Source organism: Mytilus galloprovincialis, chromosome 7, assembly GCF_965363235.1.
Source record: "Mytilus galloprovincialis chromosome 7, xbMytGall1.hap1.1, whole genome shotgun sequence".
Taxonomy (NCBI): Eukaryota; Metazoa; Mollusca; class Bivalvia; order Mytilida; family Mytilidae; genus Mytilus; species Mytilus galloprovincialis.
The window spans coordinates 68,210,525-68,354,703 of NC_134844.1; the positions used below are offsets into that span (position 1 = coordinate 68,210,525).

Consider the following 144,179-nt stretch of genomic DNA (forward strand, 5'->3'; position numbering starts at 1 on the left):
CACCTTGTTATGGGATAATCTCAGAAACCATTATACTTACAGAAGTTTTAAATAGTGGAAAATGTTTGGGTCATTATGGCGCAACTTTGTTACATTTTGACCAAAGAGATTTGACCTTTCTATAAGGGGCATAACCCCTGTTTTAGGTTTTTGAAAAGACAAAATCAGCTTTTACTATATAACCAAAGGTCCTAGACCCTTGGGGTCTTCAGTAATGGCATTGGGGACCAATGACCTTGACAAAGGTCAAAAGGTCAAATGTCAAGGTCATGTCCCAGATAGCGAATTTAGTGTTTTTAACCTTATATAAAGGATTTTTAGTGTATTTTAAAGCTTTTCAATGCATTCTATGTCTATTGGAATATGTATTTTCCATTATAAAAGGAAAGACCTCTCAATTGTTCAAGAACAATTGACATTTTAATTATTATTATTATTCTTCTTGTTCCGCCAAACTTTGACAAAATTTCCCTCCGTAACCGTAAGACGTGTCGCTTTCATGTTCACACTTTGTATTGGTGTCATGAATACCTATCCTGAACTCACCCTGCGAGTCGAAATATTTTGTCGGTTCGGAGTAATCCCTCCGAAACCCAAAAACCTTGTTATCGTTCCAACACCGTAACCGTAATAGGTAGAAAAAAAATGAAGGGTGAAATTTGTTCAGGACCAGACCCCGGTTCTTCGTTACATTTGGATCGAAAAGATTCAACGACTCATTGGTAGGGTTATGCCCCTATCAAAATTAACCGGTGTCGGTTGGCCACCAAAACTCAGAAACCGTAAGTCGTAGACACATAGGATCTTCATCAATCATCATCATTTCATGTATCTTTAAAAAATACCTCAAGGTCAAATTTGTATGTTGACCTTGACCTTTGACCTAACAGCTTGTTATGGGATAATCTCAGAAACCATTATACTTACAGAAGTTTTAAATGGTGGAAAATGTTTGGGTCATTATGGCGCAACTTTGTTACATTTTGACCAAAGAGATTTGACCTTTCTATAAGGGGCATAACCCCTGTTTTAGGTTTTTGAAAAGACAAAATCAGCTTTTACTATATAACCAAAGGTCCTAGACCCTTGGGGTCTTCAGTAATGGCATTCGGGACCGATGACCTTGACAAAGGTCAAAAGGTCAAAGGTCAAGGTCATGTCCCAGATAGCGAATTTAGTGTTTTTAACCTTATTTAAAGAATTTTTAGTGTTTTTTCGAGCTTTTTAAGGTTGACCTTGACCTTTTCAATACATTCTACGTCTGTTGGAACATGTATTTTACATTAAAAAAGGAAAGACCTCTCAATTGTTCAAGAACAATTGACAGTTTAATTATTATTATTATTCTTCCGTTAAACTTTGACAAATTTAGCCGCGTTAACCGTAAGACGTGTCGCTTTCATATTCACACTTTGTATAGGTGTCATGAATACCTTTCTGGAACTCACCCTGTGAGTCGAAATATTTTGTCGGTTCGGAGTAATCCCTCCGAAACCCAAAAACCTTGTTATCGTTCCAACACCGTAACCGTAATAGGTAGACAAAAAACAAAGGGTGAAATTTGTTCAGGACCAGACCCCGGTTCTTCATTACATTTGGATCGAAAAGATTCAACGACTCATTGGTAGGGTTATGCCCCTATGAAAATTAACCGGTGTCGGTTGGCCACCAAAACTCAGAAACCGTAAGTCGTAGACACCTAGGATCTTCACCAATCATCATCAATTCATGTATCTTTGAAAAATACCTCAAGGTCAAATTTGTATGTTGACCTTGACCTTTGACCTAACACCTTGTTATGGGATAATCTCAGAAACCATTATACTTACAGAAGTTTTAAATAGTGGAAAATGTTTGGGTCATTACGGCGCAACTTTGTTACATTTTGACCAAAGAGATTTGACCTTTTAATAAGGGGCATAACCCCTGTTTTAGGTTTCTGAAAAGACAAAATCAGCTTTTACTATATAACCAAAGGTCCTAGACCCATGGGGTCTTTTGCAATGACATTGGGGACTAATGACCTTGACAAAGGTCAAAAGGTCAAAGGTCAAGGTCATGTCCCAGATAGCGAATTTAGTGTTTTTAACCTCATATAATGGATTTTAAGTGTGTTTTCAAGCTTTGTACGGTTGACCTTGACCTTTTCAATAGATTCTACATCTATAAGAACATGTATTTTACATTACAAAAGGAAAGACCTCTCAATTGTTCAAGAACAATTGACAGTTTAATTATTATTATTATTATTTCCGCCAAACTTTAACGAAATTTCCCAAAAAAAGTACGCGACATGTTGAAATGATATTAGGTATCTACTATTGGTTGACCAAAAGCTATCTTGTGGTGAGGGCACGACCCCGTAACATTTCCTTTATAGGGGTTATCTCCCCTAACACCGAAAAACTTGTTATCATTCTAACTCCATAACCATAATAGGTAGAAAAAAACAAAGGGTGGAATTTGTTCAGGAACAGATCCTTGTGCTTCGTTACATTTGAATCGAAAAGATTCAACGACTCATTGGTAGGGTTATGCCCCTTTGAAAATTAACAAATGTCGTTTGGCCACTAAAACTCAAAAACTGTAAGTTGTAGCCACCTAGGATCATCACCAATGATCATCAATTCACATGAACATGAAAATTGACCTAAGGTCAAAGGTCAAGGTCATGACCTAGATTTTGACCTTAGCTTGTTATCGGATTTACTAAATAACCGTAAAAGATGGCTGATAGAATGTAACGGAGAAAATATGTGTCTTGTCGAGATCTACATTCGTTATGTTGGGTTGAAAATCATTGGACCAACTATTATGGAACTACGGCACCAAAACTGTTTTGGGGGTCCGAAATGATGATTGTTTGCTTATAACTCAAAAGTGGTTACAGATAGAAAGAAACTTTGAATGCAAAAATGATCAGCATAATAAGATCTACAAAGTTAGGTCTAGGTCAGAGGTCAAGTCCCTAGCAACGACATAAAACACCATAGCAACCATATATTTTTGAACTTAGAAGGCTATGAATAATATAAATATGACATTTTTATTACGACATACAAGTCCTTAGCAATCACTTATTTTTTTAACTTTAAAAACTATGAATAGTACATATGACAGTTTTAATAACTTATTTTAATATATTTATCCTTAGGAATGATTTTTGCCCTAAGCAACCACTTATGAACATAAAAGTCCTTAGAAACCATATATTTTTTAACTAAGAAGGCAATTAATAAAAGAAAAAAGGAAAGACCATTCAATTGTTCATGAACAATTGACTTTTTAATTTTGTTCATCTTTTCTTCGTGTGATTCCATATTTGGTATTATAAAAATCCTAAAATAACAATTGAATATTCTACTCCTCGTTGTAAGCGCACTACGACAACTGTTCTTTTTGTAAAACAGGTTTTAGATGGTGACAAGATGGTTGTATATATATACGTGCTTTCTGTATTCCAATGATATTACAACTCATTAAACGTCCATGGATGTCAAGGAGAAATAAGATTGGCACCATAGTAGGAAAGATATAGGATACATACATCTTATCGGGGTTTTAAAAAAACAGTCTGATGAAAAAAATATTGTCTTTCTTGGAATATGAAAGGCAAAATAGCTTCATTTACTTTTGGTGAAGATTGATAAGGATGTCGTGACTATTTAAGATGGAAATACCAAACGAAACTCAGATGTGATGTTAAAATTCAAATTTATTCCAGAAAACAGATATCCTCACTTATGCCCAATAGCAAGTTCTAATCAAAGAGGTAAGGTTTTAAATTGTGACTCAAACGGGTACACTTCATTTACAACATCATTAACATTCCTCTACTTATAGGAAGGCCTATTATGTTAATGTGTAGCTACTTGATTCACATATTAAAACTGCGTTTTTTTCGGCATCCACTGCCTGACAGACAATGTGTCATAATTTTAGCGAGGAAAATATATCAGTTAAATAAGGTCAACAATACACATAATGTTTTGAGCAACAATAAAAATTTAAATTAATGGCAATTTCAAATGCGATGCTAACAAATATGAATGCCAAATTGTGTCCCTAGTAAAGGGATTATATGCATTTGTAATAATTTATTGTTGAGATATGTACACGCTCACTGATTTCTAGATTTCAGTCGTCTAATTTGACTAGTGTATTTAACCATTTCATTACATTTCCTATTGGAATATTTTGACTAAGAATGGTCTAATTGTTTGATTATGCTTGAATTCCAAGATACACATATTCTATCGATTCATTAGTTCTTACTTACTAGTATTTTAGAGTCCGCTCGATTCCAAAATAAGTCCTTGTTTATCTTAATAGTATGTCCCTTTTTAATTGTAGTTTTTAAGATTTAATTCAAGTCGAATCATTGTGCAGAACTCCCCTTTTGTATAATCTGTCATTTATTCTCGTCTTGAACATGTTAAAAATACATGAACATGCAACAACAAAACAATGGTTAACATTATAACATAGCCGACATTCTACGCAGAAATGACTAGCATCTTTATAGGAGCATTTAGGGTAGTCAATGCTTAACATTATAACATAGCCGACATTCTACGCAGAAATGACTAGCATCTTTATAGGAGCATTTAGGGTCGTCTTCTATATAAATGTTACTTATATAAATCAAATTCAAAGACTAAGTGTCCTTGCTTTATTGGTTGGATTTTTTTTTATATTACTAGTGATGTTTTGAAATAGATTAAACTTTGTTTTTTAATTTCGTAGTGTTGATTCAAATTTTTGAGTTGCTAGTGGCCGATGTTTTTAATTCTATATAAAGAGGTAATTAATCTTTGTTAATCATAACTTCCCAAATAATTTTTAAAATAAAACATAAAATGTGCGCAAAAAATAAAAACTACATGTAAAGTTATCAATACAAGGACTTGATAAGGGTCACATAATGATCAATAATTGATTACATTCATGTCGGTTTGTATCTTGTTGATAGCTTTCTGCATTGGCAAACATAATGTACCATTTTACATGTCAAAAGGGCATATATAGGTACCATGCCGAAACAAAGATATCATCATTAATTGATGACAAACTATATGACAATTATTTGTGATTGTTCTTTATGGTTTCCATATTTTTGTTAACAATCAACACCAATAAAAAACGTACATTTGATACAAGTGGTTCATTTTCAAGAGTAGTTTAGTTATGCTTATCCCTTATTGAGTCCTGATTTGTATTGTACTTTCAAATTATTTTATATCTATATTTTACAGAATGGTCTTCATGGACAAAACATTTTAGTGACAATGATAAGGACTCATCACTGAGTACAAGGGATACACTTATACTTCTCTTTACATTGATGTCGTTTGTCGTGGTGGCGATATGTTGGTACATGTTTTTTTCAGATATAAATGTAAAAGAAGGAGGGAACAGAGGACAGCGAGACGAGGTATTAACAATTCATTGATCACGTTCGTCTCAAAATTAGTTTGCCTCAACCTATTGTTATAAAATTTACAAAATTCTTTTACCTATAACACATGTCAAGTTTGAATTCTGGTGGCGTCACTTTAAGTATTATAGAGTTATACCCTTTACAAACGTAAAATAACCTGACTATTTTGTTTCCTTTCTGTAACTTTAGTTTGCCTCAATCCACTGTTTTTGAAACTGATTAACAATGCTTATTACTACAAAACACAGATCAAGTTTAAATTTTGGTGGCGTCGCTTTTATTGTTCTAAAATTATGCTCATTTACAAATGGGAAATTGCTGAAATATTCGTTTCCGTTTTCTAACTTAAGTTTTAATTGTCCTGAATAGACTTCTCAAAAGACATTTTGTTCGTAAATGACAATTTTTACTAATTTTTAATGATAACTATAATATCTAAAATTGTTTATGAGATAAAGATGAAAAATGTTGGCTTAGTTTTAAATGTGTTTTAAATTGTTTAGTGAACGTCAGTTTGCATTGATTTTGTTTGCTATTTGTAATACAAAGGTATTAACAACAAGCATCTGAAATATATTAGAGTTTTGATTTCCATTAACATGTAATGCAAAACTTTTCATTTCTAGCAATGAGGAACAGAAGAAATACAGAACCTAGAGACAATTCAACTTTGATTTCACGAAATCCTCGACATGTTATCCAGATCACAAATACAACAAACTCCTCAGGAGAAACGGGTAACCATGCATCGCCTTCGCATGCAGCAATACTTCAACCGCAGCAACACATTTGTATACCGGGGAACAATAGCAGACCGGTTCCGTCTGCACCAGCAGCAAAATCATCCATCATATTCGCTAGAGAAACTACCGCCATCATACGAGGACGCCTATAAATACTATGCAACTGAGTGATAATGCACTTGATAGGAAACGAAAATTCTGAGATTGTAAGCATATAAAAAAAAGTTGAAAGTTTCATATAATGAGGTGCTGTTCTAAGATGACGTTATTTTTTCTCTTTGCGAACAAAGCCATGTACTAATACAAATAGAACAATATTGCGTGTGCGTTACTTCACACGAAATAACTTTTTTAATGTCATTATCCAGTTTTAATTTGTTTTTACACTTGATAATACTTGAAATGTATCCATCGTTGTTTCAGAAATGTTAATAATACATGTAACAAGTATGAATATGGTCTGTATGCCTCCTATGTCACCAGTTCTATAGAATATCATGGTAACATAAAACTTTAAAGTTATGTGGAAACATTGAACAGAAAGTTGACATTACATGTTTAAAATATTATACATGTATACTTATATGTGTATGTGTTATTAGATTTAGGAAGATGTGATGTGAGTGCCAATGAAACAATTCTCCATCCAAAAAAACAATTTATAAAAGTAAACCATTATAGGTCAATGTACGGCCTTCAACACGGAGCCTTGGCTCACACCGAACAAAAAACTATAAAGGGCCCCAAAATTACTAATGTAAAACCATTCTAACGGGAAAACCAATTGTCCAATCTATATAAAAAACGAGAAACGAGAAACACGTATAAATTACATAAACAAACGACAACTACTGTACATCAGATTCCTGACTTAGGACAGGTGCAAACATTTGCAGCTGGATTAAACGTTTTAATGGATCCTTATCTTTAAACAGTTATCGTCGTGTTTTCGTACTACATAAATGAAATATATTGTGTATACGTATACATTATACTTTTCCATTATGTATTGTCAAATGAGGGGGACTGGTGGGATTTACAAAATAAATATTGTTAAAGGCCAAATAGATTCATGTTAGAGAAAAATTATGAAAAAAATATAAATTACAAATGTACATAAAAAACGGTGAAAAAGTGTAATGAAAAACTGTTGAAAATAAAAAAATAAGGGAATGCAATACTGATTACATAAATAAGGGACGTACAGAATGAAGAAATTATCTTAAGACAGATTCGCTTCTCAGTTACAAACTAATAGTTGATATTGAAAGGGGATTAATAGAAGAAACAACAGAGCAGATTTACTGAAAAAGCATAAAGTTCACTTAAAATGTTCTTTCTTGTCTCTGCATAATTTTTTCATTGACAAAATTAAGTTCTCAAAAACTAGAAAAAAATAATTAAAATCTTATAAGACTTTTACAGATGGCTTATCATTAAACATGTAAACGATTTATAAAAAGAAAAATGGGGGTCAATGGGCAATTTTTTTAAGGCATTCAAATGGATAAAACTAGAGGATTCCGAAAATCTGACAAAAAATCCAAAACATGACAAGCAAACCTCCTAAAATCAGAGTTGATATTAAGAAAAAGACCAACACAATTTAAAGAATACGGAAGATATGCGAACGTATACAGATGTGATAAGAATATTTTCCATTCCATGATATATTTTTTAAAGTGTAGGAGGAACGGAATTCGGTGTGCAGAATAGAGACAAATGAGCCAATATAACAAATGACTTTACCGGAACCATGTTTTTCTTTTTCTAATAGTAGGAGCTCCGGAAGGGTTAGCAGATTTTGCTCCACATTTGGCACCCATTTGTTTTGCTCATGTAAGTACAAACCCGGTAACAAGTCAAATTCGATAGGTCACATTTGTAAAAAGAGATGGGTTTGTAGTGACACTTTTAGAACATATCCGCTATTATCTGTGAAACGAATATTACCAAACGGTCGACCAACTCGTGATGACTTCCGCTAAATTTACGAAGCGTTCATTTCTGCTTACCTTCCAGTTGTAGAATGACGTGAAGATATACTGTATAACGGGTTATTTTCGCGGGGTGCAAATTTTCGCTTATTTTTGCGTATATAACAAAATCGCAAAAATAAATTCCGCCACTTTAACACGGCACATGCAAAGGTATTCATAAAAGTTTTGAATCCGCCAAAATAAAAACCACCAAAATATTGCGTGTACCTTATTCAATGAAAATCGCTAAATCACACCTGCGAAAATAACCCGCTATACGGTATTTGATTCACCTTTATATACAGTCCGCAAAAAGTTAAGAACCACTTACATGCATCTGTATTTCATCGACATTTTTTTTCATTAAAAAAAATCAGCTATTCCTCAAAAAATAGAAAAGAGTCATGCAGCAATTTTGCTTACGTATACCATAAACAAAGCATAAACTTCAGTTTGTCACTTGTTCAGATTCTATGCATTTACGTTTTGCATTCATAAAAACAGTGCAAATTACAAAAATTAGAAACGGAATTTAAGTTTCACTGTGATTTTATTTTTTTTTCAAACAATTAATTACCAAATAGCAATAAAAATCTCTACAAAAAGACATTATAAAAATTTTATAAATTCCAACCTACGATGAAGGAGTAAATGGGTTTGCTTTAGCACGACGAATAAGCAGTCTGTCATCACGACGAGTAGTTAAACGGGTTCTTCCGGACCGTGGTCTTTTATTTACAATTCCTGTTTTAAAAGTCTGACAATGACGGTGTGATTAACAATGAAATAGTTACCTAGTGCTCCTACTGGCATTTGACATGCCAATTGCTTGCAAACGTTCAACCACATATAAATTCTTGCCGAATTACACAATAACTTGAAGAAGGTCAAATTTCACATGTACGCGGGACAGTAGGCAGATGCTTTAAAATTATTAAAACAGTGTATTTGTAAAAATGCAGATGACCTTTTATAAAAATTTGCTTGACGGGTTTATCGGAGTTAAGTTTAAGACAATCCTTTTGGTCGTAATGCATTTTCTTAGTGTGTGTTAAAGGCAATTCATAACACCAAACATAAATATGTTTCCCAATAGTTTAAAAAATATATGCAGTTATATTAAGGTGGTGCTTAACTTTTAATAGACTTTATACATCGGAAGTTTCAGTTTCAATCAATGCTTATCGTAACAGTCATTTTTGTACTATTGTTGTTGCTACAAATTTAAAAAGCGAACACACGTCATCAAAGAGAGAGAGAGAGAGAGAGAAGAAAAATATATGTGTATTTTTGTCAATCTTATTAGAAAGAACAAGGCATAAAGTCAACTGTTTTTTCCTGTATCATGTATCAAATGTCCTGCAAATAATTTATGTTTAAAAAAAACACTGTTATGCAGTATCCTGACCTTAAGGATGAGGTTAGGTGAACATTAATAAATCAAGAATTTAAAAGTGATACTATAAGCTTGTAGATGATTCTTTCAGGATAAAAATAAGCTAAAAATATTGATAGGTCATGGAACTCCTTTTCGAGAGATTAAAATATGGCGGGAAAGGGCTTTCTCAGACTTTTACTTTATGTGCATTGGTATCATTTGGGTCCCAAACAAAAGAAAGAAAATTAAGAATCTTTTAAAATTTTGGTAAATGACCTTTCATGAGGTATTTGGTCTTATATGAAAAAATGAATGGGTGTTATGGGGCAAAATATTGTACCTTGTTTTATATGGGAAAACACCAAGGAGTCCGAAAATTTGACACGAATTCCAAAACCTCATCTAAGTACATCCTTAATATAACCGCCAAATGTTTATTTTGAATTCCAATGTTTCATAAGATTAGCACGTATATCAATGTAACTAACCTTTTATCTTTCTATTGTTATTTTGGCTGAAACTACAAGCTTATCATATCAGAACAGAACTTTTTGATATTGAATGCTTTTTTATCTGTTAACATGGTTAAGGCAGATATAAATACTTAATACTTATGCACATATGTCTTTCTTAATTCATTCTTGAGTCATGCAAGATTGGAAACGGATGTTTTTTGAAATATGGTCTCTTTTACGTTTTTTCCTCCTTGCTGTAACACAGATCGATATATGACAAAAGAGAGTTTGACGGTTTTGATGCTTTTAAAGGAAATCCCGCTCTGGGACAATAACAAACTTCCACTCTTCGCCTGGGTATTCTATTTGTATAATTGATAAAGCCAGACGGAAGATACTTGTAATGAGTTTACCACCTCTGAATAAATGTTTGTTCCCACTTTCTACCAAGGGTTGAAAATGACCTATATGTAAACCAATTTACCTGCTACCAAAGAAAATATACATATATTTACCAATTTAGTATTGTCTGATATTCTGCACGTGAACGATTGTTTTGTTCGAATAATATCTTCAAATATAAATAAATATGTGTATGAATAATTATTTTAAAAGAAAATTATATTGATCTTACTAATACTTCAGTTGATTTAGATTAGTTAATATATAATAAAATAATGAAATAAAATCCTTTTAGCTTTAAGAAAACCACCATTAAGTAGTAAGGGAGTGACCATTTAACATTAAGGGTATATAGTTGTTATCTTTTCTGTCTGAGTTAAAACGCGATGAATTGTCACACTTTAATGTACAACTCAATCTGATTCGGGATAATTTTTTTCAGCTGCTTCATCGGATATTTTGGTCTTTAAATTGGGGATCAGAATATTGTTTAGGAAGGAAAATCCTATCCCCCTCCTTCTGTTTTTGAAGTTAATTGGCTATTCTATAAAAAAAACTTTGTAATTAAAATTACAAAAATAAATACATATTAAGCACCCAATAACATATTAAGGGCATGACAAAATCGAAATGCACACTGATCTGTAAATTACGCATACGGACAATCAAGAACAACGATAAATTCCCTTAATAAAATAGCACGTAAAGCGTATTTTAAACAAACGGAAGCCTTTAAATGTTTAACACCAATGGTGAATAACACAATAGTATGTCACTGATAAAAAAAAAATATTATTGTGTATTTATCAATCTCACTTCCAATTTCCTTTGCTGATTCTGTGTGTTTGGTTCTGATCTTTTCCGGAAAATAACCGAGTATTATAACCACTCATTTGTAGACTTGCTGACGTATTCATTTATATGATAATATATATATAATGATGTTATTGGAACAACATTTTTTTTCTATATGTAAGTTTTTTTCACATAATAATTTTAGATAAATAACAATCGTTCGAATATAATTGTAACACGAAGCTGTTTAAATCAATATACTGATACATACTTATTCTGTTGTGTATTGACCTTCACATTATTCTATTGAACTATTAATATATTGCAAAGTTATTTTTAGAATTACATCACTAGTAAAGTTCACGGATGTCATGCAAGCAATTTGTAAACAACGCTTTGCATGAGGTAAATTTCATTTATAATTTTACAACTTTCTGAGTTCAATAGCATAATAACAAAATCAATTAAAACCTGTAGAAAATAGACATTGTTTGTATAAAAAAAAAATTAATAGTGATACTAGGTACAGAAATGAGTCCTGAAATTATTTAACAACTTCAACCTGATCAATTCTTCAAATGTATGTGTACCATTGTCAATTAAAAACTGATGAACTTTCGATTACATGACATTTACGCTAAGGGTAATGAAATATAAGCAATTGAAGAGCGTATAATATATGCCCCTCGTATTAACCTATCGACAACCGACATTTTAACGTAAAAACAATACAAAAATAAACAGTTTACTAATTTGACAATATTGATGTGAAGTGTAATACAAAAATAACCAGGTTACTAATTTTATCATTTTGATTAATAATAGAATATTAAAAAGAAGATGTTATATAAAAAGTGATGCTGTTGTACAATGATTCAAGGATAGGTACAAAAGTGTGTGGTGCGGGGGAGGGAGGGGATATACAACTTGTTTGTCCAAATTTATGTTTGTGCTTGTCCATCCAAAATGAAAATCGGAAATTCTGATCAGTACTTGCCATTGGTTATTAAGGTCTTTCCTCTCCGTGAGGAAAGACCTTATTGTTTTTAAGGTCTTTCCTCTCCGTGAGGAAAGACCTTATTAAGGTCTTTCCTCTTCCCGAGGAAAGACCTTATTGTTTTTCTAATGTTTTTAAGGTCTTTCCTCTTCCCGAGGAAAGACCTTATTGTTTTTCGCATGTTTTTTTTTTTTTTTCATCCAGCATTTGTTTGACATGGCCTCCCCTCGTTTCTATTGGAGTTATCAAGACCAAATATGGACCATCGGTAGACCTCATCATGAGGTATTACCAGATGAGGCTGTGTAGGATTTCATCATCCCCTTTAGAAGTTATCTCCCTTTTATTGTTTTTTTTTCGCCATGACCCCCCCTCGTTGTTTTTGAAGATATCATGACTTTATTTAGACAATAGTTAGATCTCATCATGATGTGTTACCATATGAGGCTGCTAAGGATTTCATCATTCCCTATGAGAGTTACGTCCCCTTGAAGCAATTTCTTTCTTTTATATTTTTCTCAAAACGTATTCAAGATAGAATCCATTTGAAAACGGCAACATGTACAAGACCATATGGCAATGTTAATTAACATATACAATCATTTTGTTGTTAACCCTTATAAGGAGTTATTTCCCTTGAAAAAATATACACAATTTTTGAAAAATTGTATCTCGAGAACCGGAAGTCGTAAAGACTTGGGACCTACACCAATAATCTTAAGTTCATGTGACCTTTAATTTGCACCCAAGGTCAAAGGTCACCGAGTGCAAAAAAAAATTACGCTGCAATTTCAAGCTTTCATATTAAGAAAACGATAAGAGTTTGCTGCATACTTACAGCGTAAAAAATGTTCCTCTCGACGAGCTCTACATTTTATACACTGAGCTCAAAAGAATCCGACCGTCTGTTCAAAAGTTACGACGGGATGATTCTTAAAAGTATATTATTGTGTGTATATTTTTTTTAAAGGTAACAGATATCAACCTACTATAAACTGAAAAGATGATCAGTAGTTCAAGACCTTCAATTTGAGGTCAATGTCAGGTCATGATGAAATTTCACCTTGACCTTCACATTATACTATGACCTTGACCTTGTGATATTTGAAAGGTCAAGTGGTCTTGAGTTGAATGGTGATAGTCCCATGTCTTTACGACTTCCGGTTCTCAAGTTTTGTATTGCATCATATATTTGATGATTAATTGTGACCTTGGTGAACTTTGAAATTGTCCCAATTCTTTTTCTTTAATGTTGTCCTTCAACTGTAGATCATTTATCATTTAACAAATTTGAGATATCTATTGTCGTTTTAGAGATAATGCAGTTTGAAGTTTTGCGAGCGGAGGCATGTATTTCTGAATCATCAAGAGCTTACCACTTAAAATGTTTAAGAAATTGAAGAGGTTGACATAGTTATATGTTTGACCAAATACCAAAAACATTCCATGGAAAAAAAACACCAAAAAATCAATTTGAAATTTTCATGTTTTGCATTGACTTTGTAAGTTTCATAACTTCTATTTATATAGTTGATATTGCATCATTATTTGCACTTTGTCAAATGGGGTCATCTGCTATATCAAATTGAAGGTCTTAATAAACTCTACTTAAAAATGAAAATTTTAAACCCCCTTTTCATCCAAGGGAGACGGGTGGGGTCATTTAGTGCAAACATTCAAATTTCTCAGATGGTAAGGTTGTCGCATATCAAATGAAAGAACATAAAGCGAACATTTCAAATTTCAAATTGACGTCTCCCAAAAATGAGTTGGATGGGGTCATTGAGTGCAAAAAATAAATGTTCTTTTAAGGTAGGGTTGTTGTACATCAAATGAAAGGTCATGATGTGTACATTTCAAATAGCAAATTCCTGACCTCCAAAAATTAGTAAGATAGGGTTATTAAGTGCAAAAATCAAACTTTCTAGAATATGGCGTTGTCGCATATCAAACATGTCAAATGAAAGCTCATCTACTCTATGTTACATATATAATAATTCCGATCTCAAAAATGTAGGCGGATGAGGTCAATAAGTGTAAAAAGCGAAAAGGTTTCAGAAGGTATGCTTGTCGTATGTCAAACGAAAGGTCGTACAAAGTACATTACGAAAACATCACTTTTACAGGAAAGACCTTTCAATTGTTTTACAAACAATTGAGATACTAGTTTTTCTTTTTTTTCTTCCAGCATTTTTTTGGCACGCCCTCCTACCGCTTCTATTGGACTTATCAATACCAAAATTGGACCATAGATAGGCCTCAACATAAACTTTTACCAGATGAACTTTTGTAAGATTTCACCATCCTCTTTAGAAGTTATCTCCCTTTTATTGATTTTTTTCAACATGGTCCCCCCAAAATGTGTTAAAAGATATCATGACTTTATTTGGACAAAAGGTAGATCTCATCATGATGTACTACCATATGAGGCTGCATATGATTTCATCATCTCCTTTGAGAGTTATATCCCCTTGAAGCAATTTCTTTTATTTGCATTTTTCTCAAAAAGTATTAGAGATAGAATTTAATTGAAAATGACAGCACGTATAAGAACAGATGGCAATGTTAATAAACATATACAATCATTTTGATATTAACCCTTATAAGGAGTTATTTCCCTTTAAAAATTAAAAACATTTTTTGAAAAATTCTGTTTCAAGAACCAGTAGTCATAGAGACTTGGCACCTTCACCAATAATCTTTAATTCATGTGACCTTTAATATGCACCCAAGGTCAAAGGTCACCGAGTGCAAAAAAAAAATTACGCTGCAATTTCAAGCTTACATAATAGAACAACGATAAGACTTTGCTGCATACATACAGCGTGTAAATTGTTCCTCTCGACGAGCTCTACATTTTATACACTAAGCCAAAAAATGTCCAACCGTCTGTTAAAAAGTTACAACGGGATGATTCTTAAAAGTATAGTATTGTGTGTATATCTTTTTAAATGTAACATATATCAACCTTCTATAAACTGCAAAAATGATCAGTAATTCAAGACCTTCAATTTGAGGTCAATGTCAGGTCATGATGAAATTTCACCTTGACCTTCACAGTATACAATGACCTTGACCTTGTGATAGTTGAAAGGTTAAGTGGTTATGAGTTGAATGGTGCTAGTCTCATGTCTCTACGACTTCTGGTTCTTAAGTTTGGTATTGCATCATATATTTGATGAATAATTGTGACCTTGACGAACTTTGAAATTGTCCCAATTCTTTTTATATAATGTTGTCCTTCAACTGTAGATCATTTATCATTTAACAGATTTGAGATAGCTATTATCGTTTTAGAGATAATGCAGTTTAAAGTTTTGCGAGCGGAGGCATGTATTTCTGAATCAACAAGAGCTTACCATTTAAAATGTTTTAGAAATTGAAGAAGTTAACATAGCTATATGTTTGACCAAGTACCAAAAACATTCCATGTAAAAAAAACACCAAAAATTCAATTTAAAATTTTCATGTTTTGCATTGACTTTGTAAGTTTCATAACTTTTATTTATATAGTTGATATTGCATCATTATTTGCACTTTGTCAAATGGGGTCATCTGATATATCAAATTGAAGGTCATAATAAACTCTACTTAAAAATGAAAATTTTAAACCCCCTTTTTATCCCAGGGGGACGGGTGGGGTCATTTAGTGCAAACATTCAAATTTCTCAGATGGTAAGGTTGTTTATTGTTTTTCTAATGTTTTTAAGGTCTTTCCTCTTCCCGAGAAAAGACCTTATTGTTTTTCGCATGTTTTTTTTTTTTTTTCATCTCATCATGATGTGTTACCATATGAAGCTGCTAAGGATTTCATCATTTTCTATGAGAGTTATGTCCCCTTGAAGCAATTTCTTTCTTTTACATTTTTCTCAAAAAGTATTCAAGATAGAATCCTTTTGAAAACGGCAACATGTACAAGACCAGATGGCAATGTTAATTAACATATACAATCATTTTGTTGTTAACCCTTATAAGGTATTATTTCCCTTGAAAAAATATACACAATTTTTGAAAATTTGTATCTCGAGAACCGGAAGTCGTAAAGACTTGGGACCTACACCAATAATCTTAACTTTATGTGACCTTTCATTTGCACCCAAGGTCAAAGGTCACTGAGTGCAAAAAAAAATTACGCTGCAATTTCAAGCTTTCATATTAAGAAAACGATAAGAGTTTGCTGCATACTTACAGCGTATAAAATGTTCCTCTCGACGAGCTCTACATTTTATACACTGAGCTTTCTAGAACATGGTGTTGTCGCATATCAAATGAAAGCTCATCTACTCTGTTCCATATATCAAAATTCCGATCTCAAAAATGTAGGCGGATGAGGTCATTAAGTGTAAAAAGCGAAAAGTTTCAGAAGGTAGGCTTGTCGTATATCAAACGAAAGGTCGTACAAAGTACATTACGAAAACATCACTTTTACAGGAAAGACCGTTCAATTGTTTTACAAACAATTGAGATACTAGTGTTTTTTTTTTTTTTCTTTTTTTTTTCTTCCAGCATTTGTTCGGCACACCATCCTACCGCTTCTATTGGAGTTATCAAAACCAAATTTAAACCATCGATAGACCTCATCATGAACTGTTACCTGATGAACTTTTGTAGGATTTCATCATCCCCTTAAGAAGTTATCTCCCTTTTATTGATTTTTTTCCACATGGCCCCCCCTCGTTGTTTTTAAAGATATCATGACCTTATTTGGACAAAAGGTACATCTCATCATTATGTATTACCATATGAGGCTGAATAGGATTTCATCGTCCCCTATGAGAGTTATATCCCCTTGAAACAATTTCTTTCCTTTGCATTTTTCTCAAAAAGTATTAGAGATAGAATCGATTTGAAAACGGCAACATGTACAGGAACAGATGGCAATGTTAATGAACATATACAATCATTTTGTTATTAACCCTTATAAGGAGTTATTCCCATTGAAAAATTGTAAACAATTTTAGAAAATTTTTATTTCCAGAACCGGAAGTCGTAGAGACTTGGGACTTTCACCAATAATCTTAACTTTATGTGACCTTTAATATGCATCCAAGGTCATAGGTCACCGAGTGCAAAAACAAATTACGCTGCAATTTCAAGCTTACATATTAGGAAAAACGATAAGACTTTGCTGCATACATACAGCGTATAAAATGTTCCTCTCGACGAGCTCTACATTTTATATGATAAGTTCAAAAAGTCCGACTGTCTGTTCAAAAGTTACAACGGGATGATTCTTAAAAGTATAGTATTTTGTGTATATCTTTTTAAAGGTAGCAGATATCAACGTACTATAAACTGCAAAGATGATCAGTAATTCAAGACCTTCAATTTGAGGTCAACGTCAGGTCATGATGAAATTTCACCTTGACCTTCACAGTATACTATGACCTTGACCTTGTGATATTTGAAAGGTCAAGTGGTCCTGAGTTGAATAGTGGTAGTCCCATGTCTCTACGACTTCCGGTTCTTAAGTTTGGTATTGCATCATATATTTGATGATTAATTGTGACCTTGGTGAACTTTGAAAATGTCCCAATTCTTCCTATAATGTTGTCCTTTAACTGTAGATCATTTATCATTTAACAGATTTGAGATATCTATTGTCGTTTTAGAGATAATGCAATTTGAAGTTTTGCGAGCGGTAGCATGTATTTCTGAATCAACAACAGCTTACCCCTTAAAATGTTTTAGAAATTGAAGAAGTTAACATAGTTATATCTTTGATCAAATACCAAAAACATTCCATTGAAAAAAACACAAAAAAAATCATTTCGAAATTGTCATGTTTTGCATTGACTTTGTAAGTTTCATAACTTCTATTTATATAATTGATATTGCATCATTTTTTGCACTTTGTCAAATGGGGTCATCTGATATATCAAATTGAAGGTCTCAATAAACTCTACTTAAAAACGAAAATTTTAAACCCCTTGTTCATCCCAGGTGGAAGGGTGGGGTCATGTATTGCAACAATTCAAACTTCTAAGATGGTAAGGTTGTCGCATATCAAATGAAAGAACATAAAGCGTACATTTCAAATTTCAAATTAACGTCTCTCGAAAATTGGTTAGATGGGGTCATTGAGTGCAAAAAATAGATTTTCCTTACGATAGGTTTGTTGTATATCAAATGAAAGGTCATGATGTGAACATTTGAAATATCGAATTCCCAACCTCCAAAAATTTGTTGAATGGGGTTATTAAGTGCAATAATCAAACTTTTTAGAACACGGCGTTGTCGCATATCAAATGACAACTCATCTACCCTGTGTTACATATATCATACTTCCGATCTCAAAAATGAAGGCGAATGAGGTTATTCAGAGTAAAAAGCGAAAAGTTTCAGAAGGTATGCTTGTCGTATATCAAACGAAAGGTCGTACAAAGTACATTACGAAAACATCACTTTTACAGGAAAGACCTTTCAATTGTTTTACAAACAATTGAGATACTAGTTGTTTTTCTAATGTTTTTTTTTTAAGGTCTTTCCTCTTCCCGAGGAAAGACCTTATTGTTTTTCTAATGTTTTTTTTTCTTTTTTTTTTCCTTCCAGCATTTGTTTGGCACGCCCTCCTACCGCTTCTATTGGAGTTATCAATACCAAATTTGAACCATCGATAGACCTCATCATGAACTTTTATCAGATGAACTTTTGTAAGATTTCATCATCCCCTTTAGAAGTTATCTCCCTTTTATTGATTTTTTTCAACATGGCCCCCCCTAAATGTTTTAAAAGATATCATGACCTTATTTAGACAATAGGTAGATATTATCATGATGTATTACCATATGAGGCTGCATAGGATTTCATCACCCCCTTCGAGAGTTATATTCCCTTGAAGTAATTTCTTTTATTTGTATTTTTCTTTAAAAGTATTAGAGATAGAAACGATTTGAAAATGGCAGCATATACGAGAACAGATGGCAATGTTTATAAACATAAACAATTAATTTGTTACTAAGCCTTATAAGGAGTTATTTCCCTTTAAAAATTATAAATATTTTTTGAAAAGTTCTATTTCGAGAACCAGAAGTCATATAGACTTGGAACCTTCACCAATAATCTTAAATTCATATGACCTTTAATATGCACACAAGGTCAAAGGTCACCGAGTGCAAACAAAAAATACGCTGCAATTTCAAGCTTACATATTAGGAAAACGACAAGACTTTGCTGCATACATACAGCGCATAAAATGTTCTTCTCGACGAGCTCTACATTTTATACACTAAGCCCAAAAATGTCCGACCGTCTGTTCAAAAGTTACAACGGGATGATTCTTAAAAGTATAGTTTTGTGTGTATATCTTTTTAAATGTAACAGATATCAACCTACTATAAAGTGCAAAGATGATCAGTAATTCAAGACCTTCAATTTGAGGTCAATGTCAGGTCATGATGAAATTTCACCTTGACCTTCACAGTATACAATGACCTTGACCTTGTGATAGTTGAAAGGTTAAGTGGTCCTGAGTTGAATGGTGATAGTCCCATGTCTCTACGACTTCCGGTTCTTACATTTAGTATTGCATCATATATTTGATGATTAATTGTGACCTTGGTGAACTTTGAAATTGTCCTAATTCTTTTTCTGTAATGTTGTCCTTCAACTGTAAATTATTTATCATTTAACAGATTTGAGATATCTATTGTCGTTTAAGAGATGATGCAGTTTGAAGTTTTTCAAGCGGAGGCATGTATTTCTGAATCAACAAGAGCTTACCACTTAAAATGTTTTAGAAATTGAATAGGTTAATATAGTTATATGTTTGACCAAATACCAAAAACATTCCATGGAAAATAACGCCAAAAATTTAATTTGAAATTTTCAAGTTTTGCATTGACTTTGTAAGTTTCATAACTTCTATTTATATAGTTGATATTGCATCATTATTTGCACTTTGTCAAATGGGGTTATCTGATATATCAATTTGAAGGTCTTAATAAAGTCTACTTAAAAATGAAAATTTTAACCCCCCTTTTCATCCCAGGGGGACGGGTGGGGTCATTTAGTGCAAACATTCAAATTTCTCAGATGGTAAGGTTGTCGCATATGAAATGATAGAACATAAAGCGTACATTTCAAATTTCAAATTGACGTCTCCCAAAAATGGGTTGGATGGGGTTATTGAGTGCAAAAAATAAATTTTCTTTTAAGATAGGGTTGTTGTATATCAAATGAAAGGTCATGATGTGTACATTTGAAATATCAAATTCCCGACCTCCAAAAATTAGTTAGATAGGGTTATTAAGTGCAAAAATCAAACTTTCTAGAACAAAGCGTTGTTGCATATCAAATGAAAGCTCATCTACTCTATGTTACATATATCATACTTCCGATCTCAAAAATGTAGCCGGATGAGGTCATTAAGTGTTAAAAAAGAAAAATTTCAGAAAGTATGCTTGTCGTATATAAAACGAAAGGTCGTACAAAGTACATTATGAAAACATCACTTTTACAGGAAAGACCTTTCAATTGTTTTACAAACAATTGAGATACTAGTTAAGGTCTTTCCCCTACATGGGAAAGACCTTATTGTTTTTCTCCTGTTTTTAAGGTCTTTCCCCTACATGGGAAAGACCTTATTGTTTTTCTAATGTTTTTTCTTTTTAAGGTCTTTCCCCTACATGGGAAAGACCTTAATGTTTTTCTAATGTTTTTTTTTCTTTTTCTTTTTTTTTCTCTTTTTTTTCTTCCAACATTTTTTTGACATGCCCGCCTCTTGTTTCTGTTGACGTTATTGAGACCAAGTATGGACCATCGATAGATCTCATCATGAACTTTTACCAGATGAACTTTTGTAGGATTTCATCATCCGCTTTAGAAGTTATCTCCCTTTTATTGATTTTCTTCAACATGGCCCCCCTTAAATGTTTTAAAAGATATCATGACCTTATATGGACAATAGGTAAATATCATCATGATGTATTACCACATGAGGCTGCATAGGATTTCATCATCCCCTTCGAGAGTTATATCCCCTTGTAGCAATTTTTTATATTTACATTTTTCTCAAAAAGTATTAGAGATAGAATGTAATTGAAAATGACAGCATGTACAAGAACAGATGGCAATGTTTATAAACATAAACAACTAATTTGTTACTTCCCTTATAAGGAGTTATTTCCCTTTAAAATTTATAAATAATTTTTGAAAAATTCTATTTTCAGAACCGGAAGTCATAGAGACCTTGAACCTTCACCAATAATCTTTAATTCATGTGACCTTCAATATGCACCCAAGGTCAAAGGTCACCGAGTGCAGAATAAAATCACGCTGCAATTTCAAGCTTACATATTAGGAAAACGATAAGACTTTGCTGCATACATACAGCGTATAAAATGTTCCTCTCGACGAGCTCTACATTTTATATTATAAGCCCATAAAGGTCCGACCGTTTGTTCAAAAGTTACAACGGGATGATTCTTAAAAGTATAGTATTTTGTGTATATCTTTTTAAAGGTAACAGATATCAACCTACTATAAACTGCAAAGATGATCAGTAATTCAAGACCTTCAATTTGAGGTCAATGTCAGGTCATGATGAAATTTCACCTTGACCTTCACATTATACTATGACCTTGACCTTGTGATATTTGAAAGGTCAAGTAGTCCTGAGTTGAATGGTGATAGTCCCATGTCTCTACGACTTCCGGTTCTCAAGTTTGGTATTGCATCATATATTTGATGATTAATTGTGACCTTTGTGAACTTTGAAATTGTCCCAATTCTTTTTCTATAATGTTGTCCTTCAACAGTAGATCATTTATCATTTAACAGATTTGAGATATCTATTGTCGTTTTAGAGATAATGCAGTTTGAAGTTTTTGCGAGCGGAGGCATGTATTTCTGAATCATCAAGAGCTTACCACTTAAAATGTTTAAGAAATTGAAGAGGTCGACATAGTTATATGTTTGACCAAATACCAAAATAAATCCATGGAAAAAAAACACCAAAAAATCATTTTGAAATTTTCATGTTTTGCATTGACTTTGTAAGTTTCATAACTTCTATTTATATAGTTGATATTGCATCATTTTTGGCACTTTGTCAAATGGGGTCATCTGATATATCAAATTGAAGGTCTGAATAAACTCTACTTAAAAATGAAAATCTCAAACCCCCTTTTCATCCCAGGGGGACGGGTGGGGTCATTAAGTGCAAACATTCAAATTTCTTAGATGGTAAGGTTGTCGCATATCAAATGAAAGAACACAAAACGTACATTTCAAATTTCGAATTGACGTCCCCCAAAAATGGGTTGGATGGGGTCATTGAGTGCAAAAAATAAATTTTCTTTTAAGATAGAGTTGTTGTATATCAAATGAAAGGTCATGATGTGTACATTTGAAAGATTAAATTCCTGACCTCCAAAAATTAGTTGGATGAGGTTATTAAGTGCAAAAATCAGACTTTCTAGAACATTGCCTTGTCGCATATCAAATGAAAGATCATCAAGTCTATGTTACATATATCATACCTCCGATCTCGAAAATGTAGGCGGATTAGGTCATTAAGTGTAAAAAGTGAAAAGTTTCAGAAGGTATGCTTGTCGTATATCAAACGAAAGGTCGTACAAAGTACATTACAAAAACATCACTTTTACTGGAAAGACCTTTCAATTGTTTTACAAACAATTGAGATACTAGTTCTTTTTTTTCTTTTTTTTCTTCCAACATTTTTTTGACATGCCCGCCTCTTGTTTCTGTTGAAGTTATTAAGACAAAATATGGACCATCGCTAGACCTCACGAAGATGTATTATCAAATGACCTTGTTAAGGATTTCATCATCCCCTTTAGGAGTTATCTCCCTTTTATTGATTTTTTTCAACATGGCCCCCCCTTGTTGGTTTTAAAGATATCATGACCTTAATTGGACATAATGTAGATCTCATCATGATGTATTACCATGTGAGGCTGAATAGGATTTCATCGTCCCCTATGAGAGTTATATCCCCTTGAAACAATTTCTTTCCTTTGCATTTTTCTCAAAAAGTATAAGAGATAGAATCGATTTGAAAACGGCAACATGTACAGGAACAGATGGCAATGTTAATGAACATGTACAATTGTTTGTTTTTAACCCTTATAAGGAGTTATTCCCCTTGAAAAATTGAACATAATTTTAGAAAAATTGTATTTCGAGAACCAGAAGTCGTAGAGACTTTGGACCTTCACCAATAATCTTTAATTCATGTGACCTTTAATATGCAGTCAAGGTCAAAGGTCACTGAGTGCAAGAAAAAATTACGCTGCAATTTCAAGCTTACATATTAGGAAAATGATAAGACTTTGCTGCATACATACAGCGTATAATTTGTTCCTCTCGACGAGCTCTTTATTTTATACAATAAGCCCAATAATGTCCGACCGTCTGTTCAAAAGTTACAACGGGATGATTGTTAAAAGTATAGTATTTTGTGTATATCTTTTTAAAGGTAACAGATATCAATCTACTATAAACTGCAAAGATGATCAGTAATTCCAGACCTTCAATTTGAGGTCAATGTCAGGTCATGATGAAATTTCACCTTGACCTTCACAGTATACAATGACCTTGACCTTGTGATAGTTGAAAGGTTACGTGGTCCTGAGTTGATTGGTGCTAGTCCCATGTCTCTACGACTTCCGGTTCTTAAGTTTAGTATTGCATCATATAATTGATGATTAATGGTGACCTTGATGAACTTTGAAATTGTCCCAATTCTTTTTCTATAATGTTGTCTTTCAACTGTAGATCATTTATCATTTAACAGATTTGAGATATCTATTGTCGTTTTAGAGATAATGCAGTTTGAAGTTTTGCGAGCGGAAGCATGTATTTCTGAATCAACAAGAGCTTACCACTTAAAATGTTTAAGAAATTGAAGAGGTTAATATAGTTATATGTTTGCCCAAATACCAAAAACATACCATTGAAAATAACGCCAAAAATTTAATTTGAAATTTTCAAGTTTTGCATTGACTTTGTAAGTTTCATAACTTCTATTTTTATAGTTGATATTGCATCATTATTTGCACTTTGTCAAATGGGGTCATCTGATATATCAAATTGAAGGTCTTAATAAACTCTACTTAAAAATGAAAATTTTAAACCCACTTTTCATCCCAGGGGGACGGGTGGGGTCATTTAGTGCAAACATTCAAATTTCTCAGATGGTAAAGATGTCGCATATCAAATGAAAGAACATAAAGCGTACATTTCAAATTTCAAATTGACGTCTCCCAAAAATGGGTTGGATGGGGTTATTGAGTGCAAAAAATAAATTTTCTTTTAAGATAGGGTTGTTGTATATCAAATGAAAGGTCATGATGTGTACATTTGAAATATCAAATTCCTGACCTCCAAAAATTGGTTGGATAGGGTTATTAAGTGCAAAAATCAAACTTTTTAGATCATGGCGTTGTTGCATATCAAATGAAAGCTCATCAACCCTGTGTTACATATATCATACTTCCGATCTCAAAAATGTAGGCGGATGAGGTCATTAAGTGTAAAAAGCGAAAAGTTTCACCCTACATGGGAAAGACCTTATTGTTTTTCTAATGTTTTTTCTTTTTCTTTTTTTTCTTTTTTTTCTTCCAACATTTTTTTGACATGCCCGCCTCTTGTTTCTGTTGAAGTTATTAAGACAAAATATGGACCATCGCTAGACCTCACGAAGATGTATTATCAAATGACCTTGTTAAGGATTTCATCATCCCCTTTAGGAGTTATCTCCCTTTTATTGATTTTTTTCAACATGGCCCCCCTTGTTGGTTTTAAAGATATCATGACCTTAATTGGACATAATGTAGATCTCATCATGATGTATTACCATGTGAGGCTGAATAGGATTTCATCGTCCCCTATGAGAGTTATATCCCCTTGAAACAATTTCTTTCCTTTGCATTTTTCTCAAAAAGTATAAGAGATAGAATCGATTTGAAAACGGCAACATGTACAGGAACAGATGGCAATGTTAATGAACATGTACAATTGTTTGTTATTAACCCTTATAAGGAGTTATTCCCCTTGAAAAATTGAACATAATTTTAGAAAAATTGTATTTCGAGAACCAGAAGTCGTAGAGACTTGGGACCTTCACCAATAATCTTTAATTCATGTGACCTTTAATATGCAGTCAAGGTCAAAGGTCACTGAGTGCAAGAAAAAATTACGCTGCAATTTCAAGCTTACATATTAGGAAAATGATAAGACTTTGCTGCATACATACAGCGTATAATTTGTTCCTCTCGACGAGCTCTACATTTTATACAATAAGCCCAATAATGTCCGACCGTCTGTTCAAAAGTTACAACGGGATGATTGTTAAAAGTATAGTATTTTGTGTATATCTTTTTAAAGGTAACAGATATCAATCTACTATAAACTGCAAAGATGATCAGTAATTCCAGACCTTCAATTTGAGGTCAATGTCAGGTCATGATGAAATTTCACCTTGACCTTCACAGTATACAATGACCTTGACCTTGTGATAGTTGAAAGGTTACGTGGTCCTGAGTTGATTGGTGCTAGTCCCATGTCTCTACGACTTCCGGTTCTTAAGTTTAGTATTGCATCATATAATTGATGATTAATGGTGACCTTGATGAACTTTGAAATTGTCCCAATTCTTTTTCTATAATGTTGTCTTTCAACTGTAGATCATTTATCATTTAACAGATTTGAGATATCTATTGTCGTTTTAGAGATAATGCAGTTTGAAGTTTTGCGAGCGGAAGCATGTATTTCTGAATCAACAAGAGCTTACCACTTAAAATGTTTAAGAAATTGAAGAGGTTAATATAGTTATATGTTTGCCCAAATACCAAAAACATACCATTGAAAATAACGCCAAAAATTTAATTTGAAATTTTCAAGTTTTGCATTGACTTTGTAAGTTTCATAACTTCTATTTTTATAGTTGATATTGCATCATTATTTGCACTTTGTCAAATGGGGTCATCTGATATATCAAATTGAAGGTCTTAATAAACTCTACTTAAAAATGAAAATTTTAAACCCACTTTTCATCCCAGGGGGACGGGTGGGGTCATTTAGTGCAAACATTCAAATTTCTCAGATGGTAAAGATGTCGCATATCAAATGAAAGAACATAAAGCGTACATTTCAAATTTCAAATTGACGTCTCCCAAAAATGGGTTGGATGGGGTTATTGAGTGCAAAAAATAAATTTTCTTTTAAGATAGGGTTGTTGTATATCAAATGAAAGGTCATGATGTGTACATTTGAAATATCAAATTCCTGACCTCCAAAAATTGGTTGGATAGGGTTATTAAGTGCAAAAATCAAACTTTTTAGATCATGGCGTTGTTGCATATCAAATGAAAGCTCATCAACCCTGTGTTACATATATCATACTTCCGATCTCAAAAATGTAGGCGGATGAGGTCATTAAGTGTAAAAAGCGAAAAGTTTCAGAAGGTATGCTTGTCGTATATCAAACGAAAGGTCGTACAAAAAACATCACTTTTACAGGAAAGACCTTTCAATTGTTTTACAAACAATTGAGATACTAGTTGTTTTTCTAATGTTTTTTTTTGAGGTCTTTCCCCTACGTGAGGAAAGACCTTATTGTTAAGGTCTTTCCCCTACGTGAGGAAAGACCTTATTGTTTTTCTAATGTTTTTTTTTCTTTTTCTTTTTCTTTTTTTTCTTTTTTTTCTTCCAACATTTTTTGACATGCCCGCCTCTTGTTTCTGTTGAAGTTATTAAGACCAAATATGGACCATCGCTAGACCTCACCAAGATGTATTGCCAAATGACCTTGTTAAGGATTTCATCATCGCCTTTAAGAGTTATCTCCCTTTTATTGATTATTTTCAACATGGCCCTCCCTCGTTGGTTTTAAAGATATTGTGACCTTTATTGGACATAATGTAGATCTCATCATGATGTATTACCATGTGAGCCTAAATAGGATTTCATCGTCCCCTATGAGAGTTATATCCCCTTGAAACAATTTCTTTCCTTTGCATTTTTCTCAAAAAGTATAAGAGATAGAATTGATTTGAAAACGGCATTATGTACAAGAACAGATGGCAATGTTAATAAACATGTACAATCATTTTGTTATTAACCCTTATAAGGAGTTGTTCCCCTTGAAAAATTGTACATAATTTTAGAAAAATTGTATATCGAGAACCAAATGTCGTAGAGACTTGGGACCTTCACTAATTATCTTTAATTCATGTGACCTTTAATATGCATCCAAGGTCAAAGGTCACAGAGTGCAAAATAAAATTACGCTGCAATTTCAAGCTTACATATTAGGAAAACGATAAGACTTTGCTGCATACATACAGCGTATAAAATGTTCCTCTTGACGAGCTCTACATTTTATATGATAAGTCAAAAAATGTCCGACTGTCTGTTCAAAAGTTACAACAGGATGATTCTTAAAAGTATAGTATTGTATGTATATCTTTTTAAAGGTAACAGATATCAACCTACTATAAACAGCAAAGATGATCAGTAATTCAAGACCTTCAATTTGAGGTCAATGTCAGGTCATGATGAAATTTCACCTTGACCTTCAAATTAGACTATGACCTTGACCTTGTGATATTTGAAAGGTCAAGTGGTCTTGAGTTGAATGGTGGTAGTCCCATGTCTCCACGACTTCCGGTTCTCAAGTTTGATATTGCATCATATATTTGATGATTAATTGTGACCTTATTGAACTTTAAAATTGTCCCAATTCTTTTTCTATAATGTTGTCCTTCAACTGTACATCATTTATCATTTAACAGATTTGAGATATCTATTGTCGTTTTAGAGATAATGCAGTTTGTAATTTTGCAAGCAGCGGCATATATTTCTGAATCAACAACAGCTTACCACTTAAAATGTTTAAGAAATTAAAGAGGTTAACATAGTTATATGTTTAACCAAATACCAAAAACATTCCATTGAAAAAAACACCAAAAAATCAATTTGAAATTTTCCGGTTTTGCATTGACTTTGTGAGTTTCATAAGTTCTATTTATATAGTTGATATTGCATCATGTTTGGCACTTTGTCAAATGGGGTCATCTAATATATCAAATTGAAGGTCTTAATAAACTCTGCTTAAAAATAAAAATTTTAAACCCCTTTTTCATTCCAGGGGGAAGGGTTGGGTCATTTAGTGCAAAAATTCAAATTTATCAGATGGTAAGGTTGTCGCATATCAAATGAAAGGACATAAAGCGTACATTTCAAATTTCAAATTGACGTCCCCAAAAAAATCGTTTGGTGGGGTCATTGAGTGCAAAAAATAAAATTTCTTTTAAGATAGGGTTGTTGTATATCAAATGAAAGGTCATGCTGTGTACATTTGAAATATCAAATTCCCGACCTCCAAAAATTAGTTGGATAGGGTTATTAAGTGCAAAAATCAAACTTTCTAGAACATGGCGTTGTCGCATATCAAATGAAAGCCCATCTACTCTATGTTACATATATCATACTTCCAATCTCAAAAATGTAGGCGGATGAGGTCATTAAGTGTTAAAAGCAGAAAGTTTGAGAAGGTATGCTTGTCGTATATCAAACGAAAGTTCGTACAAAGAACATAACGAAAACACCACATTTACAGGAAAGACCTTTCAATTGTTTTACAAACAATTGAGATACTAGTTTTTCTAATGTTTTTTTTTTTTTCTTTTTTTTTTTCTTCCAGCATTTTTTTGGCAAGCCCTCCTACCGCTTCTATTGCAGTTATCAATACCAAATTTGAACCATCGATAGACCTCATCATGAAGTTGTACCAGATGAACTTTTGTAGGATTTCATCATCCCCTTGAGAAGTTATCTCCCTTATATTGATTTTTTTCAACATGGCCCCCCCTCGTTGTTTTTAAAGATATCATGACTTTATTTGGACAATAGGTAGATCTAATCATGATGTATTACCATATGAGGCTGCAAAGGATTTCATCATCCCCTATGAGAGTTATATCCCCTTGAAACAATTTCTTTCCTTTGCATTTTTCTCAAAAAGTATAAGAGATAGAATCGATTTGAAAACGGCAACATGTACAGGAACAGATGGCAATGTTAATAAACATGTACAATCATTTTGTTATTAACCCTTATAAGGAGTTATTCCCCTTGAAAAATTGTACATAATTTTTGAAAAATTGTATTTCGAGAACCAGAAGTCGTAGAGACTTGGGACCTTCACCAATACTCTTTAATTCATGTGACCTTTAATATGAAGTCAAGGTCAAAGGTCACTGAGTGCAAAAAAAAAATTACGCTGCAATTTCAAGCTTACATATTAGAAAAACGATAAGACTTTGCTGCATACATAAAGCGTGTAAATTGTTCCTCTCGACGAACTCTACATTTTATACAATAAGTCCAAAAATGTTCGACTGTCTGTTTAAAAGTTACAACGGGATGATTCTTAAAAGTGTAGTTTTGTGTGTATATCTTTTTAAAGGTAACATATATCAACCTACTATAAACTGCAAAGATGATCAGTAAGACAAGACCTTCAGTTTGAGGTCAATGTCAGGTCATGATGAAATTTCACCTTGACCTTCACAGTATACTATGACCTTGACCTTGTGATAGTTTAAAGGTCGAGTGGTCCTGAGTTGAATGGTGCTAGTCCCATGTCTCTACGACTTCCGGTTCTAAAGTTTGGTATTGCATCATATATTTGATGATTAATTGTGACCTTGGTGAACTTTGAAATTGTCCCAATTCTTTTTCTATAATGTTGTCTCTCAACTGTAGATCATTTATCATTTAACAGATTTGAGATATCTATTGTCGTTTTAGAGATAATGCAGTTCGAAGTTTTGCGAGCAGAGGCGTGTATTTCTGAATCAACAACAGCTTACCACTTAAATTTTTTTAGAAAATGTAGAGGTTAACATAGTTATATGTTTAACCAAATGCCAAAACATTCCATGGAAAAAAACCGCCAAAAATTCAATTTGAAATTTTCAAGTTTTGCATTGACTTAGTTAGTTTCATAACTTCTATTTATATAGTTGATATTGCATCATTTTTTGCACTTTGTCAAATGGGGTCATCTGATATATCAAATTGAAGATCTTAATAAACTCTACTTATAAATGAAAATTTTAAACACCCTTTTCATCCCAGGGGGACGGGTGGGGTCATTTAGTGCAAAAAATTAAATTTCTCAGATGGTAAGGTTGTCGCATATCAAATGAAAGAACATAAAGTGTACATTTCAAATTTCAAATTGACGTCTCCCAAAAATGGGTTGGATGGGGTTATTGAGTGCAAACATTAAATTTTGTTTTAAGATAGGGTTGTTGTATATCAAATGAAAGGTCATGATGTGTACATTTGAAATATCAAATTCCCGACCTCCAAAAATTAGTTGGATAGGGTAATTAAGTGCAAAAATCAAACTTTCTAGAACATGGTGTTGTCGCATATCAAATGAAAGCTCATCTACTCTGTTCCATATATCATAATCCGATCTCAAAAATGTAGGCGGATGAGGTCATTAAGTGTAAAAAGCGAAAAGTTTCAGAAGGTATGCTTGTCGTATATCAAACGAAAGGTCGTACAAAGTACAATACGAAAACATCACTTTTACAGGAAAGACCTTTCAATTGTTTTACAAACAATTGAGATACTAGTTTCTTTTTCTTTTTTTTCTTCCAACATTTTATTGACATGCCCTCCTCTTGTTTCTCTTGAAGTTATTAAGACTAAATTTGGACCATCGCTAAACCTCACCAAGATGTATTACCAAATGACTCTGTAAAGGATTTCATCATCCCCTTTAGGAGTTATCTCCCTTTTATTGATTTTTTTCAACATGGCCCCCCCTCGTTGGTTTTAAAGATATCATAACCTTAATTGGACATAATGTAGATCTTATCATGATGTATTACCATGTGAGGCTGAATAGGATTTCATCATCCCCTATGAGAGTTATATCCCCTTGAAACAATTTCTTTCCTTTGCATTTTTCTCAAAATGTATAAGAGATAGAATCGATTTGAAAACGGCAACATGTACAAGAACAGATGGCAATGTTAATGAACATGTACAATCATTTTGTTATTAACCATTATAAGGAGTTATTCCCCTTGAAAAATTGTACATAATTTTAGAAAAATTGTATTTCGAGAACCAGAAGTCGTAGAGACTTGGGACCTTCACCAATAATCTTAAATTTATGTGGCCTTCAATTTGCTACCGAGGTCAAAGGTCACCGAGTGCAAAAAAAAATACGCTGCAATTTGAAGCTTACATATTAGGAAAACGATAAGACTTTGCTACATATATACAGCGTATAAAATGTTCTTCTCGACGAGCTCTACATTTTATACATTAAGGTCAAAAATGTCCGACTGTCTGTTCAAAAGTTACAATGAGATAATTCTAAAAAGTATAGTTTTGTGTGTATATCTTTTAAAAGGTAACAGATAGCAACCTACTATAAACTGCAAAGATGATCAATAGTTCAAGACCTTCAATTTGAGGTCAATGTCAGGTCATGATGTAATTTCACCTTGACCTTCACAGTATACTATGACCTTGACCTTGTGAGATATGAAAGGTCAAGTAGTCCTGAGTTGAATGGTGATAGTCCCATGTCTCTACGACTTCTGGTTCTCAAGTTTGGTATTGCATTATATATTTGATGATTAATTGTGACCTTGGTGAACTTTGAAATTGTCCCAATTCTTTTTCTATAATGTTGTCCTTCAACTGTAGATCATTTATCATTGAACAGATTTGAGATATCTATTGTCGTTTTAGAGATAATGCAGTTTGAAATTTTGTGAGCGGAGGCATGTATTTCTGAATCAACAAGAGCTTACCACTTGAAATGTTTATTAAGTTGAAGAGGTTAATATAGTTATGTGTTTGACCAAATACCAAAAACATTCCATGGAAAAAAACACCAAAAAATCATTTTGAAATTTTTATGTTTTGCATTGACTTTGTAAGTTTCATAACTTCTATTTATATAATTGATATTGCGTCATTTTTGACACTTTGTCAAATGGGGTCATCTGATATATCAAATTGAAGGTCTTAATAAACTCTACTGAAAAACGAAAATTTTAAACCCCCTTTTCATCTCAGGGGGACGGGTGGGGTCATTTAGTGCAAAAATTCAAATTTCTCAGATGGTAAGGTTGTCGCATATCAAATGAAAGAACATAAAGCGTACATTTCAAATTTCAAATTGACGTCCCCCAAAAATTGGTTGGATGGGGTCATTGAGTGCAAAAAATAAATTTTGTTTTTGGATAGGGTTGTTGTATATTGAAAGAAAGGCCATGATGTGTACATTTGAAATATCAAATTCCTGACCTCCAAAAATTAGTTGGATGGGTTATTAAGTGCAAAACTCAAACTTTCTAGAACATGGCGTTGTCGCATATCAAATGAAAGATCATCTTGTCTATGTTACATATATCATACCTCCGATCTCGAAAATGTAGGCGGAAGTGGTCATTAAGTGTAAAAAGCGAACAGTTTCAGAAGGTATGCTTGTCATATATCAAACGAAAGGTCGTACAAAGTACATTACGAAAACATCACTTTTACAGGAAAGACCTTTCAATTGTTTTACAAACAATTGAGATACTAGTTAAGATCTTTCCTCTCCGCGAGGAAAGACCTTATTGTTTTTCTCCTGTTTTTTTAAGGTCTTTCCCCTACATGGGAAAGACCTTATTGTTTTTCTAATGTTTTTTTTTCTTTTTCTTTTTTTAAGGTCTTTCCTCTCCGCGAGGAAAGACCTTATTGTTTTTCTCCTGTTTTTTTTTTTTTTTTTTTTCATCCAGCATTTGTTTAACATGGCCTCCCCTTGTTTCTATTGGAGTTATCAAGACCAAATATGGACCATCGGTAGACCTCATCATGAAGTATTACCAGATGAGGCTGTGTAGGATTTCATCATCCCCTTTAGAAGTTATCTCCCTTTTATTGGTTTTTTTCGACATGGCCCCCCCTCGTTGTTTTTGAAGATATCATGACCTTATTTGGACAATAGTTAGATCTCATCATGATGTGTTACCATATGAGGCTGCTAAGGATTTCATCATTCCCTATGAGAGTTATGTCCCCTTTAAGCAATTTCTTTCTTTTACATTTTTCTCAAAAAGTATTCAAGATAGAATCGATTTGAAAACGGCAACATGTACAGGACCAGATGGCAATGTTAATTAACATATACAATCATTTTGTTGTTAACCCTTATAAGGAGTTATTTCCCTGGAAAAAATATAAACAATTTTTGAAAAATTGTATCTCGAGAACCGGAAGTCGTAAAGACTTGGGACCTACACCAATAATCTTAAGTTCATGTGACCTTTAATTTGCACCCAAGGTCAAAGGTCACCGAGTGCAAAAAAAAATTACGCTGCAATTTCAAGCTTTCATATTAAGAAAACGATAAGAGTTTGCTGCATACTTACAGCGTATAAAATGTTCCTCTCGACGAGCTCTACATTTTAGACACTGACCTCAAAAGAGTCCGACTGTCTGTTCAAAAGTTACGACGGGATGATTCTTAAAAGTATAGTATTGTGTGTATATCTTTTTAAAGGTAACAGATATCAACCTACTATAAACTGCAAAGATGATCAGTAGTTCAAGACCTTCAATTTGAGGTCAATGTCAGGTCATGATGAAATTTCACCTTGACCTTCACATTTTACTATGACCTTGACCTTGTAATATTTGAAAGGTCAAGTGGTCCTGAGTTGAATGGTGATAGTCCCATGTCTCTACGACTTCCGGTTCTCAAGTTTTGTATTGCATCATATATTTGATGATTAATTGTGACCTTGGTGAACTTTGAAATTCTCCCAATTCTTTTTCTATAATGTTGTCCTTCAACTGTAGATCATTTATCATTTAACAGATTTGAGATATCTATTGTCGTTTTAGAGATAATGCAGTTTGAAGTTTTTCGAGCGGAGGCATGTATTTCTGAATCATCAAGAGCTTACCACTTAAAATGTTTTAGAAATTGAAGAAGTTGACATAGTTATATGTTTGACCAAATACCAAAAACATTCCATGGAAAAAAACACCAAAAAATCAATTTGAAATTTTCAAGTTTTGCATTGACTTTGTAAGTTTCATAACTTCTATTTATATAATTGATATTGCATCATTATTTGCACTTTGTCAACTGGGTTCATCTGATATATCAAATTGAAGGTCTTAATAAACTCTACTTAAAAATGAAAATTTTAAACCCCCTTTTCATCCCAGGGGGACGGGTGGGGTCATTTAGTGCAAACATTCAAATTTCTCAGATGGTAAGGTTGTCGCATATCAAATGAAAGAACATAAAGCGTACATTTCAAATTTCAAATTGACGTCCCCCAAAAATGGGTTGGATGGGGTCATTGAGTGCAAAAAAAAAATTTTCTTTTTAGATAGGGTTGTTGTATATCGAAAGAAAGGCCATGATGTGTACATTTGAAATATCAAATTCCTAACCTCCAAAAATTGGTTGGATGGGGTTATTAAGTGCAAAAATCAAACTTTTTAGAACATGGCGTTGTCGCATATCAAACGAAAGCTCATCTACTCTGTTCCATATATCATAATTCCGATCTCAAAAATGTAGACGGATGAGGTCATTAAGTGTAAAAAGTGAAAAGTTTCAGAAGGTGTGCTTGTCGTATATCAAACGAAAGGTCGTACAAAGTACAATAGGAAAACATCACTTTTACAGGAAAGACCTTTCAATTGTTTTACAAACAATTGAGATACTAGTTTTTTTTTTTTTTTCTTCCAACATTTTTTTGACATGCCCGCCTCCTGTTTCTGTTGAAGTTATAAGACCAAATATGGACCATCGCTAGATCTCACCAAGATGTATTACCAAATGATCCTGTTAAGGATTTCATCGTCCGCTTTGGGAGTTATCTCCCTTTTATTGATTTTTTTCAACATGGCCCTCCCTCGTTGGTTTTAAAGATATCATGACTTAAATTGGACATAATGTAGATCTCATCATGATGTTTTACCATGTGAGGCTGAATAGGATTTCATCATCCCCTATGAGAGTTATATCCCCTTGAAACAATTTTTTTTTCTTTGCATTTTTCTCAAAAAGTATAAGAGATAGAATCGATTTGAAAACAGCAACATGTACAAGAACAGATGGGAATATTAATGAACATATACAATCATTTTATTATTAACCCTTACAAGGAGTTATTCCCATTGAAAAATTGTAAACAATTTTAGAAAATTTTTATTTCCAGAACCGGAAGTCGTAGAGACTTGGGACCTTCACCAATAATCTTTAATTCATGTGACCTTTAATATGCATCCAAGGTCAAAGGTCACCGAGTGCAAAAAAAAATTACGCTGCAATTTCAAGCTTACATATTAGGAAAACGGTAAGACTTTGCTGCATACATACAGTGTATAAAATGTTCCTCTCGACGAGCTCTACATTTTATATGATAAGTCCAAAAAGTCCGACTGTCTGTTCAAAAGTGACAACGGGATGATTCTTAAAAGTATAGTATTTTGTGTATATCTTTTAAAAGGTAGCAGATATCAACCTACTATAAACTGCAAAGATGATCAGTAATTCAAGACCTTCAAATTGAGGTCAATGTCAGGTCATGATGAAATTTCACCTTGACCTTCACAGTATACAATGACCTTGACCTTGTGATATTTGAAAGGTGAAGTGGTCCTGAGTTGAATAGTGGTAGTCCCATGTCTCTACGACTTCCGGTTCTTAAGTTTGGTATTACATCATATATTTGATGATTAATTGTGACCTTGGTGAACTTTGAAAATGTCCCAATTCTTTTCCTATAATGTTGTGCTTCAACTGTAGATCATTTATCATTTAACAGATTTGAGATATCTATTGTCGTTTTAGAGATAATGCAATTTGAAATTTTGCGAGCGGTAGCATGTATTTCTGAATCAACAACAGCTTACCCCTTAAAATGTTTTAGAAATTGAAGAAGTTAACATAGTTATATCTTTGACCAAATACCAAAAACATTCCATGGAAAAAAACACCAAAAAAATCATTTCGAAATTTTCATGTTTTGCATTGACTTTGTAAGTTTCACAACTTCTATTTATATAATTGATATTGCATCATTTTTTGCACTTTGTCAAATGGGGTCATCTGATATATCAAATTGAAGGTCTCAATAAACTCTACTTAAAAACGAAAATTTTAAACCTCTTTTTCATCCCAGATGGAAGGGTGGGGTCATTTAGTGCAAAAATTCAAACTTCTTAGATGGTAAGGTTGTCGCATATCAAATGAAAGAACATAAAGCGTACATTTCACATTTCAAATTGACGTCTCTCGAAAATTGGTTAGATGGGGTCATTGAGTGCAAAAAATAAATTTTCTTTACGATAGGTTTGTTGTATATCAAATGAAAGGTCATGATGTGAACATTTGAAATATCGAATTCCTAACCTCCAACAATTGGTTGGATGGGGTTATTAAGTGCAATAATCAAACTTTTTAGAACACGGCGTTGTTGCATTTTTTAAGGTCTTTCCCCTACATGGGAAAGACCTTATTGTTTTTCTAATGTTTTTTTTTCTTTTTCTTTTTTTTTTTTTTTTTTTTTTTTTCTTCCAACGTTTTTTTGACATGCCCGCCTCTTGTCTCTGTTGAAGTTATCAAGACCAAATATGGACCATCGCTAGACCTCACCAAGATGTATTACAAATAACCCTGTTAAGGATTTCATCATCCTCTTTAGGAGTTATCTCCCTTTTATTGATTTTTTTCAACATGGCCCCCCCTCGTTGGTTTTGAAGATATCATGACCTTGATTGGACAAAATGTAGATCTTATCATGATGTATTACCATGTGAGGCTGAATAGGATTTCATCGTTCCCTATGAGAGTTATATCCCCTTGAAACAATTTCTTTCGTTTGCATTTTTCTCAAAAAGTATAAGAGATAGAATCGATTTGAAAACGGCAACATGTACAGGAACAGATGGCAATGTTAATGAACATGTACAATCAGTTTGTTATTAACCCTTATAAGGAGTTATTCCTCTTGAAAAAGTGAACATAATTTTAGAAAAATTGTATTTCGAAAACCAGAAGTCGTAGAGACTTGAGACCTTCACCAATAATCTTTAATTGATGTGACCTTTAATATGCAGTCAAGGTCAAAGGTCACTGAGTGCAAAAAAAAAAATACGCTGCAATTTCAAGCTTACATATTATGAAAACGATAAGACTTTGCTGCATACATACAGCGTATAATTTGTTCCTCTCGACGAGCTCTACATTTTTTATAATAAGCCCAAAAATGTCCGACCGTCTGTTCAAAAGTTACAACGGGATGATTCTTAAAAGTATAGTATTTTGTGTATATCTTTTGAAAGGTAACAGATATCAATCTACTATAAACTGCAAAGATGATCAGTAATTCCTGACCTTCAATTTGAGGTCAATGTCAGGTCATGATGAAATTTCACCTTGACCTTCACATTATACTATGACCTTGACCTTGTGATATTTGAAAGGTTAAGTGATCCTGAGTTGAATGGTGGTAATCCCATGTCTCTACGACTTCCGGTTCTTAAGTTTGGTATTGCATCATATATTTGATGATTTATTATGACTTTGGTGAACTTTAAAATTGTCCTAATTCTTTTTCTATAATGTTGTCCTTTAACTGTAGATCATTTACCATTTAACAGATTTGAGATATCTTATGTCGTTTTAGAGATAATGCAGTTTTAAATTTTGCGAGCGGCGGCATGTATTTCTGAATCAACAACAGCTTACCACTTAAAATGTTTAAGAAATTGAAGAGGTTAACATAGTTATATGTTTGACCAAATACCAAAAACATTCCATTGAAAAAAAACACCAAAAAATCATTTTGAAATTTTCATGTTTTGCATTGACTTTGTAAATTTCATAACTTCTATTTATATCGTTGATATTGCATCATTTTTGGCACTTTGTCAAATGGGGTCATCTGATATATCAAATTGAAGGTCTCAATAAACTCTACTTAAAAATGAAAATTTTAAACCTCTTTTTCATCCCAGGCGGAAGGGTGGGGTCATTTAGTGCAAATATTCAAATTTCTCAGATGGTAAGGTTGTCGCATATCAAATGAAAGAACATAAAGCGTACATTTCAAATTTCAAATTGACGTCCCCCGAAAATTGGTTGGATGGGGTCATTGAGTGCAAAAAATTAATTTTTCTTTTACTATAGGATTGTTGTATATCAAATGAAAGGTCATGATGTGTACATTTGAAATATCAAATTCCCAACCTCCAAAAATTGGTTGGATGGGGTTATTAAGTGCAAAAATCAAACTTTTTAGAACATGGCGTTGTCGCATATCAAATGAAAGCTCATCTACCCTGTGTTACATATATCATACTTCCGATCTCAAAAATGTAAGCGGATGAGGTCATTAAGTGTAAAAAGCGAAAAGTTTCAGAAGGTATGCTTGTCATATATCAAACGAAAGGTCGTACAAAGAACATTACGAAAACATCACTTTTACAGGAAAGACCTTTCAATTGTTTTACAAACAATTGAGATACTAGTTTTGGTTTTTTTTCTTCCAACATTTTTTTGACATGCCCGCCTCTTGTTTCTGTTGAAGTTATTAAGACCAAATATGGACCATCGCTAGACCTCACCAAGATGTATTACCAAATGACCCTGTTAAGGATTTAATCATCCCGTTTAGGAGTTATCTCCCTTTTGTTGATTTTTTTCAACATGACCCCCCCCCTCGTTGGTTTTAAAGATATCATGACCTTAATTGGACATAATATAGATCTCATTATGGTGTAATACCATGTGAGGCTGAATAGGATTCCATCGTCCTCTATGAGAGTTATGTCCCCTTGAAACAATTTCTTTCCTTTGCATTTTTCTCAAAAAGTATATGAGATAGAATCGATTTGAAAACGGCAACATGTACAGGAACAGATGACAATGTTAATGAACATATACAATCATTTTATTAAGAACCCTTATAAGGAGTAATTCTCCTTGAAAAATTGTCAACAATTTTAGAAAAATTGTATTTCCAGAACCGGAAGTCGTAGAGACTTGGAACCTTCACCAATAATCTTTAATTCATGTGACCTTTAATATGCACCCAAGGTCAAAGGTCACCGAGTGCAAAACAAAATTACGCTGCAATTTCAAGCTTACATATTAGGAAAACGATAAGACTTTGCTGCATACATACAGCGTATAAAATGTTCCTCTCGACGAGCTCTACATTTTATATGATAAGTTCAAAAATGTCCGACTGTCTGTTCAAAAGTGACAACGGGATGATTCTTAAAAGTATAGTATTTTGTGTATATCTTTTTAAAGGTAACAGATATCAACCTACTATAAACTGCAAAGATGATCAGTAATTCAAGACCTTCAATTTGAGGTCAATGTCAGGTTATGGTGAAATTTCACCTTGACCTTCACAGTATACTATGACCTTGACCTTGTCATATTTGAAAGGTCAAGTGGTCTTAAGTTGAATGGTGGTAGTCCCATGTCTCCACGACTTCCGGTTCTCAAGTTTGGTATTGCATCATATATTTAATGATTTATTGTGACCTTGGTGAACTTTGAAATTGTCCAAATTCTTTTTCTATAATGTTGTTCTTTAACTGTAAATCATTTACCATTTAACAGATTTGAGATATCTATTGTCGTTTTAGAGATAATGCTGTTTGAAATTTTGCGAGCGGCGGCATGTATTTCTGAATCAACAACAGTTTATCACTTAAAATGTTTAAGAAATTGAAGAAATTAACATAGTTATATGTTTGACCAAATACCAAAAACATTCCATTGAAAAAAACACCAAAAAATCATTTTGAAATTTTTATGTTTTGCATTGACTTTGTAAGTTTCATAACTTCTATTTATATCGTTGATATTGCATTATTTTTGGCACTTTGTCAAATGGGGTCATCTGATATATCAAATTGTAGGTCTCAATAAACTCTATTCAAAAATGAAAATTTTAAACCTTTTTTTTCATCCCAGGTGGAAGGGTGGGGTCATTTAGTGCAAAAATTCAAATTTCTCAGATGGCTAGGTTGTTGCGTATCAAATGAAAGTCCGTAAAGCGTACATTCCAAATATCAAGTTGACGTCCCCAAAAAATGGGTTGGGTGGGGTCATTGAGTGCAAAACATAAATTTTCTTCTAAGGTAAGGTTGTTGTGTATCAAATGAAAGGTCATGATGTGTACATTTGAAATATCAAATTACTCACCTCCAAACATGAGGTGGATGGGGTTATTAAGTGCAAAAAAAGATCATACTTTCTAGAAGTTGGTCTTGTTGTATAGCTAAAGAAAGGTTATCAAGTCTGCATTACAAATATCATACGTCCGATCACGAAATATTACCTAGATGGGGTCGTTAAGTATAAAAAGTGAAAAGTTTCAGAAAGTAAGCGTGTCGCATATCAAATTAAAGCTCGTAAACGAGTACATTACAAATATCAGACGTTAAAGGGGAAAGCCTTTCAAATGTTTTAAGATAATAGGTTGGTGAGTTCACTGAGTGCAAAAGTGAAATTGTCTTAAAATGTATAGCTGTTCCATATCAAAGTGAAAGTTCGTAATGTGTATATTTCCAATATTTTGTCCTAATGAAGAAATTGTATCATTGGTTTTGTGTTTTCAAACAGTGTTCATCTTTTGTTTGTTAATTCAAAATTTTATTTCACGACTCTATGCCAACACTCCACTCAAGTCTGTAAAATACACTTTGCCATTAAAAATACACACAATGTATGTTTCATAAGTTTTATTTATAATCCATGATCAGATTTTATATTTCATCAGATTTTAGTGCAAACGATACTTTATTATGAATTACACAAACAATTGCAATATAAATTCACATTAATGATAAGGATTTAGAATCAAGCGAAAAGTTCTTATATTGTTCAGATTTTGTTTTATTTCCTCCCGGAATAGTGTTTAAAATCCATGTTAGTTTTGCTTTAATTTTGTTGGCTTTGACTTAATATATATTTGTTGAGTATTTCTTAATTTTAAACTGAACTTGTAGCAGAAAAGTGTAAATGATAATTGTTTTATGTGAATATATCAAAGTACTGAGGAGAACTATTATCTGCAATTAGTTAAACAGACTGTGACATCTGAAGACACATTCATACACAACTTAACGAGGTGAGTGATTTTTTTTTATATACAAAGTAATTGTTTATTGTTTTTTCTGTAGCAAAATAGAGTCAAAGTTTTAAAATTGATCTTGTAAATACTCTTGATCAGTGTAAATTTATGGAATATATATGTTTACATCTATTGAATGTAAACAATATTTATATGAAAAAGTGTTTTTTAACAATTACTATATAAAAAGATTTCGACAGACCATTTATATCTGTATATGATTACGATTTGTTTCCACCATAATTCTTAAAAAGTTGAATATCTTAGTAACTTTCAAACGTTAAGCAGATGTCTTGTTTCATAAAACAAAGTATAGCTGTGTGTCCTAAATGCGCTGCAAAATTAGTCTTTTCAAGAAACTGATACAATTCTCATCTCAAAGATAATTTCACGGTACGATGATATATCGTGAATCGGTATTGTTTGATTTTTGCAATTTGTTCATTTCTATGAATGAAATCGGTTGTTATCTTGACCAATTCTGGCAATATTCAGAAGGAAAAATCTATTCTGACGCAAAAAAGGCATTTAGTGGTTGTAAATGTAACCAACCTTCCTTATTTGTGGATTAAATGTCATTTATTTCATATGAGCAGTCATTTGATTTCTTACTGGGTCAGGATTTAAGTCTTGAAATATTTGTCACTGGGTGTTTTAAAGTAGCCAACAATCGGACACTGAACGTTCAAAGCTGACTATTGGAAAGTAAAGGATGAATATAACCCAAACAGTTGAAGAGTTTGCATAAAACTTATGTTGAAAAAGAACGTTTACTTTCTCTCGAGCACCATTTACAAAATAACCAAATAGAGTACTTTCAAATTAATCTGTCAAATTAATTACATCATATTAGTTGATAGATCCCACATGTTTCGCTTCGTAATTTACAAAAGCGTGAATAGATACACTATTTTTAAATACTCAAGATTAATCAAACACTTTGTATTTATCATTCATTCATATGTTATATTTTGTTTACAAAATTTTATATCGTTTTCATTTATGCAAATATATCTTGAAAGTCAGGATAAAATAACCAACATTATATGCAGTAATATGAAAAGTTATCTCAGCATCTCAATTCATTTTATATATACTTGATAATTGAGCACTCAAAATTAACGCCAATACTTTTGTACAACTTTTGAATTATAACAGATTTTGTTTTGAGTATGTTTAAATTATCTTCCGCCCTTTCAGTACTAGTACGGGTTGACAAATTTATAGTACTGTTTACCATTTTATAACTGAGAAAAAATATGAAATTTTCTTGTGTATATACGGATGTAGACAGAGCTATGAACATTTTTGTGGCCACACGATAGGGAGCAATGTATGTGTAATACCTTTATGAATCGTATTTAAAATATTAAACCAGGTGCTCCGCAGGGCGCAGCTTTATACGACCACAGAGGTTAAACCCTGAACAGTTGGGGCAAGTATGGACACAACATTCAAGCTTGATATACAGCTCTGCATTTGGATTGTAATTATATTTTTGACATCATTTGAGTTTCTGACGCAAAACAAATGTCAAGATCTTACAAATCTATTGCACAATATTGCGCAATTAAAGATTTCTTCTTCAAACTTTTCAAAAATTTGGAATTTGAGAAATTTGGGGGGAAAAAATTGAAAACTACTTATTACCACCCCCCTTTTTTGCAATTAGTCCAAAACCTGACATTTCTTTCTACATAATATACAAGAATTGAAAGGGAGGTAAATCCGAACATACCCAACATTGTAAGTTAAATGTTTTTGAGTCACCTCCCTTACACTGCTTTTAAATTGTCTTAATTTTCCATTGACCAAAAACCTAATTTTCCCCTTTTTTTGCCCCTAGTTCCAAAACATTTTAAGCCATAACCCCAAAAAGTCAATATTAACCATCCCTTCATGGTATGGAAACTTGTGGTATAATTTCATAGAGATTCATACACTTAAACACAAGTTATTGTTTGAAAACTACAAAAATGCTTATTTTGGGCCCCCTTTTTGGCCCCTAATTCCTCACCCTTTGGGACCATAACCCCCAAAATCAATCCAAACCTTTTACCTGTGGTACAATTTCAGAGCAATTGAAATACTATTACACTAGTTAATATCCTAAAAGTAGAAAAATACTTGTTTTGGGCCCCTTTTGGGCCCTAATTCCAAAACGGTTTGGACCATTATCCCCAAAATCTATCCCAACCTTCCTTTTGATGTATTGAACCTTTTTATAAAATTTCATAGATATCAATTCACTAAACTAAAGTTATTGTCCGGACACCAAATGTGTCTTCAGACGACGACGACATCATACCATTATACGAACGCAATATTTTTTTGCGGTCGTATAAAATGGGTATAAAACGTTGAAAAATTAATTATACCATACATGTATAAACCCATTTATACATCTATGCTCTATGATTATACTATTATAGGAGAAAACCAGTATTTACTGTAAGGCAAATAGCCTATAGATAATAAACGAGAGACGAGTCATGTGTACTGGTTAACATACTTTAATACAATGCTATAGCTGAGTAATTAACACTTGACATATTGCAATATGAAGCACTCTTATCTGCTATGTCTATCAACACAACACGTGCATTAACTATGCACTATATAATTATTTATGAATGAATGAAAGTTACAATATTCGTTCTACTTATCAATATAAATAACAGTTAAGTACAACAGGAACATATATATTAATAGATGTATCGAAAATAATACTTAAACCATTGGCAATTTAATTGTTTTATTGCAAACACTGAAATATAACACTAAGCTCGATCTGGTGACACGATCTCAATGACAAACTGTAATACATGGTATGCTACAGTGGTATGATATGGTACCTTGGTATGGTAACTATTATGGCATGGTACAAATTACGTATACTATACCATCGTATAATTTGATGGTATGAAGCATGGTATGGTTTTTTGAAGTAGGAAATTTTGAAAAGTTAATAATGAAATTGAGAATGGAAATGGGGAACGTGTCAAAGAGACAACAACCCAACCACAGTGCAGACAACAGCCAAAGGCCATCAATTGGTCTCCAATGCAGCTAAACTCCCGCACCCGGAGACGTACTTCAGCTGGCACCTAAACAAAAAAAGTATACTAGTTCAGTGGTAATGGACGTCATACTAAACTCCGAAATATACACAAGAAACTACAATTATAATCCATACCTGAATACTAACAGAGGCCGGAGTCTCCTGATTTGGGACAGGCGCAAAAATGAGGCGGGGTTAAACATGTTTTTTCAGATCTCAACCCTCCCCCTATACCTCTAGCCAATGTATAAACAACAAACACATAACATACGCACAGTAAAACTAAATTCAAAGGAAGCCGGAGTCCGATGTTAGTATAGATAGACGTTACGCGTGATGTTCGTACCTCATTGAAAAATCTGCGTAGTTGGAAAGATGCAAGTCCAAAATATATAATTTTCTGATATCAAATTTATTGCTAATTGTACGTATTTTAAAAAATAATGTTTTTTTAAAATAAAAACGAAATTATAATTGTTGAAACTATGTTTTATGCTGCATGCGACAAGCTTCATTTTCAAAAACGGCTATTTTAGGTTGTCCCGCGTAACATATTTCATTAATTGTAACCACTAAACTATGATTTTCGTCTAAATTATTTAATATTTTGAAAAACGGGGTTTTCCATTCTTTAACAGAATGGTTCCTTCAGTCTTTTATGCATTTTTTATACGTTATGATGATGTCATAGAAAATAAAATCGTTCCATACTAAAAGGGCAAATCTGTCCCTAGGGGAAAATAAATTGGGATTCCAATTTGGAGAATCAAAAAATATTTATCTAAAATGAAAAAAGTTTAGCATTTGTATTTACTTCATTCAATGTTAATTTGCTTAATTTTATGAATTTAAAGACAAATATCTTGAAAAATGATATGTGGTCATTTATGAGCGATTTTTCAAAGGCTTACAAGATTGTCGCACCGCCTTTTTTTGACGTAAAAACGAAATCAATTCGAATTTACGTCAATTGATTGCTTATCAGTGCTCTTAGAATGGTAGAATTTAATGATTTTTTAAAATGTTATTTTTCTTAATTTAAAAAAAAACCAAAAAAACATCAATTTTCGATAAGTAGTTAAAAAGCACCGTCGATTTTACGGAGTCTTACAAGAATGTCGCATTTGCTTAAAAACAACGTTTCAGTCATTTTTGTTTGAATGTTAGGAAATATTCGAGACGTTGTGTTACGCTTACATGTACGAACATCGCGCGTAACGTCATAACAAAAGAAACTAAACAAAACGACAATGATATATAAATTAACAAAGGACTAACAGCTACTGACACGCCAGCCCCATTCTGAAACAGGATTTTATTTATTATCTATTTTCTTTTCTTTTTGACCTATTCCAAGCAAACTTTTTTCAATAAGACACAGGAGCAAGAGTATTTGTTAAAACCCAATGTAAATAAAATTTTAGAATGAAATCAACTACTTAGATAAGAATAGCCCACATACATTCAAAAGCTGAGTCAGTTCTTTAGTTGGGATATTGGGATATGTTAAGTAAGTTAAGCACTTCATAAAATGGTTTACAAAACTTAGAATTGATAAAAACTTGATTTATTTTTGTTCTTTACTGGCGATATAGTAAAAAAATCTTGCTAAAAATGCAAGTCATGAGTTTAGAGATTGGTTGTAGTAAATAAGAATATAATAAGTTGAGATGATAAAAACTTGATTTATTTTAGTCCTTTACTGGCTACATAGTAAAAAAAATCGCATATAATAAAAAAAAAACCACACGCCTATATTAGCCCCCTACCCACAAAGTCGAAGGCGACTGTAGGTTTGAACTATGTCTGTCTGTCTGTCTGTCTGTCTGCCTGCGCATATAATAAAAAAAAACACACGCTTTTAATAGTCCCCTACCCACAAAGTCGAAGAGGACTGTACGTTTGCATTCCGTCTGTCTGTCTGTCTGTAAAAGAAGATGTGGTATGATTGCCAATAAGACAGCTGTCCACAAGAGACCAAAATGACACATACATTAACAACTATAGGTCATCGTACAGCCTTCAACAATGAGCAAAGCTAATACTGCATAGTCAGCTATAATAAGCCCCGATATGACAATGTAAAACAATTCAAACGAGAAAACTAACGGCCTTATTTAAATAAAATTTTGAACGAAAAACAAAAATGTAACACATAAACAAACGACAGCCACTGAATAATAGGCTCCTGACTTGGGACTGGCACATACATAAATAATGTGGCGGGGTTAAACATGTTAGCGGGATCCCAACCCTCCCCCTAACCAAGGACAGTGGTTTAACAGTCTGTCTGTCTGTCTGTCTGTCTTTCTGTCCGTCCGTCTGTCTGTCTGTCTGTCTGTCTGTCTGTCTTTCTTTCTGTCCGTCCGTCAGTTTGATAAACCAGTTTTCCACACTTTTTACTTCATGCTTGAAGATATTGATTTAATATCTGGTGCATCATTCTATCATGACAAGTTACAGATCAAGTTAGAGTTTTGTTCCGGTCTGATGATTTTGTGCAGATTTATGGTCCTTGGATTTAGAAAATTCACTTAATTTAACAGTTTTCCGCACCTTTTTTTTCGTCATGCTTGGTGATATTGAAAAGAAATTTGGTGTATTGTTTTATCATAACAAGTAACAGATCAAACTCGAATTTTGTTCCGGTCTCATGATTTTGTGCAGACTTCGAAAATTCACTAAAATAATCAGTTTCCACACTTTTAACAGGTCGGGACCACTACCTTATATGGAAATGCATAAATTAGCATACTTATGTTCTCGCACATGTAATTGTTTATTTACATGTGACGCAATTTATTTTTACCTAGGTTTTTGACCAATCCACTAAATGAGTCACAATGCATGATGGACTACTACGTATTTACAATCAACCAAGAACACGTGTTATTTACTGAAATACAACACATTTTTTCGTGCAATGCGGGATTCACAATTTCGCTTAGTTTTTCATTTTGTGTATCCTCATTTATAGTTCGTGATATAAAGTATTACTTCCATGCTCAGATTAACGAAGAGTTGTTTCTATGCGAAGAAAAAAGGGTTTGAATTACCCGATATATAGCCATTAACATGTTTGATGATGGCACAGAGATTTCATGTATTTGTCCACCAGAAGCAACGAAACAACAGCGAAAAATCACAATTACCCATGAGTCAAACTTACTGGTGTAAAGTAAGCCGTCGATAAAATGCAGCCGGTGCTGATATTCAAGAGTACAGCAATGTTCGTATAGATAATTAAAGGCAAATGTGGGATCCTTGAATTTTGTGTTCGTAAAAAAGGCGAAGAAATATTTACATACATGGCAGTGTTAACAAAATCTATAAGTATTTTTGTTGGTCACATTTGAGTATATGGGACTTCCAAACTGTTCCCTTTTTTTTAAGGTAGTGAAGTCACCAACTGTAGTTTCAGTTTGTTCTTTTTTTAACGGGCTCGGACATTTGCCAATCTGAATAAAATCATAACAGCTGATTTCTTAAACCTGCAAAGTAAAACTTTGGTTGGCTTGCTTGCTTTGTTTGTATAGTTGTTTATACAAGCTTTGAAAATAAGATTGACATCTTTAAACAATATATATATATAGGCATAGTTTAACTTGTATATTTTATATTTTGTACAATATACAAACAAAGCAAGCAAGCTAACCAAAGTTTTGCTCCACATGCATTAGGAAATAAGCTGTAATGATTTTATCCATGCGTCTTTGTTGGAAAGATGTCTCATTTGGCACTCATACCTCATCTTCTTATTTCTATATACAAAGCACGTTTTAGAAAAAAAATAATAGGTAATATGGCACCCACTATGATCCAGAGACTTTTAATATTGGAGATATTTTACATATGTCAACAGGACAGCAGCCGAACGATAAAAAACCCTCTGAGGTATATTTTGTGATAAAATTAGCAACAAACAGATATAATCGATGGATGAAACTATAAAAAAAAATGTATTGAGCTATATACCGTACCCGCTCAGTGGTGGATCCAGGGGGTTGGGGTTCCGGGGGATGGACTCCCTTTTTTTGGACGATCAGTGCATTTGGATGGGGACATGTAGTTGGAACCCCCTCCCCTTTTGTCCAGGGTTAGGACACCCCCTTTTAAAATGGCTGGACCCGCCCCTGCCGCTTTCATAACACTTCTTTTTGGCATACTGAATGTTATGATGTTCTTACTATTAGTTCAGGTCCTGATAAAAAAAAAATACACATTCAGTACAGAAAGAAGTGTTTCAATGAAAGTTGTGTGTTTTTCTAGGCAGAAATGATTTTGCAATGACATTATACAGGTTTAAAAGAGCTCAAATGATTTTCTTACTGGACAGTGGTCATTTCATTGGATATTTCACTGTGTCATGTCGTGAAATTAATGCAGGTTCAATTCATAACAATGCACAAAACCGGTTCAACTACTTTTGCAAAGCGAAAAAGAAAGTCGAATCGTGAATTAAGCCAATAAACAATATTTTTTTAATCTGAGCATGCAAATTGAAGATTACGTTATATATTTTACATTAAATATATTTGCAGAATAAAAACTTTGGTAATGAGAGTCCCAGACAATATATTAATTGACTGTTTTCCCACTAATTCCACGTGTTTTAAGTAGTAGTTTACTCGTAGTAGCCCACAATGCATTGTAGTTCATTGTGTCGATTGGTCAGTTTTTCAAGGCCATATTGGCCTTGTGTTTTGGAAATTACTATGCAAATATATTCTGACGTCAGAAAATCTAGAGTTCTCGACCTGTTTAATGTCATGCTTTAAAAATTGATAAATAGTTTTATCATGACAAGTTACAGTTCAAGTTCCGGTCTGACGACTATGTGTAGAGTTATGGTCCAGAAAATTCACTGAAATAATCAGTTTTCCACAATTTTTTAGTCATCCTTAAAGATATTGATTTGAAAATTGTTAAATAGTTTTATCATGACCAGTTACAGATCAAGTTCGATTTTTTTCCGATCTGATAATTTTGTGCAGAGTTTTTGTCCCTGGACTGATAATGAACAATTGAAAAAAATCCATAAAACAATATTCAAGCTAACAATAAAGATGTTATTGTTGGCCTTTTTTTATTATTTTTTTTTGCTCTCGTCCCATATAGAATTTACTGACCCCATATATATCGTATTGGGTCACTAACACACCATTGTAAAATTAAGATTCAATATCGAACTGATGTACAAAGATTTGCATTTTAGTCTGTAATCATATTCTAGTAACTTTAGTATACTATACAATACACTACACTATGTTTTAATTCCCATAAAGGTCCGTCAAGGTGCAATGACAGAAACACACTCATTATAAAATTATAAAAAGCAATAATGCAACGTATAATACCGGTGTGGTATGAACAAAAACAATATAAGATTATTTTAAATATTGATTTTTCTGCAATAAGGGTTTTGGCGCCAGTGCAACCAAATGAGGGACACAATTTTGGTTAATTGATTGCTTACATGTAGCTGCAGGAGACACTAAAGAACAGTGCTTAAGAATCATATACAAACAAATATCTTTGTTTCTAAACCAGCAAACCAACCAAGAAGGAATACATAAATAGATAATAGGGGCCATTTATATGATGGCATAACTCGAGAAGATACCAGGGGCTGTGCTTAAGAATCGTTTAAATATAAATCTCTATATGTCAAAACCAGCCAAGTAATTAGTTTTTGAACAACTTAACTCAGATCAAGAATAGTTCTCACAGCTTTGTTTTATTAGAGCTTTCTTACAAATTGACGAAAGGTACGTATGCTTGACAAATCATACGTAAGACTCGTTTTAGGGATCCTTTATTTTGACATATTCAAATAATACTCGTGGAACTTCGAAAAATTATCGTGCATGCAACGACACATACTAAATTGGATTTTTCTTGAGATATATTTAGGATTTCGGGACGTACGATAGGTTAGAATATGATTATTGATACCACCAGGTCAGAGGAGATAACACTACAAAATATTTTAAATATAGAGTGGTCAGACAAAAAAAATGCCACTAGAACACTAAAAACCGGCCGCTCCCCCACTCTTCAATATTACAATGTTGCACTGTAAAACCTAAGAAAATATCAAAGCAAAAACATTGTCTTATTCCCTAACAGAAACACAAATACTTCCTGATATAAACTTTGCAACGCTTAAAATAGTAAAATGAAAATGAAGAAAAAAAAGATGATCTTCTCACTATGCCATATGCTGGTGCTCGTTTCATAACTTTTGAACCATCGCCTCTCCCCTGGAAATATTCATTGCCCCCCCCCCCCTAAATGTGTATATATGATACACCGGAGCAATAGAACGGTTATTTTAGCGTATAACTGCGTTTTGTCTAGAGTCCTGAACATTCATGAAATATTAGCCACTGGACGATAAGTGACAGGCAACTTCGCGTCTATCTTCCAAACATGTGTTATGTTAAATCGTCATTATAAAATCCACAATATTCATGGTGCATAAATGTTGATTTATTTTCTTGATATATACAAATTAGTCTTTTTTCTAGATTTATTCAACATTACTTTTTAAAAACATTGTAGCATCATTTTTTTTTAGCAAATCTCGATATTCCATTTTGACAATTTGCTGAGAGTGTACTGTAACAAATTAACATAAATGTGAATCTTGTCGTTAAATTTAGACTAACGTACTTCAAAATGTCATTGAAATGTTAATCGTGAAACTCGTGCTTAAAAAATTCCCGCGGAAATGTGTGTACTCGTGGTTTACGCAAGGAACGTTTCAGACGTAAGTGTATTTGAAACTATTTTTCTATGTTTGATCATATTAAAATCGTGTATTATTTGCGATATTATTTTTTTTTAAATAAACTTCATTAAGAAAAGAATGCTGTTTTACTGGATAAAACAAGGACTCTTTTAACTGTTATTGTAGAAATGAAATGCGTGCTCCCTTTACGTTCGTTCGTTCCTTTCGTCAATTTGTAAAAAAGCTCTAATAGATTGTTGTAATGTACATGTTTATCGAAGACAAGTGATATCACTTAGAAAAGAGTTCACTCAAGCGAAAAAGATGAAACGTTGTTCTTTTTGACATAGAAAAAAATGGTCTTGCGTAAGTCCGCCCGTCCGTCGTCCGTTCTTGTTAGCGCACTCAAATGTACTTTTCTTGGCAGATTTTTATAAAAATTATATCGTATGCTTATATCAGCAATGTCTCATACGAGATCGAAAATCGGTGCTGATGAACTATTATTGAGATAGTTGTGCCCCTTGGTGACATTATCTATATGAACAATTGCATCGTTAGCCCTCTCATGTGTACATTCTTGTCAGATTTTTATGAAACTTTTATTGAAGGTTTATATCACCGATGTTTAGGAGTTCGAAAATCTGTGCCGATCAATTATATTTTTAAAGTGTTATGCCCCACTTTGAAATAGTTATTATATGGACAATTGTCTTATTCAGATTCATTATGGAACCAGGAGGCATTTTTGATGAAAAACCAGAAGAATGTGAAAACATGTTGGTAAGCACGCCAGAATAATTGAATTAAAAACGATACTATAAAAATGTAAGATTCATTTTTCAGTTTATTTTTCTATATAATCTACGGCCAACTAATAACATTGTTGAAAAATGTGTGCGTTCTTATAGTCGGACTAAAATTGAGTGAAATGCTGAAATTGCATAACTATGTTGATGCAGTATAAATGTATATCGTTTTTTTTTCTAAGACATTTAATGGTGTAAGGGTGAAATTGTGTAAACACACGTATTTTCTTGACAAACTTTTCAGATAGCTCATTTTGTCTTTTTACACTTATATAGTATTACTTGACAATTAACTTGATTTTTGGGGATGGATTTGATGCACTATCTGCATGTTCAATTTCAAAATTAAGGAAAGTGTTTTAATAGTTTTATTTGTTGAATACGTATATATAGTTTTACTATTGTCCGTCAGTGTTCATAATCATTCCTACTGTTCAGTATGTAACATTTGAAAAGGGGGAATATTGTCGCTCCGACACATACAGTTCTTAATATATTTTAGGAACTGTTAAAGAAGAGAAGCCAAATCAATGAGGCTGATGACAAAATATGGAGCAATGACCACGCAATAAATCACGAAAACACAAAACAGTATGGCAATTCCCTTAGCCTAGATAATGAGGGAAGTCTGTCTATACAAACTAGTTTGGATATGCGTAATTGTACAGGCTCTCCACCGTGGGAGTGTTCTCCACCGAGGGTACCTTGCTATGGTAACATACGTCAAGCAGGACAGGTGAACGGGCCCCTTCCTATCCAAGTGATTACTAATATGTCACCTAGCTCGGACTCCAAGCAATCAGTTTGTACTCCACCAAGAGTACCCTCGTCAGACGACGTTGCAGGGCAGACACCAAAAACATACAACGAAAACATATATGAAGAAACAAAATATGATCAATATGATCAAAATCATGCTCTTGAGAAATTTGTGGTTCCTAAATTTAAACTGGAAGGGAGTTTTCATCAAGGAGATAAACGATTTGGTATGAATGCAGGAAAACAATGTGTTTCAAATTGTTACACTGCTGTTATTTATAGCAAATTAAAGAATGTAATAGATTGGAGAACTTCACATATCAATGATATCCTAGTTCAAGGGAACCTTTCATATAATTCTTATCATGGTTCTAAGGATTTTTTGCTAGTATCAGAAATGCCAACTAGCATTGAACTATTTAATTCATCATTTTTTGTCAATTTTGGAGATTCAATCAATGCAATTGATAGTGAAATTGATGCTGGTTTTCCGTTTGCTCTTCCTTTGAATATTGGGATTGAAAATGCCCTTATTGATGCCGATGGTTGTTTTGTAAGTGTGAATGGATATACAAGTCTTGTCATAAAACAAGGATTTCAACTATTTTACTTTGATTCACATTCCAGGGATATGCAAGGTAAACTATGTGAAAATGGTTCCAGTATAGTTATTGAGTTAACAGACATTTGCCACTTGTATCATATTTTGAAAGAGTTTGTTAAAAATGATCCACAGTCGTTATTTGATATAACAAGTGTAAATGTAACTGTTTCTGCAAAGGATAAAGATAAAAGTAATACAAAGAAGACACACAATGATGACAACACAAACGTGATTAAAAACAAGGATTTAGAAATATTAGGTTCATATTTATGTTCAAACTTAAATTATATTCCCGTTGGATATATAACTAAGCAGAAACTTTGTTCTAAATTCAACATTTCTCATCAAAATGTTAAAGAAACAGCAGCTATTAGTATAACTTTTAATATGGGTAAACCTGTAAAGTTGAAATCAATAATATCTGATGGAAATTGTTTATTCAGAGCATTATCATTTGCTATTTCTCAAAGACAAGAACATCATATAAAAATAAGAAAAAAGATAGTAGATCACATATTGCATATTTCCAAAGATCTCTCATCCTTTGTTCGTGATCCATACGAAAATGCAGAAGAATATGTCAGAATGCGGAAAATGAAAGAGTCAAATACTTGGGGAACAGAACTAGAAATTCTTGCGGCAGCACATTTTATGCAAGCTGATATTTACACGTTTACCAATAACAAATGGATAAAATATTCTGCTCATCAAATAGATAAAGATATAAATGTTGAAAATGAAGCTATCTATTTGAAACACGTTGAGGAATCATCTCATTATGAAGTTGTTTTGAGCGTGGAAGGAAGTAGGGAATATGATCTATTAGAAAAAAGTAAAAACAATAAAGGTATTTACGTGGATTTTGATAAATGGCAAAACAATATTTGTACTGATCATGATATAAAGAAAAGTAATACATTGTCGAATGAAATATTTGAAATTGTTGAGCATACAGATATCACAGATCATACAAAGAAAAGGAGAAAAGAGGTTGAAGTCGATATTTCAACTGAAAATGCTAAGTATCAAAGAATGACACGCATCGATGGCAACCAAGTTATTGAAGATAAAGATTTGGAAATGTTACATCCAGCCGTAAACTCAAGTTTAAATTATATTCCTCTTGGATATAAAACTAAGCGAAAACTTTGTTCTAAATTCAAAATTTCACATAAAAATATTAAAGAAACATCAGGTGTAAATGAAAAGTTCAATCTGGGTAAACCTGTAAATTCAAAATCAATAATATCTGATGGAAATAGTTTATTTAGAGCATTATCATTTGCTATTTCACAAAGACAAGAACATCATATACAAATAAGAAAAAAGATAGTAGATCACATATTGCATATTTCCAAAGACATTGCATCCTTTGTTCCTGATCCATATGAAAATGCAGAGGAGTATGTCAAAATGCGGAAAATGAAAGAGCCAAAAACTATGGGAACAGAACTAGATATTCTTGCTGCAGCACATTTCATGCAAGCTGATATTTACACGTTTACCAATAATAAATGGATAAAATATTCTGCTCATCAAATAGATAAAGATGTAAATGTTGAAAATGAAGCTATCTACTTACACCACATCGATAAATCATCTCATTATGCCGTTGTAATGAACGTTGAAAAAAATAGGGTACATAATTTACCAGCGAAGAGTAAAACTATCAAAGACTGTACAAGTGTTAAATGTAATTTCGACCATCTATCAAGAAATAATTGTACTGATACAAAAAATAACAATACATTGCTGAATGAAACACAAGTAGATTTAACAGACATTCGAAGAAAAAGAAGACGAGAATTGGAAAAGATGAGATATTGCCAAAATGATACGGTAAGAGACAAGAAAAAGCGATCATGTAAAGAAACGTATTGGAATAATGCAATCTATCGAAGTTTAAAAATCCACAAAGGAAGTATGAAATATATTAATGATGAAACATACAGACAAGATTTGATTGAAAAGGGGAAAATGAAATATATACATGACTTAGATTATAGACTGAGGATGAAAAAGAAAGGAAAATTAAAATATAAAGTGGATGAAGAGTATAGGGACAACTTGATTGAAAAGGGAAAAGGGAAGTACGAAGATAATGAAACATATAGGTCCAACATGATTAAAAAGGGAAAAAAGAAGTATGAAGAAAATGAAACATATAGGACCAACATGATTGAAAAGGGTAAAAAGAAGTATGAAGAAGATGAAACATATAGGACCAACATAATTGAAAAGAGGAAAAAGGAGTATGAAGAAGATGAAGCATTTAGAAACAATAAGATTGTAATGGGGAAAAAGAAGTATAAAAAGGATGAAACATACAGGGCCAATATGATTGAAAAGAGAAAAAAGGAGTATAAAGAAGATGAAACATATAGGAACAAAAAGATTGAAAAGCGAAAACAGAAGTATGAAGAAGATGAAACATACAGGGCCAACATGATTGAAAATGGAAAAAAGAAGTATGAAGAAGACGAAATTTATAGGAACAACATGATTGAAAAAGTAAAGGAAAAAAGATTATTATTCAAAGTTGCAAAGTCTGATATTGATGTTGTGGTTCAAAAATTTAAAGATGCCATTAAGAAGGGACCAGAATATGTTTGTGCTTGCTGTTTGAGACTTTTATTTCAAAACCAAGTCTTAGAATGCAAATGTGAAAACTATGATAAACAGCTAATACAAAAATGCGTTACAGAGAAGTATGTTCACAAGTGTTCCAGTGAATGTGAATCAAATTGTTTATTGGCAGTTTCTTGTAGGAACAAACTTTGGATTTGTTATACATGCCATAGAAAATTACATACAGGTTTAACACCACCTGAATCGTTTTGTAATAACTTACAATTAGAAGCTGTTCCTGATGAGTTATGTAATTTGAATAAACTTGAAAGCCATTTGATAGCACTCAATATACCCTTCCAGAAAATAATGAACTTGCCGAAAGGTAATCAAGCAGGAATTATTGGACCTGTAGTTTTGGTTCCATCAGATGTCAAAGTCGTAACAAATACATTGCCAAGACCAGTGGACGATCATTTGTTAGTTAAAGTAAAATTAAAAAGGAAATTAGAGTACAAAGGTTATGTTCAGTACGAATTTGTGGACATTAAACATTTGGAGAAAGCCTTCAATTATTTGCGGAACCACAATAAATGGTATGCAAATATAGAATTAAATAGTCAGTGGATGGATACCAATAATGAACAGAATGATTCAACTGATGTAGTCAATGATAGTGCAAATGATTCAAATAATGTATCAGATAAAACAACCGACACAAATGCTGAGGAAAGTTATCTGAATGAAAGTTTAAGAGGCATTCAGTTAGATACATGTTTACAACCAGCAGATATTGGCCAAGAGGTTTTAGATTGTTACTTTGATGAAGAATTTGACGTTGCACCAGCGGAAGGAAACAACCCCATACGTGTATTAAAAGAGGAAGGCATTGAATCAAAGACTTTTCCCTGTCATTATCCATCCGGTAAAAATACATTGACTGATCAAAGAGATCTTAAGTTATCTGCTTCGAGATATTTCAATTTGAGATTATTGAGTGTTGAAAATCGTTTTGCAAGAGATACCTCGTATATTTTTTTTTTGTCAGTATCTATCCGAATTGGAGAAGGTTATGTCTAATGTACAGATATCTTTAAGGAAAGATTTTTCCAAAACAGGAACTGGAAAAACGGTAACATCCGATATGATTTGTAGAGGTGAGGGTTTAAAACAGCTATTTAAAAGTGATGAAGGTATAAAATTTTTAAAGCCGATAAGAGGGACCCCTCCTTTCTGGCAAAAGACGCAGAAGGATGTTTTGGCGATGATAAGACAAATAGGAATACCAGCTTTTTTCTGTTCATTTTCTTCAGCTGATTTAAGATGGTCAGAAATAGTTGAATCTATAATGTTGCAGCAAGGAATTGCTGTCAATGCAGACGAATTGAGTTGGGATGAGAAATGTAAGATACTCCGAAGTAATCCTGTAACCGCTGCCAGAATGTTCGATCACAGATTTCATCTCTTTTTAAAAACAGTTATTATGTCAGATGCCAATCCTATTGGAAAAGTAAAAGACTATTTCTACAGGGTTGAGTTTCAGCAAAGGGGTTCTCCTCATACACACTGTTTATTTTGGATTGAAGATGCACCTTTATTTGAAGAGGATGAAGATCAAAAAGTTATCGATTTTGTAGATAAATATATAACTTGCTCCATACCATCTGTGGATGTGGATCCCGAACTTCATAAAATTGTGAATGCTGTACAACAGCATAGTAAACATCATTCGAAAAGTTGCAAGAAGAAAGGTACAAATTGTAGATTCAATTTTCCAAGACCTCCTTCTGTGCATTCGTTCATATCTCGACCTACCACAGATAAAGACTTGACCGAGTCAGACATTAAAGTTTACAAAGACAAATTGGAAACTGTTTGGAAAGAAACAAAAGATTCAGAACTAGATGATATATCCACAGAGAAACTATTTGAAAAGGCAGGGTTGTCACAAAAGGAATTTGAATAATGCTTTCAATATGTAACTTCCAGGAACACGATTGTATTAAAAAGAAAGAAGACTGAATGTTTTACAAATCAATATAATGCACATTTACTGAGAGCATGGGATGCCAATATGGATATTCAGTTTGTTTTAGATGTATTTTCATGCGTTGTATACATTATAAGTTATATAAGCAAATCTGAAAGGGAATTAGGAATGTTACTTCAACAAACAAAATGTGAAGCAGCTGACGGAAATTTAAGTGCACAACAAACCATGAAAAAAGTTGGATCTGCATATCTTCACCACAGAGAGATCAGTGCACAAGAAGCAGTGTTTCGTGTAACTGGATTGAGAATGAAAGAATGTTCTCGAAAAGTTGAATTTATCCCCGTGGGTGACAATCCTTGCAGATTATCGATTCCTCTTCAACGACTGAAAAAGAAAGTCGAATCAAAAAGCAAACAACAACAGCATGACGGGGATGAGGTTGAAAATCATTCTGTTGAAGAAACTTTATGGATGAGAAATAAAAATGACATTTATAAAGCCAAACCTGACATCGACTTGTTTAATGAAATGTGTTTGGCAGATTTCTGTTCAAAGTTTAATGTTTTAACTGAATCTCAAGTGCCTAAAAAGATAAACAAAGACACAACTTTCAAATTGAAAAATGATTTTGGTTATATCAGGAAATTGACAAGAACATCTTCAGGAATTATCAGATATCCTCGATTTTCGGTCGACAAGGTGCCAGAAAAATACTATCAAAGTATTCTGCAATTGTTTTTACCCTTTAGAAGTGATGACCAATTGAAGCCGTCCATGTTTGAAACTTATGAAGACTTTTACAAGCGTGGGCATGTTAAATTCTTCAATAGTAATAGTGTGTCAGCCGTGAAAGATACTGTAGATCATAATATGTCATCATATGTAAAAACACCAAGTTCTATAGATGAAGCTATTAAAAAGTTAGAGGAAAATGGATCACATGAAGATGCATGGGCTCAATTATGTTCAGAATCAGAAAGCGAAAGGGTAATGTGTGGTATTGAAGGATCTGAAAACGGAAATGTCAATGATGATGATGAAATCATTGAAAATAATGTTCCAGATTTAAACCGTGAGGCTGAGAAAGAGTATAGCTTACCGATTAGGTCTACGGTGTTTTCTAATCGGGAAATTATACCGATGTTAAGAAGCATGAATGAAAATCAAAAACACATTTTCTTTGATATTAGACATTGGTGTCTTGAAAAGGCAAATGGAAAACATGTTGATCCTTTTTACGTTTTCATTACTGGTGGTGCTGGAACAGGCAAGAGTCGCTTAATCAAGTGTCTGTATTTTGAGATATCTAGAATTCTTGCTCCAACCTTATGCAATCCAGATGACGTAAGTGTACTTCTGACAGCACCTACAGGCACCGCCGCATTTAATATTAATGGAATGACTATTCATAGTTGTCTATCAATATTCAAGTCATTATCGAAGGATCATGCTACATTGAGTGAGGATAAATTAAACACATTAAGATCTAAATTAGACACCTTACAAGTACTTATCATCGATGAGATATCCATGGTTAATAAACGTCTTTTGTATTTTGTTCATGAAAGATTAAGGCAAATCAAGAAAAAACCTGAAAGTTGTTTATTTGGAGGTGTTTCTATTATAGCAGTTGGTGATTTCTATCAGTTACCTCCTGTGAAATCGAAAAAAGTGATAAACTGTATGTTAACGATCCTTCTAATCCGTTGAATTACCTGTGGAATGAATTGTTCAAGGTAGCTGAACTTCATGAAATAATGCGACAAAAAGACGATAAAACATTTGCAGAAATGTTGAATAGATTAAGAATTAAGAAGAAAAATGAGATAATTGAACTTGATGATTTTACATTACTAAAACATTGCATGAAAGAAGCACCAGATCGCATTTTACACATTTTCGCAACAAACGCTGAAGTTCAACAGTTTAATAATAGTATGATAATGAAATATTTTTCTGACCCTGTATTACTTGAAGCTGAAGATTACGAAAAGGATAAGACTACTGGAACATTGAAAAGAAAGTCTTCTTTTTACAATAGTAGTGATATACAACTACCATCGTCGATTCTGTTAGCGGTGGGTGCCCGTATAATGTTAATCAGAAATCAAGATATTAAAGATGGATTAGTGAATGGAGTGATGGGAACAGTACAGAATATCATTACTGCTTGCAATCATCTTCCAGAAATAATATATATTCAGTTTGATGATGACAATGTCGGTAAAAGTGCAAAAGAGCAAAAAATTATAAGTGGCAAAAGATGTGTAGGTTTAGTTCGGTGCTCAGAAGATTTGTCATTTGCGAGTGGTGTAAGAAAACAATATCCGTTAAAGTTAGCATTTGCATGTACAGCTCATAAAGTCCAAGGATTAACCGTGTCTGAAGTAGCAGTTGATTTGAGTAAATGTTTTACATTTGGACAAAGCTATGTAGCTCTTAGTAGAGTAACATCAAATAAAGGTTTATTTATTTCTGAAATGAACAATGAATCTTTAAGTACGAAAATATATGCAGACCCTGGCATTGAAGCTGGTTTAGCATCAATGGAATTATTTTCTATGAGAACTGCATCTGCGCCTGTTGTTAATATATTGAAGGAACATCAAATGACAATTGCATACCATAATATCCAAGGGTTGGTGCCGCATATTAGTGATTTGAAGGTAAACAGTGATATGATACGAGCTGACTTTATATGCTTGACTGAAACATGGTTAACATCAAATGATCAGAATGTTAAACTGGATAATTATGACTTTTGTCATGTATGTAGAATTGATGCCTTCAATGACGACAATGAAATGTTTCGAACAATAAAACAGATGAAAAATGGAGGAGTAGGCTATTTTTCTAAAAATGGTATAAATTTTGAACATATACATTTTGACGTAAGAAACATTGAATGTATTGGTTTTAGAATAATAGAAACAGATACGGTTGTTGTTACAGTTTATAGAACGCAAAAGTATGATGTTAAGACTTTTGTTAAACAGTTTGGATTAGTTTTAAATAAAGTAAATAGTATTTCAGATAAATCTGTGATTGTTGGTGATTTCAACCAGGATATCTTAAAAGAAGAAAGATCTATTGAAAATTTCATGAACTCAAATGGGTATGTCCAGGTTATTACGGAACCAACAACAGAAAAGGGTACATTGATTGATCATGTATATGTGAAAGGTGTTAATTCATGTTGTGTAAGGATTGTACCAACTTTTTACAGTTATCATGAAGCAGTTGAAATAAACACTGGAAATGCGTAATTAATGGTGATCTGACTCAGCGCTAATAGTTATGTTATATTGAAATCCCATATAATAACAGTTTAATAATTAGTGTTATTATGACGGATTTTGTATGATATTAAAACTGATAATTACTTTTTGTGGAATGACAGTTGTGTACAAGAGGTGCAACAATGTACAATTTTGAGCCTGTCTTAAGTCAGGAGCCTCTGGCCTTTGTTAGTCTTGTATGATTTTTAATTTTAATTTCTTGGGTATAATTCGGAGTTTAGTATGACGTCCATTATCACTAAACTAGTAAACATGTTTTTTAAGGGGCCAGCTGAAGGACGCCTCCGGGTGCGGGAGTTTCTTGCTACATTGAAGACCCATTGGTGGCCTTCGGCTGTTGTCTGCTCTATGGTCGGGTTGTTGTCGCTTTGACACATTCCCCATTTCCTTTCTCAATTTTACAATTGTGTTCATTCAATGAATATTAGTTATAAAAATGTGTTATTGTGACTTGATACTCAAATTTTTAAATTGTCAAAATGCTAAGGGACAAGGCAATCATTTTCCTAGAGGGGCGAATTAAACAGGGTTATCGATACTATCTTATTTGTATACTTTATAATTTCATATACATATGTCATTTTGTTGCATAAGATTTATTTTAGTTTGCACTAATTTGTTTGATATCAAAAATATTAATTTCTCAGGGTTGAGTATCATCTTCAGCATGCAGAGATACTCAGCAAGGTAAGGTTATAACATTTTATGGAAAGTATTTTTGTAGAGAGTATTTGGATTATCTTACATGTTAAATTCAACTTACCTAATTCCAAATTTCTACATACTGCATAACAAAAATTTAAACAGGTATATGAATTATCCATTTGTTTATGTTTATGCCATGTATGTTGTTAAAAGCAGTAACTCAGTTATTATCAATATCAAGTTAAACGCTCAATATATTATATGTATTTTTAACCGGCGTTATAATATAAGCAAGTTCAAAATCTTGATCAATATTTTTAAAATTATTTCCTTCTGATAATTGATATCAAACAAATTAAATTTTAATTGTGTTAGAAGACAGATCAAAATGTGTTTTGCAAATATGAAATTATGTAGTGTTCTACTTTTTGTTTAAGGTAAACTATATTTATGCAAGATACACTTGGTAGTTCATATAGGTTGCATGTATTATTGCATAAATTAAAACGCACATAGCTAAAAAGTAATTAGCAAATCGTTTGTTTGTGTACTTTTTATAGAGATAAATTCTTAATTTCTGGGGTTTGTTTCTATTTCTAAACCCAAGTTCCGAATAGGACATTGATTGGTAACTGTCAATAAAATTTCCATTTCACAATTGTTTTTGTGTTTTCGCCGAACTAGTTTTTAAGGTCTTTCCTCTTCCCGAGGAAAGATCTTATTGTTTTTCTAATGTTTTTTTTAAGGTCTCTCCTCTCCGCGAGGAAAAACCTTATTGTTTTTCTCCTGTTTTTTTTTTTCTTTTTTTTTTTTCATCCAGCATTTGTTTGACATGGCCTCTCCTCGTTTCTATTGGAGTTATCAAGACCAATTATGGACCATCGGTAGACCTCATCATGAAGTATTACCAGATGAGGCTGTGTAGGATTTCATCATCCCCTTTAGAAGTTATCTCCCTTTTATTGGTTTTTTTCGACATGGCCCCCCCCCCCCTCGTTGTTTTTGAAGATATCATGACCTTATTTGGACAATAGTTAGATCTCATCATGATGTGTTACCATATGAGGCTGCTAAGGATTTCATCATTCCCTATGAGAGTTATGTCCCCTTGAAGCAATTTCTTTCTTTTACATTTTTCTCAAAAAGTATTCAAGATAGAATCCATTTGAAAACGGCAACATGTACAAGACCAGATTGGTAATGTTAATTAACATATACAATCATTTTGTTGTTAACCCTTATAAATAGTTATTTTCCTTGAAAAAATATAAACAATTTTTGAAAAATTGTATCTCGAGAACCGGAAGTTGTAAAGACTTGGGACCTACACCAATAATCTTAAGTTCATGTGACCTTTAATTTGCAACCAAGGTCAAAGGTCACCGAGTGCAAAAAAAAATTACGCTGCAATTTCAAGCTTTCATATTAAGAAAACGATAAGAGTTTTCTGCATACTTACAGCGTATAAAATGTTCCTCTCGACGAGCTCTACATTTTATACACTGACCTCAAAAGAGTCCGACTGTCTGTTCAAAAGTTACGACGGGATGATTCTTAAAAGTATAGTATTGTGTGTAAATCTTTTTAAAGGTAACAGATATCAACCTACTATAAACGGCAAAGATGATCAGTAGTTCAAGACCTTCAATTTGAGGTCAATGTCAGGTCATGATGAAATTTCACCTTGACCTTCATATTTTACTATGACCTTGACCTTGTAATATTTGAAAGATCAAGTGGTCCTGAGTTGAATGGTGATAGTCCCATGTCTCTACGACTTCCGGTTCTCAAGTTTGTTATTGCATCATATATTTGATGATTAATTATGACCTTGGTGAACTTTGAAATTGTCCCAATTCTTTTTCTATAATGTTGTCCTTTAACTGTAGATCATTTATCATTTAACAGATTTGAGATATCTATTGTCGTTTAAGAGATAATGCAGTTTGAAGTTTTGAAAGCGGAGACGTGTATTTCTGAATCAACAAGAGGTTACCACTTAAAATGTTTTAGAAATTGAAGAGGTTAATATAGTTATATGTTTGCCCAAATACCAAAAAGATTCCATGGAAAAAAAACACCAAAAAATCAATTTGAAATTTTCAAGTTTTGCATTGACTTTGTAAGTTTCATAATTTCTATTTATAGAGTTGATATTGCATCATTATTTGCACTTTGTCAAATGGGGTCATCTGATATATCAAATTGAAGGTCTTAATAAAGTCTACTTAAAAATGAAAATTTTAAACCCCCTTTTCATCCCAGGGGGACGGATGGGGTCATTTAGTGCAAACATTAAAATTTCTCAGATGGTAAGGTTGTCGCATATCAAATGAAAGAACATAAGGCGTACATTTCAAATATCAAATTGACGTCTCCCAAAAATGGGTTGGATGGAGTTATTGAGTGCAAAAAATAAATTTTCTTTTAAGATAGGGTTGTTGTATATCAAATGAAAGGTCATGATGTGTACATTTGAAATATTAAATTCCCGACCTCCAAAAATTAGTTGGATAGGGTTATTTAGTGCAAAAATCAAACTTTCTAGAACAAGGCGTTGTCGCATATCAAATGAAAGCTCATCTACTCTATGTTACATATATCATACTTCCGATCTCAAAAATGTAGCCGGATGAGGTCATTAAGTGTTAAAAGAGAAAAGTTTCAGAAGGTATGCTTGTCGTATATAAAACGAAAGGTCGTACAAAATACATTACGAAAACATCAATTTTACAGGAAAGACCTTTCAATTGTTTTACAAACAATTGAGATACTAGTTTCTTTTTTTTTTCTTCCAGCATTTGTTTGGCACGCCCTCTTACCGCTTCTATTGGAGTTATCAAAACCAAATTTAAACCATCGATAGACCTCATCATGAACTGTTACCGGATGATCTTTTGTAGGATTTCATCATCCCCTTAAGAAGTTATCTCCCTTTTATTGATTTTTTTCCACATGGCCCCCCTCGTTGTTTTTAAAGATATCATGACCTTATTTGGACAAAAGGTACATCTCATCATTATGTATTACCATATGAGGCTGAATAGGATTTCATCGTCCCCTATGAGAGTTATATCCCCTTGAAACAATTTCTTTCCTTTGCATTTTTCTCAAAAAGTACTAGAGATAGAATCGATTTGAAAACGGCAACATGTACAGGAACCGATGGTAATGTTAATGAACATATACAATTAGTTTGTTATTAACCCTTATAAGGAGTTATTCCCATTGAAAAGTTGTAAACAATTTTAGAAAATTTTTATTTCCAGAACCGGAAGTCTTAGAGACTTGGGACCTGCACCAATAATCTTTAATTCATGTGACCTTTAATATGCATCCAAGGTCAAAGGTCACCGAGTGCAAAAAAAAAATTACGCTGCAATTTCAAGCTTACATATTAGGAAAACGGTAAGATTTTACTGCATACATACAGCGTATAAAATGTTCCTCTCGACGAGCTCTACATTTTATATGATAAGTCCAAAAAAGTCCGACTGTCTGTTCAAAAGTTACATCGGGATGATTCTTAAAAGTATAGTATTTTGTGTATATCTTTTAAAAGGTAGCAGATTTCAACCTACTATAAACTGCAAAGATGATCAGTAATTCAAGACCTTCAATTTGAGGTCAATGTCAGGTCATGATGAAATTTCACCTTGACCTTCACAGTATACTATGACCTTGACCTTGTGATATTTGAAAGGTCAAGTGGTCCTGAGTTGAATAGTGGTAGTCCCATGTCTCTACGACTTCCGGTTCTTAAGTTTGGTATTGCATCATATATTTGATGATTAATTGTGACCTTGGTGAACTTTGAAAATGTCCCAATTCTTTTCCTATAATGTTGTCCTTCAACTGTAGATCACTTATCATTTAACAGATTCTGAATCAACAACAGCTTACCCCTTAAAATGTTTTAGAAATTGAAGCAGTTAACATAGTTATATCTTTGACCAAATACCAAAAACATTCCATTGAAAAAAACACCAAAAAAATCATTTCGAAATTTTCATTGACTTTGTAAGTTTCAAAACTTCTATTTATATAATTGATATTGCATCATTTTTTGCACTTTGTCAAATGGGGTCATCTGATATATCAAATTGAAGGTCTTAATAAACTCTACTTAAAAACGAAAATTTTAAACCTCTTTTTCATCCCAGGTGGAAGGGTGGGTTCATTTAGTGCAAAAATTCAAACTTCTTAGATGGTAAGCTTGTCGCATATCAAATGAAAGAACATAAAGCGTACATTTCACATTTCAAATCGACGTCTCTCGAAAATTGGTTAGATGGGGTCATTGAGTGCAAAAAATAAATTTTCTTTACGATAGGTTTGTTGTATATCAAATGAAAGGTCATGATGTGAACATTTGAAATATCGAATTTCCAACCTCCAAAAATTGGTTGGATGGGGTTATTAAGTGCAATAATCAAACTTTTTAGAACACGGCGTTGTCGCATATCAAATGAAAACTCATCTACCCTGTGTTACATATATCATACTTCCGATCTCAAAAATGTAGGCGAATGAGGTCATTAAGAGTAAAAAGCAAAAAGTTTCAGAAGGTATGCTTGTCGTATATCAAACGAAAGGTCGTACAAAGTACATTACGAAAACATCACTTTTACAGGAAAGACCTTTCAATTGTTTTACAAACAATTGAGATACAAGTTTTTTTTTTTTTTTTTTTTTTTTTTTTTCATCCAGCATCTGTTTGACATGGCCTCCCCTCGTTTCTATTGGAGTTATCAAAACCAAATATGGACCATCGGTAGACCTCATCATGAAGTATTACCAGATGAGACTGTGTAGGATTTCATCATCCCTTTTAGAAGTTATCTCCCTTTTATTGGGTTTTTTCGACGTGTCCCCCCTTCGTTGTTTTTAAAGATATCATGACCTTTTTTGGACAAAAGTTAGATTTCATCATGATGTGTTACCATATGAGGCTGCTAAGGCTTTCATCATTCCCTATGAGAGTTACGTCCCCTTGAAGCAATTTCTTTCTTTTACATTTTTCTCAAAAAGTATTCAAGATAGAATCGATTTGAAAACGGCAACATGTACAAGACCAGATGCCAATGATAATAAACATATACAATCATTTTGTTGTTAACCCTTATAAGGAGTTATTTCCCTTGAAAATATATACACAATTTTTGAAAAATTGTATCTCGACAACCGGAAGTCGTAAAGACTTGGGACCTACACCAATAATCTTAAGTTCATGTGACCTTTAATTTGCACCCAAGGTCAAAGGTCACCGAGTGCAAAAAAAAATTAAGCTGAAATTTCAAGCTTTCATATTAAGAAAACGATAAGAGTTTGCTGCATACTTACAACGTATAAAATGTTCCTCTCAACGAGCTCTACATTTTATACACTGACCTCAAAAGAGTCCGACTGTCTGTTCAAAAGTTACGACGGGATGATTCTTAAAAGTATAGTTATGTGTGTATATCTTTTTAACGGTAACAGATATCAACCTACTATAAACTGCAAAGATGATCAGTAGTTCAAGACCTTCAATTTGAGGTAAATGTCAGGTCATGATGAAATTTCACCTTGACCTTCACATTATACTATGACCTTGACCTTGTGATATTTGAAAGGTCAAGTGGTCCTGAGTTGAATGGTGATAGTCCCATGTCTCTACGACTTCCGGTTCTCAAGTTTGGTATTGCATCATATATTTGATGATTAATTGTGACCTTGGTAAACTTTGAAATTGTCCCAATTCTTTTTCTATAATGTTGTCCTTCAACTGTAGATCATTTATCATTTAACAGATTTGAGATATCTATTGTCGTTTTAGAGATAATGCAGTTTGAAGTTTTTCGAGCGGAGGCATGTATTTCTGAATCAACAAGACCTTACCACTTAAAATGTTTTAGAAATTGAAGAGGTTGACATAGTTATATGTTTGACTAAATACCAAAAACATTCCATGGAAAAAAAACACCAAAAAGTCAATTTGAAATTTTCAAGTTTTGCATTGACTTTGTAAGTTTCATAACTTCTATTTATATAATTGATATTGCATCATTATTTGCACTTTGTCAAATGGGGTCATCTGATATATCAAATTGAAGGTCTTAATAAACTCTACTTAAAAATGAAAATTTTAAACCCCCTTTTCATCCCAGGGGGACGGGTGGGGTCATTTAGTGCAAACATTCAAATTTCTCAGATGGTAAGGTTGTCGCATATCAAATGAAAGAACATAAAGCGTACATTTTAAATTTCAAATTGAAGTCCTTCAAAAATTGGTTGGATGGGGTCATTGAGTGCAAAAATAATTTTTTCTTTTACTATAGGGTTGTTGTATACAGGGATGGGGTAATTAAAAATGTAATGGTAATTAAGTGTAATGCATTACAATTTTCCATGTAATTGAATGTAATGTGTAATTGAGCATTTTTTTAATTACATGTAATGGTAATTTAATTAATTACATTGAAAAAAGCATGTAATGCTCAATTACTTTTGAATTACATTTCAATTAAATGTACTTTTATGGTGTTAAAGATAAGGATTTATGTTTAATAATATAAATTGAAAAGCTTTATTCTGAAGTTTTTTTATCATTTATTTGACTTACAGATTTTTTTTAAATAGTCTTATAATTTAAAAAATGTGAGAATCATATATAATGTATAAGTGTTTTTCAGTTTTTAAGAAAGATTTTTAACTATATACTATAGGTTGATAAGTAATGAATCACCTTGCTAAACATAAACAAAAATATGTGTCACGGTGAAACATCTTTCTTAGACAGTTTTTTTCAGAATTTAAAATCATTTTGTCAAATTAGTATACACAAAAGGATTATAGAAATAAAAACTAACAGCTGTAAAAACAAACAGCAATTAATCAGATTAAAATGTCCAGGGGCAATGCCATTATTACCTGTATTTCATCTAATTAGCAAAATATTGCTAATATTTAGACCAATTATATACATTGTATGTACTAAAAATTATTTTCAATATTGTGATAAGCACACTTTTTAATATTTTTAAAGTAAAATAAAGAAATATTTTTAATAATTTATATATATTTATTCATATTATGTTAAAATCAAATGAGTTCATTTCTGAGATATATATCAAAATACTCCTTGATGTATTGGCAAGTTAATTGGAACAAATTCCCTCTCAATCCTATCAATATGATGATTTTCTATTAATCATAAAACTTCCATGTTCTGATCAAGCAATATCTAGCACATTAGCTCCTGTCGAAAGACTATTTACAATTGCTGTTTTCAGACCAGAAGATTCAGACTAATTGACAAAACATTAAAATAACTAAATTAAATGATTATCAAATGCAATGCTTGAACTATGCTTACATGAATATTTTACACATGCATTATATATACATGTATGATACATGTATGATATATATATTGTTAAAAAATATCATGATGAAATGTAATGTGTAATTTAATTAATTACTTTAGTAAAGTAATTGTAATTTAATTAATTACATTTCAAAAACTGTGTAATGTGTAATTGATGTAATTGATCATTTTTGCAATGTAATGTGTAATTTAATTAATTACATTCAAATGTAATTGACCCCAAGTCTGGTTGTACATCAAATGAAAGGTCATGATGTGTACATTTGAAATATCAAATTACCAACCTCCAAAAATTGGTTGGATGGGGTTATTAAGTGCAAAAATCAAACTTTTTAGAACATGGCGTTGTCGCATATCAAATGAAAGCTCATCTACCCTGTGTTACATATATCATACTTCCGATCTGAAAAATGTAGGCGGATGAGGTCATTATGTGTAAAAAGTGAAAAGTTTCAGAAGGTATGCTTGTCATATATCAAACGAAATGTCGTACAAACTACATTACGAAAACATCACTTTTACAGGAAAGACCTTTCAATTGTTCTACAAACAATTGAGATACTAGTTGTGTCATATGTTTTTCTTGTTGAATGTTTTGCTATCTATCAGTCAGTTTGTTTTGTTTTGGGTTTTTTTGTGAGGAAGGGGGATCATTCTTTTTTAGCTCACCTGGCCCGAAGGGCCAAGTGAGCTTTTCCCATCACTTTGCGTCCGTCGTCCGTCGTCGTCCGTCGTCGTTGTTAACTTTTACAAAAATCTTCTCCTCTGAAACTACTGGGCAAAATTAAACCAAACTTGGCCACAATCATCATTGGGGTATCTAGTTTAAAAAATGTGTCCAGTGACCCGGCCAACCAACCAAGATGGCCGCCATGGCTAAAAATAGAACATAGGGGTAAAATGCAGTTTTTGGCTTATAACTCAAAAACCAAGCAGTTAGAGCAAATCTAACAGGGTGAAATTGTTTATCAGGTCAAGATCTATCTGCCCTAACATTTTCAGATGAATCAGACAACCCGTTGTTGGGTTGCTGCCCCTGAATTGTTAATTTTAAGGAAATTTTGCTGTTTTTGGTTATTATCTTGAATATTATTATAGATAGAGATAAACTTTAAACAGCAATAATGTACAGCAAAGTAAGATTTACAAATATGTCAACATGACTGAAATGGTCAATTGACCCCCTAAGGAGTTATTGTCCTTTATAGTCAATTTTTAACAATTTTTATAAAATTTGTAAATTTTTACTAACATTTTCCACTGAAACTAGTGGGCCAAGTTCATTATAGATAGAGATAACTGTAAGCAGCAAGAATGTTCAGTAAAGTAAGACGTACAAACACATCAGCATCACCAAAACACAATTTTGTCATGAATCCATCTTCTTTTTTTGTTTAATATTCACAGACCAAGGTGAGCGACACAGGCTCTTTAGAGCCTCTAGTTTATTTTGTCATACTAGTATTTGGGTAACTTTAATAGCAACGCATGCGATATATGTTAAAGACCGGATGGTTACCTATAATTGATTTTATTTATTTCAGTTGGGTTGTTTTCTGCATTGAAAAAACAAACTACCTCTCCTATTTTGTTTTCAGGAAATAAATGCAGTTCAAAAGATCTTCATTGAATGACTACTTTGCATACACATACAAAAATCAACTTGAAATGATGCACTAAATTTGGCTTTTTTTAAATTCCATCAAACATTTATCATTCAATGACCAATTAGTTGTCATTATTCTTTTTGTTTCCATTGAAAGCGATTAAACATTGTCTTATTCATAAGTGTCACACTTTAAAAGGTCGTGGTCATGTTTATTCCTGCATATTATTTTATTGCATGTATTGTCAAATTGGTTTTTACTTAATTATGTTATTTTTACAGAATGATCCTCATCGACAAATGATATGAGTGACAATAATACTAATTCTGGGTTAAGTACTTGGGATACACTGGTCTTAATCTTTACATTTTTGGCGTGTGCCGCAGTATTGATATGTTGGTATATGTTTAAATACCTATGTACACGAAAAAAGAATCAGAGTCCGAGTGGAATGGATAATACGAGGCAAGGTAATTATTACTAATTAAAATTTATATCTTTCGGTAGTCACGACATTACTGAGCTTGGATTTCCTGATATTCTAGATTTAAATCAGATGAAAGGAAATGAACCAAGGATTGCAGATAAAAAAAGTTGATGATTTCTACGAAAGTTGATGGATGTCGTCGAAAAATATTTTTTATAGAATATATGTTTTACAGATGACAACAGATTTCTTAGATCTTTCAACTGTCGGAGCAACGACTTGTCGTCTTGTCAAGGCCGTAAGTAGCATCTTCTTTTAGTGAAGCAAAATATATTCGCCTAGCAGAGCAAGGCGAAAATATTTTTACGAGGGATTTGGAGGCCGATCAAAGAGGAAAATGCCCTGAGAAAAATTACGAAAAATCGTGCTTTCTGAAAGTTTCCCAGACTCTTTCTGACATTAAAACGCAATTAATTGTTTGCTATTTTCCGACAATAATCTGGTCTCAAAACAAGAACATGGATTCATTGTGATTTAAGACTTTAAGGTTTTATGGAAAACATTAAAAGATAAAAAAGAAGATGTGGTATGATTGCCAATGAGACAACTATTCACAAAAGACCAAAATGACACAGACAGAGATCAATATGTACATGATGTAGGATAAAGCAAAAATTGTAATTCTCATAATCATTAATACAGGATCTGTCTGTCTGTTTGTCTTAATCGTATTGTGCTTAGACTATGGTTATTTTTTATGACTAGATTTAAATATAGTGACATATTGTACTTTAAGAACTAGTACTGCTTCAGTCGACACTAGGGACCATCTTGACCATGTTTTACGTTATTATTAATTCTTTTATTGTTGAAGACTCTCCAGCAACTTTGACCATTGTCTTTTAGAACTTTTTCTATGCATTGACTCTGTGCGATTATCATCGGCAGTTTCGTGCACATTTACTCCATATTCCTTTCTTTTCTGTTAAAGTGTCTGATTATGACTTAATGCAAGTTAACCCTTGAATGGAAAGGGTCACATGGCAATACATTATTGTTTATTTTTCCAAATTATTTGAAGCCGGGAAATTGGTTAGGCGAGTGACTTATTTCAAAAAGACGCTTAGTTAACGACTTTAATGCACCCACCTAACACACGGCTGTATTATATATCATTCGAAAGCTAATAACCTGTACTTTCAGTTTTGCCCGGTCGTAAAAAAATCGTACGGTGCATTTTCTGTTAAATCAAGGTCAAAGGTCATGAATAAACATTCCAATTTTTGCAATTACTAAACAAAAAGCCATTTTCTAATTCTTGTACCATAAAATTTTCCAAAAGATCATATGAACTTTATGGAATATGATAATTATTTCCAAATCAAACAAAACATAAGAGGTTAGATGCGCAATATTTCCCGAAAAATTGAAATTTATCATAAATCCTATTATTAAAAATAAATGAAAAATTGTTCCAAAAGCAAAATATATCTTGGGGAATCGATATTTGTATGCTAAAAAAATAGATAAATGTATATGTTTTAGGTCAAGGAATATTTGTTTTGTAATTTTAAGATGCAATTTTTAATTATTGTTCATAGAACAGCCTTGTATTGAAGTGTTTGCAGTTGCCCAAAAATCTGCCATCTGCAAATAGTGACCATTTTGTTATTCTATGTTAAGATAGCACATCGCTTATTGTCAATATCAGGGAGGAGAATGATTTTCTATAATAAAAGAAGGGGTATTTAAAGTTCGAAAAGAATATATACGAGCTAATTGTGGTAAAAATATGTTTTTTACGAAGTCAAACTTATTTAATTTTTGTAATCATGTTCAAATCCAAACATGACTTTGCGACTGAATCGTAGGCAACATTGAAATAAGTAACCTTGTAAAGAAACACTTGCTTGTCCAAAGCGGGATGTAAACGAACTAAATAGAATTCTGCTGCTTCCTATTTAGTTTAAAATCGTGTTAGTCATATTAAATGTGTTTAGAAGTTTAATCGCTTTAATTGTTTGAATAAAAGATGCTTTGATCATTTTCAACATAAGCTTTTAAAATACAAATGCAGGTCATTGTGTATGTAAAACACATAAGCAGTTGTGAAATAAAAAAAATGAAAAAGTTGAATACCCTTCCTGACCTCATAAGATCATTCGCTGTTTTAGGCAGTGATCGTTTTCATGGTGTGCTGTGTTTTGTGGACTGTTGTTCGTCCCTAGGACTTTAATTTAATTTTGTTCATTGTTTTAATAAAGTTTATTTGATTCATGGTTTGAGATGTTGATTGTCCCTTTAGTATTATATTACTTTGAAGACATTAACTTGCAGTAATGAAAATAGGCAAAAAACGAACAAGACAAGCAACAGTTAAACCCAACATATAAAACTACAGATTGAATAACACAAACCCCCCAAAAATATTTGGGGTGAACTCAGGGGCTCCCAAAGGGTAAGCAGATCATGTTCCACATGTGACACCCGTCTTGTGGCTATGTAATTCCTAACTCGGTGCCAAGCCTTATTCGGTAAGTGACAATAAAGGCAGAGACGACGGTATTTTGGTTACGTCGATTGGAACTTATCAGTCGTCATCTGGCGAAATAGATATTTCATAATTGTCAACCAACTAGTAGTGGCGTCCATAAAATGTTCTAAGGGATAATTTCAATTTTGCATTTGAACTCTGGTTTAAAACCATATTCGAACCACCATTTTTCTTCAAATGTCCTGTACCAAGTCAGGCATATGACAGTTGGTATTCATTAATCTGTTTCTTTGTATGTTGGCGTTTGTTTTTGTAGCAGTTCAGTGTTTCTGTTGTATCGTTGTGTTCCTCTTATAGTTGATGCATTTCCCTTGGTTTTGGTTTGTGACCCGGATTTGTTTCAGTTACTAGTAAATCGATTGATGACTATTGAATAGCGGTAAACTATAGTTGCCTTTATTTAATATCTTCATTGTGATCAGTTACGCACTATCACGAAAATCGTGAAAGTAAATGCAAGCTCTGAAATATTGTATCAACTTGGAGATATATACTCCACAAGAAGATTCCGCGAAATCGCGTTACAATTGGGCAAGTGTTTAAATAAAAAGGTTTATTTAATTTCGCGGGCAGTACGTCGACTGAGCATGCAAAGACAAATTAAGGAAATACAAAACCCTACATTTATACGTCATATCATAAATATTTCGGACTTGTTATTGTTTCAGAGGATTTTCAATGAAATCGGTCTCCTCCTTTAGTAGTATAGATATGTAGCCGTTGTTATAATATTGCTACATAAAAATGAAAACTTTATAATTTGGTAGTAAGGAGTGTTTTTATGGGTTGATTTATGCTCTTTTCTTTTGTCGTAAAACTTGTTTTCAACCAACCCTCATCGTGGATTTCAAGATACGTGATAGAGTTAATTGAGTCTTTTATTTTCAATTTGAATGGAAAATACGATTCCAACATTGTCACAAATTTGGCACTATTCAGTGAGATGACATCATCTATATAGTGGAAAGTGAAGTTTTAAGATAATGCTAGCTTCTTTTCAGTCGTCATCAGAAACTCTTGCATAAAGTCATCCTCGTATGAAAAATGAACTAGTCATTCAAGCTATTCAGGAAGTCTAGTTGAAACTAGAATCGTTGCGTAATAATGGATTTTTTTTCTTCAAAATTATTCTCATTTGATGAATTAATGCATTTAAACAATGAACAACGCAATTTAAGCAATCAAAAAGTCATGTTTTATAATGTTTTTACTAGTTTTTTATTTCTTTGAAATTTCTTCAACTTCTTTTTTATGGTTCACATTTAATAAATAAAAGGTCTTTTCACTAAATCAATATTTATAATAAAGCTACAAATCAAACAATTAGAAAAGTCGAAAGATCTTTAAATTATTTCAGTCTGGTAGTTAAAATGCAGATTGCAATTTCTTAGTTTCGTCCCCTTTATTTCAAGCAATAGTATAATTTGCGCACATATTTTTTTACTTTAAATTTTTCAATTTCTTAAGAATTTGTTGAATAAATCTTATATTGACAACATACAATGTTTAAATAGGAAGAAATGCTTAAAAGCTGTTTTTTTCGCAGATGGTGGTATTTTGGGCAACTGTATGAGTTGTTATGATTTGCTGTTTGTTTAGAAGTAAGCATAATTTTAGGAAATTTATGATGTCAAAAACTTCTTTGATAGTCATTACAGGGTTTTACTTAGTTTTAAGTGATTAGCAGTTGCATCAGATAGAAAAATTTGGGTTTTCACACATTGTGTTAACTTTTGCTCGAATTTCAGGAAACATGTGCTGTCTAGCTAAAAAACGCTTTAAATATTATAAAATGCATATGATTAATGTCTGTTAATCTCTCTGCTAAAAGTTTAAATTGTTTTCATATATGAATTTAGTGTATAAAAGTCATACTATGCAATCAAGATGAAATCTTAGAAAATATGTCCTTGACCTTTGATCTTGATTTGACGGAAATTGCACCATACGATTTTTTTACGACCGGGCAAAACAGATAGTACAGATGTGTAGCTTTCAAATGATATATAATTCAGCCGTGTGTTAGGTAGGTGCATTAAAAATTAAATTTTATGGTTAAAGTCACTCGCCTAGGTGACCTTATTTTAATTTAAACCATTTCAGCTTTCTAGTTTTATCTACCCCCCCCCCCCCTCCCCCCCCAAAAAAAAAAAAAATTAAAAAAGTCAGTTTTGTATTCTTTGATATCAAGTTCAATTCCCCATGCAGAAACGACCATTTTGTTCTGTGTCTTGTAGCATCGTATATTCTTAGAATATTTTCTCGCACAATATCTTGACATTGGTGGGCATGCAACATTGCAAAACAACACGTTTACAAATGAAAATCATCACTCAGACTATAGTCAACTCATAAAGTAGGACAATAAATGAACAACAGACAAACCCGGGACAGTCACACAGAAGTACAAACAATAGACCATCAACTCTGAAAACTAAAATTAAAATAAAAACATTGATCACGAAAAACATGCAGGGGCGACACCAGAGAGTGGAGAGAACATGTTTCTTGCTAGTAGACACTTTCCGTGAAAACAATTTGATATTAAGACAATCTTTTGTTTAAGTTTTTTTTATTTTTTAAATTTCTAACATGAAGCATTTGCCTCATTTGCCTCAATGTTGTTACGGCCCTGCTTGTCAACGTAAATGACCATCGAATTTGTAATAATATCTGTTTCGAAGATGACCATGGTAACAGTTATGTTTCAATTATCTTATTTAAGATCTCATCTTCTCTTCCTCCAATGAAATATCACCGAATTGTAATCTGCTAATTCTTCATCAACACAGCCGAAATAATTGTGAATCGACATCTCAAATAGCACGAACAAGTTATTGATCGCAAATGGGAATGTTCACCTATTATTAATTATCAAATATTTTATTGTCATATAAACTTTACAGTTTGTGACCAACATATATTAATACAATAAACACAATAAACATATATACATACATATTAAACATACAAAATATCAACATCATTAAAATTTATAACAACAAACAAGTTGTTAAGAGTCCCCTGCCCTCAGTTCTAATGACTTTTTCAAGAAGGATCCTAACTTATTTGTTTGTAAAGGCGATGATGGATTTAGTAAATAATGATTTTTTTCTTCTTCATTTAAATTATTAAAGTTATTATTTTCTGTACATATGTGATGAAAAAATTCATTTCTTAGAGTTTTATTATACTCACAATATAGTAAAAAATGTTTCTCATCCTCTAATATTTTACATTTATGGCAAAGACGTTCCTCTCTTGGGATTTTAAAATATCTCCCCTTTTCAATCAAGAGGGAGTGATCACTTAATCTAAATTTAGTGATTAATCTCCTTATCTGAAAATTAGATGTATTTAGATAATATTCTAGTTTGTAATCTTTTTTAAGTTTTTTATAGAGAAAAAATTTACTTTTATCATCGATGTTTTGAAATTTATTTTGAATTAAATCTTCATATCTATTTTTCATTTTTAACTTTATATCGTTTTTTATTTTATTTACATCTTTTATGTCCTTACAAGTAGAAAGAATATTAAGGTCAACGTTAGTCTCTTTAACAATATTTTTAGCATGTGTATACCATGAGTAAGTTCCTGTCAAATCTAGAGACTGTGCTAGAGAAAAAGCTTCCTTTAACAATGGATTGTAATTATTATTATATAGTCTAGCTAAATATAAAAGGGTTTGTGTTTTAATAAAACATTCTATAGGCAATCTTCCTAATTCAACTCTTGCTCCTAAATTGGATGCATTTTTTCTTATCCCTAGAGTAGATTTACAAAATTTAAGATGCATATTTTCTATGGGGGTTTTGTCTATAAAATCAAGTTGATTAATTTCTTTTCCTGAAGTTAAGGCTCTGCTTTTGGCTCGATGAAAAGAAATATATGTATTCAAATATGTTACTTCTGAATTATAGGTCATAATTGGTTTCACTAAAGAATCAAAAAGATTATTTGCTACTTTTATAGGTAGATTATTCAATGATTTAGTATATGATTTTATTGCAAAAAATACTTTTTTTGCTTTTTTTGTCAGCTCTAAAGTACTTTGTGATAAATTTCCATTACATTTTATCAACATTCCCAAAAATGAATATTCTGTTACACTCTCTATGGCTTTATTCTCATAGTAAATATGTTTTTATCACTTTTATGTTTTGACTGACTAAAAATCATGGATTTAGTTTTGTTTGTATTCAAAGAGAGTTGCCATTTGTTACAATATAATTTAACGTTATTTAAACTGTTTTGTAGACCCTCTTTTGATTCTGACAGGATTAAAAGATCATCCGCAAAAAGAAGGCATCCTACCTTACTATTTATAAGTTTAAGGGGACTTGAATCATTTCCCTCAAAATTTTTTACAATATCATTTATAAAGACATTAAATAAAGTGGGACTTAGTGTGTCTCCCTGTTTAACCCCTCTAGCAATATTAAAATATTCTGATACATAATCTTTATATTTTAAAGATGATTTAGTATTTAAGTATTGTTGTTTTATAACTCTATAAAAAGACTTGCTAACTCCCATTTTACATAATTTATAAAGTAAAGCAGTTCTCCATACTGAATCAAAAGCCTTTTTCAGATCTATGAAGCAGGCATAAATCTTTTTTTTTTTCTCTTTATGTAAATATTTATTAATTAAGGACTTTAATAAAAAGATGCTATCAGCTGTTCTGTGATTTTCTCTGAAACCAAACTGACAATCACTTAATTGTTTGTCAACAATCTTGATTAGCCTATTATTTAATATGGCATTAACAATTTTTGGTAGATTACTTATAAGAGAAATGCCTCTATAATTATTAGGGTCTAACTTGTCACCTTTTTTATGTAAAGGGATCATGAAAGATAATTTCCAAGAATCTGGATAATGTTAACTAGTATCATTTAATATGTTAAATGAAAGATAGTTATATGCAAAATGTTTCGTAGGGTTTCAGGTTGCACTTTGTAACTACAGCTGTTTCTCAAAACACGCCTCTTTTGAGGAGACATTGAATATTCATAGAAAATTAATTTTGTTTACATAATGGTTTCCAGTAATGCTTTCTGTGTTCCATCTCACAGAGACCTAACTTGGCAATGTTACTAGTAAATAAACATGTGCATATTGTTTACATTGAAATCTGTGGTAACCTTTCATTCGAGGTAGGGATAGTTAAGAAAATTAGTATTAGTTTAAACTCTGAGAAGTTCAGGGCCTATAAACGTTGAAAATATACCGCACAGCCCTATATTTTTGTGATGCATATGACCATTCAATTCTAGGATACAATTTTTTTTCAAAACTTCATAGTAAAAGTGGTACAGTTTTAGCCGTAAAAGGAGTTCCTATGGGAAATTGCATTGTCAATATTTACAGAAATGCAACCTTCAATATGTAATTTGTTATGTCAAGTGATCGGCAGTTTGTGCAGATCTCATTTGTTTTGTTTTTTATAAATTATTATCTTTCTAGCTAACCACACACGGCTCTGACAATTAAGAGTTTAATTTTCTATTCCAGCATTTCGAAATAGAGGAAATACAGAACCAAGAGATCATCCAACTTTGGTTTCACAAAATCGTGGACCTGATTTCCAAATCACAAATACAACAAATTCCTCAACAGAAACAGTCAATATTGCACCATCTTCCAATATAGAAATACATGAACCGCAGCAACACTTTTTTATAGAAGGGACCGGTAGCAGATTGGTTCAGCCTCTGCCGACTCGCATTGAGCCATCATGTCCACATGAGAAACCACCGCCATCATATGAAGACGCCTGTAAATACTATGTAGATAAGTGATATCGATGAAAAGTGATAGTACAAAATAGAATATAGAAATATTGAGACACAACACATATATATATATTGGAAAAACGTTGACAGTTTCGTGAATGAGATATAATGATACGTTCTTCGTTTGGGATGTCACAATGATGATTGCAACGTATTGCTCCTTATTTTGTATGGTGTTTTTTCTATATTATTGGTCTTTCAGTCTTAATGGTTTATGCAATATCGTTGTCTTTGTTTGAAGAATTAATATTTTGTATTGTCCTTTGGATGTCTATTTTTAACGATATTCAATATTCAAGTGTGAAGCATATAATTTTGAAGACAGTTTAATAAGTACATCATGTACATAGCGAAAACACTTCTGGCAAGCATGAACTGAAATAGTATGAGTTTTCTGTCAATAGTTTATAATACTGTGCGGTTATGGTGAACCCTTTTAAAAGGAAGTTGGCATTACATTTTTAAAACGTTACAAATGTAGGTATATGGTTACTGTAATGTACTAGATGACAGTGTTGAAATACAAGTACAACGTCAGTTTAACAGATCATAATGGTCTTCTGTTATGATCTTTCTTCTTATAAAACACGGAAAAGTTATGAAAACTAACCTTTCAATCTAATATGATAATTGTAGTACTCGAAAACACGAACAATTTCATTTTAAAGTATTAAAAATCTTTTTTTCTGAATATAATTAAAAAATGATACTTCGATATCAAATACAACTCATATACTTAAGATAAATCGATCTGATGGTATATAGCTTTACGGAAAGAAAATACGGCACAGTTCACTCGATGTTTAAATTACCGAATTGTGTGTTAAGAATATAGTTTGTATAGACTAGTATAGGTGTAAGACAAGGAATTTGTTCAGCCATAATTTATTTCATTAATCTCAAATTATCTATTACGGGATGACGGGGAAAATGGTTCAGAATAAAACTATATGGCACGTCAACCTTGTTATAGGGCCATAACAATGAAAAGCTACCCATTTTTCTGTTGACAACTAGATTGTATAGAATTTTGTATGACTGGAATCAGAATAAAATAGAGGCAAATCATATCTAATGGATATTCAAACTCATTAATCGATAATACAAAACTGATAATGCTTTAACACAAAAAAAGAATACAAAGAAATAACATTATACAAAACATAAAATAGAAAACAGCCGACAGAAAACATTAAACCAGCCAATAAAATGGACGGGGTGATGTGGTTTCAGGTGCACTGAATGGGTAAGCCGATCCTGCTTTACATGTGGGACTCGTAGTGTTGCTAGAAAATAAGTGTTCGAACAACCCTGTGTCATTTTTTTTTTGAAATTTAAGAAATGAACAAGCGGCTTTAATATATAAAAAAACTAAGATTGTTTTAGGTAAATCAGAAAAGGCTAGTATGATTCATTTAACCTCATAAGCATACTGATGATGATTATTGATAACTACATTTAAAGTTATTTTTTTATTGTTGTTGTTTTGTACATCATATTGATGTCACCTCTTTTATTATTATTGTTGTTTTAAACATGATATTTATAAATGTTTTAGCCTGAAACCTCAGTTTTATACACACGTTTACATAATACGTGTTTCTTCATAAATTAACAGTTCAATTGCACAGATTAATTCATGTTCATAAACATGTTAAATGAAGAGACAGTTTTTGACTCGGTACTGTTTCATGTGTTTTGTCTTTTCGTTTTGTTTTTCATTACGCCATGACCGTTTGATCTGTTGCAGCATGATCAAATTATGGTCCGTTGTATCTGATGTCTGACATTCTAGTACCATGTCGAATGATATTGCCTTGTTGACATTTCTTCAATTATGCATTGCGTCAGAAAGGCTGTTCACATCTTTGACTTTTCTTCTCCTTTGATTGAGATCGACCAATTTAAGACAACCTTAAAAAGGTTGGTAATAACTACATACACCTTCATAGTAAAGAGGCGCAGCTAGTAAACAAACTATTAGAAATGTTATTTTTATATCATCCTTATACGATTAAAGGAGGTTAAGCTCGTAATCAAAACGTTGTAAAGGCAGACACCTCCTAATACGAAGGAGAAAAAGCTAATATATACAACGTCAGGATGATTGTTTAAATATGTACACTTTCTCATATGAAGCCTGTGGCGAAGCTCGTACAAACGTAAGAAAGGCCAATACCGCCTCATATAAATGAGGCAGAGCTTTAAACAAACGTCACCTAGGCTGGTCACATCAACTGACCTCCTCGTACGAAGGAGGCTGATCTGTATCGTGATATTCAATGTTTTCTGACCATGATGATAGTTGATGCAAGTGTAAGTGAGAGTAATTTTGAGTTGCATCCTGTAACTGTTCGTCATTTATTGTTTCTGAATTGTCATTAGCAAATGTTGTACCATGTACAGACATTGGTCCTATTTCTGGAACATTACGAACATCTATGATACTTCCTCGCATGTTTTCTGAATAACCAAGATCTTCGTCACTGGATTCAGATGCTGTCGGTTGATCTTCCGTTCGTTGATGTATAGTGTTCTGCATGCCATTCATACCTTCAACTACAATTTAGAAAAAAATGTTTCGTCGTGTTAATCGTATTCCCCGTTTTACGTACTTTTTCAAATTCAATATAAAGTCTCACATGCAGCACAATATCAATACGATTGTATTGAGACTTATATACATGTTGAGTTAACGTACATGAAAAAAACATGTCTGTGCTCGATGTTTTTATAAGTATGTAAGACTCTAAAGTGCGATGGGGACGCTAAAGTACGATGGTCACGCTAAAGTACGATGGTCTTCGCTAAAGTGCTAAGTCTACACACGCTAAAGTGTGATGGTCCGGGAAAAAATAGACGTAAGAACTTGGTTTAATTATGGCGTTATCAGTCGTTTGTACAAATTCAGAATTAAAATTACCGGAAGATAAATTACAAATATTTAATTAACACCTTGAAACAAAATGTTAATGACTGAATTGATTTAAACCTGATCGTGCTTTGTCGGCAAATTTGTGTTTTTTTCTGTACCTGGTAGAACTATGACTATATGAGGAGGTGTTGCCATTAGTGACGGCAATCTACACCAATTAAATTTTGTAAAAAGACTAATTTTTAACCTCGAATCTTACTCTGTTGGTCTATCTCACTTTAGTGTGACATACCATGTATTTTAGCGAACAAACAACCATCGCACTTTAGCATGACCATCGCATTTTAGAGTCCTATAAATAGTACAGCAACATAGATAAATAAAGCATCCCTTTTCCTTTTACTACACTACAACAATGTTGTTTGAAAATGTATACCTATCTTATTTCTGTTGGCAGTAGACCATCCTTTTTTAACTGGGCAATATCCTAAATCATGAAATGCTGGTTTTGCTAAACATTGTTCAAGGCTTGTGTTTCTACCAGGTAAACATATTACTATTAATGTTTATTATAACAATAATTTTACAGCAAAACTAACTGAAAATTAGGTGAGATACAATTGTATCAAAATATTTGTCTCTAAACTAACAAAAAGCACAATCAACAATTATTCAATTGGAGTATGGGGACAGAAAAAAGTTATCAAAGGTACCAGGACAGAAGAGTGTAGTTCTGACAATGACTTGTGTCGTGTAAAAATCTCGTAGAGTATATCGCTGTAAAAGGCGGTGAAGCATTGGACTTGTATTTCAAATATTTATCAAAAATAGATATATAAAACTTTAAGATGCATACGTTATTTGTAATTACAAAATGAGAATCAATTTAAAGTCCTTTTCTTTGCACATGTTGTTTGTATTATTTTATTTTAAACAATTCATTTACACAAGGATAAAAATTGGATAGCTAAAACGAATATCATAGTTTACAAAGATATTTAACTAAACTATGTTATATATGTGCACATTCCAAGTCAGAAACAATTTTGACGATTTTTACTGACTCTCATATTTGTTTTTCGTTAACTGTTTTGTCATACACGAAGCGGTTGTTTTGTTTTCTAATCGTGGCATTTTATAGCTGCCAATGCAGTATGAGGTTGTACGGTGACATATTATTGATTAAATCCACACATGCATCGTCATTTAAAATTTCAGCGTAATCTTTGTCATTCAAACATAAAATTTAAAAAAAAAATCGTATGAAAGGCTTTAAACATGTTAAATGAGCATTTACAATTACCTGGCCTCGGTTTGCTTTCCTTGCTTTTTCTTTTATACGTATATTTACAAAAACATCCACACACCATTACCAAAACAGACGAAATTATTAGGTAAATGATTGCTGTCATGTTTTTACTATCATTATATTCATCGCCTGATTCCGCGTACAAACTAGAGTATCCTGTCCTTGTCCTCCATTCTGTAGAATAAAGAAAAAAACAACGTTTGGAACAACTACTGAACATTAACATCCCTATCAGGAATCAGAAAACAATCGTAGCAAGGGGGCGAAAGATACCAGAGGTACAATAAAACTCATAGATCAAAAAGAAACTTACAATGCCATAGCTAAAAAAAAAAATCGATGTTTACATAATATCAATAATGTGGTTATTTTTATAAATTTCCTGTTAACAAAACTTTGAATTTTTCAAAAGCTAAGGATTTTCTTATTCCAAGCATAGATTACCGGTATTTGGCTTTGGTGTTTGGAATTTTGGATCCTCAATGCTTTTCGACTTCGTACTTGTTTAGCTTAAAAATATTTTGATAAAAGCGTCACTGATGAGTCTTATATAGACGAAACGCGCGACTGGCGTACTAAATTACAATCCTGGTACCTTTAATAACTATTTAATTATTTTTAGGCATTTACAATCAGACTATCTTATTTTGAAGTTCATGGGTGCGTCTTTTCTAAGGAAATATGAATCTGGCATACAAAATTAATAACCCGGTAACTCAAAGTTAACTAACAAAAAATACCGAACTCCGAAGAAAATTTAAAAGGAACGCACGTAGTCAAATGGCAAAATAAAATGCTAAAACACCTGCACGAAACAATTGTAATAATCCTGACTTAATACACACATATTCTTATGTAAAAATCAGGGATTAAACCTGAATATGATGCTACATTAACCTTTAAAGTTAGTTTTCAAAAGACAAATTAAAAGTAACTTTTCATTACGAGTATTCGTCACTGGAAAAAAAATTACTCATTATATAAAATATGATCTCAATAGGTTTTAAATGTGCACGATTGATAATAAAAAGAGTGTCGGAAAATAATTGCACTGAATGAAAGGTGTATTACCAAAGTTAATGCAGTTACCAGTTACTACAATCCTGCCTCATATTGATACAATTGCACAACTCACCAATTTCGTGAAGGAACATTCAATTTGTTCATAAATTGTTCATTGCTTAACATCAGACAATGAAATACTTTTGTATTAACCTTATTATATTCAAGAACGTTCAGGCTATTATATTGAATTTGAGCATTTAATATTCGCATTAGTTTTAAACTTTATCTTGTGCCTCGTCTCGCTTAAAGTGAAATACAAAAGTTCATTTCAATTCTGAATTAATCTGTTCGGTTAATACATACGATGACATTGCACTTTTTTATTCATGTGTCGATTGCTGTTGTTGTAAATGTGAAATTTAATGAATGATAAAGTCCTTTTGGTATCTTTCGCCCCTCTTTTAATCAGAATGTTCTACTTAAATAACTAGGTTGGCTTCAGCGTTATTTAAAAAAAAATCATGAAACTTGACCTTTAGGAACGCTATCGCCCAGACGTGTTTAGTATTTACGTTCGCTTCGAAATAATATATAATTTTACAAAAATAGAAAAAAATTAAAAAATATAATTTTTATTAATTATAAATATATAATAAAAAAATAATCCATAATTTAAAAAGGCGACTTCCTATATTACAGAATTTACACTTTCAAAACACATGCGAGAAAATATAAAACGTCGTTACAATCGAATTGCAATCTATAATTTGTTAATCATAATGAATATGTTTCTGTTCCTGATATTTTCTAAATTGATAGATATATTACGGAGTAGAACGTTGGTCCTTCCGTCTGCAATCTTGATGGAACCCTACCTTTTGGTGTTTGAATTGGACACAACTGTGAATCTTTATTATCGGGAATGATTCGAATGTTTGCAATGCATCTTGTTGTACTGTAACATTTCAAGTTGAAATCATCACCATTTTTCCCGCAAACTGTTTTTTAATACCTGAAGTAATTAAAACGAGGATAAAAAAAATACTACGATTAACATAGCTTTAAAAATCAATGCATATGAAAGCAATACGAAGTCTATAAAGGCATGAATTAAACTCAATTGAACATTGGTGGATAGTATTTGCATTGACATTCATAACACATTACAGTATTTTGAGAAAGTTCCTTATAAACTTATGGGATACTTTTGAGAAAAAATCTAACATTTATTTATTGTGTCTATTTAGTTAACGCATCAATGTAAATATAACGGAATTGGATGAGACTGTCATCAAAGTGAGAGGGTTAGCACTATAAAACGTTTAATCCACCATTTTCTACATTTGAAAATACCTGTACCAAGTCAGGAATATGACAGTTCTTGTCCATTCGTTTTTGATGCGTTTTGTTATTTGAAATTGCCATGTGATTATGGACTTTCCAAATTGGTTTTCCTCTAAGTTCAGTATTTTTGTGATTTTACTTTTTATTTGCAACTCTAGCAATCAGTCACTGGTGTTAAAGGTTTATGATCTTCTTTTACTAAAGATATTGGATTCATTTTCAATAAAGATGTAACATAATCTCAGAATGTTGATGTGGTATCACTGAAAAAGTAATCTGTGTTCCTCAGCCGATATGTCTCTTAAAATTTTCTCTCTGGTATCATATCTTATAAGTTAAGTAAAACAAGATGGAAACTTGTTTATTGAAAACTATAAACAGATGAGACAGAAAACCAACACGTTATGAGTTCATTCCCAATTTGTCTTTGTGTTACAATTAAACAGTATTTAATTTGTGTAGACGAAGAGCGTTTCAAACTATTGTCAGTCTTTCTACCATAAATGACACATCATATCAATTAAGTAAAAGTTAAAAAAAAATAATTCTGAATTGTATACAAATATCATACCAATACAGAGTTATTATTAATTTCTACTGTTACATGACACAACTCTCTTCCCCAAACATACATGTACTGGTATGATTCAAAACATATTTGAGCAGAATCATTGACATAGAAAGCTATAGACCGACATGGTGGACACCATCCAAAATTGTTCCAATAGCTTCGGTACATGTATGAATATTCCACATCTCTATCGCCGACACAAACCTCACGTCCACAATAACCTGTCACTACAATAGACACATGTGATTGTACATGGTTTCATTACTTAAATACAGTGGATTCATTAATATTCGTTGAAAGCCAAATATCGAGGCTTCATGGGTACAAGTGAACTTCAAATTCAAATGTTTAACGTACATGTATCACTCATTTGTCACTATTTTTTTCAAGTTTGAATACGAAGATTGGTTAAACCACGAAATCAAATATTAATCCACGAAATTGAAACCAATGAAATTAAGTTAATCCATTGTATTTATTATTTAGTCAAATATTTCCATTAAAACAATAAGTTCTTGCTGCACACAAAGTATCTCTTAATCAGTTCAGTTTTTATTGATGTTCGTGTTGCTCAGGCAATTGTTTTCTTTGCTGTGGTTTGTATGCAGATTTTTTAGTCTCTGGGTCGATTATATTTTTTTGCCATGGCATTTTTTAAGTTTGTCTAACAACCACGAATGTTTATGTCCTTTTGGTATCATTCATTTTTTTTTTTTAGTTTGTTACCCATGACAATACCTTCATTAAAAGACGGGGGAAATGTTTAAGTGTTATCTAGAATGAATTATAAATGACTGCTATGATTTGATCACGTTAGGTTTTATCATGTTTCTTTATTTTGCAAATATATATATAGATACTAGATATAGTAGATTTAGTATGTTATGAACATTTGAGTAAGGAGCCTATAATTCAGTGGTTATCGTTTGTTTATGTGTTACTTTTTTTTCGTTCATTTTTTGTACATAAATAAGGCCGCCAGTTTGCTGGTTTGAATTGTTTTGTGGAAAGAAGAGAAGCGACACACAAAATGAGGTCTTCTCGTTTAATAGTATAGATATGAAAAAAAATGTGAAGATACCTATATCTAAATATTTTCAAAAAAACTGAATTAAATATGCTTGAGTTTTTTTCTAGAATCGGGTCTCAAGATAAATGAACAGTTTACTTTAAATCATGACAATGTTCTTTTTTTATTTAAAAACAAAGTGCATCATATCAAAAACATTCAATATTAAAATGGTTCGTCTTCCATGGTCTCATCAGAGCATAAGGACACATAAATACGAATAAAACTAGAAAAATAAATTTAAAACATATTAAAATAAGGTATCGAAATAAATACCTTATTTTAATAGGACACAACCTTTTTACCATACTTACGCCTCTCTTTTGGTAGTCCGTAAATTGTAGGCGTTTGGTAGCACGAACTACAGGAACGATATATGATATTAGTCATCATGTTGTCAAATCTGGTACTGATGTAATTAATATCTTTTTTGGTTTTCATTACATACCTCAGAAATATGGTTGTGGTCGGAAAATGACCTGTCCATGTAGGATTAGAATCACAATCTAGAGTCTGTGGAAAGAAATAAAGTATTTTGTATTGAACGACTGCTAGATTAACAAGACATATATCATGATTAAAAAGATAAAAGTATTATTGATTTTATTTGATCATAACTGTTGAATATTGAATAGATTTGCATGACGTGTAGTGGGTATACATCATTCAGACAGTAACCAAACAAACAAAAATTGAACATGATTAACCTACAAAGCCAGTGGCGGATCCAGCCATTTTAAAAAGTGGGGTTCACAACCCAGAGTAAAGGGGGCGTTCCCAACCCAGAGTAAAGGGGGGGGTTCTAACTATATGCTCCCATTCAAATGCATTGATCGACTCAAAAAAGGGGGGTTCTAACCCCCGGACCCCCCTGGATCCGCCACCAAAAGCTTCGTTATTATGTTATATTTTAAACAAATTGAACAGTTTCTGTTATTAAGGGCTGTGAAGATCTTCCGTTTTGACCGAATTATCGGCGAAGACCAGTGCTATTCCTTTATGTTTATATGTTTTATGTTGTCGTGCATTGTTTCATGAATGGATTATTCTAACCTTAATTTGTGTAAGCATTAAAAGTAATGTAATTCTAGGATTTTGTATGATTTGTTATATTTCTTATGTTTGATTTTTTCCCCAAACAAAGAAAAAGCTGTTGTATGTTTAAGATGTATGCCGTTTTCAAAACGAGAAGCGTGACTTAAACATTTAAAATAAACTATTCAACATGTTCAACTTATGTTGAAAACAAGGCTATTTCAAATTTTATGTGTATAAGTAACTTTTGTAGATAGTTTGTGTATTGTAGTCAATTCATGCCATTTAACAAATGTTTAAGTAGCTTTAACTTTTTACACATATCCGGTTAATTTTTTCAGAAAAAAAAACTCATCCTCCTGAAACCCTTATTCCTTTTGTCAGATCTTTTTAAGTAATCTTTTATGTTTTGGTTCCTCTCAAATTTGATATAATCTTAATTGATTATGAAAAAATGATCTAAACATTCAAAAAAAAATTAAGATTGAGCTCATGCTTCTATTGAAATTTATTTTTTAATTTTCAAATTCTTAAAAAGAAAAGTACATAAATGTATAAACTAGCTAGAAATATTTTTTTTAATTAATGCCCCTGACTGTTTACAATATTTAAATAAAAATCAATCTTTCTTAACAAAATGTACAGGAATAGTTTTAAATCAACAAAATAAATGGATTAGATGTAACAACTTTGTAGAAAAATAACAATGTTTACCTCAATATTTTTATTTATTAAAGGTTCTCCTGGGTAGATTTCTACTTTATACCCACAATCAAGCATGCTCTTTACGGAAACTGTTACTTCTGTTTTGCTACGCATGAAGGTACCATAATCCAGATTAACTATATAATAGCAGCCGTCAATGCCGGAAACGTTACCACTTTCATTCCTAGTTAGTATCAGCTGAACGTCTTTATTTAAGCTGGTCGATAGGATATCAGTATTGCAGTTTTCACTGGTAAGATCAACAACTGTAATATATAAAGTATGTATTTTTATGTAACATAGCACTGTACACTATAAATATGACGCTTACAATTTAAACGTCAGTGTGACATGCGAAGGGTTTTATGTAGATACGGGTGAATCCTTAACGATTTTTATCATTTATTTACATGTTTATTCCATATGTTCAGATCCTAAACGTGTGATATCTATTGTTTTAATAACCTAAACATATAATATATATTGTTTGTATACCTTCAACATTAATGTCTATTGCGCGGATATCTTTAACGTGTAATTCTACTGCGTTTAGAACATTAACATGTAATATATATTGTGCGTTGACCCTACACCTGTAGTGTATATTGTGCGTAGACCTAAACGCGAACTGTATATTGTGCTTATACCCTGAATGTGTAATATCTATTGCAGTAGGATTAGAAACGTGCAATGTATATTGCGCTTAGACCTTAACGTGAAATGTAGATTGTGCGTATACCCAAAACGTGTAATGCCTAGGTTTAGGATTGTTATCCATGATTTGTCTAACTTATTAAAAAAATGATAGATTGCATATGGAGTCGGGATTTGCTTCTTTCAGTTTCACAAATGATGAAATTGGACACACATTTGAATCTCTTTTTTCAGGAATAATTATAATTTCAACATTGCATCTGGTTGTACCTATACAATTCCATCCAGAATTGTCACCAAAGGTGAATTTAACTCTTTTGTTTTTTACACTCCAAGGGAGACACCATTTTGTCGGCAAACCGTCTTTTAATACATAAAAGAAATTGGTACGAGTTTTGCTTCCTTCAGAAATACAACGATGTACACACACACACACATACAAGGCAAAACCAATGTATAGAAAGTCGACATGAAGCCAATAATTGCTTATATCAACTCAATATGAACTTTGGTGGATAGTTTCATATTTGAATATCATACCACATCTACTTATTTTGATATTGTTCTTTATAACATTTTGAAATTCATTTGAGAAAACAATGTTGTTTATTTGTCGCAATCCGTCACTGGTTAGTTGTTTTTGAATTTTATTTATCGCTGCTAATAATATTGCTTTGGTCTTCTATCAAAGTGTTAGCTTATCTCGTTTTCGTGGATATCACCAGCGGTCAGTGCTCATTTGCCGACATGAAATATCATTGAAATTTTTTTTAACATAAAATTGTCCTTTCGATATCTTTCATTCCTAAGTTATCAAGTAAAACAAAATTTAAACAAGCTTGTTTATTGAAATGTCCAAATTGGTGAGACAGAAAAAGCGTCATGAGATCACTTCGAGTTTCTCGTTGTGTTACTGGTAGATAACAGAACTGTATAACTATTGTTTATAGATGAGAGCTTTCATGTCCAGCTGTTTATTTATTTTCTTAACCCGTTATTGCATTTCCATTAATAGACATTACATATCGTATCAAAACGTATCAAATATAAGAGAACTACGAAACAACAGAGACACAACACCGAAACGTAACACACACAGAAGCGAACTATAATGTAACAATGGCCATTTTCCTGACTTGGTACAGGGCATTATATGAAAAAATGGTGGGTTGAACTTGGTTTTGTTGCATGCCAAACCACCCGCTTTAATGGCAGTGTTTATCATAACATTAAAATGACAACATTACACGACAGGGTTACAATAAATAAACAGATCAATGGGAGAAAATATAGGACAGAGAAACAAACGAATAAAAGCCACCAAAAGATAACAGGTTAACACATATTTTTCTTCACCAGACGTGCGCTACGTCCACACAAAACTATGCTCAGATGTAAAATCTTTTAAAATCTAATGCTCCAAACAACCGCCATCCAACCAAGATTTTTATTCACCTTGCATATTTCAGTGACAAGTGAAAACACTCAACGAGTGCAGAACGAACTCATTTTAAAGCAAATCATTATTGAAATAATGAGTTTATTCTAAAGTTATAATCTTTAGGACTGAAAAAAGTAAAATAAATAAAAACTTCATGAAAAATTTCAAACGGAAAGTCCCTTATCAAAATGAAATATCAAAAGCTAAACACATCAAAAAATGGAAAACAACTGTCATATTCCTTACTTTTCTGTCCTATACTGTTAAATGGCAAGTTGCCTGATTTTTTTTAATGAACCTTTACATTGGTCGTTGTTGACCTAGCTCTGAGGTTTGCGTGTACAGTCTTACACTAACACAATGTAGTTTGTCGCTGTTATGTATATCCCATACACCGATAAAAATCATAATGACAAACAATATTTGATTGTAAAGCAAAAGTTGCAATAAATGTCTAAAATGTATAAAAAGGTCATACCAATACAGAGTTGTTATCAATTTCCACTTTGACATAACATAAATCTGTTCTCCAAAAAAACTTATATGCTTCAAAACATATTTGAGCGGAATCCTTCATATCAAAAGAAATAGCCCGACATAGTGGACACCTTCCAGAATTAAATATAGTTTGGAAACGTGTATGAATGTTCTACATCTCTATCGCCGACACAAACGTCACGTCCACAATAGTCTGTTACTACATTAAACACATGTGGTTGTGAATGCCTTCATTAGTGAAATAGTCATTTATTCAAGTATTCTCATTAAAAACAATACTGTCTTACGACACACAATGCTACTATTGATCACCCCGGTCTTTGGTGAGGTTCGTGTTGCTCAGTCATTTGTTTTCTTTGTTGTGTTTTGTATGCAGTTTTTTGTCTTTTGTCTTTTTGGCGATTTTTGTTTTTGTTATTGCATTGTCAGTTTGTTTTAGAACACTGAATTTGAATGTTCTGTTGGTATCATTCGTTTCTCATATACTCGGGACAAGACAAGAGCACTGTGTATATATATGTCCTCTAGATTGATTACGAAATAACTACAATTATGTAATCATGCGAGTTCATATCATCTTTGTCTGTTTGGTATATAAATACATATCTAAAATATGAAAACAATCATATCTACAGTGGAGATCACTTCAAACCTCTCATCAAATCTGTCAGAACAGTTCTAACCAAGAACTGATTTGGCCACTTCTATCATGTCTACCTAGAACTGACCCGGACAGTTCTACCCTACAACAGTTTTGAACAGTTCGACCAAGAACTGACCAAAGACAGTTTTGAACAGTTCGACTAAGAACTGACTAAAGCTATAATCGATTTAGTCGGTTCCAACCATAAAACAGTTTTGAGAACTAGTTGTCTTAAATATAAGGCGGTGGGTATTTTGACAGCTCCGGCAAAATATCGATTTATATAGAGTTTTGCTATTTTCCCGGTCTAAGGAACCAGAGGCATCCTCTAGTAGATCCAAGCCGGCCCTGAAGAGCAAGCCACCCAGGAGAAGGCAACAAAAACAGCCGTGATGCCTGCTGAGCAAGTCCAACAAACTACCAACACACAAACAGAGGCAAGAGACAGCGTAGTTGGACATGTACTAACACCAACTAAGTTCAAAGAGGAACCAGTTAGGGTTGTAGTCAATAGGGATATTGTCACCAGTCCCTACAACCACAACAAGGCCTGCCACCGCCTTGTATTTTACACCTCCACCAATGACAGAGGCAAGCGCAGTTTGAAGACTTTGAAGATGGGTTTGACATCGACCACCCAGACCTACTGCTCACACCACCGCACACATCGCACGTCTACAATGAACAATCCAAAGAGGCAATACAATCAGCCATACAAGCAGCACGTCCTGATACTCCGTACCAGCAAGACCAACGCAGTCGGAGTAAAATGAAGGCAGAAAGACCGACAGACTCCAGTCTATAGAATAGGTAGATACAGTCCGCGATATCCAGACAGGATAGTCGGACTCTAAACACCCATACATCATCATCCCGGTCTTGTTTTAGATTTTTAATCAACACAACATGTTGAACCCGCCGCTATTTTTATGTATGTGTCTGTCCCAAGTCGGGAGCTACGTATGTAAGTGCTATACATGCTATATTCCAGTTCAACTATATAATAGCAGCCGTCGATGTCGAAAAAGTAACCGTTTTTATTCCTAGCTAATGAAAGCTGTACGTTATTGCTTTCATTCCTAGCTGATACCAGTGGAACGAATTTATTTGAGCTGGTCGACAAGATAGTAGAATTACAGTTCACACTGGTAAGATCAACAACTGTAATCAATAAAGTATGTATTCGTATGCAGCATAACACTCTACTTTATAAAAATAACCCGTAGTTATTTACTGTCAGTATAACGTGTAAAAGATTGTATTTAGATTATATACGGATCGCATCCTTAACGGGTTTTTTTTATCATCAACGTATATATTTATGTCTATTGTATTCAGGTCCTGGACATGTTCTGTCTTTTGCCATGATTGTGCTAAGAACCTAATCATTTAATGATTTTGTTTTTATACCTTAAATATTTAATGTCTTTTTTGCGTATTTTCTAAACGTGTAATGTCTATTTCGTTTAGAACCTCAACATTATGTATATTATGTGTTTACCATAAAGCTAGTACATGTTGTACATCTGTTGTGGAGAGATTCTAAACAAGTAATGTACGTATACTAATAACAAGTAATGTGCGTATACTCTAAACATGTAATGTATATTGTGTTTAGTATTTCAATAAATTATTCGTCAACATTAAGGGCATACGATACAGTTTTGATTCCGTTTGATGAAAATTCCCATTTAGGCTAATTTGTGCCTGATTAAGTCAAATATACCTTCATGTGCTACTTTTTGAGTTAAATGAGGTCGAAGTTTTGTATATTCCCTCAAAATTCGGATTTGTGGCCGTATTTTTCCTTTCGAAAGACAGATATAACTTTTTTGTTTTAAAAGATAAACACAAATTGTTTTTTGTTAAATAATTTGTAATTTCTGTATTTTATAAGTATCCTAAAAATTTATGCATTTTTTATTCAGAAATAACTCATATTTATCAAATGGTCATGAATTGAGAAGAAAACGTCATTTTTGGCTGTATATTAATCAAAATTAAAAAAAAATGCACTATTTACAGTTTTCTTAAATTTGGTTGACATAATCCCTTTGCAAAATGAAACAAAATGTCGTTTTAAAAAATAAGGGTCAGTTTGAATGATAAAAATCAGTCAAAAAATGCATCTTTTTCCGATATGTCACAGTTTGACGTCGCGAAAATAACATTTGACGTTAGCAACGTCTTTACCTACCCTGTAACTGTATTGTATGCCCTTAACAGGTAGTGCTTATAATATGATGAGAATAGGCTATCCAAGAAGCAGTTCTCTGTATACAATATTTTTGAACGATACATTACAAGTTTTGCCTTTAATACTATAGGTCTGAGTAAAAGATTGTTTCTAATACAATTGTTTTAACATTTCTCTTTAATTATTATATAAAATTGAGAATGGAAATGGGGAATGTGCCAAAGAGACAACAACCCGACCATAGAAAAAAACAACAGCAGAAGGTCACCAACAGGTCTTCAAAGTAAGCGAGAAATTCCCACACCCGGAGGCGTCCTTCAACTGGCCCCTAAACAAATATATACTAGTTCAGTGATAATGAACGCCATACTAATTTCCAAATTGTACACAAGAAACTAAAATTAAACTAATACAAGACTAACAGAGGCTCCTGACTTGGGACAGGCGCAAAAATGCGGCGGGGTTAAACATGTTTGTGAGATCTCAATCCTCACCCTATACCTCTAGCCAATGTAGAAAAGTAAACGCATAACAATACGCACATTAAAATTCAGTTCAAGAGAATTCCGAGTCTGATGTCAGAAGATGTAACCAAAGAAAATAAACAAAATGACAATAATACATAAATAACAACAGACTACTATCAGTTAACTGACATGTAAACTATTATTATGGCTATATTAGCTTGTTAAGATACAAACATACCTTGGACATGTTGTACAGTTATAGATGTCGTAAACAACACAAAGACTAACGCTACCGACACATGGATCTACAATGCAAGAAATGAATCAATAATTTGGTAGATATGATTCACTGTAAGAAAAACATATTTATATCATTATTCAAATAGTTGTCTTTGAATATTCTGCTAACAACAATCACAAACACATTATAGTTATCAAAATTGCAGATTAATGTTATCAAATTCAGCTGCATGGACTGCAATTGAAAGCTGTGTGAGATTCCAAATCGAAACCAAGTACATGTTAGTTGTTCTACTTCTGCGGTCACTTGATCAGAAAGTGGATTTTGATTGTTAATTTATCCCTCAATAATTTCTCCATTTAATAAATAATAAGTATATCCAAACTTTTTGGATATAAGTCTTAAATTATCAATAATTAAGTATATGCTTCTTGATTCATGTCAGGAATCTGTTAATCGTGTGGGGTATCGTTTGCTACAGAATATCATATTTGTTTTGCATAAATCTGGCCGTCAATTTTTTGTTTGAATGGTTTTTCATCTGTCACGTTGAGGCTTTTAAAAGCTTGTTATGCAGTGTACGTTTTGCTTATTATTGAAGGTTCTACTATGATCTATATTTGCAAGCTTTAACGCCTTGATGGTCTTTAATGTAAAGCTACGCCATTGGCAATCTAATTAAATATTCTTATGTTATACTTCATAATCTTTTCAAATCTTAATACAACTGCAGTACCACATTCTCTTCTATGTTCCAAAGGTAATAAAAGCTTAAATTTCAGAACATATCTGTGCTTGATTTTTTGTGTATACCCATTACTTAAACGATGTGTTACGGAAACAAAAAGGGTTGTTGATGACGCATATGTGAACAATGTATTACTGAAGCATATAGAGCCTGTTGTTTATTGGTATGCAAAACATGCAAAAGTGTCGCCAGTAGTAGAATTTTTGTTTTTCTTTTTCTTTTCATCTTTTTTTTCATTTACAAAATGTAAGACAATAGCATCAATCATCAATCAAACGCGTCGGTCTCATGATATATCAGTTTTTCAACAGTTTATAAAACCACGTGTTTTATTTACTTCACACAAAGACAGTACCTTTTTTTGTAATTATTTTTGAATATCTGAATATTTATATTTTCATTAATGTTTTTTATTGTGTGTCGCTTCTTCGAACTAAATTCAAAAAAATAAAAATAGGCCTCTTTCCTAAGCGAGCTATCATTTGATTTTTTTTTTTGGAGGGCTAGGATGGAATTTGAAAAAAAAATGGAAAGGATTATTATTAAAAGAACGGACAGGCTCTGCAGCTGTCATGATAAACTAATACAAAAAAAAAACAAGACCGACCATAGAGAAAAAAGAAGAAAAAGATAAAGGCATGACAGCAATTACAAAAAACAAAGTTTTAGCTATTTACCAAGCAAGACGGTATGTGTAATTTAATCAGCACGGCTTATTGTCATTATTATTATTGGCTGTTTATTCAGATGACAGCAAAGAAGGAACAACGAGTTCTCAATTACGTCATGTGTTAATTGACAATATAATGTAGTGATCCAATACATTATGTATAAAACAGTACGAATTGGAATAAAAGTTCAAGGTTTGTGTTGTTGATAAATACGAATGATGTGATCGATCTAACGATTTTAATTAATCAACAGCAGGTTCAATACATCAGGAGAATCACAGTGTGTTATATATACCGAGATTAATCATGTTTATTACACACATTGTTTTACAATAATTACAGATCTTCAAATATATTTCTATGCCATTATACTTTTCCTGAGCATACTTGCCCTAATCAAGGTCAATACACAATAGCAAATGTGAACGTTTAAGTGTAAATGTATGTTGTCTATTGATTGTGATAAAAGTAATTTATTGATAATATATAACATTTATCTATTTTTGAAAATAAAATATTGACTTACTAGTGAAAAAGGCATGTTGTTGTTCCAATAACATAATCAAGATAATGTCAGCTCGACATACATTGATTGATTTCTTCTAAGAATAAATGATTGTAACACTCTGCTATCATACGGAATAGTTCATTAGATACATACGGAATTTCAATTTAGTAAATATGGGTAAAGATGTGGGTAAGTGTTTGTTATTGGAATTGTAGGATACGGTTGCTTTGCGATATGTTAAAATATAAATGAAATGAATTCTTTTTAGTTATGCCTATTACAAGATGTAAAGTCCGTACTGCAACAACCGAAACCTCCCGTATTTACTGTGGTTATACAGTCTTTCTTGATATTTTCCGGATACTTCATTTTGTTTGAACTTTCTTTTATTTATGATTAAATTAGTGTCATTAGTGTGTTGCCCTACGTATTTGTTTGGAATAATCTACAGATTTGAATTAACAAATTATTTTACGAAATAAAAGATTTTTTTATCTAAAATTAAACAAGAAAGAAAGAAAGTAATCAATTAAAACTAACTTATTTGAAATCAAATCAAATATAAGTATATAATGCACTAGTTTATTCAAATGTTTCACCATAACAAATAGTGGTATATTTCAGTGCCATGTATAAAGCATTGGTGCCTTCATTTAGAAAATAAACATAATCCAACGTAAAAGGAATAGAACATTGTTCTAATGATCTGGGGGGCCATGTTGGAACAGCGTTTTATGTTTTTGTATACATTTAAGAAGCAAGGATTTGATCGGGAAACGATGAAAAAAATGAAAAACAACACGTTAAATAATTGTATGCGTCTGAAGCGCTTTTCTTGATTTACCTTCATCAGAAACGCGCAAAGCCAAACATTTAAAAGTACCGAAACAGTTGAAGACCTATGTGACAAAACACTTTAAATAAATAGCTCAATTCATCTAAGGTCAATTTTGCAAAATTGATTAACGGACTATTTATTTTAAATGTTGCAAATTCTTTTTTCATTTCTGAATGTGTTTTTTTTTCCTATTTATCCAAAACGTGTCATGATAGCCTATTTCCTTTTTTCCATCATTATAGATAGTATTTACCTAAAAAGTAAGGCAGCTACAAATCTATAACCAAATCTCCAGTAATTAGAAATTGACTTAGTTGAGACCTTGCCATCATAAAAAGCTTCGTCAAATTCGACTTCTTTATGGACGTACGTGATCTGAACTTTTTCTGCAATACACAATAGTAGGGGAGCTCGCTCTTGTATATCTATTTAAAAGACTTAACCATTTATTAAGAGTTTGTTTAACTGGTAGCTTTTAGGATTTTAATAGATATGCACTTATATCATGTGAAAAGCACATGATAATTCCACTTCAATTATAATAGAAACGCAAACATGTGTTATCAGTAAAATGGACCAGTTCCGCAATATATATATATATATAATTGTGTACAAAAAAAAAATAGTAACACCTTATGTTTGTGGCATAACATCTTAGCCACTAGTTAATTGTTTTCTGTTTAGTATTAAAGTCATTTTAAGATCCATTTTGTTACATCTTGTGATCAATTGTATTTGGCAATCGCCAATGGCAGTAAAAAAACATCAGTTGTTCGACTTGTTAGTCAAATGCGTTTTGTTTAAATATACTTTTTTACTTTTTTGGTCTTTTGGAGAATGTTGTTTGTGTTGTTTTTAGACCCTTCTACAACGAAATTTGTTTTACATGCACACGTATGAAAATTGCGGTTTTTATCCAGCGCAATCATAGGTTTGAACGTAGTTTTCAATTTAGGCTTGTTTATATTTTTTCGTTTGGGCTTGTATCATATTTTCCCTCCGGTTTATATGATCCGTTCATCCTATTGACTCTTAAAATTCAAGAGTCTATCTAAAAATGAGGGTACATTAAATATGGCCTTCCAAATACCGTTTCGATCCCTAACATCACTGAAGAGACATTTATTGTCGAAATCCGGATCTGGTGTACAAAAAAAATATTAACACCTTATGTTTGTGGCATAACATCTTAGCCACTAGTTAATTGTTTTCTGTTTAGTATTAAAGCTATTTTAAGATTCATTTTGTTACATCTTGTGATCAATTTTGTTTTTTTTTTGGCAATCGCCAATGGCAGTCAGCAGGGTTAAAGAACATCAGTTGTTCGACCTTTTAGTCAAATGCGTTTTGTTTAAATATGCTTTTTCATTTTTTGGTCTTTTGGAAAATGTTGTTTGTGCTGTTTTTAGACCCTTCTACACCGAAATTTGTTTTACATGCACACGTATTTTTATCCAACGCAATCATAGGTTTGAACTTAGTTTTCAATTTAGGCTTGTTTATATATACATATATATATATATATATATATATATGTTGATCATGTTGAAAGAATATGTCTCCATCGAATCAAAATCAAGCACAAACTCTCCCGTTAGTAGTTTATTAGCATTTTTATCAAAATATATACGAGGTTATCCTAACCGTATCATGCCAACGACGACTTATAAAAGACGACTCTTATTCTATGGAAATTTATCCCTTTCCGGACCCATTGTATAAAAAAAAGTAATCAACGTGTGGTTGCTGGTGATCTCAACAGATCATTGGATGATTTTAAGGGTCATGACCTTTTTAGCTAACTGGCTGAATTAAAATATGCTATAATAGGTGTTAATGAAATTGACAACTTCCTGTAATGTGAAAGGCACTCGAAGGGGATTTTCGGTGAACAAAGAAAGAAAATGTATTTTTTAATCATTACAGAAACAGATACTTACATATTAGTTACTCGTTACTCTTACATTGTAGTGGGAGATATTGTGTACATAATTGTGCAAATCATGATACAAGCATGAAATTTGGTACATGGATAGACTAAATGATAATTAAAAAAATCAGCTGCTTTCCCGAGGAAATGCCGACACAGTGTCACACCCACTAAATGCATGGAAGAAGGGAAAAGCTGCTACACGAGGAACAAACTCATTTGATATGACATGTACATAAAGCCATCGAAAGTCTTTATTCCTTCGAAAATATTTCCACAATTTGTCATAACCTTTACTTTCGAGTACTGCAATTCCTAATAATACTATGTCTATGTCAGTACGTACTTGAAATTACTTATTGCAACCATTTTCAGCAGCAAGCTTATCATGGACAATCATTCGTGTATCTGCTTCTTCATGGTTACAATTGCATAGCTGGGAAGTATCCGCATTGCAATTGAAAGACTATATTCACTTTGAGTAGCTTTAGCATTTTGATTAGTCTCTAAACCAGCATTCTGTCGGCAAGAAATTTAAACAATTCCGTTTTGTTGTCATCTGCACAGAAACAAACTACTCCAAACCCTTTGCATTCTACCAGAACCAATATATTTCCGTCTAGCACCAGTACTTTGCTTTTTATTTTCGTCCCAGCCTTTAAATAATTCATTTAGTAAACATCAAATCGATGTCTACTCTTGAATACTTATCGAAGGAAGATTGTATGTAAGGCAGTATGATATCATTTGCATAATTATCAAATATGTTTGCCCCAAATAGTGGCAATAAATTAACCATTGCTGCCCCACAAACGATAAATGCGTCAGAATTTGGATCAGTTGATGGCAAATCGCAAAATGTTTCAAGTATACCCATTTACTGCGATTTAATACCACATCCTGGCACAAAGAGAGAGAAGCAGTTTGGTTTTCATGGCTAAAGAAGAAATGAAAAGTCTAGAAAGGAAATCGAAATCAGTGTTCAGATTCTTTAGCTTTATTCTTTCACAAAGATGTTTCAAGTTTCATTTTACAGCTTTTATATGGAAACGTTCTTTTTCATCTGGTTAAAAAAAGTATTTGCTTCAAATGATTGTACTGTTTGGATCTTGGAGTTTATATAGATATCTTACCTATTTCTGAAACGACAATTTCCTTTAACAGAGTAAATTTTGCAAAAATCTGACGACTCTTATAGAAATACTTTCAAAACTCGTTCATCACTTTAGAAAGCCTTTGATGTTTATCAACAAAATCCTTTTTGTGTGTTCGTAGTCTTCATCATTTGTTATAGAATGACTCAAACCACTAAATCTGTCAAATTCATCTACCAGTCTACTGACGTTTGGTACATCTACCATCCATCGTCTCGAAGGGATGTTCGATTAGACGTATGGTACCAACATCGCCGTGCACGACTCATTATTCTGTGTTTGAGTCTGAACAATTGTAATATAAGAAATCAACTTGCTGGTGTTACGTACAGTAACAACTACCATTTGCAAATCTCATTACCACCTGCGGGTGATGTTCGTGAAGGGAAGCCATATCTTGGAGATGGATCGGTAACCATGGAGCATAATTTACTCGATCAAGACCAAAATTGGTATCATACTTGATATGGACTGTTTCTAAAGTACGATATCTGACTCGTGAAATGAGCGTACTACAAAAGGCACACGAACTTCTTAATTCATAATTGAACTGTGGTCGACATGACCATATTTCCTTACACCTGTTAATCAAATACTTAAACGTCACAGAGTCATGAACTATATTTTCTGTGTTTACGCTTTTATAACGGCTGGCATTATCAATTCAAGCAAACTACATGCAGTTATCTGATGCGCGTGTCTATTCCGAATAACATTTGAATTTACATGAACAGCATCTGCCATTCTAGGTGTTGCAATATCGGCTTCAGTGGGGGCACATGTCCATCCACTATAACGCAATAAATCACTCAATATTTTAAAGCAAGCCGTTTTAATGTACAATCCACCAAACATGACGATAAAATCATGTTATCCGTACAAATCTGGCCATTCCAACTGAAATTGCTTTGCCAATATCAAAGGGTTTATCTGCAGCTATAATTGATGTTTGCCCGATATTTAGAAACTTAACCGCCTTTTTCACCTAATCAATCGAATGCTTGATCATTGCAACTAAAAGGGCGTGTTTTCAAACAGTGGCATCAAAGTAGTAACACTTTATACTCGAACAGAAGTGCCTAGATGCTTAGAGTAATGAATGACGACCAACATATGTTTAAGAATTTCAAATCCTCATCTGCTAGATGAACTACGATTTCCATCATTGTGCCCTTGTAGTATATGTTATTCTTTATTTATTGATAAATAGTTTGCACATGCGCGAAATTTTTAAACGCATGCGTATCATACCTTTAAAAATGTCATCAAACAAATTCATAACATCATTAAAAATTAAAAAGCGCTAACCATGTAATAAATAGTTCAAATTTTTGTGTGTGAATTTTGTAACATTTTCACGCATGCACAAACCCAGAACATGTCAAATATTCATTTCTAGTACATACGTCACGTGTAAAGAAGATATCCACCAAACCTGATAATACCTTTTACTCAAAGAAGGTCAAAGAAAACGTTTTCCAGAAAATCAGTATTTCAATCAGGAAAAAAACACCCATTTTAGAAAAGGTTGTGGCCACCTTGAAAAAATGAAATGTTCTTTTGGCCAGCAGTGTTTTCTTAAAAAGTATATAATAATGATGCTTGATTCTAATTGTCATGCTTGTATCATCATTTGCACAATTCCCTTGATTTTGTTTGCTAATATATTCTACTATTGATGCGAGTGTATTATCGGATTTATCCAATCTCGATGATTCAATTATAAACTTCGAGGCTCGGACTTTAAAATTGATAATTTAACTATCTCGATTGGATAAATCTGATAATACACTCACATCAATGAAGGAATCTGTATGTATTTCCGATACACATAAACTGTGAGTAAATCAATATCAATTATAAAAAGTGCAATCTGAAATAACCTTCCAGCTTCTATTTATACACTAAATCAATATTATCTTTTTTTATTTTGTATTGTTACCTCCAAAGAACTAATAAGTTCAAAAATTTTATTTATCGATTGAGAGAATACAAATCAGGGCCACAAAAACATGAAGGAAACACATCATATATAAGAGGAAAACAACAGAATAATAGAAACGCTAAAGTTCAACAAAAACAAACGCCAACATACATAGAAATGAACTTTTCGATAACATCTGCAATATTCCCGACTTTTTGTTCTTTGATTTTAAGAAAGGAAAAATGATGGGTTTAACCTGGTTGCATGGCTAGCAAAGCCATCCGCATGTATGTCAATGTAAACATTTGAGCTTAAATGCCAATACAGAAATACAGCATAAATAAACGGCAATAAAGAAATCAATAATATAATTGTCGTTACAACATATAAACCAAAGAATAACAAAGAACATCTTCAACTTACGACATCATAGGACATCATCCACAATGAAGTATTTCTGTAATCATTACAGATATATAGTCTTAACATTCATACTAATATTTGCACACTTATAGTCCAAACAATAAGAAAGAAGATGACGATATTGAAAAGCTTTTAAAAATAAATATTGTGACGACGTCATAATTATTTACAATAACACAATACGTAAACATTGGAAATGGATAGTGACTCGACAGTACTGACAAAAAAAACATACTTAAAAAGCACTTATAATCTTTTTATTTTTAGTATCCTGCGTCAGGTTTAACTCGATAATATATATTATAGGTTGTATATAATGCATTTGTCTAGTTCCATGAGTTTATTTGAATGTATTTGATTACAAGTTGCTAACCTGCTTATTCCATTATAATATTTGTGTCAATAAAATCATTTAAAATCTAATGACAAAATATTTAAAGATTAAACAAAATTAGTTGGGGTTGATTTTTACATCAAGTATATTCCAGCAAAAAATGCGTGTTCAGTACAATAGGACGAAATCCGTTGAGGTAGGTCGGTTATGTCGAGTAAAGTCATTTTATTGGAAATCTCTATTAAGTGATGTTAACCTTACAACATGTTCAATGTACATACATTTTTCACCAAGATATACATAAAAATATTTACAGTGTGCGTTAAAAGTAAGGACAAAATCACCTCAGTAATGGAAATTACAAAAATGCTAAATTAAAAGAGAAGATTTTTCTTAACCTATAATACACTCAGAATAGATAGTATTTAAACCATAGACAAAGCAAGACTAAAACGGAAGTTTGTGATTAAATTCTATATAAAATATAATGAGATATCTACACTAAACGAACAATAGCGTGTCATCTGATAAATGTATCCTATTCATTTCGGAGATTGATGAAAGATTATTTCAAGTTTTTTTTAAATGAAACCATAGTAAATTAATAGGCCGACTTCATAACAGTTGTTTAGATCTATTATAAAACAAAAACAGTGGGATTTTTTTTTTTTTTTTTTTTTTGGAATTGATATGTATTTCATTATATTCCTTTGTATTTTCTAAGTGCTACAATCGACATATCTGTACAAAAGCATTACTCTAATAGCTCGTGCATTAGCAATCATAAAACTAGACATGTTGCATATGAATGCAATTTCAAGAAAACAAAATCTGTTTTCTACTTGAGATTTCCATCTAGATAGTTACAGTTGTCCAGATACTTTCAAAATCAAAAAAGTGTCTCCATGTATTATTAAACTATGTATAGATGGTTGTCTAGACTTTTACCAACTATGGTTTAGTTCAACAATTTATCGAGATAGTACCACGGTGATTGCTTGATCTATTAAGATTCGTATGCGATGTATCTAGATGGTTTTGTTATCTATCTACATACTTATGCGACGATGCGAACTTATCTTAAAACATTGTCAACACATATAGTTTGATACTGAAATGTACGTATGCGATGTAGCTAGATGATGCTTGTACGAACTTATCTACTTAAGTTGTCAACATATCTAGATTGATAATGTAACTATACTGGAGCAATTCGTTTTATCATACACGAACAGCCATTAATAGTTGAGTTCTTGTTTAATTTACTTGACACGGGGAAAACCCCAACACAACGTATTTAAATATTATTTTCTTGATTCTAATATTTATTATAATCATTTAAAGTGAGAACTTTGACTAAAAATATATTAACAATCAACATGTTTAGCGATATGTAGAGACATAGAAGCAATTGTTACGTAAAAGGTTATACATTAGTCGATTCAACAAAGGATTTTCTATCTCAAAAAGTATCAGTTTTTGATATTACATAACATATATATTTAATCATTACATTTGTTGAAAGACTTACTGTGTTCAAGAAAAATTTAAATCATAATCATAACGTGTGTACAGTAACTGATTGATACAGTCATTAAACTGGTTTAAATGTGCATAAATTTGCATATATATGAACACTGACGGTGACAATAATAATCATTCCATTTAAAAGCATAGCCTCTCCACATCATCATACATAACTCATCAATCGGTCTATTAGGTTCTCCCTGTTGAAAGTCACTAAATGTCATTGATTGGTTGGGTTGACTTACCCATTCCATGTCGTTATCATTGTGGAAATTATAACCTCCAAGCCAGTATGTATCTCCTTGGGAAAAATAAGTATAACCATTTAGAAATGTTAATGATACAGTACCTTATTTTATATAGTATTGACGGGACTTTGTCTTGGTATATTGTAATATAACATAAACGAAAAATACAAAAAGAAAATATTAACGTTGTTGACACGTCGTAGAATAATTCATTCAAAGTAAAAGTAAAGAAACATATATAACTTAGGGTACTTGTCGTCGTATAGATTTGTACTGAGTATATGTTATAATCCTGGTCATGTACTTTTCCAGTCATCAACGTCGTTAATTAGGTCTTTCCACTTTTCTGTGGAAAGACCTATAGTTTTTCTTCTGATTATTTTTTTTTTTTCTTCCGCCTAATTTTGTTCTTGCGATAAACATTTGTTTCGCAATATGTCGCTTAGATATTTTGTATATGATATCGAACAGTTTATGCGCTTTTGAAATTTACCCTGCGTAAACGAATACTTTTCTTTGTAGGAGTTATCTCCCCAACACTGTTTTCCTTGTTATGGCATCTCCTTCGCAACCGTTAAAGATTATGACAAATTTATTTTACAAAATTGTTCGTTACATCCTCAGTAATTTTTGGCGTATTTGGATCGAAGCGATTCGAAGAAATTTTATAGGAGTTACAGCCCTTGGATGGTGTAAACTTCCCAAAACAACGTGTATGGTGTAATGGTGTATGGCATATAGTGCAATGGTGTAAGGTGTATGGTGCTATGGTGTATGGTGTAAGGGGAATGGTGTAATGGTGTATGAGGAATGGTGTGATTGTGTAACGTGCGATCGGGAATGGTGTGAATGATAGTGTACGACCTTTCCTTGGTTGCAAACGAAGTTTTATTTCTTTCATTTTTTCGGATTGTAAGCATAAACATAATGAAAATCTTAATATTTAAAATTTATTTGCATTATGGGTAATTTCGGATCGTGTAGATAGAATGGGGAATGGTGTATGGTGTAAAGTGTAAGGTGTATGGTGCAAAGTTGTAACGTGTATGGTGTAATGGTACAAGGTGTATGGTATAATGGGGTATGGTGTATGGTGTAATGGTGTATGGTGTTAGTGGGAAGTTTACACCATCCAAGGACTGTATCTATCTTTTCGGAATAAATTTGTCGGTATGTTTTTTTAACTCATAAACCGTTAACCGTATAACCCTGGAATGTTTTTATTTGAGTCCCCTGATTCCTAACTTAGAAAATTAGGTCAAGGTCAAAGGTCAAGGTCATATTTTAGATTTTCATATGTCTTTGATTTCCCTATAACTCTTGAACGGTTATAGATACAAAAAAATTAAGCAGTGAAAAATGCTTGGTACTTCAAGGGGCAACTTTTTTTACATTATGACTATATTGATTTTACCATCATGTAAGGGACATAACTCCCATCGATGGTTTTTAAAAGGCCATTTTTAGGCAAAACTCTTAAACAAAAGGTCCTTGACCCATAGGGTCTTTTGCAATGACCTTGTGGAGCAATGACCTTGACGAAGGTTACAAGGTCAAAGGTCAAGGTCATCAAATTATGTGGTTTTGGCACTATCTAAACAGTTTTATGTGTGTTTGAATTTCAACCAACCAACCAACATACCAACCAACCAACCAACCAACCAACCAACCAATCAATCAATCAATCAATCAATCAATCATGATCATGATCAATCAACCAATAATGATCATGATCAATCAATCAATCATGTTTCCGTCTCATGTGTTTCTTATAGGGTTCAACCAACCAACCAATCAACCAATCAATCAATCAATCAATCATGATCATGATCAACCAATCATGTTTCCGTCTCATGTGTTTAATATAGGGTCCAAGATCTTCTTTGTGTCTTTTTCCGTGTTTCAATTGACCCTATCCAATGTGTTTAACCAACCAACCAACCAACCAACTAATCAATCAATCAATCAGTCAATCAATCAATCAATCAATCATGATAATGATCAATCAATCATGATCATGATCAATCAATCATGTTTCCGTCTCATGTGTTTAATATAGGGTCCAAGATCTTCTTTGTTTCTTTTTCCGTGTTTCAATTGACCCTATCCAACGTGTTTAACCAACCAACCAACCAACCAACTAATCAATTAATCAATCAATCAACCAATCAATCAATCATGATCATGATCAATCAATCATGTTTCCGTCTCATGTGTTTAATATAGGGTCCAAGATCTTCTTTGTTTCTTTTTTCGAGTTTCAATTGACCCTATCCAACGTGTTTAACCAACCAACCAACCAACCAACCAACTAATCCATTAATCAATCAATCAACTAATCAATCAATCATGATCATGATCAATCAATCATGTTTCCGTCTCATGTGTTTAATATAGGGTCCAAGATATTCTTTGTTTCTTTTTCCGTGTTTCAATTGACCCTATCCAACGTGTTTAACCAACCAACCAACCAACTAACCAACTTATCAATCAATCAATCAATCAATCAATCAATCAATCAATCAATCTGTATGACTGTTTAATCATGACAGTTTATTGAAGGAACAAACTCTCAATTATTCAAGAAAAATTGAAATTTAATATTGTTCTTACGTCACTTCTGAAAAAAAATCCACATGTTCTCTGAAACTACAAGTACAATCGACCTCAAAATTTGCAGTCAGCAGGGCATACATGTACTAAACGTTTATAAAAAACTTGGTGCAGATATTTCTCAAAGCTTTTCCTAGAGAAAAGAAATGGCAATGCCGTAAAAATAGCTTGCTAGGTCCGTAAATCTCAGTAAAAACCTACAATAAAATGTCCGCTCCGAGTTTGAAATACTAATCTGTGTTACAAACAGGTGCTGAAAAATGTACATTATCAAAAAATAATCAATAAATGTGTTTTAAAGTTACACCGGAACAATTAAATCCAAAACATGCACTACTTGTGAACTGTCATCAAAATGTCAATTTCCTACAATGACAAAAGAAATTACATTGTGTACATTCCATCTCTATAGATGTTGTCTGTTTAACGTCCCCACCTAAAAAGAAATAAAAAGACTATCTTTTCGTTATTATAAACCCGTGTCACGTGATGTGGCGCGCGCGCTGTACCTAAAATAAAAGAAAAACTTTCCAAACTAAACATGAAACTTCTCCGGTAACAATAATATAGACCCCATACAGAAACAAACAAACAAACAAACAAACAAACAAACACCCCCCAATTCAATTAATTTTACAGGGGGGAAATATATTATTGTATTTGTTGTTGTTATTTGTTAAATGTGTTTGCCATTAGGAAATTTAGTTGTTGATAGTAATGGTTTTAAAGTTTTTGCTATATTTATTAACTTCTTTTAAGATAAACTAAAACAGAGTCAATAAAAACCTTAGCAAATGTTAGTAAATTTTCCATACTAAGTAGTACAGATTACTTTATTGTGTTTTTTGTTTACAAATTTCAGCTTTGATTCATGTCTTTTGTCACATGGCGTTAATAAACAGGTTACAAGTTATGAATGCTGAGAATTGAAACAGTTTTTCAATAGGCCAGGTTTAAGAATCCTATTGACAATGATCCTCTTATTCCTTTAAAAAAATCACTATATAATCTTTACGTTTGAGGCTGTATGTGTTTTGACAATTTGAACGAATTAACGGCTATATATATTTAATTTGCCTGTCCAAAGTCTGCATTATTATTGCATTTTGTTATTTTGTTATTTTTGTTGTTGTGTTCATCTATTAAATTGAAACAAAAAATAACTTCTTTTTTTCTCTGTTTACATTTTGCACATACAACATGTACAAGTTAGCTTGTGCTATGGTATGGATTCAATTATTTTTCACAGTAACACGTGGATCTTTTATTTTGTATGAGTTTATATGTGTACTGTGAGCAATAGAACCGATTTTTGAATGTACTCAATAAAAAAACAGTCAGAGGTAGCGCAAACATATCAAACGAATTGAAAAAAAACGCCTAAACTTCGCTCTTGTGTCAACTTTAAAAACTCCTTCGAGATATCAGGGTTGATTTTATACGTTATCATGTTTTTTGTTTAAAAAAAAACAGTTGCCGAAAACATTGAAATTAAAATCATTGAAGACCAAATAGTTCTATGACATTTATTTACCTCCGGTAATTCTGTTCATCAACTCATTCTTAATAAAGTCATTCTCCTCCGACGTTTCCAATTCCGCCAGCTTACCTCCCAAGCATTCACAATGTTCCTAAAGCATTTAAGAAAATAAAAAAAGTTTATACACGCTGTATTTTATAATCATATCATTTGAAACATACATCTTGTTTCTCGCAAATCTCTGTTTCGTCGTAAGGATTGTAGTGATAGTTGGACCTTATTGATAGACTGATGGAATATTCGCGGACGCACAGAATTTATAAGCGGGTTGTTTCTTTTCTTTTTCTCTTAATCCGGCGACCATGATCAAGATGCCATATGTCTACCTCTCGACATTAACAAGTAAGGATGATGCTTTTTCTACCCCAAACACGTTATATTCACAAGTCAATTTATGTACAAGATCGGTGACATTTGGAAATATTGTACATATACATGTACCCGAATCATTCACTAGACAGCTCAAGTAGCTTTGTTTAAAAGGAAAGGCGCTTTGACATTAGAGTCGTTAGAAATACAGTTTATTCGCTTACTTTGAACAAAAACCTGAACATTCTACATGTATTTTGAGAATTGAAGCATACTATCCAAGTGTTATATCAAAATTAGACTGTTTTTTTTTATCATTTCGGATCAATATCATGAATATAACGGCAACTAATTTGCAAACGGTTACAATGTTATATTTGACTATATCTGTATTTAAATTAATACATTGCGTAACTTAAAAACTTAAATATAATAATAAATAGTAACATACGTAAGAGTGGATTCCTTAGATTTTCGACTAGTAAGGTATATACAATGGCATTCCTAATTTGTACAAATACTTATTTTTTTTAGAAGAAAAAAGTGATCTATGAGTCTCATTTAAAACAAATTGTTGGTTGAGTGCCAACTCTAAATATAATTCACAATATGTTTAAACTAAATTATAGATTAAAAGAGGAACTATATATCCCTAAAGGACAGTCAAACTCATTAATCGAAAATAAACTGACAACGCCATTGCTAAAAATGAAAAAGACAAACAGACAAACAAATGACACAACATCGAAAACTCATGAATAAGCAACAAGAACCCCTACAAAAAACTAGGGGTAATCTAAGGTGCTCCAGAAGGGTAAGCAGATCCTGCTCTACATGTGGCACCCGTCGTGTTGCTCATGTTATAACAAATTCAGTAAATAGTCTGATTTGGTAGGTCACATTCTGGGATTGTAGTAACGACGTAAGGAACATATCCGATATCATAGTGAAACGGTTATTCAATACCGGTCAACCAACTCGTGATGGCGTCCGTAAAATTTACAAAGGGATGATTTCAATTTCACTACTTGGAACCCTTGGTTTAAAGTACTGTCTTCAACACGGAATCATGGTGCATACCGCACAGCAAATTATAAAGTACCCCAAACTGCTTAGAGTAAACACAGGAAGATCAACATTTAATTATGGCGATCCTGTTTTTTTTCTCTCAATAATTGAATATAAATAACGTAAAGCACAGATAGTTAGTTGGAATTACCTGTGGAGTATTTTCGTTACTAAAATAGGTTTGTTTGTGCCATAACATGCGTACTCACCAATTTTATAAAGTGATCAATGAATGAACTGACATTGAATCGATTCCGAAGTAAGTGAATTATGGGATCTAAAAGTGTATTATCAGTCAGTTTAATGATTTATAACATGCATTTCTTATTGTTTTCCTTTGATGGAATTGTACATGTTATCCAAAAAATAGTTCCTACCTTAACATATAAAAGTGTTCTAAATTGATATGACACTTTCTGAAGGGTATTTTTTCGTCCTACAGATTATAAAATATTTTGGTTTTGAGAATTTGACGTTTATCTTTTTTTTTTATAACCCAGTGTTTGAAACTAAACCCTTGACGAAGGGATTGTGCTTGATTTTCATTTAATGAAGACATATTCTGTCAATCAGATTAATAGAGGTCTGGAGGTTGCATGTCAGTAACTGCTAGTATTTCATTGTTACTTAATGTATTTTTGTCATTTTTGTTAGCTATTCTGACATCGGACTTTGATTTTTTTTTTTTTTTTTTTTTTTTTTTTTTTGGAGTAGTCCTTCGTGTTTCTTTTTATTCTTTATTGGAAAAAGGTATATCGGGAGGTTCAAGATCCCACAAAACATCTTTAATCCAGCTGTATTTTGCGGCTGTCCCAAGAAACGAGCCCCTTGCCTTCGGTAGTCCTGTAAATATTTTTTATCACTTTAGTTCATTTATTATTTTGGAGTTTAGTATGTCGTCGATTTTTACTGAACTAGAACACTTTTTTAATTAGGGGACAGCTGATGTCCACCTGTAGGGCGGGTTTTTCTTGCGATGAAAACTCATCGGTTGACTACGGCTCTTATCTGCTCTTTGGTCGAGTTGTTGTTACTTTGACATGTTCCATATATACATTCTCAATTGCATATCATTGAATTGTACGTTTTGCAAAGATATGTATATACATATTCTTTGAGGTCATTGAAAAAAAAATACGAGGAACTTCCAAAGGGAATGCATCCTGTACATGGTATTGGAGCTGAAACTACATAATATAAATCATGTACATGTTTGAAATGGTATTTTATCAATGTTTTGTGGGTTTTGGTTGAACGCTTCCATCATAAAAAAAAAACCTACAACACACAACCATTTTCATACAAACCTTAATACCTTAACCTTAAAAACACATAAATATGTCAACAAGGACAACATTAACTAAGGCTATCACTTCAATTTAAGCAGAGTCTGAAAAAACTCATTGTGTGCTGATTTTGTTAGACAAGTCAGTCAACCGTTGACAACACTAGAAATAACTAAAGTCAATAACAGATAATTGCAGTTGATATCTGTCGATAATTCCTTTCTTTTTCAGTAAAATATTTGCTCGACTTTACTGGACGAGCGCAAAATGTGGTCTTGTTAGAATCTGGATAGTTTGTAATGTTATATGTAGAAGAAACATATCATATCGTGACTAGAGGCCACAAGCAATAGTGTCAGGTACATACGTGATGCAAAATTCCCTAAAGTTGTTTGACTATCTAGTAATGATTATATGAATATCAATGGATATCGAATAATTATCATCATCGAGTAATTATTCTTACCGCATTAGGGAAAAAAATGTCACCAATATCATTCCCTTCTTAAAATATGTGTTGTACCTACCAATATAAATCAACTGTGTTCTCATTATATAAATAAAGGCAACAGTAGTATACCGCTGTTCAGAACTCAAAAATCGAGGGACAAAAAACAAAATCGGGGTAACAAACTAAAACCGAGGGAAACGCATTAAATATAAGAGGAGAACAACGACATAACACCGAAACGTAACACACACAGAAACGGACCAAGCATCAGACAAAACACCACGAGAATAACAAATATAACAAGAAAACCAAATACATGAATTTGGGATAGACAAGTACCGTGCCACGTCTGATCTCAATATCTCAAAAATAAGAGAAAACACAAACGACTCAACGTTAAAATGCAACACACACAGAAACGAACAATAATATAACAATGGCCATCTTCCTGACTTGGTACAGGACACTTTTAAAGGGGGAATAAAAGTGGTGGGTTGAACCTGGTTTTGTGGCATGCCAAACCTCGCACTTTAATGGCAAAGTTAAATATAACATTGAAATGACAACATAATATTACAGGACTACAATACAAATAAAAAGGAGAACATACTAGACAAAGAAAAACATGATTAATAGATAACAAAAAGCATCAGGTTTAAAATTCAATACGCCAAAAACGCGCCTTGTCCACACAGGACTTACAAGTGACGCCCAGATATAAAAGATCGAAAGTGAAAAAAGTACAAAAGTTGAACAGCGCTGGAGATAAAAAGTTGAAAAGGTTTCGCCAAATACGGCATTGTTTTTATGCCCGGGATAAGAACATTCTTATTATATAGAACAATTCATGCTATTGCAAACAGTAAATTTTATCAAATGAATATGAAAGAGATATACATAAAGAAACTGAAGTATTAACTAATTACAGAAAACTAAACCTGAATACATAACGCCCAGATATAAAAGATCGAAAGTGAAAAAAGGTACAAAGTTGTACAGCACTGAAGATCAAAAGTTGAAAAGGTTTTGCCAAATACGGCATTGTTTTTATGCCCGGGATAAGAACATCCTTATTATATAGAACAATTCATGCTATTGCAAATAGTAAATTTTAACAAATGAATATGAAAGAGATATACATAATGAAACTGAAGTATAAAAAAGAAGATGTGGTATGATTGCCAATAAGACAAATGCCCACAAGAGACCAAAATGACACAGACATTAACAACTATAGGTCACTGTACGGCCTTCAACAATGAGCAAAGCCCATACCGCATAGTCAGCTATAAAAGGCCCGATAAGACAATGTAAAACAATTCAAACGAGAGAACTAACGGCCTTATTTATATAAAAAAAATGAGCGAAAACCAATATGTAACACATAAACAAACGACATCAATGTTTAACTTGTTTCAATAAGCCAATTTTTATTTGTTATTTAGATAAACATTTTCGAGGAACTTATTTGTTGTTGATTATTTTCTTTTCGTCAAAATAGATTATATCTTTTTTAAATAATCAGGGCATGAAATGGTGATAAAGCCAATAATTCTTAGCAAGATATGTGTCATTTGTACATACGATATGATTGTTTTTGAATTAACATCCATCCATCTAAGAATTCGGTTTCAACGCAGCATCGCTCAGACGTATCAATCCGACATGTTGATGCCCCTTTTGAATAACTCGCCACACAACAGTGTGGATCTGATAGGCATATACCTGCACACGAAAACAAAGACTCAGAATACACATCGGTGGAATTGTCGGTCTCAAGAATTAATGTTCTATCCTTTGTTTTAAATTTTTCAAATTTCACATCTTTATTAACTGCATTTACCACAATGAAAGTACCTCTTGTAATAAGACATATAACTACACAATTAGACAAAAAGTACATTTTCATATTTAGTTCATTTGTTTCAGAATAACTATTACAGATTGTCGTTGACTTTAAAATAAGACTGCCTAAATGAAATATATTGTTGGCCTCTTATAAGACTGGCTATCAAATACAGCTGCATTATTATATAACAATAAATGTTAAACCTAAGTTGATCATATTCGACTTTCAATTGGTTGAACTTGAATGATAATGTTTATAAATCGATGGATAGTAGTCCACAAAATGCTGATGTCAATATCAGAACAACTAAACGGAAGTGAAACCACTTTTCATCACATTTATATATAGTTTTTATGTGTTTGTTCAAAATAAGAACTCCCGTTTTTTTGTTCTAGTTTCCTAAGTTTAAATAAGTAGCCCATGGAATACAAACCATTAAAATTTACTTACACAAACTGACTGTGTCATAAAGAAAATGGTTTTGTCATTATCTAGAACAATGATAAGGAAGTTAAAAAAAAACTATATAAACACAGTTGTGATTACTTTAATAAAAAACTGATGCATTCAATATTTTGGTTCTTTGGTATATTTTAGCATTTAAAAAGAGTCGTCATATGATAAATATTTGCATCTAAATTTTCTTTGAAAAATCGTGCTAAAGATTCGTTTAACAACAATGCCTAATACATAATGATTTGAAGTTGCAATAAGTCATCAATATTGAAAAACAACATGAAAAGGATATAACACTTAAATTTCTGAACAATTCAATAAAACTGATAAGCATTGTTATATCAATATGTCTACCATGTTTTTGATTTAGGTAGGGTAAGTTAGGATCACGTCATTCAATGCTTTCATTGAACTTATATATCGAATTCCATTGGTTTTGGTTTGCAATAATGTTAGACTTTAAGCTCTTAATGCTTGAAAAGAGAGGCGAAATAATCAAGAAGGACACTCATAGGTCTAAACAAAAACTGTTTAACAGCTTCACGATGGTACACAAAACACAATACTTACATTGACTACAGACTGAGTTACATGAACCCCATCAAAAGCCGGATGTGATCTCATATACCCATATATTAAACTTATATTTCATGCTATCATAATTCTCTGTTCTAGAAACACATAATGTTGTGTGAATTTTTTTAAGTTGGGTTCGAATCAATCATTTTAATTTTTCGATATATAATGCCCAGTACATACTCATAGTATAGGTGTGTTAGTAAGCATGTCATCATTTTACTTCACCTGACTGTATAAAATAATATTCGTATATATATGACGTTCTTCTTTTGCTTTGTAAACAACACTGTGTGAAAATTCTCAATATATATCTATATTTAGCGCAGACTCAGAGATATGCATAATGGATGTTACAATATACCTCCCACATAAATCCACATGTAATTGAACCTACTTTGCAAACGCTTTGCCCATTTTATTTTATTAGAAATTGTAATAAAACAAAAGACACGAGCTTTTATTCTTATTCGGATGCATAATAAAAAGAATTAATATACTGCAACTAGTTTTGTTTATTTCCTAAATATAGTATCGAATTCATAACAGTGTGGCTATGGACATTGATTGGCGCACGTACTTTAATATCCCATTGACTGGGACAGATTAGGTGAACGTTCGTCTATAACGCCCATTGCTCACGACGTCCTTAATATAAACATTTAAACCGTGGGGTCACCAAAGGTTCTCAACGCCTATATAAAATAATTCGAAATACTAATCAGGAATTTGTGTTTTGATTTATATTGATTAATTAAACGTCCTTTACTTGTGTTTTTGTTATGTTTCGACAATCAATTTTCATAATAAGATATCGCAAAGCCATGTTCTTTCAGAAAAAAGAATGACTTACTGAATGCATGTATTGATTGATTATCTTTTTCAGATTTAACAATTGCGATTGTCGAGTTATGTAATCTTTTAACTTTTATCTGGTCTAATTTTATTTTAGAACGAATGCATAATCCACTTTCAAAAGTTGTGCAAATACGAAACATAAAGACAAAATATACTTCTGCCCTGTCTTTTTCGTACTTGAAAGTTATTGGATAGTAAGAAAGCTATTTGGATTAAACCTTGTGAAATTTGCATGCATTTACGTTATTGTATTGGCAAAATGTATCATTTGGTGTATATAGGAAACTTAAACCGTTCTGCTATACTGCTACTATACTTGTGAAAAACACTTGGCAACAGAAACGCATTCATCTTATCTATATAAAAAAATCGACCCAATTTACATAGAAATGGACGTCTTCGTGCATTTGTGATCGCAAATAAAATATGTTCCGGACCTTATGAGTATTTGGACCATATTAGTATACCCTTATGGTCATGATATATGCGTATGGTCCAAATACTCATATGGTCCGGAACACATACATGATATTCTGTGCGTTGTCGGTCGTCTATTAATTTTTTTCTTTTGTTGATGGATTTGACGTCTTTCTGTGAGTGATTATTTGTTCATGACTTAAAACTTAGGGAGCTACCATTTGATTTTTATGGGGGTGGGGGGGGTGGGGGGGGGGGGGGGGGGGGGTGGGTCTAGGATGAAAAATTTTGTTCTGCTTTTTTTTTTAGTTGTAATCTCTGTCCTGCCTTTTTATTTTTTAGTCTATTCGGTCCTGCCTTTTTTTTTACTAGTTATCCTGACTTTTTTTACACAAATTGTCATCCTGCCTTTTTTTTTACCAAGTTACTCATCCTGCCTTTTTTTTTACTCAAAACTCCTGTCCTGCCTATTTTTTTCAAATTTCATCCTAGCCCCCCCATAAAAATCAAATCGTAGCTCCCTTACTTGAAAATAATTTAAAAACAAGACTTGATTTATAAAAATGTCCAAACAAACCATGATTTTTTTTTTAAACATACATCACATCCATTGCAAAAGGCTAAAATTCGCCAGGTCTTTAATTTGAACTAAGTGAGTTGACTAAATTAATGTTGCGGACCATTTTCCAATTTCCATGCGGTATCCCTATTTTTTTCTCGCTCATCTTTTATGTTTGTTTTTTTTTTCATCCCAAGACCTCTTGGAGCTTTCATTCTATAAAGTGTGTATTTTGCTAATGGTCGAAGGCCATACGGGGACCTATAGCTTGATAACGCCTGTTGGTCCCTGGAAAGAATGTGTCTGATTGTCTATTACACTTCATATTCTTATTTTAACATGCAGTTATATCTATAATAAGAATGAAAATTGAATTGTCATTGAGACAAAAACCCAACCAAAGAGCAAAAAAAAAAAAGAAAAAAAAAAGCCCAAGGCAACATGTAGATCTTTCGTATCAAGGGAATTGCTATAAATATATTTATTTCAGGTTAATAGTATTAGGCCATACTCAAGTTATAAAATAGATCTTGTCGTCAACTTTTGCAACCAGCTTCTATGTTTCTATAATGCACTGTTCATCTTTTTTGGGCTTCGACTTTTCCATTGGACAGACAATTTTGTTTTCGACTGTTTTAAAAAGATGCATTTTTTTACAAAATCATACAAGTAAGGAGTCTCTGGCCTTTGGTAGTGTTGTATGTTAATTAATTAATGTTTGTTTATTTATTTGTTTAGGAAATAAGTATGACGTACATTTTCACTGAACTAGGACACTTTTTATAATAGTTTTTCGATATCGCTCGGGCAAAAATAATCACGAATATAATGCCTACCCATGTTAAAACTACAATAAAGTATAGTTTGCATCAATTATTTCTTGAACCTACCATTTTTTTGTCTGTGTTGGATTTGTGTGGCATTGAAAAAAACGGGTATAAACTACACAGTGCAGCTTCCAACAAGAATACAAGATTTATTGATTTTCAAAATGCGACCAAAATTAAAAATTTGCTCGCAGCGGAAAAAATTCAACAGTTTGATTTTCATTGAAATAAAATAATTGTTATGATTTACACACCGTTACTTTTTCCAATATAAATATTTGAACTATTTTGTTTATTGTTTCCTTTATAAATTTACATCATTTTTAAAAAGACCACGCGTCTTCGATATTTATAAGACTATAAAAGCGATGTTCATTATCTTTCTTCTGCTGTAAGTTTAATTTAGTTATTTTGTGTCATAATTGCCATCTCGTATGTTTTAAATTTGAATAAAGAAGATTCAGATGAAAAATTTTGTTCTGCTTTTTTTTTTAGTTGTAATCTCTGTCCTGCCTTTTTATTTTTTAGTCTATTCGGTCCTGCCTTTTTTTTTACTAGTTATCCTGACTTTTTTTACACAAATTGTCATCCTGCCTTTTTTTTTACCAAGTTACTCATCCTGCCTTTTTTTTTACTCAAAACTCCTGTCCTGCCTATTTTTTTCAAATTTCATCCTAGCCCCCCCATAAAAATCAAATCGTAGCTCCCTTACTTGAAAATAATTTAAAAACAAGACTTGATTTATAAAAATGTCCAAACAAACCATGATTTTTTTTTTAAACATACATCACATCCATTGCAAAAGGCTAAAATTCGCCAGGTCTTTAATTTGAACTAAGTGAGTTGACTAAATTAATGTTGCGGACCATTTTCCAATTTCCATGCGGTATCCCTATTTTTTTCTCGCTCATCTTTTATGTTTGTTTTTTTTTTTCATCCCAAGACCTCTGGGAGCTTTCATTCTATAAAGTGTGTATTTTGCTAATGGTCGAAGGCCATACGGGGACCTATAGCTTGATAACGCCTGTTGGTCCCTGGAAAGAATGTGTCTGATTGTCTATTACACTTCATATTCTTATTTTAACATGCAGTTATATCTATAATAAGAATGAAAATTGAATTGTCATTGAGACAAAAACCCAACCAAAGAGCAAAAAAAAAAAAGAAAAAAAAAAGCCCAAGGCAACATGTAGATCTTTCGTATCAAGGGAATTGCTATAAATATATTTATTTCAGGTTAATAGTATTAGGCCATACTCAAGTTATAAAATAGATCTTGTCGTCAACTTTTGCAACCAGCTTCTATGTTTCTATAATGCACTGTTCATCTTTTTTGGGCTTCGACTTTTCCATTGGACAGACAATTTTGTTTTCGACTGTTTTAAAAAGATGCATTTTTTTACAAAATCATACAAGTAAGGAGTCTCTGGCCTTTGGTAGTGTTGTATGTTAATTAATTAATGTTTGTTTATTTATTTGTTTAGGAAATAAGTATGACGTACATTTTCACTGAACTAGGACACTTTTTATAATAGTTTTTCGATATCGCTCGGGCAAAAATAATCACGAATATAATGCCTACCCATGTTAAAACTACAATAAAGTATAGTTTGCATCAATTATTTCTTGAACCTACCATTTTTTTGTCTGTGTTGGATTTGTGTGGCATTGAAAAAAACGGGTATAAACTACACAGTGCAGCTTCCAACAAGAATACAAGATTTATTGATTTTCAAAATGCGACCAAAATTAAAAATTTGCTCGCAGCGGAAAAAATTCAACAGTTTGATTTTCATTGAAATAAAATAATTGTTATGATTTACACACCGTTACTTTTTCCAATATAAATATTTGAACTATTTTGTTTATTGTTTCCTTTATAAATTTACATCATTTTTAAAAAGACCACGCGTCTTCGATATTTATAAGACTATAAAAGCGATGTTCATTATCTTTCTTCTGCTGTAAGTTTAATTTAGTTATTTTGTGTCATAATTGCCATCTCGTATGTTTTAAATTTGAATAAAGAAGATTCAGGTTGTCTTATACGTCAATGATACACACAAAAAAAAAAAACGATAACAAATAAAATAAGGTGCAACATTCATTCTCCATGAAAAGAATACATCACATGGATGTAATTTTTGTAAGAAAAATACCAATTTCGTGAGAAGTTGTGTGTTGGACTTCATGAGCCAAGGCAAACTGACAAATATCTGAATGAACGAATCGATTTATGGTATATAAAAAAAACAAAGCCCACATGGTTAGCATTGAATAAATAGAAGGCCACTCCTAAATGATCACAACGTAGAAGTTTTTGTTCTCTTAATCAATAAGATATTTTCTGAAATAACGCGGGTCACTATTAACTTAAAAGTTTTTTTGTTTTTTTTTTTACCATGAATAATCTTTTTTTTTTATTATTATTATTTATTGATATCAGCTCTGGACATTAATATTCTTAAAAGTGAAACTGTTGTAAGTGATGGTATAACAATTATTTAAAATAAATTCCTTAAATGATTTGTAAAAAGAAAGTTTCATTTTATGTATCAAAATTTGTAACAAATGATTATTTAAATCCCCACTTGAAGGCCTTCGATAGACTGAGTGAGCATAAAATCATCGCCCACGACAAACAAGTTAAAGGTAAACTTTTCAGTACAATTACTAATAAACGTTTTACTGTTGACCACACTGTTATGAATTTCTTTCTAGTAACACAGCTATATTTTGTGTAATGTCAATTTCATCATGGACATTTTCTCTACAATCAGGGGTTCATTAAGGGATGAAAATAAGCTTGATATTTATGTTACGACTTTAATAGCTATCAATATTCTAATTTAAGTGGCAGTATAAAAACAATATTTAGCCAATGTCACAAAAAAATAAAACTTTTTTGTAACCATCGAAGTTCGTATAATATTGTATCAAAATGGAATATATTCTGAGGTAGGTTGTGTTTTGTTTTATATTCTATTGCATTGATTTCAGCGAGTCAACATGGCAGCTCCTTCGATACGAAATGTCAATTTTGGATTTGACGGTAGCTTAGGAGAAAATAAGAAAATTAAAAATCGGAAATATTGGGTTTGAGAATTAAACATATTTTTTCTAGCGGCGGTTATTACCGAAATAATCAATGCAAGCTAAAGATTTATGAGAATAGTTTAGCTTTATCTCACAAGGAGTAATAAAGAACAGACACACACATGGCATACCCACCCTCGCTTCAGTATTTTAATGAACTTATTTGTCCTATTAGAATCGAAATAATTCATGTAAGCCATAGATTTGTTGTAAATTTACACATGGCCTGGCCCGTGATATTCGTTAACGCTAACGCTCAGGATAAAATTCAATATCACGGCCCATGCCATTTGTAAATTTCCAACAAAGCTATCGATTCCATGAATTATTTCTTAATTAGTTATAATTATCTAATTTTAAAAATCGTCGTCCAATACTACCGTTACATCTTGAACTTACTATATTTTTGATGGCAAATAGTACACATTCTCTTTTATTTTTGTTTCACTACATTAAGACTAATGACACTAAATTTAAACTTTTTATAATAATGAGTTGTCTTCCTTTCAATTTCGTGTAAGACAAAAGTTGTTATCTTCCATGTCCGTTTTGTCACGAAGCGTCTAAGAAAGAAAAATCTACTGTGATCAAATCTAATAATTAAATTATGAAATGTTCTTATATTATGACTCAGTGATCCAAATAATTTAGTAAACCATTATTCGGCGTTTAATTGAAAAATAAATCATAGTTATCATTAACAAATCATGATTAATAACATATGAATTATAACACTCAGGACCAAGTGTCTATATTGTGTTTCGACCTTTCATTCATAACATCATCGAAACAAAATAGTCTGTGAACATTTACTTTTTTTTTCAACATGTCAACCTTATCCGTTTGGTTCATGGATTTTATATCTACAATACTTCAGTTTAATATGATTAAATTGTTGAAGACCAATTACACAAACTCAAAATCAGAATTGCATTCTGTCAATCTACTGGATGATGTCAGTGTTTGTTTTAATTCTGATGGTTTATATCCTTAAATTCTAGACGGTAGAGTATGTCTCCTCACGTAAAAGACCCCTTGCAACAAATTCACGAATGAACATGTGTTATCAGTTGCGAGGCAACATTTCTGTGTATATTTAACATAAACTCTTGATGTAGCTATTGTAGCAGAAGTCCAAAAGATATCCCTTCATTTTATCACTCGGTTTATATTGCTTTTATAATGTGATCTCGATTTAAATATCAATGAAATATTTGCCACTGGAATATAAGCAATCAAACAATGTGTCTAGACTTGTGAAGTAACGTAGTTCATGAGACGTACTAAGCGGTATCGCAAAACAAAATCATTTTCCGTATTTTATTTATTTGTTTATTGTTGGCAGCAGATTTTGGTAAAATTTATTAGTTCGACTAGACCTTTCTAGTGGAAAGAACGTTATCATTTATGTAAAGTCGATGAAAGTGAATCACACGTGATAATATTGGTACTCCCCACTCAATCCTTTGAATTGAGTAAGAATGAGACTCCTTTCTAGAGCACCTGGTATCATACTAGTTTGTGTAAGGGTTTATGTTGCGTAGTCATTACTTTGCTAGGCCTTGTTTTATGTACTATTGTGTGTCTGTTGGTCTTTTTCTTCTTTTAGCCATAACGAATATATGTTCGTCTTATGAGTTTGGATGTCCCTTTGATATATCACCTTCTCTTTCAAAATATATTTTACTACATAAACAAAATGTCATTTGTTTGCAGTAATTATTGATTTCCCGATTTCTCTTTCTCATCCAGAAAATGATACAGTTACTTGCAACTAGACGTTAAGCGAATACTATTAATGTTATGATAATTCCCTTTTGTTTTTCTTTTATGATGACTCTTCATGGGAATATATTTTTATTTCAATGCAAATCATAAACATGTAGGATTTATCCAATTGACCTCAAGATATTAGCCTCAAGACTTTTTTCAATATCTGTCTTCCTTTATTACTTTGCAATGCGGCTTTACTTATCGTCACTTTTAAAAGATACATGTAAGGTGATTAACCATCTTGAATCACTTAAACAAGAAAATGCATGAATCGCAGACTTTTCGTACATAATAAATGCGCATGCACGTGTAAGTAGAATTGCAGAAACGTATGTTAAACATGTGAAGGAGTGGCAGTACATACCACAGCTCACTAATCGAAAACTAAAGGACAATGCCATGGCACAAAAAGAAAAAAAAGAAAGTCCGCAAGGCATTATGTATACAACTTTAGGCTGTACAGCACGAATCCAACAAAAACAATACCCCAGTAGGGTAAGTTGAACCGGCCCAACATGTTGCACCCGACAAAATATGAAGTTTTTCTTTTATTATTTGACGTCTTGTAGAGGTGAATCTAACTTATAAATCAAACTCAGCATTATAATTCTTTCAGTTTTGTTATAAAATATTTCATTTCATACATGTACCTAAAATTACACGTTTTTAATCAATTCTATTTCACGAAATACTTACACAATTCATACATAAAAAATACGATTGCAACTTGATAAGTACTAACCAATAAAATAAATCTTTATATTAAACATGTTCCAAAATGTATAGGCTTACACATGATATGTCTCAGTGCTGTTTTGACTGTTAATTTTTTCAGGATATCGGGTATCGTCAAAACAACTTTAATTGTTCAGATAATCAAATGTAATTTGGATAAACATGTAAATTGTACGGACATTTTAATACTTTAAGTACTGTTTTGTCTTCCCCCTTTTTTTGACATATCAACAATGTTTCATTCTACTGTATAACATTTCTTGAATTATACATTCCATTGATTCAAATTGTCAGGAAGGCTAGTTACATCTGCAGACAACCTCATATGAAGGAGGCGAATCAAGTAAACAAAACATTAGAAAGGAAGACTGGTCATATCTGCCGGACCCCTTATACGAGGGAATATTGGTAAACAAATCATAGGAATGGATGTGATCTCCTCATATGATAGATGCGTAGCTAGTAAACAAAATGTCAAGAACACACATGAAGAAGACTGGTACAGGTGGTAATACCTGCCGACTTATATGAAGGAAACGTAGCTAGTAAACAAAACGTTAGGAAGGCTGGTAATGTCTGCGGACCTCCTCATATAAAGTGTACGTAGCTAGTAAACAAAGCGTCAGGAAGTCTGGTAATGTCTGCGGACCTCCTCATATAAAGTGTACGTAGCTAGTAAACAAAGCGTCAGGAAGGCTGGTAATGTCTGCAGACCTAATATGAAGGATACGTAGCTAATAAATAAAGCGTCAGGAAGGCTGGTAATGTCTGCAGACCTCCTGATATGAAGGAAACGTAGCTAGTAAACAAAACGTTAGGAAGGTTGGTAATGTCTGCAGACCTCCTCATATGAAGGAAACGTAGCTAGTAAACAAAGAGTCAGGAAGGCTGGTAATGTCTGCAGACCTCCTCATATGAAGGAAACATAGCTAGTAAACAAAACGTGAGGAAGGCTGGTAATGTCTGCAGACCTCCTGATATGAAAGAAACGTAGCTAGTAAACAAAGCGTCAGGAAGGCTGGTAATGTCTGCAGACCTCCTCATATGAAGGAAACGTAGCTAGTAAGCAAAACGTTAGGAAGGATGGTAATGTCTGCAGACCTCCTCATATGAAGGATGCGTAGATAGTAAAAAAAAACGTCAGGAAGGCTGGTAATGTCTGCAGACCTCCTCGTATGAAGGAGGAGGATCTATTTCTTGATCATCAATGTTTTCTGACAATGATGCTAGTGGATGTGAGTCTAAGTCAGAATTATCTTGCATTGTTTCCTGTAATTGCTGGTCATGAACTGTTTCTGAATTGTCATTTGCAAATGATGCGGCCCATGTTTCTATGTCGGGAAAACGACGAACGTCTCTGATGTTTTCTGAAATGTCCGGACCTTCGTCGCTTGATTCAGACGCTGTCGGTTGATCTGCCTTTCTTTGATATATACTGTTCTGCATGTAGTGCATATTTAAAACTACAATAAGAGGAAAATGAGATTCTTATATGGTATCATTTTTCAATTGTTTATAACTGTTTAAATTGAATATGGTATTTAAAAGGGGTAGTATACATATTTGACTGAGAAATAAACAATTCTATCAAACTCGACTTTGCGTACGAGTAAATCTTCGATTGAAAATGTTTTCAAAATCATACTAGAAGCTTCTTGAAAAAAAACATCCCTTTTGTTTTAGATAGATCTATCAGCAATGTTGTTAGAATTCATGCCTATATTTCTGTCGGAGTTGGGCCAAGTTTTTTTTCAAATGTTTTTAATATTTCCTATTCTGAACTTGTGATTTGGTTATACATTGTTATTTCTCATAGCCTTTGTTCAAATCATTCGAACAATTAACATAGAGTACTTCGAAGGTAAGTTAAATCGCAATTAGTTTACTGCAAAAATAACTCATAAATAGGGGACTTACAACCATATAAAAATGTTTGTATCTGAACTGACGAGATGCATAAATTATAATAATCCAATTAAAGCGCAGAGACAGAAGAGTGGCCTGTACTTAAATTGTGTAGAAATCTCGTATTATCAGATTATAGTTGTATAGAATGATGCACTTTTGCACTTGGTATCAATTATACAGCTTTCTCCATTTCTATCAAAAGTAGAATTATAACATGTACAAATGTATAACACAGCGGTATGTGTATTTACAAAGACAAGTTGAATCTAAAGTACTTTTTGTACATGTTGTTTGTACATTTTTTTAATACTGTGGATTCATTTATTTTCGTGGGTACTAATTTTCGTGGATTAAGGAAACCTGACACTTTCGTGTATATTTTGTTTCGTGGTTTTTCCAAAGTCTTCAAACAAGCCAATGGAAAATTTACAATATGTTGTACATTTAAATTCGTGGTTATCCTGTACCCCCGAAATCCACGAAAATTGGTATCCAACGACTATCAATGAATCCACAGAAAGGTATATACACCACTCCAATAACTAAACCGAATATATTACTTCATTAGCATGTGCGATTTATGTATGCATACCCAAGTCAGCAACCAGTCATTCACTATTTATCGTTGGAAGTTGTCTGTAATATTTGATATGTGTTTGTTGTTCTGTATATGTTTAATACACAAGGCCGTTGGTACATATATTTCAGTTTGAACTTTTGTACTTGTCAGTGTCTTTTGCAACTGACAATGAGGAATGCGTTTTGCTCATTGTCGAAGGCCATGCGTTACAAATCATTGTTCAATTCTACATTATATGTATACATATATGAAAAAACATCAATAATCGTTATCGTCAGCATCGTCAATATCGTCGTCTACATCATTATCAGCATCGTCAATATCGTTCTCATCATCATTATCAGCATTATCATAGAAGTCGTCATTAATATCGTCAAATTCGTCGTTGAATCATTATTATCGCCATCTGCATTGTCATTGTCATCGTCATCGTCATCGTCATCATTGCATAAAATCCAAAATTTAAATAAATCAATAGTACAAACTGTAATTACCTTGCCTCGGCTCACTATCCTCACTATTTCTAGATCTTTTACATTTATATTTACAAAAACATCCACACATCACTATTAAAGTACAGGAAACTATAAGGGCAATAATCAATGTTTGGTTTTCACTTTCATCGTCATCATCATCAGATGGCGAGTTCCAATCCGTATCATCAAAGTCATCAGTCCATGACGACCATTCTGCAATTAAATGTAACAAAGCGTTTGAAAATACTAACTAAAATATTCATTTGGAAAAAGATAATAATTTGTACCACTCGTAAATTTTCTTTTCTTTTTTTTCCTGATTTGGCATTCACACTGTCGTATTTCGAACGGCACTAGTGAGTTTTGTATTTAGAAAGAAACATGCATTTGGCATATCAATCAAGTGAAACTGCGAGCTACTGCTCACTGATGATACCCCGCCGCAAGTGGATAATATTAATAGTGTAAAAATATGCAAGTGTTCGGTAAACAGGAAGTTGTCGAGTGATAAATCTGAAAACGCATCAGACGGTATACATTTGTAACTGACTTATATAAATCCTGAAACCAAATTTCAAAAATCCTTGTATTGTACTTCCTGAGAAAAATGTGACGAAAATTTTCGACTAGGCTATCATGTGTAAAATCATACAAGTGTTCGGTAAACAGAAAGTTGTCGAGTGATCAATCTGAAAACGCATCACACGGTTTAGCTGACTTAGATAAACCCTGAAACCAAATTTCAGAAATCCTTGTATTGTAGTTCCTGAGAAAAATGCGACGAAAAATATTCATGGGACGGACGGACTGACGGACTGACGGAAGGTCAGACAGAGGTAAAACAGTAAACCTACCCTTTTTTAAAGCGGGGGTATAATTATAAGCTTAGAGTCGGTTTTACCACTAGGATTGATCGTAAGTCATGAACAACATGAACAATCACTGGGGTTGAGCTGATGACCGTACCTGCATTCACGGTCATCCCAAGATGTCGGATGAAAAATTAGGTCAGTATCTGTATTGTCTGTTAAAGTGTTTCTATATCATTTTCTTTACAAAACATACATTGATACGACGTAAATTTATAAAAGATTCATACGGAAATCACTTATTACTACCGAGAAATGTGCATGAAACAGGAATTTCGATTTGAAAAAATCGCTCAGATGACCGTAAATCACAATCGAGATGACCGTTATAGAATCGCCGATTCATAACAAGGGGGGCCGTAATTGGTTTTAAGTTGACCGTAATTTATAAATGATGACCGTAACTTTTAAAGGATGACCGTCAATTCTAAGAAATATCCGTATTTATATAACTACTTTTTTGTATCAAATGATTAATCGTGTTGGTATAAATGTATTTATATGAGAGTATTATCCTATAGGTAGAAGAAAATAAGACGTGCTTCAAATACATAGTTCAACATATGTATCTTTTTTTTTACAGTGGAGGGCTTAATTTTTTAAATGAATTCGCAACAATACATGCACATGAACAAGTTGGGAAAACATGCAACAAAAAAGCAATAAAATGACACCTTACAAGTAAAATATAAACTAGAGGCTCTCAAGAGCCTGTGTCGCTCATCTTGGTGCATATTAAACAATGGACACAGATAAATTCACGACGAAATTGTGTTTTGGTGATCGTGATGTGTTTGTAGATCTTACTTTACTGTACATTCTTGTTGCTATCTCTATCTATAATGAACTTGGCCCAGTAATTACAGTGGAAAATATATTCTAAAAATTTACAAAAATTTAAAAAAAATTTATGAAAATTGTTAAAAAATGACTATAAAGGACAATAACTCCTTAAGGGGTAAACTGACAATTTTGGTCATTTGACTTATTTATAGATCTTACTTTGCTGAACATTATTGCTGTTTACAGTTTATCTCTATCTATAATAATATTCAAGATAATAACCAAAAACAGCAAAATTTCCTTAAAATTACTAATTCTGGGGCAGCAACCCAACAACAGGTTGTCTGTTTTGTCTGAAAATTTCAGGGCAGATAGATCTTGACCTGATAAACAATTTATCCCCTAACAGATTTGCTCTAAATGCTTTGGTTTCAGAGATATAAGCCAAAATCTACATTACGCCCCTATGTACTATTTTTAGCCATGGCGGCCATCTTGGTTGGTTGGCAGGGTCACACCACACATTTTTAAAACAAGATACCCAAATGATACTTGTGGCCAAGTTTGGTTAAATTTAGCCCAGTAGTTTCAGAGAAGAAGATTTTTTAAAAGAATACTAAAATTTTAGAAAAATTGTTAAAAATTGATTATAAAGGGCAACAACTCCTTAATGGGTCAACTGACAATTTTGGTCATTTGACTTATTTGTAGATCTTACTTTGCTGAACATTATTGCTGTTTACAGTTTATCTCTATCTATAATTATATTCAAGATAATAACCAAAAACAGTAAAATTTCCTTAAAATTACCAATTTAGGGGCAGCAACCCAACGACGGGTTGTCCGATTCATCTGAAAATTTCAGGGCAGATAGATCTTGACCTGATAAACAATTTTACTCCTCTCAGATTTGCTCTAAATGCTTTTGTTTTTGAGTTATAAGCCAAAAACTGCATTTTACCCCTATGTTCTATTTTTAGCCATGGCGGCCATGTTTTTTGATGAAATGGGAATTAAAACACAAACTTAATTCTAGATACCCTAGGAATCAATCAGATGAAGTTTGGTTTGAATTGGTTCAGTAGTTTCAGGGGAGAAGATCTTTGAAATAGTTTACGACGACGACGACGACGGACGGACGACGACGGACGCCAAGTGATGGCAAAAGCTCACATTTCCTTTTAGGAAAGGTGAGCTAAAAAGCGGTGCACAGCCTTCAACTACAAGTCAAAAGATTTTTTTTTCTGGGATTCCATTTAATGACATATAATAAATACACCTTTTTAAAAATGCCAATCCATGTACACCCATTGATATTATATCGTCTTTGATTGGTCTTCCACTTTGTCTTGCAAATAAAATAATAGAAAATGTTGTTTTTTTTTAAATAATACGACCAAACAAGTGAAGGTGAGCTCCAGCAAAATAGACCCTTAAAATAGTCTTGTAAGAATAGTATATAACAATGGGGAATCTTGTCAATTTGTATATATATATATAATACAGAAGTGTCATTCATATATCAAGACAAATTAAAATTTTAATCTGCTTCCTCTGGAACCATACACATGGGCTCGTTTAATTAAAAAAAAATTATGCTCCATTCTTTATGGGCATTATGTTTTCTGGTCTGTGCGTCCGTTCGTCTGTTCGTTTGTCCGTCTGTCCAGCTTCAGGTTAAAATTTTTGGTCGAGGAAGTTTTTGATAACGTTGAAGTCCAATCAACTTGAAACTTACACATTTTCCCTATGATATAATCTTTCTAATTAATTCTAATGCCAAATTACAGTTTTATCCCATTTTCACGGTCCACTGAACATAGACAATGAGAGTTTAGATGAAGCATTCGTGTACTCTGACCTTGACAATATGAGAAAAATTTAAGCGACAGATTGCGAAACAAAAATTTATCGCAAGAAAAAAAAATAATAATCAGAACAAATACAATAGATTTTTCCACAGAAAAGTGGAAAGACCTAATATTAATATCCTAACTCAAGTTATTCCGTAATTCAAAATTGCGTCATATTTTATACAAATAAGGTCGTTGGTTTTCTCGTTTGAATTGTTTTACATTGTCATATCGGGGCCTCTTATAGCTGACTATGCGGTATGATCTTTGATCATTGTTCAAGACCGTACGGTGACCTATATTTGTTAATGTCTGTGTCATTTTGGTCTCTTGTGGACAGTTGTCTTATTGGCAATCATACCACATCTTCTTTTTTTTTTTTTATATCAAACTAAATTTCAATACCGGTTCATAAACATATAATTCACTGTTTCAAATTATGTACGAATAAATGTTGACGACCAATGGAAAACGTTTTATTACTAGTCGAATAACTGTTCTGATCAGATATAAAACAACTAATTATTAGCCACATTGTTAAAAATATACCTTATCCTGATTTGTGCTGAAATAATCAGCATACCTTTTATTGCAAATTAGAGCGTACTGGTTCCTGGAAGTTTTATAGTACAAAAAAGGGTATTTCTGATCTCAACAACAGGACAAATATGCCCTCTTATTAAAACGTTATATTCTTCTTAGGATTTATAGGAAACTTTAAACAATGGTCCTACAGTGATTTCAGTTGTTACCAAAATTACCCAAATATTTCACCTATTGACAAAGATACGAATATGCATAGGAACTATTTTGTTTAATATATGTACTACTTTTCGACCGGGCCTACAATTAAGGTTATGTACCATCTTATTGGATAATTTTCTGCAACTGATATTTTCTTATTTCTAAAGAATAAAATGATTGGTTAGTTTAGTTTAAACATATATATTTATAGTGGATTGGGAAACAAGTTTTGCAACTTATATTAAACCTTTCCACTTTGCGGGAGCGAGTGCTGCCTTGTAGTGGCATTAGCCTGGTCATTTTCGAAATCTACAAGAGTGTCTTTAACGTGCAAGATATAAGGCTCTCTCTTAACACGGGTCCGCCATTCATCGTCCCCCTCCGACGGACTATCAAAGTTTCTCAAGACCATACTCGCAAATGGTGTCAAGGGAGAGTCGAAAATTCAGTTCCTGAAATTTTCATCCCGAAACGGGAATTCAACAAGGAACCTTTTGTGTTAGTAGCCGGGCGCACTAACCACTACACCACGGCTCTCATGGTTGATTGCTTATGGAGTCGAGCTTTGTTCCGTTCAATTGCATACATAATGGACATTACCTTTTGGTTTAGGTGTTGGAATTGGACATATATATGTATTTTTATTTTCAGGAATGACTTGAATTTCCACATTGCATCTGACTGTAGCTCTACAACCCCAACTGGAATCGTCACCAAAGGTAAATTCAACTCTTTTGTCTTTTAAATTCCAAGGAAGACACCATTTTTTCTGCAAACTGTCTTTTAATATCTAAAAGAAAGTGAGACGACATTTGTTTAATTAAAATATACAACGATGTACACAATGATTGCGTTATTTTAAAGTGATATCTGAACCCTTTTGAATATCACCAGCAGAGTGGTCATTGCTCCTATGCCGACATGAAAATCATTGAAATAGCTAGTTTTTTTTATATAAAATTGACCCATTGGTATTTTCCATCCCTAAGTAAATTGGTAAAAAATAATTGAATAAGCTTGTTTTATTGAAAACTCTAAACTGGTGAAACAGAAAAATCTTGAAGTGAGGTTCCCAAAATTCATAAACCGGCTGTCGTAAGAGGAATTAAACACACTGATTGATGATGCCGTTGATGTTCGTACTATTGTAAAATAAACTTATGAACAAATTAAATCATATATCATCTAGAAAAAAACCTACTTGCATGACTATTTTCTTTCTGCTAATTGACAATTGCCTTACAAATAGATATAGGAAGATGTGGTATGAATACCAATGAGACATCTCTTCATCCAAGTAACAATTTATAAAAGTAAACCATTATAGGTCAATGTACGGCTTTCAACACGAATATTTTTTAAAGAACCTTGTCATTGTTGACCTCTGAATAATTTGCTCTAGGTTTTCAGACGTACACGTAAATGTAGGTTTGTGTTTGCTACGTATATTCCACACACCGATTATTATTAATATGGTCATCTACAATTACATTCAAATGTTAAGCAATGTCTTAATTATGTATAAATCTCATACCAATACAGAGTTGTTGTCAATTTTCACTTTGGCATTGCATACATTTGTTCCCCAAACAAACATGTACTGGTGTGTTTTAAAACATATTTGAGCGGAATCCTTGACATCAAAAGCTATAGAACGACATGGTGGACACCGTCCATAAGTGATATAGTTTGGAAACTTATATAATAATTCTATATCTCTACCACCGGCACAAACGTCACGTCCACAGTAATCTGTTACTACAATAAAAATATGTAATTGTAAATGCATTCATTACTGAAATAGGTATTACTTAGATAAGTATTTACATTAAAAAAAAACATCAGTTACATGTTTCCAGATAAATTAACAATTTATCATAAACCATGACAATTGTTTTTAAATAACTGTACCATGTCTAACATGTAACTAAAGCATGACCATTAAGCTATTCACGTGCTTTAGTATTTAAAATCCTTCAAACTCATAGATAAAATTCAAGTTGCTGACTTTAAACATTTGCTAAAAGCATAAATCCCTTAAAAAAACACGTAGGATCCAAAATATTAACAAGCATTTGGGTTTACTTTTCATGTGTTCTTTATTCTACCGAAACTACGTGTGTATTATCATATGTAAAAGGCTTGTTACACAAAAAAATATTATAAGCATATCACCATGATCATATGTTTATTGACGAATTCAATTTAAAAGCTTGGGATCAATAACTTATGACTAAATCATGACACAGTCACTTTATAAAACCAGCTGGTATGAACTAACTATCCCAGCATCATGACCAAAAAGTTCGAAAAAATCAAGAAAAAAATAACATTTTGAAAGACGATTTAAAAAATAAAGCATTCATTTCGACAAAGAACTACATTTTTTTTACCATACTTACGCTTCTTTTTTGGTATTCCATAAATTGTAGGCGTTCGGTAGCATGACCAGCAGGGACCAAATGTGATATTAGTCATTATCTTGTCAAATCTGGTATTGATGTTATCAATGTATGTTGTAGTATTCACAACAGAACGAACATACCGCAGAAATATGGCTCTGGTGGGAAAATGACCGGTCCATGAAGGATTAGAATCACAGTCTAGAGTCTGTGGAAATAATTAATGTATCTTGTACTATCACGATTACCAAGTTGAGAAGTCATTTACGATTAATTAGTTATCAAAGGTACCAGGATTATAATTTAGTACGCCTGACGCGCGTTTCGTCTACATAAGACTCATCAGAGACGCTAATATCAAAATATTTATCAAGCCAAACAAGTACAAAGTTGAAGACTAATCTGACCCTTATGTTTTTTAGAGACGGTGTATTAAGGAGGTAGACCTAGGTTAAGGGAAATAACTCTTAAAATCATCAGTATGTTTGTGTCAACCATTTTTTAATAATATATTCTAAGCTTCTAGGTTACATAGACTATTTTCAATCTGTTTCAGGTAAATGCTTAAAATACATTGATGAACTTGACTTTTACAAACGCTTCACTGATTTAAAGAGTTATCTCCCTGAACCAAGGTCTACCCCCTTAACAAGACATTTATTGAGTCAGTCAGTTGAAATCAACCCTTCGTAAATTGTATGGACGCTATTGCGACTCGATTGCAAATTGACCGGTACGGAATATCCGTTTCACAGATGATATTGGATACTGTATGTTCCTTATGTTGTAATTACAATCCCCGTCCCATTCCACGAATGAAGCTAGGGTACAGAATAATACTATTTACCGGGTTTGTAATAATATGAGCAATACGACGGGTGCCACATGTGGAGAAGGATCTACTTGCCCTTCCGGAGAACCTGATATAATTCCCCGTCTTTTTGGTTCGGGTTCGTGTTGCTTTTTGTCTGGTTTTCTTTGTGTACTATTGTTCGTCTACAATGTATTTGTTTCCTTTTTGGTCATTTGTCATGGCGTTGTCAGTTTTTTTTATCTATGAGTTTGAACGTCCCTCTGGTGTCTTTTGCCACTCTTTTAGAGAGAAACCCAACAAAATAAATTACAATATACACCTGCAGTGATTCGTATTATTGTTTGTTCACCTAAGTAAACAGTTTCTGAAAATAAGACCTGCCAATACCTAATTATGACTGTGTAATTAAAACCAGCAATACAAGCGCTGTTCCTTTGCGTTATGAGATTTTTGCTGTTCATGTATTGATATTGTGTCATGAGAAGATGTCCTATATCTTTTCTGTTATATTGTTACATCATATTTATGAACAGATGTTGAGTTACAAAAATAAAAATTGGTCAGACTGTCTGAACTGATCAGAATGAGATGAAGTGAAATTGTTTTTAAATATCTAACACCATGAGTTCCTCAGTTTGAATAAATGTGAAGTAGAATAAATCTTCAAAAAATGCATAATAGCACGTTTATGACTTCAGAATGTATGTCCAATCTTCCTCACTAGTTAGATACGCACAGCCAAGCAACAGCCCAACCAACATCACCATACCATCGGCCGGCTTATTCAAACCCGGCCAGAAATAAACTTCTAATGTAAACATGATATAAAAAAATGCATTTTTCTACACTTTTTATTGAATATTCTCGAGCTAGAAAACAAATAATTGAAGAGAAGAACACTTAAGCGGAGAATGAAGACAGGCTGACAAGACAGTCGTCTGCGGAGGAATATTGTTTTTCACCTTCATTTTGCTTGTTTACCGTCTAATTGACACAAATTAAGTGCGGAGGAAACTTGTTTTTAGAATGACTGTGTTTTTTTATCAAAGTGTGTTGATGAATCATAAACGTGCTGGTATAGTTTTGAAATTAACCGAAGAAAGCTGTGACATTATTGTAAAAAAAACCAGTTTACCTCAATGTTTCTATTAGTTATAGGATCTCCAGGGTAAATTTCTACTTTATATTCACAATCAAGGCTGCTCTCCAAGGAAACTGTCACTTCTATTCTGCTTTGCATGTAGGTACTATATTCCAGTTTAACTATATAATAACATCCGTCGATGTCGGAAACGTTACCGCTTTCATTCCTACGTAGTATAAGCTGGACGTCTTTATTTTGCCTGGTCGACAGAACATCGGTATTGCAGTTTTCACTGGTAAGATCAACAACTGTAAAACATTAAATTTATCATGGTATGCAATATAACTATGCAATATTCAGTGTACAAATGGCACTGAGAATTTAAATGACAGAGTGACATGTTGAGGATTGTGTTTAGATTATATAATGATAGCATCATTGACATATTTGTTTATTATCTAAACCATGTGTATGTCAAACATATCCAAATACTTATGAAACACCATAAAAAGTTGTGCTAAGCTCATACCTCAGGGTGTCCTACACTAACACAGTTGGATCAGATATCCAATGTATGCAGGTCTTTGGTTTTATACATTAGCAAGAAGATAGTTATAAGAAAATATGGTACGAGTGCAAATGAAACAACTCTCCATCCAAGTTACAATATGTAAAAGTTTACCATTATAGGTCAAATTAGTGTCTTCAACACTGAGCTTTGGCTCACAGCGCCCGGAACAGTGTAAAACCATTCAAACAGGAAAAAACGGTCAAATCTATATAAAATCGAGAAATAAGAAAAAGGTATGAGCCACATCAAGAAACGACAATCACTAAACAAGTTTATGAATGTATTGATTTTTTGTCTTTTTTTTTTGCGTTGAGGGCGAATTTCTACTTGGTACTCTAAACGTGCAATGTCTGATTTTGTAAATGATAGAAAAGAAGAGTTCCTGTTACCAGATGATGCTGCAATGTAATGTTTATTGTGTATAGAGCTAAAAAAGCAATGTCTATTGTACGTATACCCTAAACGTATATTCTGTAGTGCACGCAGATCCTAAACGTGTAATGTCTATTATATTTAGAATGTGTATCATTCCAGGAGTCGTCCGCTTTGAACAGGTTTTGCTGTAAACAATTAAAAAAAGGAAAAACAAATTTCCTATTGCCAGATAGTGATGCCTTTACCAATGTTATTGCATCGCTTTCCTTCAATAGTAGAGGGGGGATATGAGGGGTCCTGATCCCGTAATCCCGGGCTTAAAAAACAAAATCCCGAGGTCCCGAATTTAAATAAAGTAAATCCCGACATCCCGAAATCCGAAAAAAAGGATTCCCGGATCCCGAAAGGGTAAATCCCGAAATCCAAAGCTTAAAAACACCCGATCCCGGAGTCCTGATAAAGGTCCTATCCCCCCTTTCATAGTACACTGCTTGTTACTGTGGCAATCAGACTCCATATTCAGGCAAAACGGTCGTGTTATTAAGTATTTAGTTTCGTATGTTGAAGTTTCTATACTGTTGTTTATCTTTTGATAAAAACAAATCGGTAAGGTTGAGTTTTCTCTTCGGAAGTATTCCTTGGTAGCATAAAACGGAGGAGCTGTAATTTTATTTCGTAATGATACGTAGTTTACTTTTTGGATGAAGTCTAAGGAACACTTAAATGATATCAAAGCAATATCATAATATGTACCTCCCTAAAACGCCTAGATCCCTTCGAACATAATGTTATAAAAACATAAACCCGTCTAGATATTTACATGGTTAAGGCAATTCAAAAGTGAGAAAAAAATGTGCTTAAAAATGCGATTGTTTCAGAATATTCACGTGTTTTTCAGAGTGCAGTATGAGGCCGACAAAATATTCACTATAATTGATTTTAACAAACTTGTGGGTTTCAAATCGTTACTTTAACATGAATTTGCGTCTTTGTTGACGACTGCATGATCAAATAAGGTTTATCATTGGTTTCTAAACGTCCAGTGGCAAATATTTCATGCATATTTAGGACGAGAACAATTAACAGTAAATACAATAGAAAGGTCCTGTCATAGAAACCGTCCGGGACAAAAGTCTTCGAAATTTGAACTGCCTATTTGTATTAATTTTTTCACGAGACATCGGATTTAACGTTTGACATACCAAATGAACACCTACTAATTGTTTAACACTGTATATGTTATCTTTTTGTTATTGATGTTTTTGGGGATAGGTGGCGTCTTTGTATATTGTTTCGTTGGCGTATATGTATACCCCTAATCACCTTTATTCACTTTTTAATGTATTATTCTTATCTTGTTTCTATTCCCTATTACATTTATTTTGAAATGTCTCTTCTATCATAAGTTATTAACTATTTAGTATGAGATTAGGAATTATAATTTGCTAAGATGCATACATACCTTCTTGTACAGTAATAGATGCTGTATATATTAACAAGAGTAACGCTACGGAGACAAAATGGATCTACAATGAAAAGAATAAAGGGTAGATTTACTTTATTGTATGAAGGAAATATCCAGATTTGTTCTTAGTTGACGTCCTTAGATGTTCTCCAAACACCAATCGTAAAGCCCACAGGTACTTGTCTAAAAAATAATCTTATATATATCTTGATAAAAATTATGTAATATTTAAGGAATGACTGTAATATTTTTTCTGTCTATTCGAAATAACATAAAAGAAATGTGGTGCGTAGCGGGTTATTTTAAAGCGTGCACCATATTTTTTATGTTATTTCGAATAGACAGAAAAAATATTACAGTCATTTCGTATAATTTAATTCTAAACTCCATTTTAAACCGGAGTAAACCATGAAAAAACGTTGATGACCTCACGGTCACATGACAATATTATGTCTATGAGCTGATAAACCAAACAACGTCAGCCGGATCAGAAGACGCGTTACATCCGAAATTAAATTTTGTAAGGTATATAGGATTTTTTTTTGAGACAAGTGCCTGTGGTATAGGCATGCTATTCAATAGACAATAATAGTGCATTGACTTGACATATCAACGATATAAGGATGAGGCTTAGAAACGGGGAAATGCGAGGCTGTGCCGAGTATTTTCCCCATTTCGGGCCGAATCCTTATATCGTTGATATGTCAAGTCAATGCACTATTATTGTCTGTATACTGCAATCTAAAAAAACATTTTCAATTGTTGTTTATTGTGTTAATGTTATTTATTTGATTTAAATATTGGGGAAAATCCCACTTTAAAAAGGCCTCATATCACACAGACGGAGAAATATAAAACACGATGAAATGTACATCATTACCGCAATCAATGATGAACGAATTCGTTGCTTACTAAAATATCATCAATAAACATAAAACATAATGATTTATAGGTTGCAAACAAAAAAATATTAATAAGTGAAATATGTTTTCCTAAAAATTGCAAAAGAAACAAGTTTGAGTCGTTAAACGCATCGTTGTTTACATTGGAAATAAGAACAGGTTGAAGAGGTCGTATGAATAATTAAATATAATTTCGACAATTTCTATTCAAATATTCATGAGGAAAAGTGATATCAGGTCAGTGACCGTATATGGCATAGAAATATACAGTCAACGCATTTTGACTGCTCAAATAGAACGAGTGCAGTATAAAATATTGTAGGTCAAGGTTAGGGAGTTACCATTTAATTTCCATGGGGGCTGTGGATGAAAAATTGTGTCCTGATTTTTTTAAGTAATAATCTCTGGCCTGTGTATCATTTTTCACTGTATTCGGTCCTGCCTTTTTTGATAAGTTAACCGGTCTTTTTTACATAAATTATCATCCTTCCTGGGTTTTTTTTCCAAGTTGCTTATATGGTAACTCTCTTATTTAATCCAGCTGCATTCACTGCAACGGACAGCGGCTGGACTTTTCCTACGGAGCAAATCACATTATACAAGTATAAGTTGTCTGAATTTTATAGCTGTTCTACTTCTATACATGAACTGTATAGAAAAGTGGATTGTGAAGTTATTATGACTTGTGTTTTATTTTTTTAGGGGACCGTGGGTCTTTTAAATTTCTCTCTACTAATTTACCAATGTCATCAGAGTCCAAACTCGTTCTATTAGTGGTAGCTGATGTTTCTTTATGTATTTGTTTTCTATTTGAGAAAATATCATCAGTATACTTTGAACTCAGAGAATATCAGCTTTTCCACAGTTAATTCAACCACATATATTATTTACCTCACACAAAGACAGAATTAAGAACATAATAATTATTCTTGAAAACATAAACAAATGTATGTATGTTCTTCATTCATCAATTATTTTAAAATGAGGGGACCTTGTATTGTGTCTTGCTTCAGTCTTCCAGATCAAATCAATCAATAATATGGAGCTCTTGCGTAAACGTAGTATAAAAACTGTATTTTTTTGTTTTTTACAATGTGCATTGCATTATGTCAACGTTAAAAAGAATGGGAAATAAATTGATTTCCAGATATCTTTCCAGTCTTTTAACCACATTGAAATTTGTTAATTGAAAACAGAGAAAGAACCGATATATAACGCGTAAAACAATACAAATAGACTAAAACAAACAAGTTATGTGTTGTTGATAAATACAAACCTATGTGATCGATCTACCTATTTCAAATATTCAATGAATCATGCATGATAATCAAAATGTGTAATTTCTCCGTTTGATAATCATTTCCTCAGTCAAAGATAGTTCAATGCCATAACACTATTCATGATCATACTTGATCCTCCGCTGAGGAAAATTAAGGTCGATACACAATATCTAAATATATATATATACTTTAAGAAGTATGTGTGTGTTATCTATTGATTAAAGAATTTTCTTGATAAAATGTACAACGTTTTGTTAAATCTTTATATGAAACAAATATTGACTTACGAGTGAAAAAAACATGTTGTTGTTCCAATAACATAATGAATTATCGTCATATATCGATCAATATAATCGATAACTGCCTGGAATAAGTGATTATAATCCTCAGTTATCATACGGAATGGTGTTGTTGGCTACACACGGAATCAAAATTAACAAGTAAAGATTGAAAAATGTAGGGGGTAAGAATGTGTGTTATTGGAATAAAGGAATCTGGTGGCCTTTGCAATTAATTAAAATATATTTGAATACATAGTTATAAATGTAGCGGTTTTTTTTCTAGGTTATACTATAATTACCATATCAAAAGCTAACGTTCTTACTGCCATAACTCTCTATATATAAAAATTAAGATATATGTGCATTGTCGGAAAATATAAAATGTATTTGTATGAGCTTTAAAAACACGACGAAAAACGAGACTCGTCGAGCTTTTCTCATGTTTCGCAGCGACGACAATATTCGTACATTGTTTTTATCCTGCAATTTTCAACCGGCACTTGAAACTTTAGTTATTAAAATTGTCTCCAGAAAAGAGGACCCCAAATAAAATGTTGCGGCAAAAAAACCATCCACATTTCCACTTGCTGAGTAACAGGAGATTTTCTTTGTATAAATAAAGCAAACACTTATATGTCCACATGCTATTTATTGTGTAATAGTCAGAATAAAACGCTGTCTGTATTTACCAGAAACGTAGATGCATTTTGAAAGATTTCGTTTCAAATCCGAAAATACAAATCAATTTAAGCGTGCTACAATTTGATTTGCGGCAGGGGGCAACCTCTGTCCTGCTTCTTTTTTAGTTGCTTCATGTAAGTTGCTCATCCTGCCTTTCTTTTACCCAAAACTCATTTTCTGCTTTTTTCGAATTTCATCCTACCTCTACCTATACAAATAAAAGGGTAGCTCTTCCCTTATTCTGAAAGTGTTACTATATCTGGAAAATGAATGGAAGATAATGACTGTCACACTCTTTCTGTTATAAATATAAAATTAATTGCTATTTTTATGCCCCATTTATGGGCATTACGTTTCTGATCTGTGCGTCCGTCCGTTCGTCTGTCCCGCTTCAAGTTAACATTTTTGGTCGAAGTAGTTTTTGATGAAGTTGAAGTCAACTTGAAACTTAGTAAACATGTTCTCTATGATATGATCTTTCTAATTTTAATGCCAGATTAGAGATTTTGTCCCATTTTCACGGTCCACTCAACATAAAAAATGATAGTGCGGATGGAGCATCTGTGTACTTGGGGCACATTCTTGTTTATAAAAAAAAAAGGAAAGATAAAATATAGTTATGTATTACCTCTACAAAATGTACATGAATGTAAATCATTTGAATGAAGTCCTCTAATACATGTATATAATGAAGCTACCATTTGATCATTATGGGAGTGGGGTGTCCTATAATTTTTTCACTCTATTCGGTCCTGCCTTTTTTATAATTCCCCCATAAGAATTAAATATGGGGCTTCCTATACTTAGGGTACAGTCTTTCTTTATATTGTCCCGTATCGCCTCGACGTGTTAGTGTGTTAGCTATGAGTGTGGGAGATCGTGTGTTCGAACCCTGCCCGGGTCCGAAAATAATGGGGGGTTTACAGTAAAATCAGGTTTAAAATAAAATGTATACTATAACAAGGTAGTCTCCACATCAGGGTAATGCGCATGTGAAAATAATGTAAAAAAAGGTAACGATTTTTAATTTACTTGTATATTGGTTTTGAAATAAAATGTTCAATTTAATTTATAGTCTTACTGTTATAATGGATTGCTAACAATATTAATATTTTGTATAAAGTACAGTCTTCAAACTCTCTAATATTGGCCACTGGATGTTCTAAACCATCTTCCACATGACGACACGATTGCGTGCAGTTTCAAATGTACCTGTATATGCACATCTGTGTACATAATTTTAATACAGGAAATATATGAAGAAGCATCTGTGTTGGTCATCTTTGGAACGCCACAGCTGTCTTATGTGGAACTCTGTTCTTACATTATGTTGTTTTATCTTTACTTGATGCGACTTTGTCTTAACGAAACCAACTCGAGTAATGACAAAATCATATTAAGTAATGAAAAGACTATATTAAGTAATGAAAAGACTATATTAAGTAATGAAAAGACTATATTAAGTAATGAAAAGACTATATCAAGTCAGTACAAAACCATATCGTGTAATATAGAAACATCATTAATTAATGACTATTCCACATTAAGTTATATCAAAACATCATTACGCAATGTCATAACTATATTATGAAAAGACACAATAACATTAAGTTATGATAAAACAACGTAATGCAATATCAGAGTTCCACATAAAACAGCTGTGGGGTTTTATAGTCGTCGTTCAAATTGTGACAAAGCGGATCCTGTGTGCCCAATGCTAGGTCTGTTAATGATGTTCAAAACCCTTGTGTTTTACTTTTTGTCAGATTTTCGAAACCCTTTTAATAGTACTATAGAGTACTAGTGCAAATAACAAGTTTACCTGCTGACCATTATTAATTTTCTCATACTTTATTACGTATGACTTAAATATCAATTTTTGAAAATCTTATAAAATCCTTGCTATTGTAACGTGGATTTTTGGTTCGTGTCAGATTAACTCCTAAACAGGGTATTGGTATCCAAAAGCGCATTTGTCCGTTCCTATGTTCAAAGCGCTTTACTCTATTTAATTGTGTCTATGATAGTTATTAAATATGATAGTATTATTTAGGTACACTGGTGATGCGCACGAGCTACAATACTCGCCTTCAGCACAAGTGCGTCCGCCAAAGGAAACTTCTAAACCTTTTATATATGTTTAATATACAACCCTCAATTAGGTCACCTTCAGAGGAAATAAAATTATTTCTTTTTGATTAAAAGTGGTATTCTATTAATGTTTGCTTTCGTTTGATCCATTCATACATAAGTGAAGTTTCTACTCATCAATTATAACTATATGACGCAGAAATCAGGAATTCAAAAGGTACTGACATAGCATTTTTGTTTTTATCAATCATAACCATTAGAGAAACAGATTCATACAAAGTTACTTGTGGATTATCGGATTTGTCCTATCTAGTCTAAGACTTTATAAAAATTTCGAAATTTCTTTAACCACAGAGTGAAAAGTGAGGATTAAAATTACAGTTAATGGCTGTGAGTCTAAAAAATGTCACCTTATTTTTATTATGATGCGAATGAGAAATAAATATGTAATTTTTGTACCTTGTGACGGCTCATGATTTCTGTTCAAATAAAGAACATATTGCACTCTTTATCAACACAAGCAGACTTTTAGAACGTAGCTACGCATGTGAGATTTCCGCGGGGTTTTGGTGAATGTAAACAGAAAGATACGAGGACCGAGAATACTGAACACAAACAGAGAAATTTAAATGGTATTTTTGTGCTTCTGAAGGTTATCGAAA

The 144,179-nt window shown here is 32.6% G+C and overlaps 2 protein-coding genes and 3 long non-coding RNA genes across 7 annotated transcripts; 2 read left to right on the plus strand and 3 right to left on the minus strand.

Annotated features, from left to right (window-relative positions):
• Positions 1-11,212: 11,212 nt before the first annotated feature.
• LOC143083532 (uncharacterized) lies at positions 11,213-80,548 on the plus strand. Of its 2 annotated transcripts, none has more exons than XR_012980769.1 (3): positions 11,213-11,369; positions 71,086-71,274; positions 79,306-80,548. It is a non-coding gene; the product is annotated as an uncharacterized LOC143083532 (long non-coding RNA). The 2 variants fall into 2 exon arrangements; XR_012980768.1 differs by lacking the exon at positions 11,213-11,369 and adding an exon at positions 11,518-11,597.
• LOC143083531 (uncharacterized) lies at positions 54,651-62,486 on the plus strand. Its single transcript, XM_076259776.1, has one exon. The coding sequence runs from the start codon at positions 54,737-54,739 to the stop codon at positions 56,969-56,971; it is 2,235 nt and encodes a 744-aa protein (XP_076115891.1). The 5' UTR covers positions 54,651-54,736; the 3' UTR covers positions 56,972-62,486.
• A 495-nt stretch (positions 80,549-81,043) lies between the features above and the next one.
• LOC143083535 (uncharacterized) lies at positions 81,044-85,759 on the minus strand. Its single transcript, XR_012980771.1, has 3 exons — positions 85,651-85,759; positions 83,765-83,944; positions 81,044-82,145 (listed from the first exon to the last, which is right to left on the minus strand). It is a non-coding gene; the product is annotated as an uncharacterized LOC143083535 (long non-coding RNA).
• On the minus strand, positions 85,756-97,673 carry LOC143083533 (uncharacterized). The gene is made up of 6 exons (XR_012980770.1): positions 97,586-97,673; positions 95,638-95,704; positions 89,509-89,765; positions 88,074-88,272; positions 86,691-86,917; positions 85,756-85,787 (listed from the first exon to the last, which is right to left on the minus strand). It is a non-coding gene; the product is annotated as an uncharacterized LOC143083533 (long non-coding RNA).
• Positions 97,674-124,358: 26,685 nt separating this feature from the next.
• LOC143083536 (uncharacterized) lies at positions 124,359-140,861 on the minus strand. Of its 2 annotated transcripts, none has more exons than XM_076259778.1 (8): positions 140,752-140,861; positions 138,280-138,343; positions 135,923-136,179; positions 133,974-134,181; positions 133,106-133,329; positions 132,172-132,361; positions 127,341-127,535; positions 124,359-125,821 (listed from the first exon to the last, which is right to left on the minus strand). In XM_076259778.1, exons 1-8 carry the CDS (start codon positions 140,764-140,766, stop codon positions 125,499-125,501), a joined length of 1,476 nt encoding a protein of 491 aa, XP_076115893.1. In that variant the 5' UTR covers positions 140,767-140,861; the 3' UTR covers positions 124,359-125,498. The 2 variants fall into 2 exon arrangements, with proteins under 2 accessions (XP_076115893.1, XP_076115894.1); XM_076259779.1 differs by lacking the exon at positions 140,752-140,861 and adding an exon at positions 140,461-140,580.
• Positions 140,862-144,179: the final 3,318 nt, after the last annotated feature.

What these genes read in the sequence shown, in the direction of transcription:
- LOC143083536 (XM_076259778.1), bottom strand. An exon ending in ATCTATTACTGTACAAGAAG is followed by an intron (nt 136,180 to 138,279) that starts GTATGTATGCAT and finishes AATGTTTTACAG; the next exon opens with TTGTTGATCTTACCAGTGAA. An exon ending in TAACTAATAGAAACATTGAG is followed by an intron (nt 134,182 to 135,922) that starts GTAAACTGGTTT and finishes TTATTTCCACAG; the next exon opens with ACTCTAGACTGTGATTCTAA.
- LOC143083531 (XM_076259776.1), top strand. Translation starts at nt 54,737, where the DNA reads ATGCGGAAAATGAAAGAGCCAAAAACTATGGGAACAGAACTAGATATT.